General features: G+C 41.3%; 1 protein-coding gene across 1 annotated transcript; it reads right to left on the bottom strand.

Moving 5' to 3' along the window:
* Positions 1-41,706: 41,706 nt before the first annotated feature.
* On the bottom strand, positions 41,707-142,765 carry LOC136881068 (uncharacterized). Its single transcript, XM_067153681.2, has 3 exons — positions 142,743-142,765; positions 89,633-89,775; positions 41,707-42,175 (listed from the first exon to the last, which is right to left on the bottom strand). The coding sequence occupies exons 2-3, from the start codon at positions 89,736-89,738 to the stop codon at positions 41,931-41,933; spliced, it is 351 nt and encodes a 116-aa protein (XP_067009782.1). The 5' UTR covers positions 89,739-89,775; positions 142,743-142,765; the 3' UTR covers positions 41,707-41,930.
* Between the last annotated feature and the right edge of the window lie 1,414 nt (positions 142,766-144,179).

The raw sequence follows: 144,179 nt of genomic DNA, 5'->3' as shown, positions 1-144,179 counted from the left end.
TGGGCTAGCCTCTTTCCTAGTAACCAAGAAGGGTTCCTAGATTTCAGCCTGAGATCTTCACGTAGGCAGTCTTGATGTATTGGTGGAAGAGGATTGTCACAGCATTTAAGCCATTCTTTCTTCAGTGCCATTTGTCTTCGGAGATGAGGAGGTGGAATATTTGAAAGAACTGGTAACCAATCCAAAGGTGTGGATTGGATGGTTCCTGATATAGTCCTCATTGTATCGTTTAACTGAGTGTCTATCTTCTTTGTATGGGCACTGTTGAACCATACTGGGCAGCAGTATTCGGCTACTGGGTATACTAACGCAAGTGCTGTAGTTCGGAGGGTGGATGCAGATGGGCCCCAGCTTGTTCCTGTGAGTTTGTGCAGGATGTTATTGCGGGTTTTGATCTTGGCAGATGTTTTTGCGTACATGTTCGCTGTAAGTCAAAGATCGATCCAAGGTAACGCCTAGATATTTTGGATGAGGATTGAACTTCAGTATATGACCTCTGAATTGAACCTGAGGGACATAATTGGCTTGTCTGTTGCTCAAATGAAAGCAGCTGACCTCTGTTTTTGTTATGTTTGGTTTCAGTCGCCAGGTTTTAAAATAATTATCAATTCTGCAGAGATCTTTAGTGAGTGTGGTTTCTGCTCCAGCAAAATCACCAGACTGAGCTGCCAAACAGATGTCGTCAGCGTATATAAACTTCCTAGCATTAGTTGAAGGTAGATCTGCTGTATATACGTTGAAGAGCAATGGAGCCAGTACCGATCCCTTTGGTAATCCGTCACTCAGTTTGTAAGTTTTACTTATGTTGCCATGTAGGTGTACTTCAATCATTCTATTAGCCAACATATTATTCAGCAGGGTGGCAAGCGTCTTACAAGGGATTAACTTCAGGAATTTGAGGATCATTCCTTTTCGCCAGACTGTGTCATAAGCTGATGACAGATCTACGAACACTGGTACGGTCTTCTTTGGATCTTGAAATACCCTCTCAATATGGGTGGTTAGGGCTAACACCTGGTCGGTACAGCTGCGGCTTGGTCTGAAGCCAGCTTGTTCAAGTGGTATGTGCTCTAGGATTTTGGCTGAGATTCTATTGTATATTACTCTCTCCAGTAGTTTGTAGCAGATACTTAAAAGGGCTATGGGTCTGTAATCTTCTGCACTGTCTCCACTTTTCCCTGGTTTAAGGATTGCTACTATTTTTGTTCTTTTGAGTATTGATGGTAGTTGTCCGACATGTAAGATATTGCTGTAAAATTTGGCAAGCCATTTGGTTGTTCGGGGACCACAATGTATAAGGAATTCTGGGTATATTCCATCCAATCCGGCTGCTTTTCTTGACTTTATTTCTTTTAGCACAGTTGAGATCTCAGCAGGTGTGAAATCAGAGGAAAACTGAGAGACTGCTTTGGCCTGGGTTATCCTCGATTTTAGCTCTTGTTGAATTCTTTTTGACACTTTCTTATTTGTGCCGACTGGTTTTCTTGTCAGGTTAACTAATCTGTTTGCCACCTCGTTTGGTTTTATCTTAGAGCTCTTGGGACCGAATTTGGGAGTGCTGTTGCCAAGTTTCCTTAGAAGTCTGTTAAGATATAGTCTATTATGGATCTGGTACCCCTAGCCTCCCATGTGTAGCGGTGAATGGCCTTATGCTTGAAGAATGTATTCGTAGCAACTAAACCCATACTAGCACAGAAGTCCAGCAAACGCTTCCTATTCCCATTAGCTTCCGTATCTCCCCACATTTACCAATCACCCTTTCGTATCCTTCAGTTCTATTCCCAACTCTCGCATTGAAATCGCCCATTTGCACTATTCTATCCTTGCTGTTGATCCTGACCACGATGTCACTCAATGCTTCATAAAACTTGTCAACTTCATCCTCATCTGCACCCTCACATGGTGAATACACGGACACAATTCTTGTGCTAATTCCTCCAACTGACAAATCTATCCACATCATTCGCTCATTTACGTACCTAACAGAAACTATGTTGCGTGCAGTGGTATTCCTGATAAAGAGCCCTACCCCAGACTCTGCCCTTCCTTTTCTAACACCCGTCAAGTACACTTTATAATCTCCTATCTCTTCCTCATTATCTCCCCTTACCCGAATATCACTTACTCCTAGCACATCCAGATGCATCCTCTTTGCTGACTCAGCCAGTTCTACCTTCTTTCTTCCATAAGCCCCATTAATATTGATAGCTCCCCATTGAATTCCATTTCGTTCGCCAAGTTGTTTCCAAGGAGTCCCTCGCCTGTCAAATGGGAGTGGGACTCCATTACTTTCATAGGTCCGAGGCTTGCTTAAAGTGTTCTGAGCTCGGTAAATTCATGAAGCAGGATGCTACCCTACTTGCACAGAGTCCAAGTGAGGGATCTCTCCTCTAACGGGTTATGGACCACCGGTGAATTGTATAGTCCTAGCCGCCTGAGCACAAGGAGGGCCACGACTCAGAATATGTCCGAGATGCCCACTCCCATTCCATATCAACTGGTATCCTGACTCTCAGGACCACTTACTAGGCCACTCAGCCGTTGCCCATGGTTCACGAACTAGGACGTGACTACAGTAACAAACAAACATGAAGGTAAATTGGAAGAAATCGTGAACGAAGTTGAGTGAAGAGAGAACATTCGCAATGTCCAGGCATATGCAGGGAAAATGGGATTGCGAGTAAAAGCGACGGATAGCAAACGGTAGAGCGCGTCGAGATGAAGAGAGCAAATCCAAGCTTACCAATTCTGACAGGTGTATTAACACTAATTACAGAAAGTGAAGGACAATCAAGGCGGCACACGAGTCGACTACGACTCGAGCACTTCTAGCGCATCTGTGCCGAAGCCAATGGTTGTGGACAAGTTTGTCGATGTATTCCAAATTAGTTAAATCAACCTAATAATAATAATAATAATAATGGTGCATGGCCTTCAGAGAGTCTTGGTGTAGGACGATATCCTACGCTGAAGATGACACACAAACACCCAGTCGGAATTACCCAGTGAAGATTACAATTCCTAACCCGGGACTCCTTTTACAAAAGGCCAGCAGGCAAGTTAGCCCATGCAGCCGGACTATAATCAATAAAATGATACCTGACTCATAAACGTGAGTGCATTTCTTCATTCTTGCATTTGACTTCCTATCCCGAGATACGTATTTACGCACAGAACTTGCGGCTGTCTCCCAGATGCATCCTTCACTCCCTACGTGATGCTCGATTTTTTGGTTAAATGGTGGAGGTGAAGGCTTGTTCCGAGGTGAGGTAAGGCAGTTATAAAGGACGAAGTGGCACTGTGTCACTAAAGAATGTAAAAATAATAAAGGTGCAGAATAAAACCGGATTTCCTTTGAAACACGAGGGTCGTCCAGAACTACCGTAATGCAGCATTTTTTTTTAAATGCCAGTTTTCTTCGCCTTTCCCAGAGTACATACAAGCATCCTGGCCGATTGCATCTAAATTTAGTTCAGTTCCCGCGCGTTGTTCGGTCGTAGCTCTCGTTCCAGATGCCATTATAGGGCTCCGGTGTTGTGAGAATGTGACCGTCGGGAAACATTGACAAGAGACTGAAGCAAGTGTATGGAGATGACACTGTCGACCGCAGTACAGTATGTCGCTGAGCACAGAGATTGTCGGACAAAGGCACGTCGAGATTCACGATCCTCCTGCACACCTGATAATGTGCAGTGCGTTAACAATTTGGTCATGGACATCAAAGTGCAAGTGCAAGCGAAATGACACACCAACTGGGACTTGGGGAAGTAAGTGTGTGTAGAATACTGAAACATCTGGGCCCTTGTAAGGTCGCCCACCCTCGTCGGTATCTGCCGAATGGGTGTTACTGTAGTGGAGGAGAGTGTTATATTGTAATGTGTGAGTTGCAGGGATGTTGGGGAGAGCACAAACACCCAGTCCCCCAGCCAAGGGGATGACGTAAGTGCGATAACAGGTATAACTTGAAAACAATATTCACTCGCCCATGGGCAACTAACACAAGTATCGAGCTCGAATTATTGTTACTGTTTTACGATTATTGTTATTATTATTACTTGTAATGTATAACTATGAAGTGTTACGTCCATTTAGTATTAGTACTATTGAAAAATGAAATGGCGTATGGCTTTTAGTGCCGGGAGTGTCCGAGGACAAGTTCGGCTCGCCACATGCAGGTCTTTCGATTTGACGCCAGTAGGCGACCTGCGCGTCGTGATGAGGATGAAATGATGATGAAGACGACACATACACCCAGCCCCCGTGTCAGTGAAATTAACCAATTATGGTTAAAACTCCCGACCCTGCCGGGAATCGAACCCGGGAACCCTGTGACCAAAGGCCAGCACGCTAACCATTTAGCCATGGAATTAGTATTGTTATCATTACATCATATGTACATACGATAGGATCGCGCCGTTCGTGAGGTTATGTCATAAAACACGTGCTATACATAAATATTTATATAATTTCAGTTAATATAAATACCTGTAAAATAATATTATGATTTATTCTTACCTGTATATATGAATTGTAATTCATAATTGCGAAACACACTGTAACTTCCAGAATGGTAATAGGCACGAGAGCGATTGAGAATATCCCATACATTATAATATATGTATTATGCACTCTCGAATATTCAGTAAGGTATTACTTGTAACGTATCTTTCTGGAAGCCTGGCCAGGATATATATAAAGAGACGATGTAGACGGTGAAGTTAGTTATTGAGAGATGCTGTTAAGTGAGTTGTTGGAAGAGAGTTATTGTTCAGTAGAGTTATGGTGTAGCAAGAATATACTTGTGACTCGTGACCTGCAGTGGATGCAGTCGCCATATTGAAGTGTCAGGCAGTTTTTAAAATGGCGGTTTGTGATGTGAGTGTTTTGTTTGTGCCAACAGCGATTAAGGTTATGTGTGTGTTTAATTTGTAAATACAGGTAAATAAAAAATAATTGTAACTCATGTGCGTCTTTGTGGATACGTTAGGGATTAACCATTTAAGGTAAAAATCTCGGTTCCGGCTGAGATGCACCCAGATAGAAATAGCCGCATTAAATTATAGTTATTAGTAAACTGAAGGACGTGCTTCGTGGAAAGAGGTCTAAAGATAACGACTCCTTTGTTAAGGCTACTACACAGTGGTTTAGACGCGCCGAACCATATCATTGCCGAGGTGATGTAAGGCAGTTAAAAAAGGACGAAGTGGCATTGTGTCACTACAAGATGTAAAAATAATAACGATGCAGAATAAAAACTGGTTTTGAGTGACCCTCATGCAGCACTACTTCGTAGATCTTGATCTGTTAAATAATGTGCAATTAACCCAGTCTACAAAAAAAAGTTAATAACTGGAGTGTATTTCCTAAGTGACGATATTTCAGATATTTTTATTCTTGTTGTTATTCGTCCATCCGTCTGCAGTACCAACTTTGTTTTTGTTTATTGCTCGAATTACGTGGGACATTGATTTTAACACTGATATTCTTCAAATATCCTACCACCGAGCGAGTGGCTGCGCGGTTTGGATCACCTTGCATCCCGGATATAATGGATTCTAACGTCATTGTCGGCAGCATTGAAGATGGCTTTCCATGGTTTCCCATGTTCACACCAGGCAAGTACCTTAACCAAGGCCACGGCGGTTTCCTTCCCACTCCTAGTCATTTCCCCATCGTCATCATAAGACCTATCTGTATCGGTGTGACGTAAGGTAAAAAATATGTAAATATCCTACCGGCATGCTTTGAATAGTTTTTTTTTTTTTTTTTTTTTTTTTGCTATTGGCTTTACGTCGCACCGACACAGATATGTCTTATGGCGACGATGGGACAGGAAAGGGCTAGGACTGGGAAGGAAGCGGCCGTGGCCTTAATTAAGGTACAGCCCCAGCATTTGCCTGGTGTGAAAATGGGAAACCACGGAAAACCATCTTCAGGGCTGCCGACAGTGGGGTTCGAACCTACTATCTCCCGAATACTGGATACTGGCCGCACTTAAGCGACTGCAGCTATCGAGCTCGGTCTTTGAATAGTTAACCACAAACGAGGTAGTATGATTCCTTGTCCCTTTCGATACACTCTCGATGGATATTTCAGAACAGTTAGGGCTGCTCTTTGGGTCATAAGAATTAAATAAAAAATAAATAAATGCATTTCCTCTTTCGCTTTTCAGACTACCCATAGCTGTGACAGTTATTGTTTGTTTCATTTCAGTGATTCCAAGACACAGTGATCATCAGCCGGCAGTCAAAAATTAAAGCAAACTTCGGTCTGATACCTCCGACTGTACTGTACACTACATTTGCTAAGAGTACAATAGCGGAGACAATCCCGACGAGCAGAAGAGGCTAAGATAAGAACTCAACGACTCCAATGCAGATGGCGCACTGTATACTGACGTGATCGATGAGCGATGTCTGGCTTCAGTCTGTGTTTTCGGGTTGAAGCGGTACGTTGATCAGCCCTATCCAAATGGAGTTGTACCATGTTACGGAACTTGCAGATATGGTATTCAGTATGGGCACAGGCACGGTTACTAGACTAGACGGTAGGGGTCACGCGCAGGCTCGCTTTGGCTGGTGACGTCATCTGATCCCCACTGCCGGGCTTGCAATGAACACGACCAATTTTATTGTAATTGTGCGTTTCTATTAATGATTTGCTTGTTTTTATTTAACCACTTGCAAAATATTTTTTCAGTTTTTGTCAAATATAATTGCCAGTTGTTATGTGTAGGTAGGCTAATTATGTTGTAATTTATTTCAGTATTTTTCAGAACATTGACCGCCTCCGTGGTGTAGGGGTTAGCGTGATTAGCTGCCACCCCCGGAGGTCCGGGTTCGATTCCCGGCTCTGCCACAAAAATTTGAAAAGTGGTACGAGGGCTGGAACGGGGTCCACTCAGCCTCGGGAGGTCAACTGAGTAGAGGTGGGTTCGATTCCCACCTCAGCCATCCTCGAAGTGGTTTTCCGTGGTTTCCCACTTCTCCTCCAGGCGAATGCCGGGATGGTACCTAACTTAAGGCCACAGCCGCTTCCTTCCCTCTTCCTTGTCCATCCCTTCCAATCTTCCCATCCCTCCACAAGGCCCCTGTTCAGCATAGCAGGTGAGGCCGCATGGGCGAGATACTGGTCATTCTCCCCAGTTGTATCCCCCGACCAAGAGTCTGAAGCTCCAGGACACTGCCCTTGAGGCGGTAGAGGTGGGATCCCTCGCTGAGTCCGAGGGAAAAGCCGACCCTGGAGGGTAAACAGATGATGATGATGATTTTTCAGAACATTACAAGTAATATAATAACACTGTGCTTAACACGAACTATTCCAGTAGCTTTCTCACAAATAAATTATCTTTTGCCTCGCAAATAAAGTATTTACGGTTCGGTTTTCGTATTTTCTATCCATCCGGTGATTTTAGAACGATTTTATACGTAGTTTTATTTCTAAAACTAGTTACAAAAATTAAAGAAACATGACCAATCGCGCAGGATGCTTTTTACCGTTGTTTCGGTGGATTGTTGGTGTTAAGTAGTATTAAAACATCTAATATTATATTTATGTATAAGTTATTATTTATAAATGTGTATTGGACGGTGGAATGTTGGTAAAAATCCCCTGAAGAAACGTCAATTAGGGGGCACAATTTTTTGGTGGAGAAAGAGGTTTCCACAGGCTTAGGCCATATAGAAATGTGGTGCGGAGAAAACCCTCAGTCAGAAAATGCGATCAAATGTTCAATATTTAAAAACACCTAATGAATACTCCTAATTATTATTATGGCAGTAAAACTGTATACATATTTACATTATATAGGTTCCACACAAAATATTTACACCAGATTTTTAATTGGTTGTTTTACATTACTTCAAAATTAGTCTATCAAACAACTCTTAATTTTTTCACTCTTCTTTTTTCATTAGGAGTTCGTTTACACCTCTTGCAAGAATTCATGTGCGTATGTTTGTTTATGTTTTTCATCCTTATGAACGTTCTGGTTCTAACGAAACATAAAACAACGAAATCTTCAAGATCAGGATGTTTTTCTTTTCTTTTTCCTTTTAAAACCTAAAATCTCCTGGACATTTCTTAATGTAGTTTCCATGGAAGGCACTAAATACATTTTCTTCTTCTTGATCTGTTTACCCTCCAGGGTTGGTTTTTCCCTCAGACTCAGCGAGGGATCCCACTTCTACCACCTCAAGGACAGTGTCCTGGAACGTGAGACATTGGGTCGCGGGATACAACTGGGAAGAATGACCAGAACCTCGCCCAGGCGGCCTCACCTGCTATGCTGAACAGGGGCCTTGTGGGAGGGGGGGGATGGGAAGATTGAAAGGGATGGACAAGGAAGAGGGAAGGAATTGGCCGTGGCCTTAAGTTAGGTACCATCCCGGCATTTGCCTGGAGGAGAAGCGGGAAACCACGGAGAACCACTTCCAGTATGGCTGAGGTGGGAATCGAACCCACCTCTACTCAGTTGATCACCGGAGGCTGAGTGGACCCCGTTCCAGCCCTCGTACCACTTTTCAAATTCCGTGGCAGAGCTGGGAATCGAACCCGGGCCTCCGGGGGTGGCAGCTAATCACACTAACCACTACACCACAGAGGCGGATTGATGTTTACTTTTGTTATCTAATTCCTTCCTCAAGATTGCATTATTAACATTTTCTGCTTCACTTGGCGCCTGCGATTTTAAAATTTGCCGTATCTCCATACGATGATTTCGCTTTTGTGCCCTTATTTCACGATCTTTATAGAAATGACTCGCTAAATCATTACTACTCAGTGGCAAATTTCAATGTCAGACCGCAAATCACGGCGAATTTTAAAGTTTCACTGTTCTTTGGAAAACGATGCAATTTAATGTCTAAGTCCTTCTGATGTCTATCGTGGTTAGAGCAACCAGCGGCAGCACAACACACCATGGCACAGCACAGCACAGAAAAATTAAACTCTTACACTGTTAAGAAGGTAAACACCATCACTAGACTAATGGTGTTCTGATTCGTTTAGCGAACATGGGGAACGCGTGACGTCAGGAGGCGTGGCTTGCTACTGCGCACCCAACTGATGACACCTACCGTCTAGTCTAGTAACCGTGGGCACAGTAGTGATGGGCTAGCGACGGAATCGAGTAGAATCGAGTAATGTGCTCTTAGAATCGGTATTACTCGACTCCAGACTCGAGTCCAAGCATACTGGTGTCGCTATCTGTGGACATGCCTTAGAACTAAAATCTACTGTACTGGAGTGCACGGCATTCAGGGTCACCCACAGAATATTTTTGTGGTGTGGAGTGCAATATGTTTGCTGCTGATGATTGATGTTGTTCAGTCATCGGTCGTCAATAATTCGATTGTTATGATTATTATTATCATCATCATCATAGGCACTAAAGGTTGTGACTTACTAACAAACTGTCAGCTGTTTAGCTAGAACAGAATGACGTTCTGTCCGCTGATTTGCTGCGTGAACGTACGTCACATTCTGGACGCCTCATCTTAATACCCGACATTATATCTGCCGAAAGTATGATGTACATATAAACTGCTGTAATTCACTGTTCCCCCGGACGATTGTAGGCTTTGGCGCGGTTAGCAATAGGCTATGGTTACAAGAAATCTGTCATACTACCGATCATATTAGCACATCTACGCCCGTGTATATGCATAATGGCTACATGAGATATAATTTACCAGTAGCGAAGCAATACAATGTGTGCAGAAATACCGTCTATAGTCTACAAATAGCACATGTTTAAAATACACTAATTACAACATACATACCGTGACAGGGATTTGAAATAATAATAATAATAATAATAATAATAATAATAATAATAATAATGGTATAACTTTTACGTCCAAGTACGTACATTTGTATGGTTTTCGGGGATGCCGAGGTACCGCATTTAGTCCCCCGGGAGATTTTTTACGTCCCAATAATTCTACCGACACTAGGTTGGCGTATTTGAGCACCTTCAAATACTACCGGAATAAACCAGTATCGAACCGGCCAAGTTGGGCTATGAAGGCCAGTAAGCTATATTATCAATATTAGAATAGATGGCATATTCAGTGAAGTGTGTGCGAGACGCCGTAAACGGATATTTTCATATCTTATTATGCGTATTAAGTGGCATTATTATCGTTCTCAAGTAATTATCAAATTTAGGTTATTCCTTTTGCGCATTCATTCAGTTTTTTCATATCGTACCGCGCTGTCGCAATCCCATAAACCCTCAGCGACCGCTTGTACGCATGCTTCATCCATCTACGAGCCAGCGAGTGAGCGAACGTGTGACGTCATGCTATCATCGAGCCTTCGCAAGCGAAGCGAGTCCGAGCCTGGACTCGAAAGAATCGAGTACCGCGATTCCAGGCATCACTCGCGCACATCACTAGGGCACAGGCTTATAGTAAATAGCGCCGTATCTCGTAACATTGGTGCTAGTGAAGACGGAAACTTGCGGCCGCCGTCATCTTACGTCACTACAGATTCACTGTAAACATGCATGTTACTACTATGTTACGTGCAGTTTTATTTTATGTTGTTTATATGTACATTGTACATTAATTCTTCGGAAAACTACTGTGTGGCAGAATGATGAATATCCGTGTAGTGTTTGGGTGTGGTTTTTCCTATTCACGAAGAAAGAATGAGGAAGGAATAGGAATTTCTATATTCCGGTAAGTGGCGTACTTGTGCTCATGTACACTTTTTGCCTACTTATTAATGCAATTGAATTTACGATTAAAGATGCCTAATTCACTTCCTCCCGGTGTATAATTTATTTGTTGGCGTTAGCCCCCTTGTGAAGGAGTGTGGCATAGGGCCTAATAATAATAATAATAATAATAATACCGGGACAACATTTTGTTACAAGTTAAGTTTTTTTGCTGGTGTTAGTACTTGAATAACAGCGGTCTCGGTCTCTTCTAATCTTTAAATATATATTTCAAGGATGTCAAAGTTACTGTTCAAATTAGAGTGGAAGGACTGGTAAAATTGCATCAATCGAAATAGGGCGTTAGGTTTATTATCACAGGATATTATTTAATATATCTCAAGACTTGTGATAAAGATGTTAGCCAATTCTCTACAATGTGATACTTGTAAGGAAGCTGTTGTACAAAAAGAAAATCCTTAGAAGGGCTGAATGGCTCAGTCGGTTGAGGACAACATTCCGGCACCTTGGCGTCTCCGAAAACAGTAAAAGTAGTTAGTGGGACGTAAAATAAATAACATTAAACATTATTATTAGAAAATCCTTATCCATTCATTTCTTTCCAAAATAGAGTTAATCTGTATGTTCTTACGAAAGATGTTCATGTGTGCAAACTTACTGAGATGTATTTCGGAGAGAATACATGTAATGGTTTAAGCTCAGTCATGAAAGAGAACATACGAAGTAAAGTCACAGCTCAGTTGTATGTAACTTTTTGTAAAGTTAAAACCCACATACTTTAGACCTAAACTCAAAGGACATGCACGTTTATCGCCTTATTAGTGTAATTTCATCACTGTACCTGAAAACACGTGAGAGAGCTCGCCTGGTGGCCATGATCGTTAAGGCGTTGAAGTCTAAACGGTCCGACACCGTGGTTAGCCGGTTCGAGTCCCGTTGGTCGAAAAAAATTTCACCACCAGAATGTTGACCGGCAGGGTAGGAGAGGTGGTGGTATACAATGTCTAATCACTAAACTACGCAACAAAAGCCTGGATTAAATTCCAAACCTCTCCGCAATATGACGCTGTCGATAGTGATTCGTCCGTCGGATGCAAGTTAAGCCTTGAGTAGACCCATTTGTGCTATTCGGCAGGAGTAGGCTATGTGCCGGCACCGGGTTTCACCCTCTCCCTTCCTTCTATCATTATGGCACGTGATTCATTTCATCTCATTAACTCCTCTGATGAGGTTGACGTCAGGTAGGGCATCCGGTCATAAACCACGCCACGGCAGATTCATCTCACGTCATATCCGACCTCGTAGAGAAACGGGACAAGGATTGGACAAACAAACAAATCTGAAAATACGTGTGAATCACGCTGTAAGAGAAATGAATGGAAACAGATTTAACCAAAGATCGGTCTAAAACAGGTTAGTTATTTTTAAGCATTGGTAAATTGTCATATCAGTCTTTCTTCTTTTAACAGTAAAATAAAGGACCTAAGTGGTCTAATTAAATAATGTTATTATTTCGATGTGCTTTCAATAGGGAACATGCATAATTTTCACAGATATTTTTTTTGAAAAGTACACCAATGAAATAGTACGTAAACGTATTGCATTGTGGTAAGTTGCCTTGTTTTCTACCATTAAAAAAATATTTAATAGTGCCTTTCCGCAAGGCGAGTGAAACGGCCTCTGACGTAAGCGGCGCGCTGTGACGTCACGATCCAGTACCGCATGCAGCTCTACCAGCCACTGTGCATCAGCCGTTGCTAAAAGCCGACTGTTTATTATTCATGATCGCGAATAACTTCGAAATGACAGAAGAAAGGTTCAAAACAACACAGTCAGACAATCTATCATGTGTAGATGTCATCATTCTTGAAAAATAGTGACTTTTGTGGCCGCAGAAATTCGCGGATAAAAAGCAAGTTTGTAAGTGGCGTCTTTTATATACGTGCAATGTTCTGTAACCCATAGTATTAGGATAACAACGAACCTGGATATATATCACATCACTTTCAACATTTCCTTCTAGACTGATTTCCATATTAAAGAATAACATTATATTTTCGGGCTTTCAGCATTAGTAAATAAATCGGATTTCAGCACTAACATAAACATATAGGTAGCATTATAGTACTAGTCCGCCTCTGTGGTGTAGTGGTGAATGTGTGCCACTCCCGGAGGCCCGGTTTCGATTCCCGGTTCTGCCATGAAAGTTGAAAACAAACAGTACGACGGCTGGAACGGGGTCTACTCAGCCTCAGGAGGTCAACTGAGTAGAGGGGTTTCGAATCCCACCTCAGCCATCCTCGAAGTGGTTTTTCGTATTTTCCCCACTTCTCCTCCAGGCACCTAATGCCACGGCCGTTTCCTTCCCTCTTCCTTGTCTATCCTTCCATCCTCCAACAAGGCCCCTGTTGAGCATAGCAGGTGAGACCGCCTGGGCGAGGTAATGTCCCTCCTCAGCAGTTACGTCTCCATACCCAAAGCCTAACGTTCCAGGACACTGCCCTTGAAGCGGTAGCGGTGAAATCCCTCGCAAAGTCCGAGAGAAAACCAACCCTGAATGATAAACTGATTAAGAAAGAAAGAAAGAAAGAAAGAAAGAAAGATCATAGTACTATAGGGCTATAATCTATCATTCCCCAAAAAATATATATTTATGGTTGGGAAAACTGGCCTACCCACTTCCGAGGCCCATGAAAGAGAATTAAATATCTTTGTGGAAAGAAAAAGTTAAACATGATAAAGATAAATATGACTTCATCTAGTTTTCACAAGTCGGGCTGCGTGGTTCAGACGGTTGAGGTGCTGGCGTTCTGACCCCAACTTGGCAGGTTTGATCCTGGTTCAGTCCGGTGGTAGTTGAAGGTGCTCAAATACGTCAGCCTCGTGTCGGTAGATTTACTGGCACGTAAAAGAACTCCTGCAGGACTAAATTCCTGCACAACGGCGTCTCCGAAAACCGTAGAAGTAGTTAGGGGGCGTAAAGCCAATAACATTAATTACATTTGGCTTTTAACAAGCTGAGCATATCAGGCAAGAAAAGTGTCCTGGTGACATTTTAGTCGTTCAATGCAGGAATGTGTTTTGGCGCTGTGAATTTTACTTTTTTTTCTGTTTGCTTGACGTCACACCGTCACATATAGGTCTTATGGCGACGATGGGACAGAAAAGGCCTAGAAATGGGAACGAAGCGGCCGTGGCCTTACGTACAGCCTCAGCATTTGCCTGGTGTGAAAATGGGAAACCACGGAAAACCATCTTCAGGGCTGCCGGCAGTGGGGTTCGATACCCACTATCTCCCGGATGCGAGCTCACAGCTGCGCGCTCCTAACCGCACGGCCAACTCGCCCGGTATTTTTACCCTTCAGTTTATTGACTTGGCTTGTATAACCTGAAACTTAGGCTAAGTTGGATAATATTTTAAACACCAACATCACTATTTTCACCTGTGTGGAATTATGTTATTTCATTAATATTATGATAATTATTATAACTGAACATTGTTAACTTATAAGACCCCAACTACAAGCATTGTTTTTGTCTAGAGTTATACATTTGTTAAATTCACGTTGTTTCCTTTCATGATGTACGCGCCTATTCTTCGATATATTATAGAGTATTTAGATATAGCCTAAATTTCTTTACAAATTAAACTCTTCAATTAAGACGTAAATAACTGTCGCATGCCAAGATAAATTGGTAGATTTAGAGCTGTCAAAATGGTTCATAACCCCTTTGATTTATTATCTTGACACGGATCACCCAAAACATAGGTTAGGTTTGGAGAATACTTTAATAATCAGCATTAATTAATGCACTGTTTATTACTTTCATATTCCAAGATGTAATTAAAGCATTTAAGTAAAGCATCATACATTAAAATTTAAAGTTTTACCACTAGAACAGCTGACATGGAAAAGTGATTGAAAATTCAAACAAATTCATCTTACGTTAAAATCTTCAAAGAAAATAAATTGTAGACATTTCCGATATATCACCAGCATTTCTCCGGCTCGCCAAAATCCATTTCTCCCTATTTTTGTCGTCTTTGGAACATTTATAAACAATTTGTTTGGGATGGTATGCTATGTGCTATTGCACATCGGAACTCTACACCGTTTCTAAGTTTTCTGCCTCACTGTCTGCGCAGGATTCATTTTAAGTCTAAAATATACCACTCAGATTATTATCCATTGTATAGACCTCGAATTTAACTATACCAGACACTAACATAAAGTAGAAATACGCGAAGTGTATCCTGCTTCTCACAGCACACTGTGTGTTATTTCGTCTGCTAATTCAGTCAACCTGTACGATGACGTCAGGCCAATGAGATCGCGTACTTGCGTCACGTGACAGTTCCGTACATTGATTTAGATTTTTATCATGTTTGGAGTTATTATTTGTACATTCTGATCACATTTTTGAATTCTGCATGAAATTTTGAATCAGATTAGCATATTTTTAATTAAAACCCCGGATCATGCATGTTCCCAATTATTCCCGTTTCGGCTACTATTTTACATTAATGCATCGCAGCGGGGTAGTCTAGTGACGTAAGATGGCGACGGCCGCACGCTTCCGGCTTCAGAATCCTGCTGCTCATTGCCAGTCTAAATCTATATGTCTGTGGGTATGGGCAAGCAAATAGAAGCAGAAGAGACGCGGAACGGTTGTACAGGACCAAATATCCACTTAGGAGCCATCCGGCTCACACCATGTTTCCAACGGTAAAGTGAAGCAGGGCGATTGGCAGGGTGCGAAATCGCGGGGGCGATGGGGGAGTTTTCCCCCCACCGACAATTTTATCTCAGAGGTTCCTCCTCACTAAAATTTCACGGGGGGTTGGGGGGGGGGGGTAGGAATCTTTCATTATAACGTAATAAGGAAAATGTATAGCACATATATTACTGAAATGGATATTCTTGCGGTACATATTTTCATAAAAACCTTGTCAATAATACACAGAATATAGAAATAATAGAATGACTGCCAGACTTTGAGCAATAAAGCAACGTAGCGGTGGCAACTCCGCACCTGCAGCCTATTGTTCATGTTTCAGTCTGACAGGACCATCTGACACCCGGGCAAAAATAAGTAGCTCGAGCGTACACCACTCCTATACTTCTTAGAGAGGGTGTGTTTCCGATAGGTAGCCAATACGACAATATACACATAGGAGTGTACAAACTGACAAATTTGTTTAGTCAGAATTTAGCCCTGGTAGAGGAAGGTTCCACTAATAAAGCAATAAATCAGGACAAACCGCGCCTCGCCTGGCCTTTCTTAAGAAAGGGACAGTCTCTCATAAACCTCTCAACCGATTTTCTTCCTTTCTCTTTCGCTGCATCGACTTTTGTCTTACTCCGCAGCACAGCCTCCCGTCTGAATTTTACATGAACTTGTCTGACGTTACCGCTGCCAAATCCGTCATTGGGACCAGTCTGCAATCTGTAAGCTTTTACATGGCAACGAACAGTCGAGGTCGAGAATCTAGAAATGAAACGTGCGGTAAAAAGTAAGAATAGTTTAATTACTAACTTCTTTAAAATTGGTAATGATAATATACAGTCACTACCACTCACAACGCAAGTTCAATAAGTGACGTATCAAGATGATGTGCAGGAAAAATCCAATAAAAAAACCTAAATGTGATGAAGTGTTACATAAGGTGACTGCGGAATGTCCTTTACACAGCGAGCACAATGTTGAATGCAGCAATGAAGATAATCCAGGATCATCAATGTTGGCGGCAACCGAGAAGTTTTCGACGTCTTGGCAGAAAAATCGAGCCTGGTTGCTGTTTACTACCAATGAGAAAGACTGTCAAGTAATGGTGTGTAGTGTAGTGTTTGTGCGTGTGTGTGTTAAACATTCGCAACACGGGTGTAAAATGGTAGGAACTTCATCTTATGATTTACCTTGGGCAAAAGACGGTGTAATGAGGAAACATAAAAAGAACCTGGACGCTGTTTATAAACACGAAAATAGCGTAGTTCATTCTCACTGTGTGCAGCAGGATAAAATGTGAAAGAAACAGGTTCTAGAAGCGTGTGCAGCGAGTGCTCGTGATTTGTTTATGAAAAGTCGAAAGGAAAAGTTAGATACAAACGTGCACATTAATGGTGTGCCGACATAAACAATCAACACTCCCCACTCCAGTAGTGAAAAGAAGAGGAGAGAGTGAAGGGGTAGTGTTGAAGGCCAATCGAGTACAAAACATGGGGGAAGGGAGTGAAGGGGTAGTGTCGAAGGCACAATGACTCACTTCGCTTAACGCATTGCTGCATGGACTGCATGCAGACAGCCCGCTACAAGACTTCGTTGTGATCGAAATGGGCACAATGGTAGATGTAATGAAGTACAGCATTAGGTTACCTACTCGTCCGGCCCCGCGGTGTACGGGGCAACGCGTCCGGCCGCCCCGGGTTCTATTCCCGGCCGGGTCAGGGGGTTTTAATTGTAAATGATTATATCCCTGGCCTGGGAACTGCGTATTTGTGTTGTCCTTAACGTTACTCACATTCAACACTCAACACTTCCGCAATTCCAATTACATGCAGGTTCATATATTGTGCAAGCAGGGGCAAAATAACTCTATAGTTCGACGCCCCGAACAAATAGCATTTTAACATAAAAAATTAAAAAGTAACCTACTCTGTTAATTACAGTATTAAGAGGTAAAAGAGGTTTTTAACCGAAAAGTATTTTATACTAGTTAGGAATATTTTGTAGCTGCGTTATATCGGGTATATCAATCCTTCTTCACCTCGTTCTTGCCATATTTCTATCCATCTCCAAACTGTCTTAAGACTGCATGTATTGCTTGTGCTATTGCTTGGGACCATGTGACCCTCCCACATGCCAATAATACGGCCTCGATTCACCTGTGATAGGATAGGAGCCATCTTATTACAATGTCTCACCGCTCACCACCCTCTAGGACCCCGGTACCACCTAGGGATGATGAGGTGAATAACCTTACCCACCAGGGTGAGAGTAGAAGAGAGAGGAAGAGAGAGAGAGAGAGAGAGAGAGAGATAGATAGAGACCCTGGTGAGAAGGTTGCTAGCGTGTCCGCCCCAGAATGGGAGTAATAGCGAACACGCGGGAGAATGAAGGGCACAAGAAGAAGGACAACAAAGTACAATCACAATAAAAACAAGAAACCATAGAAAAACTTACCGGAAACAGCGGAGGAAAACGACTTAAGGCCGTGGAAGTTAATGCACAAGAAAAACGGTGGCAGTGCTCCACCGAACGTGGCGAATGAAAACCAGCATTTGCATGAAGTTAAAAAATTTAATGGAAGGGCAATTAGTAAGTAACAAACCAAGTCATTAAGCTGATAAAACCTAAGTTTATTTTAAAACGTAAGGCCAAAATGTAAATAAAATAAACGTAAGGTTGAAAAAATGGAAAGGGAAATTAACAATAAATAAAATAAATTAGAATATACCCAGGTAGGGTTTAAAAGAAAATTAATTCATTACTAATTGACAATTAATTGAAAATAAATACTCTTCAACAGATGATAATTTGAAAATTTAATGAAAACAACAAGAAAGAAAGGATGACCTCCGTACCTAATAAAATGTGATCAGAAAACAACGGAAAACCAATAGACTCTCTTACATAAGTACAACTTGAAACAAAATGTGATCGATCACGGATAGTTATTTAATAAAAAAACTAAGTTAACAATTATTCAATAAACTGGATCTTCAACGCGGTCGCTTCTCATAATTACCAAATTTGAAAACGTTCAGTTTACACCAAGGACAGTTTCCAAGGCAAACAGAATTTTACGTAAAAATACCTCCTCACGCGGGGCAAGGAAATGGTAACACAATATTAAAGGAGGAGAAAATAAATAAATTAATTTAAACAGTAAACGATACACTCAACCCCGAAATATATAAATCAAGATCCACACAGGCACAACACGCCAGACAACGCTTAATCCGACAACAATACCCACACGAACCGTTGCCAAGGTAACCACTAAACAAAAGCAACGCCTCCTAAAACACGGAGGAAACCAGGCAAGAGAAAATAACTTAATTCACCCAAAAACCCCAGAAGGGGGAGGGGAGAAGAAAACATACCAAACGAAATAGAAAACAAAACACAGGAAAGCAAACAGAAAGCCGAAGAAGGTAAAGCTCGGTACCTTGGAGACTGTACCTTGGTTTACAAAGAAGGTTACAATTTGAAGTGCCAAAAGTAGATCAGTAAAATTTTAAATTAATAATTCCAATTTAGTTCATGGTGAACCTTCTACATTACTGTGATTAGCTGCCGAAACTGTTTTTCAGATTTTCGATACCACACACGCAAATAGGAATTAATTTAACGGCGAAGTCCAAATATTTATTATTATGATTATTATTTTTCCAGAAATCTTCGAAAATATCAAAATCCTCTTCAGGACGACGTTTAAAATGTTGTAAACACTGGTACATACCTTTGGTGATGAAGAAATGAGAAGAATTTAAACCTGACATTGTTGACGAAGAAATACAGTCACACCACTGGCATCCAGACCTCGTTGTGAAGTATCCAGACGAAAAATAAATCCAAAACATGATCAGAAGGAATGGCAGGAGGTCTCCAATTAGTTCATCTGGGGCAAATCCCCGTTATCGTGGAGATTACGGTGGTTTCCAGGTACTCCACGACTCCATGACGCCGGACACAAAACCACACGAGCTCGACAACATGGCTGATCAAAGCGAACTGAGCCTCGCGTCGGCAAGCAAGCGAGGAGGAGGCCAGTTTTGCCTGGTAGTAGGACTGCGCATGCGCAACCAAACAGAGCTAGGAGAAACGGCGCGCGGCCTACGTTATCATAAACTGTTAGTCGAGTAGTCACTTGGCACAGATATTCTAGGGCGCAAAGGCCAGTTCAAAATGTTTATAAAGGGGAGGCTCACATTATTTAATACTGTCTCAGCCCTCCCGCCCCGAATCGACGACAAAATCTCATGCACATGCCATCAATTATGAGGTGGTCACACATATACTAAATTTGGGCGTAGTAGTCCAACAGAAAACGACCACCAAGATTAACTAATTTTAGTTAGGAGTTGACATGACCAGGTTAATAGTCCAAGACACAGTTCCATATCACATAGTTTTTAGAAATAATTGGCCGGGTGCGATCAACATCAGTGTCCAGAAACGTTAACCGAGCACTCGGAAAATCACCAGAGTAAAGTTTGTCATCAAATAGAGAGCACAATGACCAGAGTTCAGCAAATATTCAGGTTCACCCAATACACATTGTTTCAATGCATCACACAATGATATAGTTTATGACGCATGACACAGTTTACCTTGCGGTTTGGCAACTCTCACACTAATCACAGATATACTGACCAAAATTAAACGAAACCCACATGATTATAAGTCCACGCATCCAGGTTATTTTCTCAAGCACGGTGGTAAATTAATTTTTAATGCATGAATACCTTTACAAGTCTCCTTTGATATTAAGAGAATGCATGATCTCGAGTTGCAAAAAAGGGTGACAACAGGGGAAAGAAACGCACAACGGGATCAGGGGAGGACCAAAGAAGGCGCAATTGGTGAACGTAATCTTCAAAATAAGTGAACCGCAAATTTTAGATCAATACAGTTTTGTTACGCTTGATTGAGTCAGGGCCACGGTACACCACTCAAACACAGAAGAGAGTAGTCAACAGGGTAAGCACCAGTTAGTACACGGAGTATCCATAATACCGGAATGGAACGAGCAACCACACCCATCACCATAACCAAACAAGACCTCAACCTTCAACACACGATTCGGTTAACAATCAAATACCCAGAATTAAAATCACCGCAAAAACAACAACCCATAATCAAGAGCATCAACCACAACATAAGGTGCCATAACCGCAGTGCCAAATAGCGATTTTCCACAGAAGTTCAGATCAGAAACTCTGAGTGAAACAACACCTAGTCCACAAGTACCATCACAACAGTACAACGGCTTACCACCACTAACTAAACATAAATAAATATGACATAGGTCGAGAAGGTTTTTCATCTAGACAAAGGTCATTACACAGGCATACCCCAAAGAAAGCAAGTTAAGTCCAAGATTTAGAATTTAGTAGATACAGGGCTACGACACAGTGAAGAATCGACCACTAACAGATTCCAAGATCCACTGACAAGAGCATTAGGGCAAAAAAAAAAAATTTCAAATACAGGTTCAACTTCCCACATCAAAATACACCACCTAGTTGAATAAGAGTGAGGACAAGAAACCAAAACGCAATAGATAAATCCAGCTTCAAGAAGTCAGAGTTAGGATATTAAATATGGAAAATCCAAGGCTTAAAAGGGTAAACATGTTTAGAGCAAGGGAAGGATTGACTGGACCTGTTGGAGACTTCTTAAGGTATCCAGATGGAGGGTTCGCGAATAGTCTGTCATCGACAACAAATCAGCCAAGCAACACCAAGCAACCGCGCACATCATTAGTCACAAATAAGCATCCTGGAATTAACGGAACAGAAACAGGGATAGAAGAATCACAGGAGGGAACACAATCTGGAATCAGTAACCAACCTACTACACAGAACCTTAAATACAATTAATTTCACAATGGCCAGCCAATCAAATTAAAAGGCAAAATAAAACCTCAGATCGGAAGACCAAAATGGAAAATATCGAGCAATGACGCACACAACGTACACCACCGGATACCCAATAGGGTCTCGGCATTACCCGGTCTACAAATACGTGACTTTCCCATCACACTGTCCCAATACGGCCACAGGTACTTTCTCCTATCCACCAGGAGAGCAAGCAAATAAAACATAAGTGGCGGAATACGAGGCGAGTCCATGGAAAATGCTCACAGTAGCATGAAGAAGGCAGTACTCTACAAGAAGACCCCATAATCTACTCGCAGGAAGATTCCAGTACCGACCAAGGGAGCACTACTCCGTCCCATACCAGAGTAGCAAACCCAGAGCACGGTAAGATGACCAACACCAATGTCAACAGACACTAAGAGATCCACTGAGAAAAATGAAACACCATAGAGTGGTAGGTAAAATTAAAATGAGCTTTACAGTAGAAGAAGTTACAGACACGACATCAGATCAATAGGAAATGCATGGGAGACAGGGAAAGAAAACCCGAGCAAACCAAACAGACACATTACTGAAAACCAACAAGCTAATTCTGAGAGTAGTAGATTCATGTAGAAGAAATGGCCATATCCACAGAACACGGAGGTAAATCAAAGACAGACACGAACACTGCCCATACCAAGGTGCCAACGTCACCAAATAATACAACACAAAAGAATAACCCAAACCATGACCAACCACACCGGACATGTGTCAGCTCCACAAAGGGATCAAAGGAACACAAACATCCTCAACAGCATGCCGTGAAGTTCTCATGCCACCCCAAAATAAATCCCCAAAAATAATCCACGGTACCGTCACAACACAACCACCTTACATATGTCCAAAGCCATCCCAATGAAGGTTCAAAAGGGCATATACCACCCCTCAGGCAGAGGATCATCAACAACAACACAAGACCCGACAAGTAGATAAGGAGGGAATACTTGAACCCACAACTCAAAGGAATTAGATAAGTACCAATAGGTTAACAAAATTTTGACAACACATATTCTAGGCCTATAATTACCACGGTAGTGCACGATACCAAAATGGAGTGAATAATCGGGCATAAGAAACACTAAACCACCAAGTAATGTTTACAGCAGGATGAAATCCAAAGCAGTAGTTCAGAAAAGGTCAGTCGGATTAATTAATACACAGCAAGACAAGTTACGAGTAGCAAAACCTGAAGTGGCCCAGACACCAGATAACTATCCTTGAACTAGTTGATAGGTTACACGAGGAAGATGGTTCACGACACACCAGAAATTGTGAAACACGCTCGACCAAAAATCAGGAAGGAAAAAACCAGTTAAAACTATAATAGCTCAGGCACAAGGCCATCCAGTTATCCCAACCTAATACCGGCCAACATGGCCCAACCATAACTAATGACTGCCTCACAACCAGTTGACAGAAAAGGTAACTCCAATCACAAACCAAGATCAGACATACATACATATTCACGGGTGGGATGATGAAATGAAAAGACACTCAAGCCAACAACACACAGCACTCAGCCAAAGCACAAACACACACCAAACTCGGTAATGATTGAGGCACATTATATAGGCAGATTCAATATACCAAATTCCACATAAGGATGGGAACACGTCTCTAGTAACAGGTCAAATAAACCAGACACGATCTCACAAGGGTGCATATTTAACGGCACACTAAAAGCCAACTACACTTCAGATAACAGTAACCTAAACCAAATTTAAAGAAATAACAATAGACGAGTAAGGTTAAGCAATTTCCAAATTAAAAACCAACCAAAGAGCACAGAAACATTACAGGCTTGAAAAGTTTCAAAATACCATGATGTTGTCCACTAGATTATCAGATACTAACAGCCAAGAACGGTCACTGGCATGGAAACAACAGAGGTTAGCCATAAGTTAGTAGGGGCAAATAACCTTACCCACACAGCCCCAATTAAATGAAAAGCACATACAACCATCAATGCCATAACACCAGGTCACATTTCAAAACCATGAAAGGGCATAACACATCACCGTACACTACAGCACATAACCGTTTACACATATAAGTAGGCATATTTGGACATGCTTAGTGGCCAGGTCAATTTATAATCAGAATCACACCCCAGAGTAAACGCAGTAAGAAGGTATTAAATTTAGAAGACAAATAAACTGTTAGCATGTACACCACCGAGGTACCATACAGGAAAAATGCTAGAAATGATAGAAACATCATTAAGTCTCGGAGCCCAAGGCAAGGCCAGAACAGATAACGCAACAAGGTGATCCCAGGACACACTATGTCACTCTCCAAAAGCAACCGAGCAACCTTCACATAACATAATGATCAGAAAAGCTCTCCACGATAAAACCAGATTAATTCCCACCGAAATCGCAACCACAGTATGCAGGTAGGCAGCAAAAATACAAGGTTGACAGCCAGTACAGATAATACAGGACATGTACCAAGCGGTAGTACACCAGTAGCCCTGAGTCAACCAAGTCATACTCCATTACAAGTTGTTCAATTATTACAACTTCCACCAACCCAGAATAATTAATTACATGCAATCACTCACCAAATCCGCCAGGAAAAGGAAGAAAAATTTACAGATCACCTCAAAACAGCAAGGCAGAAGCAGAATTCACAGCACAGGTACCCAAAGGGTTTCAAAATCATAATCAGCAAGTAGATAAGTCCATACAGCTCAGCATAAACACAGTTGAAAGCAACAGGGAACTCCAAAACACAGGTACATGAAACAAATAACATAGGGAATTACACGAGATCCATGCATTTCCTTTTACAATAGTTATTGACAATAACACTTTTTGTTTCTTAAGTCTTTGATTTTCATTCACCAACATCCACTACAGCACTGCACCAAGCAAGGGTAGAAAGGGAGGAAAATTAGGCTGCACAAGGCAGAAACAACAGAGATTAGGCAGCAGAGCAACAACGGTGGATCAACAAACAACCACCGCTCTGATACCACTCTCACCGCTCACCACCCTCTAGGACCCCGGTACCACCTAGGGATGATGAGGTGAATAACCTTACCCACCAGGGTGAGAGTAGAAGAGAGAGGAAGAGAGAGAGAGAGAGAGAGAGATAGATAGAGACCCTGGTGAGAAGGTTGCTAGCGTGTCCGCCCCAGAATGGGAGTAATAGCGAACACGCGGGAGAATGAAGGGCACAAGAAGAAGGACAACAAAGTACAATCACAATAAAAACAAGAAACCATAGAAAAACTTACCGGAAACAGCGGAGGAAAACGACTTAAGGCCGTGGAAGTTAATGCACAAGAAAAACGGTGGCAGTGCTCCACCGAACGTGGCGAATGAAAACCAGCATTTACATGAAGTTAAAAAATTTAATGGAAGGGCAATTAGTAAGTAACAAACCAAGTCATTAAGCTGATAAAACCTAAGTTTATTTTAAAACGTAAGGCCAAAATGTAAATAAAATAAACGTAAGGTTGAAAAAATGGAAAGGGAAATTAACAATAAATAAAATAAATTAGAATATACCCAGGTAGGGTTTAAAAGAAAATTAATTCATTACTAATTGACAATTAATTGAAAATAAATACTCTTCAACAGATGATAATTTGAAAATTTAATGAAAACAACAAGAAAGAAAGGATGACCTCCGTACCTAATAAAATGTGATCAGAAAACAACGGAAAACCAATAGACTCTCTTACATAAGTACAACTTGAAACAAAATGTGATCGATCACGGATAGTTATTTAATAAAAAAACTAAGTTAACAATTATTCAATAAACTGGATCTTCAACGCGGTCGCTTCTCATAATTACCAAATTTGAAAACGTTCAGTTTACACCAAGGACAGTTTCCAAGGCAAACAGAATTTTACGTAAAAATACCTCCTCACGCGGGGCAAGGAAATGGTAACACAATATTAAAGGAGGAGAAAATAAATAAATTAATTTAAACAGTAAACGATACACTCAACCCCGAAATATATAAATCAAGATCCACACAGGCACAACACGCCAGACAACGCTTAATCCGACAACAATACCCACACGAACCGTTGCCAAGGTAACCACTAAACAAAAGCAACGCCTCCTAAAACACGGAGGAAACCAGGCAAGAGAAAATAACTTAATTCACCCAAAAACCCCAGAAGGGGGAGGGGAGAAGAAAACATACCAAACGAAATAGAAAACAAAACACAGGAAAGCAAACAGAAAGCCGAAGAAGGTAAAGCTCGGTACCTTGGAGACTGTACCTTGGTTTACAAAGAAGGTTACAATTTGAAGTGCCAAAAGTAGATCAGTAAAATTTTAAATTAATAATTCCAATTTAGTTCATGGTGAACCTTCTACATTACTGTGATTAGCTGCCAAAACTGTTTTTCAGATTTTCGATACCACACACGCAAATAGGAATTAATTTAACGGCGAAGTCCAAATATTTATTATTATGATTATTATTTTTCCAGAAATCTTCGAAAATATCAAAATCCTCTTCAGGACGACGTTTAAAATGTTGTAAACACTGGTACATACCTTTGGTGATGAAGAAATGAGAAGAATTTAAACCTGACATTGTTGACGAAGAAATACAGTCACACCACTGGCATCCAGACCTCGTTGTGAAGTATCCAGACGAAAAATAAATCCAAAACATGATCAGAAGGAATGGCAGGAGGTCTCCAATTAGTTCATCTGGGGCAAATCCCCGTTATCGTGGAGATTACGGTGGTTTCCAGGTACTCCACGACTCCATGACGCCGGACACAAAACCACACGAGCTCGACAACATGGCTGATCAAAGCGAACTGAGCCTCGCGTCGGCAAGCAAGCGAGGAGGAGGCCAGTTTTGCCTGGTAGTAGGACTGCGCATGCGCAACCAAACAGAGCTAGGAGAAACGGCGCGCGGCCTACGTTATCATAAACTGTTAGTCGAGTAGTCACTTGGCACAGATATTCTAGGGCGCAAAGGCCAGTTCAAAATGTTTATAAAGGGGAGGCTCACATTATTTAATACTGTCTCAAATGTTAGAGTATAACGCCGGAATACACACACTGTGTATTCAGCACTACCTGTTCACTCCCTTCCCCTCCTTTTCAGTACTGGAGTGGCCTTCAACACTATCCCTTTACTCTCTCCCCTCCTTTTCAGTACTAGAGTGGGGCAGTGTTGATTGTTTATGTCGGGACACCATTAATGTGCGTGCGTGTACAGCTGTTAAAGTGTTAAGGTCAGTTTATGTAGCAGCGAAAAGAGAGTGGAGTTTCCGTGATCATCCGGAGCTTATAAATCTACAGATCGCAAATGGCTTAGACATGGGGACACATCTTAATACAAGCAAGACTGCGGCGGCAATGATCAATTTTATTGCGGAACAATTACGTTTAAAATTAATGAATTTTATCAAAGTGACTGACTGTTTTTCAATTTCTGTGGACGAGTCTACAGATAGTTTTTCTGAAAAACATTTGAATTTGTACATTAAGTACGTTGATGAATAGAATGGCGCTGCTGCTGTTTCTATAAGCTAGTACCTGTTCAAAATGCTGATGCTAAGTCGCTGGAAGAGAAAAATGTCCAAGCCTTTTCAGAAGATGATATAGATGTAGAAATGCTCAAAGATAAACTTGTGGGGTTTGGTTCGGACGGAGCTGCAATGTTTACTGGCCGAAATGAAGGTGTTGCTGCTAGATTCAGGAGGAACATATCTCCGCACTTGATCAGCGTGCATTGTATGGCTCATAGAATGGAGCTTGTTTCAGAACAAGTTTTTAGTGTTGTGAATGCTGTTCGTAATTTTGAATGCGTACTAGACGAACTTTATAAACTTTTCAGTAGGCCTTCTGCAGCTGCTGAACTGAGACATATTGCGGCAATCACAGGTGTTTGAGGGTTCTTGAAAGTCAAAAAACTCTTCAAAGTTCGTTGGATTTCATGTGAGAAGGACTGTTTATTGGCAGTTTTCAAAGACTGCCCTTGCATCATGGAGTACCTAATCCGTGAATCTGAAAACCGTGTAGTGTTGAGTAAAGATCGTTGTAAATTTGCACGGTTGTACAGAAAGTTGCCGCAGAGAAAAAACATTCTATAGAGCATCCAGAGTTAAGAAAAGACTACAGGCCTTATGGGCCTGCTGCCTTCCACTGTTGCCATACTCGCTCACTCAGCGCGGCGCGGACACTGCTTGCGAAATACAGTCATGACATAAAATTATACAACGCTTGGTACAGCTGTTGCAAGACTAATAATAATATAAATGCCAGATTATCTCCAGTAATTAATGAAATTTCGTTTTGCCATAACGTTTCTAAGGATAATAGCCCACTGACTGTATCATTCGAAATAGAGGAAGAGTTTGAACATGCAGGGATGCGAACTAAATAATAATAATAATAATAATAATAATAATAATAATAATAATAATAATAATAAAAATAATAATATGCATATCCAGAAACCGAAATGATTGTCTTGTTTCTTATATCTGAGAAAGTTTCATGATCGTTGTTGCTTTAAGGGAGCGCAGTGCTGAGTCTATTAGCCCCCAGAAACATTTCATTATTAAGGCATATACTGTGTGGTTACAACACAGGAAGCTGACGGCGAGATATCTCTGTCTCGGTGACGTATCCTTCAGCTCATTTCAGATAAATTTTCTCGTAAGTGACAACAGATGCAAGGGCTTCATGTTTATCACAAAATACGATAACTTAAATATTCTTCCGCAACATAAAATACGGAATGCTGAATGACCTATTCGTATGATTTCTTAAAATCAGGTAGTTCGGAGTTGCTGTTTTTCGGAAGTGAGGATTGTGTTCAGAGTTGGCGGTTCATCTCTAAAATAGAATTCATGAACAGTGCGCCGTATTCCACTTCTGACAAAATCATGGTATTTAATGAGTCTGGAATTACTGCGAATTAACTGTTTCCTTTCCCGCTTCTTGCTGGGACTCTGGAGTGCCCTTCGCTGGCTTCCATCCTTATTTTGAAGACAGAAGTCTTCGAAATTTCTAAAAACTTTGCGGCTTTATCTACTACCCAGTTTACACTTCGTCCTGGATGCTTTGTTTTCAAATATGAAAATGAATTAAGCACCATTTGCCGTTCCTTTCTCCTGACAACTTCACTACTTATCCTTTTCACATGTTCAGCTATAATTTAAATGTATTACTCGCTGACTGATTATATAAAAAATACTAAACAGACAAAAACTATACACGATACACACAACCAAAAGCAATGCAATACACGAAAAATGAAACACAATAAATTATACTGTATTTATAACAAAACACTATGAGCCCCAGGAAGACGATCACTTCACTCTGCCGAATATCTCCCAATCATTGTAATGAGTGACACACACAAAAAAGGAAACATGCCGCACTGACCTCACCAATGATGATTCGCAGTGGTTAAGCTGAGTTATTACACGTGTTGTCTACTGTACACACTTCCGCACTACACGCTGAAATGTGGCGCGCAATGCGACAAGCATGGCCGGCTGTTCCGTGTACTGAACCGCATATACGATATTTAAAAGGATAAACTCAAAGATATCAAAATAATTTTACGTCTTATTTAGTATTGTATGGCACAACCAATCCTTGTTTCATAAGAAAAAGTATACATTTTGATAGGAATTCATTATAATGTTTATATACATGTAGAACTAAAGTGGGTAACACCAACAGAAGTAAAAGCCCATAAGGCCTGTAGTCTTTTCTTAACGCTGGATGCTCTATAGTGTTGGGTTTTCTGTTAGATATCGTGTGTACTGTCCCTCCTAAGTAAAACAATGAAAAAGGAATCGGTTTCTTATGGTGAAATCGAAAACAAGCTTAATTCTACATTTCAGTCCGGCTCCATGGCTAAATGATTAGCGTGGTGGCCTTTGGTCACAGGGGTCCCGGGTTCGATCCCCGGCAGTGTTGGAAATTTTAACCATCATTGGTTAATTTCGCTGGCACGGGGACTGGGTGTATGTGTCATCTTCATCATCATTTCATCCTCATCACGGCGCGCAGGTCGCCTACGGGAGTTAAATCAAAAGACCTGCACCTGGCGAGCCGAATATGTCCTCGGACACTCCTGGCACTAAAAGCCATACGCCATTTCAATTTTTTCTACAATACAGACCCTTAAAGAAATGCTCTTGAAAGACGAAGTTTATTTGACTCTTTTCAAGGAAAAGTATTTAACGCACTGTTAGTGCGATTCTGAGGAGGATGAAAAGAGAGAGTTTGACAGAGTAAGAGGACAAATAAGTCAAGTTTTAGTAGATGAAGTAGAAAGATGATTTCCTTCAAGTGAAGTAATGAAGTGCTTTGCAGTGTTTGAAAAAGAAACAAGCAGTGATATGAGTTGTTTGTATGGCAATTCTGATGTATATAAAGCAGTGGAGTTGTTTGATTTAGATGGTGATACTGTGGTATCGCAATGTAGGGAGTATAAAATAGGCTCTAAAAACCTAAATGATTTGGTTCATTTAAAAAAGGATTGATACGCAAAATTCGTTCAGTGCGTATGTCAACCGCCGCTTGTGAACGAGGTTTCAGCGTTTCGCTTGTTGGTAAACACTTTGCAGGCTCTGATGACTATTAAACCCAATGGACCCCCTTTGAGATTGTGGAATGCAGTTACCTTCGCTGATAAATGGTTCACCTCTGGGCATCACTTGGCAGACCAACGCTACTCACTGAAGAAGAGGAGCGAGGAGATATACAACCTCAGAATTTTTCTTTGAGGTGAGTTTCGTTTTATTATTATCTTTCTTATCCTGTAATAATTTCCTATTCTTTAAAATGGACCTGCATTTTTATTTTACAGATTTTAAATGACATGAGATTCTCCAAGATACCTCTGTGACGCAGTTGGTAGAATGTCGGCCTCCCAATCATTGCTCCGGTGGTTGAAACACTGATCACTCCATGTGAGATTAGTGCTGGACAAAACAGAGCAGGAACAACTTTATTCAGGTTTTTTTCCTGTCATCTCTCATCCCGGCAACACTTTCCACAATCTCTTCATTTTTCATTCATTAATCATTGTCCAGAGGAGTGCAATAGGCCTCACTAGCTGGCACATTTTATTTCCTCAGCGTCAGTTACGCGCTTCGTTCATTCATTCATTCATTCATTCGGTTTTTTATGTTTCACTTATGATTTTCCAAATTAGTGCACCGGTAGTTAGCAGTATTTATTTCAGAAAAAATTTTCTGTGGGCATGTGGTACAAAGATAGGACAAAAATGATGGACTGTACAATATTTAGTACACTCTATGTTTATAAATTGTATCTTTTATTTCGTTTAATAAGTTAAACTTTGTTTACAATTCTGTTCCCTTTGTTGCTATAGGATTCCATGGTCACAATGTGTACAACGATCTAGCATCTGTTGCAGATACCCCCTGTGGGTGGGGGCGGTAGAATAACACCCACGGTATCCCCTGCCTGTCGTAAGAGGCGACTAAAAGTGGCCCAGGGGCTCTGAACTTTGGAGCGTGGGTTGGAAACCACGGGGCCCTTAGCTGAGTCCTGGCATTGCTTCCACTTACTTGTGCCAGGCTCCTCACTTTCATCTATCCTATCCGACCTTCCTTGTTCAACCCTTGTTCTTTTCCGACCCCGACGCTATTAGGTTTGTGAGGACTAGGGAGTCTTCCATCTTCACGCCTTTCGTGGCCCTTGTCTTCTTTTGGCCGATATCTTCATTTTTCGAAGTGTCGGATCCCTTCTATTTTTTCCCCCTCATTAGTGTTATATAGAGGATGGTTGCCTAGTTGTACTTCCTCTTAAAACAATAATCACCACCACCTGTTGCAGATAAACTATTGCTCAATATTGCAACTCATAAGGTCTGCCACCAGCCCTGCTCAAGGGAGGGAGAGGGAGAGAGACAGAGAGGTGAGTGCCTAGACTACCCAAATTCACATTGACTTTTTTCATCGAATACGCATAGGGATTCAGTGAAACTGCTTCTAGTTCGAAGTGCCTATTTGTTACTAGAAATGTTATTGAACCGTGTAATGACTAACGGAAAAATGTAATTGCCTACAAGGAACAACTTTTCAATAATGATCATTTTTGTTATAACAACGGAACTGTAAAAGTTGCGCCGAGTAAAAGTTGCGCCGTGGAGATTCCCCGCCGGGAGTAGAAGTGGTTTGACAGCTGTCTTAAGCAATTGCTACCTGCGCTGCACCGCAGGGGCTTATTTCCAAGTCCAACGAATATCTGTGAATATCTGTAGTACTGAGATTTTGAAATTAATATATAAAACAAATGTTATTCACTCTATCAATGTTGGTTTCTTGCACATTTAGAAAACCTGCATCGTATTTATATCAGTGGGTGAAATGTGTATAACTACGTAGTTTGACTTTATTTACAAACCAAGTGTGGGAACTTGGAATCAGTCTTTCAGTCTTATGAAGAATATCCACAGCCTGTTTGTAGCTAACTGACAGGGTCAGGAATAGAATGAATGAAGAATGAAATACCGCTAAAGGAAGAAAATGCTGCCGAATGCGAGGTCTGAGGTGCTTTTCCGGACAAAGATTAATGGATGGCAAATGAAATGATAGCGAATTTGTTGAATAAAGAACGACCAGTGAAAACAGAAAAAAACTGTCTCACTCTACGTTTCCCCGACATGCACCCCTTATGAAGTGATAGGGGTCAAGAATGAACCATAGCTACTGCCAACGAAAGGAGATTGTGTGCCCTGGCGAGGGCTGTCGCATTCCCCTGGGTATAAAAGATTAATTAATGACAAATGAAATTGTTTCAAACAGTGATGCTGATATAAAGATGAAGAAATCAGAAATAATATTATGAACTCCAGCTTTGTCCAGCATAAACGCTACCTAAAGTGATCGGAGATTGAACACCCGGAGCAGTGATGGGAAGCCTACGTTCCATCAGCGTCATGAAGAAGCTTATTTAATCTTAACAATAACTGAAATTTACAAAAGTATTGTAAACATTCAGAACATCGCCATAAACTTTTCAGAATATTAAATTTAACATGTATTACATAGAAATTTAAAGTTTTCCGTCGCATATGTTCATTCTATCAGCGTTGTTTCATTATGTCTTATTGAGACGATCTCCGTTGAACTTAAAACAGCCGCTTAAGTATTACTTGAATGATTTGACATTATTTAACAAACCAAGTCTAGCAGTACCGGTACAGAAAGCGGCCATTCGGCCTTGTCATCCTTATGGAAACTAATGCTTATATACATGATTTAAATTTTCGGTATAACCTTGTCAGTGTCTTAAACCTAATATTTACATTGTATATTTAGAAAGTAAGCATCGTTGAATGAACGGTTCAGTACTAAAAGTCCAATCCAGTTGGAGGATGTAAGACATATTTGTAATGAATTTCTTTACATTATCGCTTTCCAAATAGACCTCCGTTGCTCTCAAGATCCTTTGGTCTAATTGCACGTAACCTCTTTTTCTTCTTTTGCCCTCAAGATGAATTTAATTCCTGGCAATCTTCAAATTCGAGCTTTCTGTTTCGAATTTCAGACATAAAATGAGATCTTTAACTCGTGGGTGCGGTCACCCTAGAATACTGTTAATTTTGTGTGCCACCCTTCAACAGCATTTGTTGTTCTGTAGCGTCTTCCGTGGCAGTTCCAGATTGCTTGTGGTACATTACGATTTTCAAGCCATCCTTCCACAAAATAGTCCAAAAAATGGACAAGTTTAGGATTCTGTGGCGCTTCTTCGTGGCTATAGAGCCAACCCTCTTCCACATCTTCAGGCTTCAAGAAGGCAAGAGCCGCGCACTTCCGAATTGTCAGTCTCACTTCTTGCCATTCTTTGTAGAGTGTTGCCAGTCCGATTTCCTGTACCTTTCTCCTAATACACTGGAGAAAATGAAAGAAGCATCCTTGTACACTGACTGAGCAAATGTCATGGGATAACGGAACACTGATGCGCAGGTGTGTTGTCTGCGCACCACACACCCTCTGTACCAGCGGCCGTTGTATAGCGGACCTTGTGAGCAGTGGCTGTGCATGTGACAGGTGTAACATGGAATGTCGTCGTGAGCTGACACCGTTCGAACGGGGTATGGTGGTCGGTGCCCGACGGATGGGAAGTGTGACTTCGGAAGTGGTGCGGGAAATCGGCTTCACACGATCAACCGTGTCCAGGGTGTATCGTGAATGGTTGAATTCGGGTGTCACCGTTCACAACAGACGAACGACCGGCCGTCCAGCCACCCTCGATGACCGTGACCGGCGACATCTGAGACGGATTGTCAATAGTGACAGACGAGCAACAATGCAACAAATCACGGCTCAGTTCAACACAGGCCATGCTAGACACGTCTCTCAGTGGACAACCCGTAGGTACACGGGTTCTATGGGGTATGGGAGACGGCGCTGCACACGGGTGCCACTGTTATCCCAACGTCATCGGGCATAACGACGCGCATTTGTCGCCAGTCACCAGGGATGGACACTGGAACAATGGCGTAACGTGATATGATCGGGCGAATCACGATTTCAACTGCACCATGCCGATGGGAGGCACCGTGTTTGGCGCAGACCACATGAAGCGATGGATCCCGCCTGCCTCGAAGGTGTGGTCCAGGGCGCTGGTGTTTCTGTTATGGTCTGGGGTGAATTTTCCTGGTATGGAATGGGCCCCCTAGTTCTGGAAGAGACTTTGAATGGTACGCGGTATGTTGAGCTGCTCGGAGACCATCTCCACCCATTTTTGGCCTTCCAGCGCCCAGACGGTTCTGCGGTGTTTCAAGATGATAACGCGCCGCCACATCGCTCCCACGTCGCTCGGGAATGGTTTCAGGAACATGCAGCGGAGGTTCAACGACTGCCATGGCCACCCAGGATCCCCAATATGATCCCTATCGAGCATATCTGGGATGTCCTGGAACGCAGGCTCCGTGCCATGGATCCTGCACCCACGAACAGACCACTATTGGTGGCCGCTCTGCTAACGATTAGGTGTCAGCTGAGTCCAGAGGACTACCAGGGACTTGTTGACTCACTTCCACGGCGTCTCACTGCAGTTCGCAGGGCCAGAGGAGGCCCCACACGCTATTAGGTGACTATCCCATGACATTTGCTAAGTCAGTGTATTTTAATGGAAATGACTGTTTCAAAGCACAAATGCTTGGCAGACTCAAAATCAATGATTACGCTTTCGGGTTTCCAGTCGGGAAGTCTCTCCTTCAACACTTCCATGGTATGTTTCTGCCTTCTTAGGTGAAAGTGCGAATATATTTGGAGTGATGTTCGTCTCTTCCTGTGTGTTACTTAAATCCGCGTGGATAGTGTATAGCTGCGCAAATTGCCTGCTACAGCTCCTGAAAGTGCCGTCCATGAAGAAACTCTTTATGAAAGACAAAAAATCATTATTCTTTCCTCACCATCCACATAGTCAGCCAAAAGAAAAGAACTTCCATCAGACATTTTAGGAATGTTTTCGTCAAGGCATATATCATCCGAACGTTCTGATTCCCTGAGGATTCCTTGCTCCTTCCTGCGTAGTGAATGCAACATCACTTTCATGGGTAAGTAGGGAGTGAAGACTGTCACATTCTGAAACACGTAACTTCCCTGTGGAATTCCCAAACAAATAAGACCTCTCGCTAATGAGATCCTAGAATGATTAATGACCACGGCGCAAGTTTTACTGATTTTAACACGGCGCAACTTTTACTCGGCGCAAGTTTTACGGCACCATAACAACAGAATTGAAGTAAAAACGATCTAAAATGTACATTTGACTGTGAGAGGGGTAATTTACTTACAGGGAATTAAATATCCCCTGCCCAGCCGGGGACTGTCTGAAATAAACACTCGTAGTTAAGCCCTATGATCTTTCTTCACCACCCCCCTCCCCGCGTTTTTTTCTGATTTCGCACCCTGGCGATTGGTACCACATTACAATGACCGAGGAGGGCGACGAATTACACGGACTCCCGTCTTTGAAGATGCAGTGCTTGCTCGCGTGGATGAGACGCCTGCAATCAGCACTCGAGCAGCTGCACTTGACTGTGTGGCGAGTATAACGTGAAATGCAGCCAACCCCCCTACCATTCACGGAAAGTACAGGCTTCGCACCTCGAGTCGTATTCAGCCAATGGGTCTTGCAGCGCCTTGCAGTCGATCCTCTCTTTCCTGTATATGTGCTTTTCACAGATGAAGCCTGTTTCACCAGAGACGGAATGCTACATAGTCACAATAGTCATGTTTGGGCCGATGACAATCCCCACGCTACAGTTGTGAAGAGCCATCAGCACAAAATTTCAGTCAACGTGTGGGCAGACATAGTCAATGATTACGTAGTAGGCCCGGTTCTTCCTCCTCTCTGCCTAAATGCAGCAGTGTGTTCAGAGATGTGCTACCCACGTTCCTGGAACACATCCCTCTTGCCCTTCGTCAACGGATTTGGTTCCAACATGATGGAACCACACCTCACTTTGGACTGAGGGTTCGTGAACACCTGGATCAGATATTCCCTGCAAAGTGGATAGGAAGAAGAGGTCGTGTTTCGTGGCCCGCTCGTTCACCTGATCTCACCCCACTTGATTTGTTCTTGTGGAGCCATGGGAAAAGCCTTGTGTATGAGACGCCGTCGAGACTGAAGACGATCTCTTGGCAAGAATTCTCGCTGCCTGCGACGCTGTTGAAATGACACCGAGGATATTCGAACGGGTACGAGGAGTTCGTGCGACGATGCCATGCCTCCGTTGACGCAGGGGGGCGCCACTTCGAACATTTGTTGTAAATGGAGCAGCTTACGAAACTTGTGCAGATATACTGACTTAAAATAATGGAATTTTGCTTAATTTTTGACCCGATCGTTTCCGGAATATGGTTCCTTATCTCTAATTTATCCATTTGCCGTCCTCCATCATTCCTGAGAGTTTGTACCATCATCACGTATACACGCTGTATTATATTCAGAAAAACGTTGAAAACATATCTTTTCTGAAATAATTCAGAAGGCACTGACAAGAGAATTATAAAAAAAGAATCTAATTTGAAAATTAAACTTGTTACTTGTCCGACCCCGCGGTGTAGAGGGCAACGCGTCCGCCTGTCACTCGCCGGCCCCGGGTTCGATTCCCGGCCGGGTCAGGGTTTTTTAATTGTAATGATTAATATCCCTGGCCTGGGGACTGGGTGTTTGTGACGGCCTTAATCTTACTTTCCTCACACAAAACATTCCACACTACCGCCATTCCAATTACATGCAGGTTCATAAAATATGGTGCTAGTAGGAGCAAAAGATCCACATGGGTCGACGCCCCGAACAAACAGGTTTTTTTTTAAACGTGTTACTTCAGAATCACAGTAGACCCTAACAGTTTTCCTACGGGTTTGAAAGGAGCAGTTACAGGTAGACCGAATCCGCAATGTATTCAACTGAATTAACTCTTATTTTTTTGTTTTAGACATTGGGATATTTAATAAATAAATAAGCCTGAATTCCGAAATAACTTATCTTTTACAAGTTATTCACCTGAGTCAATTGTTATTTTTTGTTATTTTTGTTATTTTTTAAGGCCATGGCCGCTTCCTTCCCCCCTCCTAGCCCTTCCCTGTCCCATCGTCGCCATAAGACCTGTCTGTGTCGGTGCGACGTAAAGCATCTATCAAAAAAAAAAACTATGTTTTCCCCACGCGTTTTATATTTGGATACTGCTGCCTAAAAGTTAAATATTACTGAGTTTGGAACTGAACAAAACTGAACAAAATAGACTGATGTAGAATTGAAACGGAGATTCATTTTGCATTTGGAACATTTCACTTCCGATAATATTTATTCCATCGTATTCTGGTCTTTTACATCGATCCATTTTTTAATGAAAGCAGGGCAGTGGCCTATTCCATATTTTCATATATCATAATTATACTCTTTTTTTTGCTGGATTAAATTGTGCTACATACAAATTTCTTCGGTAGGCTATTGAAGAAAAACGTTCAACAAAGAATTTATTGAAACAATCTTTTGGTGAGGATGTGATTCAAGGTGTACTTTCTACAGGGTGAGTAGATGAGACATTCGAGTCCTTATAATTTACCATGTCCGATTATTATGAATAATTTCAGAATGTTCTTGACAGCCGCTGCCTTCTATTAGTGTAGCTTTAAGTTGATAGACTATCATTTGAATTTACCACTAATTCATCTGAAGGAGGATCATTCTCTTCATCACTTTACGCTGTGATTACTACGTTCTTACTAGAATTATGAGTTCCTGTTTAATTTTTCACATCACTATCTGATGAAAAAGTAGAATCGTGTGATTCATATTCATTTATTGATAGAACAATTACATTATTACTTCCTTTTCTTCCATAAAAACTATCAGGACTTATTGACATAACCTGTCCGCTTGTGGTTGCCATTGTACCCCGGTGTAATCTGAAAATTACCTAAAACAAAACCCCACGGCACTACACCCTTGAAGGGCCTTGGCCTACCAAGCGACCGCTGCTCAGCCCGAAGGCCTGCAGATTACGATGTGTCGTGTGGTCAGCACGACGAATCCTCTCGGGCGTTATTCTTGGCTTTCTAGACCGGGGCCTCTATCTCACCGTCAGATAGCTCCTCAATTCTAATCACGTAGGCTGAGTGGAACTCGAGCTGAAAGTTACCTACCACATTTAATAAAAATATTATTATGCATCGTTTTTCTTATCTTATCTTGTGTTTAACTATGTATTTAACACATGCATGAGCTCCTACAATTTCTTTTACGTGTCACATCACAAACAACGCGCAAACACTTAATTTCAAACCACCATACGCAGCTTCTAACAAGTTATGATCAGCTGTCAATCAATCAATCAATCAATCAATCAATCAATCAATCAATCAATCAATCAATCAATCAATCACTACTGACCTGCATTTCGGGCAGTCACCCAGGTGGGAGATTCCCTATCTGTTGTTTTCCTAGCCTGAGAAATTGGGTCGAGGATACAACTGGGGAGGATGACGAGTACCTTTCCCAGGCGGCCTCGCCTGCTATGCTGTACAAGGGTTTTGTGGGGGATTAGAAGATTGGTAGGGATAGACAAGGAAGACGGAAGGAAGTGGCCGAGGCCTTAAGTTACGTACCATCTCGGCATTTTTCCTGGAGGAGAAGTGCGAAACCACAGAAAACCACTTCCAGGATGGTTGAGATGGTAATCGAACACACCTCTACTCAGTTGACCTCCCGAGGCTGAGTGGACCCCGTTCCAGCTCTAATACCACTTTTCAAATTTCGTGGCAGAGCCGGGAATCGAACCCGGCCCTCCGGGGGTGGCAGCTAATCACACTAACCACTATAACACAGAGGCGGACAACTCCCCTTCCTACCAATGAATATTTGCCCCAATCTGTTCTCTTGAATTCCAACTTTATCTTTATTGTGATCTTTCCTACCTTTAAAGACACCATTCGAAGTTCTTCGTCTACTAATGCCATTCCACGCCATCTATCCACCTGACACCTCGGAACATACCACTTAGTCGAGCAGCTCGTCTCCCTTCTCCCAAGTTTTCAAGCCCAAACTTTGCAACATTTTTATAACGCTAATCTTTTGTCGGAAATCACCCAGAACAAATCGAGCTGCTTTTCTTTGGATTTTTTCCAGTTCTTGAATCAAGTAATCCTGGCGAGGGTCCCATACACTGGAACTGTACTCTAGTTGGGGTCTTACCAGAGACTTATATGCTCTCTCCTTTACATCCTTACTACAACCCGTAAATACCCTCATAACCATGTGCAGAGATCTGTACCCTTTATTTACAATCTCATTTATGTGATTACCCCAATTAAGATCTGTCCGTATATTAACACCTACAGTAGATACTTACAATGATCCCCAAAAGGAACTTTCACCCCATCAACGCAGTAATTAAAACTCAGAGGACTTTGTGAGACTCACAACCTGACTTTTAACCCCGTTTATCGTCATAGCATTCCCTACGGTCCATCTTACAACATGTCCGACTCGTTGGCTGAATGGTCAGCGTACTGGACTTAGGTTCAGAGGGTCCCGGGTTCGATTCCCGGCCAAATCGGGGATCTTATTCATTGGTTAATTCCAATGGCTCGGGGGCTGGGTGTTTGTGCTGTCCCCAACATCCTTACACATGGCAGATGCCGCAGACCCTCGTCGGAGGGTCTGCCTTAAAAAGGGCTGCACTCGGCTATCAAAGTAACATTAAGGCGGGATCAATCACTGTTGATCTGCATTTAGAGCAGTCGCCCAGGTGACGGATTCCCTATCTGTTGTTTTCCTAGCCTTTTCTTGAGTGATTGCAAAGAAATTGGAAATTTATTGAACATTTCCCTTGGTAAGTTATTTCAATCCCTAACTCCCCTTCCTATAAACGAATATTTGCCCCAATTTGTCCTCTTGAATTCCAACTTTATCTTCATATTGTGATCTTTCCTACCTTTAAAGACACCACTCAAACTTATTCGTCTACTGATTTCATTCCACGCCATCTCTCCACTGACAGCTCGGAACATACCACTTAGTCGAGCAGCTCGTCTCCTTTCTCCCAAGTCTTCCCAGCCCAAACTTTGCAACATTTTTGTAACGCTACTCTTTTGTCGGAAATCACCCAGAACAAATCGAGCTGCTTTTCTTTGGATTTTTTCCAGTTCTTGAATCAAGTAATCCTGGTGAGGGTTCCATACACTGGAACCATATTTAATGTTATCATAATATACAGTATTATGATCGTGTACCTCAGTTTCTGTTAATAATCCTCGTAGGAACGTAGCGTAAAAAACGGTAACGCAAAAGTATTCGTCCGCTATGTTCTCTGTGATATCTAACATCATAACATTGGGAAATACGTGAGTCAGGGTTCTTGAGAGCAGCCCGTGCTGGTGGTGCAATACATAAACATCACGATCAGAGCTAGAAATGGGTAACACAAGGGAAAACACTCATTGAAAGGGAGAGAATTGTTGAACTCTATAAGAAAGGACATTCGCAACGAGAAATTACTGAGAAGACCGGACTACCACGATCAACAGTAGAAGGTATTATTTACAGGTTCAAAACCACTTCGACTATGATAAATAAACCAAGAACAGGACGCCCTAGGAAGCTCAGACAACATGAAGAGAGACGCAGCCTACACACCGTGCCTCATCCGCATGTTTGTGGTCCTATACTGTGAGCAGATGTAGAATCATGAAGTGGGACGAACATCAGCACCGATATTTGCAAGACGAATGTTACAGAGAGTTGGTAAGGAAGACCGTACCGTATAAGCAAAACATAACCATGGATAAGTAAGGTAAAAAGACGGAAGAGGTTAGAGTTGGCAAAACAATATGTTAGCAAGCCACTTACTTTCTGTAAACAAGTGTATTTAGGGATGAATTTAGATTCAGCTTGTTGTAACTTCTGCAAAGCGTCGTGTGTAGAGAAAGAAGAACGAGGAAATCCACAGTAAACACCTTCAGCCTACAATCAAACACAGGAGTCGATCTATTATGATATTTGGGTGTATGTCGGAGGCTGGCGTAAACAACTTCTGCATAATACCCGCAACAATGGATAGCATGGTGTATTAGGATATTTTAAAGCAACACACGAGTCCCAGAGTCGAAAAATTATGGACTGATGGTCACTACTACTTCCAACAAGATGATATCGCGAAACATACTGCATGAGTCGTTAAGCATTGGTTGCTTTTCAACACACATTATGCGCTGCAAACACAACTCCAGTCGCCTGTAGAGCATTTGCAGGCGGAACTAAACCAGAGACTGCAGTAAAAGAGGAAAAGTAAGGAAAGATGGAAGCCAAAATTTCTTGAAGAGTGGCAGAAGATAGGCCCATAAATCACGATAAAACCAGCCTAGTCCAAGCCAAAGAGGCTTCAAGCTGCCATTGCTGACAAAGGAAATTCTACTGGATACTGAAGAGTTATTTACTTTGTGAGTCAAGTGCGTGTGAATCAGTACAAGTAGATGACTACTTTGGTTGCACTACAGCTACATAAGCTGCTATTTTTAGACATGTTTCGTTATTACTTGATTTTTGTATATGATCACGTTCTCGTTCTCAAATAAAAGGTAACTATTACGACATAGGTTTCCTTGCTAACTTTCCACTACTGACAGTTATTTCTGGTCTCACCAGTGAATGGACGAATACTTTTGTGACTATCTATATCAGTAAGTTACAATGTGCCTTATATAGTTAAAATAGAACCTATCAAAAGTATTTCACGTATTACTTTTTTATACAACAATAAATGTAGCTTACATTTAAAAGTCAGTTATTGTTTGTGTCCAAAAGTGTACAATGGTTGTTGAAACATTTTTCATAAATATGTTATTCAATTAACTACATTTCAAGTGGTTTATAAAATATAAATGCACTTTATTAAATTAAATGACAGAATGATGATGTTATAAAAATATAATTAAAGCTTGTAATGTGGCTTCATTGTTCCGTTCATTCTGTTTTTCTAATCTACACAACGAATTCAATTCCGTTGTCTACTATAATATTTTCATTCCTTCACTGACACTCTTCTTCCTTGGTTCACTTTAAGTACAGATATCAAATGTGACAGTATTACACTGTTCAGCAGCTGATCTCAGATTCCTTGGGTTTTTCTCCAGGGTCGGGGGCAGGTATGGGCTCGGGATCCCACAGAAAGGGGTCCTTCTTGAGAGTGACGCAGAGGAAAATGCTGGCCATCACACCAGCCAGCACAAAGAGCACCAGCACGCCGAATCCAATGACGAATGTAACTGTGTTGTCTGCTTCATCTGGGCTTCCCGAGAGACGAGTATTTGTGTCATTGGAGTCTGTTACGCCCATCCTTCCTGCAACAAACAGTAACAAAGTAGTAGATCAGAGAATTGCTCACCCTTCAAATATTGTACATACTCTGATCCTACCTACAACGAGCACTCGTATTTTTAGTCTGCAGTGCAAGTCCGACTCTTTGGCTGAATGGTCAGCGTACCGGCCTTCGGTTTAGAGGGTCCGGGTTCGATTCCCAGCCAGGTCAGGGATTTTAATCGCTTCTGATTAATTCTTCTGGCTCGGGGCCTGGGTGTATATGTCCGTCCCAACACTCTCCTCATCATATTCAGACAATATACCACGCTACTAACCACTACAGAAACACGCAATATTGCTTACATCCCTCCATATAGGGTTGGCGTCAGGAAGGGCAGCCGGTCGTAAAACAGGACCAAATCCCCATGTGCGATGCCGTTCGCACCCGCGACCCTACAGGTGTGGGAAAAAAGCGGTGGGAAAAGAAGAAATGAAAGAAGTGCAAGCTAGTTGAACTCACCACTGCTGAAGTAACATGATAGTCGAATGGTAAGTGTGCTAGCTTTATGTGTCAAAGTTCGCAGGTTCGATCCCTCAAGAAGGGTGGAATGGTCGGTATGTAAAAGAGCAGTGGTGTACGCATTACGTGTCCATTGCTACACTCCCCAGTATGGAGGAACGGGAACTGGTACCCGAGATGGACCAGCTACAAGCAGAGACCGAAAAATTTAGGTTTGGATAGAATACCTGTATTACAAAATATCTGTACCCATACTCAACCGTAATTGTGGAAGACAATCGTTGCCATAAGACCTGTCTGTGTCGGTGCGACGTAAAGCCAACAGCAAAAAAAAAAAAAAAAATTAAATTGTGGAAACCGGTATTATTACCGGTAAAATACGTCCAATATTTTCATACCGGTATATAAAGGTTACATTAGCGGTAAAGACTGCGAGAAAATATAATCTTAAAGAAATACTTTATCGGCGATTGAATTCATACATTATAATATAATTTACTGAGAGAGATTCCAGAGTAAAAGTTCACGAGCGCAGGTCAACTAGTGAGCCTAGCTGTACCAAGTCGAGGCAGAAAAAATTCGATCTCGAATTAAAATTGATCCCGGATCAGCTATGCCACTATAATAGGCGAAACCTGAAGTAACTTCACTCGAAAACTCATCTTCAAGCAGGGAAGTCGTCTTTTAACAACCCTAAAGTTATTTCAATTGTGGATCGCGATCTCTTATGAGGTCTGTTATATCCATCTCTGCAAGTGTCGCTTCGTGTAATCTTGGAGTGAGGAGGTACTCGCACTCGCAGCAACGGTAGGCACTATCTCCGAGAAGAAATCTTTTGGGCATTCCCTCCGCCTCAAACCGAGCATGAACTCTAGAGTTATCGAATATACACTGACTGACAGAGCAAATGCAACACCAAGAAGGAGTGGTTCGAAAGGGATGTAACTTGGGGAAAAAACAGAGACGGCACGGACGAATAATTGATGTTTATTTCAAACCGATATGCAGGTTACACAATGCGCACGGCATCGACTCAGTAGGATGTAGAACCACCGCGAGCGGCGATGCACGCAGAAACACGTCGAGGTACAGAGTCAATAAGAGTGCGGATGGTGTCCTGAGGAATGGTTCTCCATTCTCTGTCAACCATTTGCCACAGTTGGTCGTCCGTACGAGGCTGGGGCAGAGTTTGCAAACGGCGTCCAATGAGATCCCACACGTGTTCGATTGGTGAGAGATCCGGAGAGTACGCTGGCCACGGAAGCATCTGTACACCTCGTAGAGCCTGTTGGGAGATGCGAGCAGTGTGTGGGCGGGCATTATCCTGCTCAAACAGAGCATTGGGCAGCCCCTGAAGGTACGGGAGTGCCACCGGCCGCAGCACATGCTGCACGTAGCGGTGGGCATTTAACGTGCCTTGAATACGCACTAGAGGTGACGTGGAATCATACGCAATAGCGCCCCAAACCATGATGCCGCGTTGTCTAGCGGTAGGGCGCTCCACAGTTACTGCCGGATTTGACCTTTCTCCACGCCGACGCGACACTCGTCTGCGGTGACTATCACTGACAGAACAGACGCGTGACTCATCGGAGAACACGACGTTCCGCCATTCCCTCATCCAAGTCGCTCTAGCCCGGCACCATGCCAGGCGTGCACGTCTATGCTGTGGAGTCAATGGTAGTCTTCTGAGCGGACGCCGGGAGTGCAGGCCTCCTTCAACCAATCGACGGGAAATTGTTCTGGTCGATATTGGAACAGCCAGGGTGTCTTGCACATGCTGAAGAATGGCGGTTGACGTGGCGTGCGGGGCTGCCACCGCTTGGCGGCGGATGCGCCGATCCTCGCGTGCTGACGTCACTCCGGCTGCGCCTGGACCCCTCGCACGTGCCACATGTCCCTGCGCCAACCATCTTCGCCACAGGCGCTGCACCGTGGACACATCCCTATGGGTATCGGCTGCGATTTGACGAAGCGACCAACCTGCCCTTCTCAGCCCGATCACCATACCCCTCGTAAAGTCGTCTGTCTGCTGGAAATGCCTCCGTTGACGGCGGCCTGGCATTCTTAGCTATACACGTGTCCTGTGGCACACGACAACACGTTCTACAATGACTGTCGGCTGAGAAATCACGGTACGAAGTGGGCCATTCGCCAACGCCGTGTCCCATTTATCGTTCGCTACGTGCGCAGCACAGCGGCGCATTTCACATCATGAGCATACCTCAGTGACGTCAGTCTACCCTGCAATTGGCATAAAGTTCTGACCACTCCTTCTTGGTGTTGCATTTGCTCTGTCAGTCAGTGTATTACTGTCATGTGCAGATCCAGGTCACCTTGCTACTATGTCAAGACAACGCAGGTTACCATCACATATTCAAGGAGAACCATCCATGTCTGTTCCTGAACACTTCAACGTTGTTACCCCCTGGCGATATGATAGGCACGTGTGTACAGTCTATACCACCAATAATTCCTGGGAAATGAGCTATGTAATAGAACTGACGCATGCCTCTCCTTGCTTCTCTCTGGTCAGTCAATATATTGATAAACTGAGGTCTCGGCGTAGCAATTTCTCGCGTTACTTTATGGATGACTCGACAAACCGTAGCTTTATCAATTTTGAATAAATCACTAACTACGATTTGAATACTCCCTGTCGTGTAAAATCGTAGAGTCAATAGAATCTGGAACTTCGGAGTAAGTGGCTGGTTTCTATTCGATCATCTCATTAGATCTCCTTGAAGTCTTACCTTCCATAACCTCAACAGTGTGTTTGGTTAGACGGAATCTTATTTTAAAGGCTTTGTCCCTAGGTTATATAAATGGGTTTCCTCTTTCTTGGAATATTCGAGGAGACCGCTGAAATTCCACATTATCGTTATCTGATAAAAAATCGGAGAAGTCAGACATCTGTAATTCAAAGAAAGAATCGAGATAAAAATCCCTTCATCAGATTAAATACCGGTAATAATGCAGAACCTCATTTTTAAAATTTCTTACAATGATTTATTGTTACATCACTATTTTTCACTACAAAAGCCTTCTTCTTTTTACGTTGATAATAAAGTGGCCTACAATACAAGAACACTACTTGATCCGGATCATAAGGCTTGATGCAAGGAATTTGTTGGATCAATTTTGATTCGAGATATAGGAGAAATGATCTCGGATCAACGTTTATACAACACAATTTTCAGGATCAACGTGATCTAGTATCAGTTTTACTCCTTGATGTAGGATCAACTGCTTTATACAATCGGGCCTAAATATTTTTTTTTAAATCTGAATATTAAATAAGGAAAATAAATGTTAATTAGAAGTGTAAAGACCTAATGCCTCCGTTTTAGTTTGTTTTCCTGTACTTTCACAACCACATCGGGACGGCATGGCTGAATGTCGTGTACAAGCATTCTGGAGTGCAATGATAACCAGACACCAACGCTTACTGTGGATTGTCCTGATTAGCAAGATATATTCTATTATATCACTGCGTAAGTTGCAACGATGAAGAGAAAGTAAGTACTTAAATGATGACACTTACTTGTGTGGATGGAGTTGTCGTAAACTCTCTGTATGTGTGTTGCTCAAATGTACATAAAAATTCCTCCCGTTATTGCTCTAGAATGAAATTAGTCCGTATAAGGCTCGCATTAATATTTCAGCAGTTATCCATCGTAGATAAAAAAGAGCATAGATTCGTCCAAATCATTGCACAGTACATATGCAATGTGCAGGAATTCAATAATAATAATAATAATAATAATAATAATAATAATAATAATAATAATAATAATAATAATAACAATACAATAACAAACACTTGAAAACGAATAGGTTGGTCTTCGAAGCAGAACTCCTCTTCATCTGTGAGCCCGCAGGTGATTGAACAGCCCAATACGGGAGGCACATTGTTATTACCGGTATTATTATTATTATTATTATTATTATTATTATTATTATTATTATTATTATTATTATTATTATTATTATTATTAAGTCATGTAATGTACACACCTTCACAACATGCAAGCAGTTGTTGTTATGTACCTGGATGTGTTTGATATTCGCTGATATTCAAAGCACCGGTATACGGGATTTGTTTTCTACCCATTTCAACTACTACTACTAAAAATGTTTTCATCCCTCCCCTGATGGAGAAGGGCCTCTTAGACGGTGACGCCGTCTCTCAGGCCGGGAGATTTGGTCGGTGAAGGAGATGTTCGGTGAAGGCGAGGGGGTTGGCGGCAGTGGCCTATACTAAGAACTGTCCCGGCATTCGCCTTAGTGCAGGAGAATGGAAAACCACGGAAAACCTTTTCTCAGGACAGCCGACTGGTGGGGCCAGCCGTGAGGTCCAGCCCTGTCCCGTGTCCCGAAAGCAGAGGCGTAGAGCCACGATAGAGCCGTGGCCATCCCTCCTCTGCTCGATTGGCCGGTCAGAGTGCAGAGCTCTTGGACCACGGACCAGCCGTGGCCACTTATGGGCCGAGACCCGCTCTGCATCTATCGACTTCCATTTTAACTTGCTCACCACACTAAGGTGTTACGACTGCAGCCCGACTAAAAGTTGCTGAATGCCGTCGCGCCGCTGCTCCTGCCGCCGCCGCCCCCCTCGCCCCTCTATCCCGCCAATACGTAACGAAACAGCAGATTGCATAGGTCAGTACTTACCTCAACCAAACAACAAGCAGTTGATCAGAAGAGCTAGTTCTTTACAATATGAACGTAATGACTAGGCCTATCACAACTACTCTTTTAAACTTGGATATTTTACCGGTATTTCACCGATATAAAGTCCGCCTCTGTGGTGTAGTGGTTAGCATGATTAACTGCCACCCCTGGAGGCCCGGGTTCGATTCCGGGTTCTGCCATGAAATTTGAAAAGTGGTACGAGGGCTGCAACGGGGTCCACTCAGCCTCGGAAGATCAACTGAATAGAGGGGGGGGGGGGGTTTCGATTCCCCCCTCAGGCATCCTGGAAGTGGTTTTCCATGGTTTGCCACTTCTCCTCCAGGCAAATGCCGGGATGGTACCTAATTTAAGGCCACGACCACTTCCTTCCTTCTTCCTCCGCTATCCCTTCCAATCTTTCCACCCACCCACCCCCCGCCACAAGGCCCCTGTTCAGCATAGCAGGTAAGGCCGCCTGGGTGAGGTACTGGTCCTTCTCCACAGTTGTATCCCGCGATCAAAAGTATCACGCTCTAGGACTGAGGCGGTAATTCTCTGGATAATTACGGTACTTAACAGTTTTTTGTATTGTTGACGATTGTTGCTACATGCACATGATAGTAGTGTAAATACAGTAAATACAAAGTCAGCTGATTCATTATTCCGATAATTTGTAGTCTTAGTTCCCTGCATACTTTGTACTTTCCACATTCGTTTATTCATCGAGTAAAATTTAATAATCAAATTCCTATATCTCAGTAATATTGCACTTCAAACCCCCGGCGTGATTTTGACAGAAATTATAGTAGACAACCTCTTATTCTCAGCATTTAAGGACACTTTTATTCTCCGTCCCGCGTAGTAGGGAAAATAATACTAATCCACCAGCGGTAAAAGTTCATATAACCACACTTCATCTGAAAATTGTAGTGTAGATACATTGTAGTATACAATACATTTAGATAGTGCCGTATCTTGCCTGATATATTCGTGTGTTATCTTACGTGTGTATCTATTAGAGCGTAGTATTAATAATAATTTGTCTAATCATTTAACTTTGTTGGTAATCTTTGAGTACAGTAGTTCTTCCAAATTTCATATCTGTTTGTGCTTAGTAGTGACATAAGGTATCGGTATCGTAACTAGGATACGTCTGAAAGTAGTTTAAAAATTACTGTAGTTTACTGTACAGTAGTATACGAGTAATATCCTATTAGAATTTAGTGTGCTTATTTTCCAGCTCAGAATTGGAAATATTTTAATAAAACAGGTGCACAAGTTCTGCTACTTAGGATCAGTTATTACCGATGACAACAGATGCACTGTGGAAATAAAAAGAAAGATTTCCCTGTATAAGAAAGCCTTTGAGGAGAAGAAGCAGCTCTTAACTAATAAATCCTTAAATACTGAACAAAAGAAATTATTTATCAAAACGTTCATTTGGAGTGTGCTGCTATACGGCTGTGAAGGATGGACTCTCTTGAAGGAGGACGTGAAACGACTAGAGGCAGTGGAAATGTGGCTATGGAGGAAGATGACTACAACTAGCTGGATTGAGAAGAAAACTAATGAAGCAGTGCTTAGAGAAGTAAACACCCAGAGACATTTAATAGCAACGATAAAAAGGAGAAAAGCATCAGTTTTCGGTCACATTCTCCGGCATAATAACTTCATAAAGAACTTGTTCGAAGGCAAGGTGATGGGAAAGAAAGGCAGAGGGAAACCACGGAAGAAGATCATTGAAGAGGTAGTTGAGATGATGGGATGCCAAGGTTATGGAGAGATGAAAAGGATCGCAGAGAGAAGAGATCAATGGTTGCAGCGACAAGGCGAAGCCTTTAGATGATGATGATGAATTTATTAATGTAAAATATTTGTGTAGTACTGGTGTAGTAGAGGTATCCGTAGAAACTCTTACTAAAATTCTGTTGTTGAAGTTAGGATAGGCTTAATTGCAGTTTGGAATTGTGTAGTTCTTGTGTATTAATTTCGATATTCTGTAATTAACAGCAGTTTTTATCCTGTTAGGGGTTGTAGGATAAAAAATGAGTACGACTAAGTAGTATTGTAGTGTATTCGTATATTAATTACCTTATTGTAGTGTGATCCTTGAGTACTATCAGCAGACAATGTATCCCTCCGTTCATTTATTTTTTGCAAATAAGTTATTTTATTTTTATTTTATTTTTTCCGTAAAGAATGGCTAAAGAGCGCGAGTGTAAGAACTGTGGGTGTGGCGAGGCATTGAGGGGTATGAGGGAGGAGTTGGAGAGTTTGAGGGAGATAATTAGGATTCTCACAGAAGACAGGAAGGAAGATAGGACTCCCTCAAACAATGTACAGGTAACAGTAGGTGTACAAGAGGGAGGGGAAGGAAAGGGGGGAGTTGTAGAAGACAGGTGGTCTAATGTTCTAAGGGGAAGGAGATTGCAGGCTAAGGGCTCTATTCAGGATCGGAATTCAGGACAGGTGTCTGTGCGAAATCGGTACGAGTCACTCCAGGTAGAACAACAGAGGGAAGATGAAGGACAGGGAACTGTTGCTGAGATGTGTGGAAGTAGGAGGAAGGGAAAAGGTAGGAAAGGGAAATGTAGTGTAGAGGATAGGAAAAGACAGATGGAACAGGGTCATGGGAAGGAGAAAAGGGAGGGGGAAGTGCCTTCTGCAGCTATCAGGAAAGATAGGGCTGACCAGGAGGGGAGGGGATCAAATGAGGTGGGTAGGGTTGAGGCTCTGGTCATGGGGGATTCCATTGTTAGACATGTGGGGAAAGTGTGTGGAGGAAAGGGAACCAGGGTAGAATGTTATCCAGGAATTAGGTTGAGGCAGATGTTGAGGAAAGTAGAAGAGAGGGAGAAGGGGGAGGAGAAGGTGGTAGTGTTTCACGTTGGTACCAACAACGTAAGGCAAGATGATGTAAGTACCAACATAGTTGGAGATGTGTGGGATCTGGTAAATGCAGCACGCGTGAAGTTTAAGAAAGCGGAGATTGTTATTAGTGGTATACAGTGTAGGAGGGATACTGACTGGAGGGTGATTGGGGATTTAAATGAGACTATGGAGTGGGTATGTGGGAAACTGGGGGAGAAATTTCTAGATCCTAATGGGTGGGTAGGAGATAGGGATCTGCGCTCAGATGGCCTCCACTTAAACCGCAGTGGTACGTATAAGTTAGGAGATTTGTTTGGAAGGGTAATAGGGAGGTACATTCAGGGAAACGGGGTGGCCTAGGGAGCGGTGATAAGGGAACAGGGAACTGGAAATCAAGTAGGGATGACATAAAATTGTTAGTGTTGAACTGTAAAAGTATTGTAAAGAAAGGAATAGAATTGGGAAATTTAACAGATATATATTTACCAGATATTGTAATAGGAGTTGAATCATGGCTGAGAAATGATATAATGGATGCATAAATTTTCTCACGGAACTGGAGTGTGTATCACAGAGATAGGATAGGAATGGTGGGAGGGGGAGTATTCATTCTGGTGAAAGAAGAATTTGTAAGCTACGAAAAAGTTAAAGATGAGACACATGAAATTCTAGGTGTAAAGCTCATTTCTAAAGATAATAGGCAACTTGATAGATTTGGAGTGTACAGATCGGGAAAGGGTAGCACTGACACGGATTCAGAATTATTTGATAAGATAATCAGCTATGTAGGAAACGACATGGAAAAAAAATGTGATTGTAGCGGGAGATCTTAATTTATCAGATGTCAATTGGGAAGGAAATGCGAACGACAGGAAGTATGACCAACAATTGGCAATAAGTGAATATGGGAAGGACAGCTGATTCAGAAAATGATGGAACCAACCAGAGGGAAAAATATCCTGGATGTGGTGCTGATAAAACCAGATGAGCTCTATAGGGAAACTGAAGTAATAGATGGTATTAGAGATCATGAAGCTGTTTTGGTCGTAGTTAAAAATAAATGTGACAGAAAGGAAGGTCTTAAAAGTAGGACTATTAGGCAGTACCATATGGCTGATGAAGCAGGCATGAGGCAGTTTCTAAAAAGTAACTGTGATCGGTGGAAAACGGTAAATAAAAATGTAAACAGACTCTGGGATGTGTTTAAAGAAATTGTTGAGGAATGCGAAAACAGCTTTGTACCTTTAAGGGTGATAAGGAATGGTAAAGACCCACCTTATTATAATAGAGAAATAAAGAGACTGAGAAGGAGCTGCAGAGTAGAAAGAAATAGAAATGGCTGTGGAAGTAAGGAAAAATTGAAGGAGCTTACTAGAAAATTGAATCTAGCAAAGAAGGCAACTAAGGATAACATGATGGCAAGCATAATTGGCAGTCATACAAATTTTAGTGAAAAATGGAAGGATATGTATAGGTATTTTAAGGCAGAAACAGGTTCCAGGAAGGAGATTCCAGGAATCATTAATGAACAAGGAGACTGCGTATGTGAGGATCTTCAAAAGGCAGAAGTATGCAGTCAGCAGTATGTAAAGATTGTTGGTTACAAGGTTAATGTCCAGATAGAGGAGAAGAACTAAGGCCAAAGAAGTATTAAAATTTACATATTATAACAATGACATTTACAATAAGATACAAAAGTTGAAAACTAGAAAAGCGGCTGGAATTGATCAGATTTCTGGGGATATACTAAAGACAATGGGTTGGGATATAGTACCATATCTGAAGTACATATTTGATTATTGTTTGGTCAGAGGAGCTATACCAGATGAATGGAGAGTTGCTATAGTAGCCCCTGTGTATAAAGGAAAGGTTGATAGACATAAAGCTGAAAATTACAGGCCAGTAAGTTTGACGTGCATTGTATGTAAGCTTTGGGAAGGCATTCTTTCTGATTATATTAGACATGTTTGTGAAATTAATAACTGGTTCAATACAAGGCAGTTCGGTTTTAGGAAAGGTTATTCCACTGAAGCTCAACTTGTAGGATTCCAGCAAGATATAGCAGATATCTTGGATTCTGGAGGTCAAATGGACTGTATCGCGATTGACCTGTCTAAAGCATTTGATAGGGTGGATCATGGGAGACTACTGGCAAAAATGAGTGCAATTGGACTAGACAAAAGAGTGACTGAATGGGTTGCTATATTTCTAGAAAATAGATCTCAGAAAATTAGAGTAGGTGAAGCTTTATCTGACCCTGTAATAATTAAGAGGGGAATTCCTTTTTTTTTTTTTTTTGCTAGGGGCTTTACGTCGCACCGACACAGATAGGTCTTATGGCGACGATGGGATAGGAAAGGCCTAGGACTTGGAAGGAAGCGGCCGTGGCCTTAATTAAGGTACAGCCCCAGCATTTGCCTGGTGTGAAAATGGGAAACCACGGTGGGAATTCCTCAAGGCAGTATTATCGGACCTTTATGTTTTCTTATAGCCTATATATAAATTATATGAGTAAAGGAGTAGAATCGGAGGTAAGGCTTTTTGCGAATGATGTTATTCTCTATAGAGTAATAAACAAGTTACAAGATTGTGAGCAACTGCAGCGTGACCTCGAAAATGTTGTGAGATGGACAGCAGGCAATGGTATGTTGATAAACGGGGTTAAAAGTCTGGTTGTGAGTTTCAAAAATAGGAAAAGTCCTCTGAGATTTAATTACTGTGTTGATGGGGTGAAAGTTCCTTTTGGGGATCATTGTAAGTATCTAGGTGTCAATATAATGAAAGATCTTCACTGGGGTAATCAGAATCACATAAATGGGATTGTAAATAAAGGGTACACATCTCTGCACATGGTTATGAGGGTGTTCAGGGGTTGTAGTAAGGATGCAAAAGAGGACATATAAGTCTCTGGTAAGACCCCAACTAGAGTATGGTTCCAGTTTATGGGACCCTCACCAGGATTACCTGATTCAAGAACTGGAAAAAAATCCAAAGAAAAGCAGCGAGTGATTTCCGACAAAAGAGTAGCTTTACAAAACTGTTACAAAGTTTGGGTTGGGAGGAATTGAGAGAAAGAAGAAGAGCTGCTCGACTAAGTGGTATGTTCCGAGCTGTCAGCGGAGAGATGGCGTGGAATGACATTAGCAGACGAATAATTTTGAGTGGCGTTTATAAAAGTAGGAAGGTTGGAATTCAAGAGGACAAATTGGGGCAAATATTCATTTATAGGAAAGGAGTTAGGGATTGGAATAACTTACCAAGGGGAGACTTTCAATAAATTTCCAATTTCTTTGAAATCATTTAGGAAAAGGCTAGGAAAACAACAGATAGTGAATCTTCCACCTGGGCGACTGCCCTAAATGCAGATCAGTATTGATTGAGTTGATTGAGTAGAGGTGGGATCCCTCGCTGAGTCCGAGGGGAAAACCAATCCTCGAGGGTAAATAGGAAGGATGGAAAGAAAGAAAGAAAGAAAGAAAGAAAGAAAGAAAGAAAGAAAGAAAGAAAGATTATTCCGGTATATCGTTGATGTACGTCTGTACCGGTATGCACATCCTATCACTTTTATTTATTTATTCATGAGGCGCAAGATACAGCTACACTGCGCGCATTTCACTCGTACTGTCAACAGACTAATTGACAAATGAAAATTTGCATAATAAAATATAACAAACATAACAAAGGATAACAAGATCAGGCATACAGCCTACTAGTAACAACTGTCCAAATCGAAAACCATGAGAATGCGCATGTTCATAGCCAAGTCGTTGTGGGTCAAAATGGTGATAAACCACTTCACATCAACATTGTTATTGGAAATTTTTTTCGACAGAGGAAATCGAGGTTTCCTATTCTATTGTACAAAATGCGACAGGAGACCCGTAATATTCCGAAAACAATTGTTTTTTTGCAATGCTCCACAATATTACAAAGTATATAAATGATCCATACTTCCCCTATTCAAATGAAGAGGGAGAGAAAGGTCTACAGGAACTCCACATTGCAGGAAATGTGCTTAGTGATTTAGGTTCTCAAAAAAGTGACGAAATTACAGAAATGTTCTAAGTTTATTGTTATCCAGAGTGAGACAATTAAAGAAAAGTTCTATGTTTATTATCCAACAGTGATTCAAATGAATATTGTTCTATAATCAATTTGTTTTGTGATGTGCAATATGTTATGTGCTCATGCAGTTAAGCTTATACATTCTTCTTCCTCTTCTTGTGTAAAATCACTTTCACTCGACCTGCACATCAAAATTTCATCCTGCTTCATGCGAGTTAATTTCAATAAGATTCGATTGTTGTCATATCCTTCGTTTCCTAAGGACTATTCCTAACGACTACACGACTGCCAATTGTTGTCCTATTATCTGGGCGGTCTACGAGATCCCAGGTCTTGTTTCTTAGGATAGAGACTAATTCATCTGCCATCGCCAGCATCCACACATGTTTCTCTGGACCTGGAAATGCCATCTGAATTGGAAGCTCAGAAAGACATACCGAATCAATTTGTCCTCCATTATGTTTCTGGTAAAGCTTTCGAGGTCTGCATCGTGCTCCCGAACGAATCGTTTTGGTCTCCCTTGAGCATATCGAGATTGTCGTATGTCTGGTTCTGGATTATTTTCAAAACCGAGAATTTCCTCTTCTGAACTACCCGAATCTTTGACGCTTTCCGTGCATTCTGTGCGTCTAGGAGTTATGTTTACATTGATGAAAGAATCAACCTCCTTCGGTTCCATGTCTGGATGATTGTCATCAAAGTGCACTTGTTGAACAAATACGTTTGTGCGCTGACTTGGGAAAATATCATGATGGTATTTTTGCTCTTTTCTATCTCCTTTCAAAAACTTGAACTATCGTAAGATTTCTACTTTTTGTTCCTGTGGTATCTAACTTCCAAGACCTTTGGACTGCTCCGCATATCCTAGGAATATGCCCTTTATTCCGCGAGGGTCAAATTTTCTCACGTTCGGCCATCGATTTAGGCAGTAGGGACATCCAATTTTTTACGAATTTACAAACATTTAGAACCTTTCCAGTCCAGGATTCGTACGGTGTTCGTCAATCCAGTTTACTTGTAGGACACCTCTTCCTAATGTAATTCGTTGTTGCAACAGCCTCTGCCCAGAAAGAGGGAGGAAGTCCAGACTGCATCAATACACATCAATCGATAAATCACTACTGATCTGCATTTAGGGCAGTCGCCCAGGTGGCAGATTCCCTATCTGTTGTTATCCTAGCTTTTCCTTAAACGATTTCAAAGAAATTTATTGAACATCCCCATTGGTAAGTTACTCCAATCCATAACTCCCCTTCCTATAAACGAATATTTGTCCCAATTTGTCCTCTTGAATTCCAACTATATCTTCATATTGTGATATGTCCTACTTTTAAAGACACCGCTCAGCCCAAACTTTGCAACATTTTTGTAACGCTACACTTTTGTTGGAAATCATCCAGAACAAATCGAGCTGCTTTTCCTTGGATTTTTACAGTTCTTGAATCAAGTAATCCTGGTGAGGGTCCCATACACTGGAACCATACTCTAGTTGGGGTCTTACCAGAGACTTATATGCCCTCTCATTTACATCCTTACTACAGCCCCTAAACACCCTCATATCCATGTGCAGAGATCTGTACCCTTTATTTACAATCCCATTTATGCGATTATACCAATGAAAATATTTCCTTATATTAACACCTTACAGTGATTCCGATAACGAACTTTCACCCCATGAACGAAGTAATTAAAACTGAGAGGACTTTTGCTATTTGTGAAACTCACAACCTTACTTTTAACCCCATTTATCATCATGCCGTTGCCTTCTATCCATCTCACAACATTATCGAGGTCATTTTGCGGTTGCTCACACCCTTGTAACTTATTTATTACTCTGTACAGAATAACGTCATCTGCAAAAAGCTTTATCTCTGATTCCACTTCTTTACACATATCATTTATTTATATAATGGACCATAATGTTAATGTTTAATTTGATGATATTTAAAGCAATTTTAATGTTGTGCAATATGACGCTGTGCTAATTGGCGCGAAGTCAGGTCGGAAGAAGGAGTTGAGACGCCAGCCTTTATTACGGGCGTGGTCCTGTGTGAGGGAAACGGGAAAGGTGTAAGAGGAAGATAGAGACATGTGGCTTTTGTTTTGGGAAGCCCTTTGCCACATGAGTAAAACTTAAAGCAGGAAGAAGCAGGCGTGACACTTCACCGGAATTGAGTGATGTCTACGCTTCCTGCAGACTTTGAGAGGAAATAAATAGAGGATAATAATCCTGAGAATTTTAGGAATAAAATGATGTGTCTCGTGCTATTAGTTTATAATAGATTCAATAATTCTACATTAGCACACATTACCACGGGAAGATGTCAGGTATATACATTCCAACGCAAGTGTTTTGGGGGGTAGTCCCCTGGCGTGGCGTGGCTTGAGACTGACTATAAATGCTGGCTGATTTCGAGGGAGGTATCCCATTCTGCAGTAAGATTTCATCCTGTGCGTGCCGTGTGTACGTCCGGCACTGTAATTATAATTGCGCCAAAACTTGTTTAGAACAAAGACGGTGGTTATTTCAGTACAGTTGTGCTAAGTGTTACTCACTGGATCGAGGACCCATATACTTTATTGTAGCTTATCAACCGTACAATCGTATTTAGACATTTTTATGGTGCGGTCGCGAGTATAGAATTAACGTCCGGGGACAATGCCGTACAAATAGACTTCATCTCAAAGTGGTACGGGTAACCGTGCAAACTGAATTGCAAGTATAAACTAAAGCCAATTGGGTTATTTCTGCTAAGCTGACGTGTCCGAATCAGTTGAACATGATATAGTGACAATTTGCTAGACAGAGTAGGTAGTAGACTATAGTTTGCAGTTATAATAGCCTACATATTCGTGCACGATTAAGCAGCTATGAGGGGAGCAATGATTTATCTTAAGTTAGAGATCCGCAGCAAGCATTTAAGCCTGGTAAAGTAAATAGAAGGGACGGTTATGCCGTGATATTCAATAATCAGGCGTTTCATTCCAGTGAAGACCTTCCTGTTACAAGCCTAAGGCACGAGACTTTCAGACGATATTACCAGTAGGCGTTTCATGAACGAGTTATACCCTTAGAAGGCATCATTATTACCATGAACGAGTCATACCCTTTGAAGGCATCATTATCACCATGAATGAGTCATCCATGCAGTCTGGCCGAAGAGGATCCACCCAGGACAGCAGCATCGTGATGAGGGGCTAGGCAGGTGTAGCCATGGCCCGAGGGCGGAAACGAGGATATGTCCAGCAATAAGCGAAGTGGACAAGTTTGTTAGCATGCGTTAGGAACAGTAAGGTTTTCGCAGACAGATATTTGTAGTGATGTAGATAAGATCCAGTTAAGCCTTTTTGACAGTAATGTAAATAGCAAAGATGACAGTTAAATCCTTCAGACAGCTGTATAATACAATCACGAGGTTATGCGAGCCCATCTGGCAGCATGATGAGTTAAGGATGAGTTTGTATAAACCCTTTTGGCCAGTAATGCATTTCTACAGGACAATTGCCTGGTATATTTGTACAGTTATAATTTAAGGGATATATGGGAACTAGGTGTAACGTAGGATTTCGGTTAGGAAATGAAATGAAATGAAATGTCGATGGATTTTAGTGCCGGGATATCCCAGGACGGGTTCGGGTCTCCAGGTACAGGTCTTTTTATTTGACACCCGTAGGCGACCTGCGCGTCGTGATGAGAATGAAATGATGATGAAAACGACACATACACCCAGCCCCCGTGCCAGGGAAATTAACCAATGATTGTTAAAATTCCCTACCCTGCCGGGAATCGAACCCGGGACCCCTGTGACCAAAGGCCAGCACGCTAACGATTTAGCCATGGAGCCGGACATTGCGTTAGTGATATATTCAGTTATTCTTTTCGCATGCTAATACAATTTATTGCATTGTAAGTGTCTAAGTTCTAATAATCTGAGCTGGTGTCTGGGAAGATAGCGATGTGTGAGTTTACTCTAAGTTGGGATCTGGATATTTTCTTTGCATGAATTGCAATGAGTTCAGGGAAACTGCCTACAAGCTGTGGCAACGTTGTAAGAATAAGAATTATCTGAATTTCCGACAGAGCTCTTTCACTATGCACTTGAATTGAACTTGGGACTCAATGATGGATGTTACGCCGTAAGAATGATGCGCCCTAGTATTCGTGAGGAATCAGTACGTGTGAGTACTCTGCTTTAATGAGATAGACCCTTGTGCGGTCAGGCAATTGAGCCTTTGATATTTGTGAAGGTAAATGGTCCCCTATATTAGACAGGGAATGGCCGATAAAGTGCCCATATGCTCGCCTTGTAGAGCAGAAGAATGAATAAGCCCTTGTTCTCGTCAAGTTCGCATCAGCTGAGAGGAGTTGGGTCGAGCCAGCATGCTTGTTTACAATTTTTGTTGCTAGTAGGGGGAACTCCACACACCACCGAGCGTCAACGACATATATCTCACCCAGACAAGGAAACTTTCGTCTCGATGTCTGCATGTATTCTCATTTGTTCTGTTTCTATTGTATTATCTCAGGTAATTAATGTAATGCCAATGGTCTACAGCCGTGTGTATATCTACTTATGTTGTGTATATACGTCAGATTGTCCAGTGATTGTCGTTTTATAAGTAATGTGATATGCTAGTTACCTAGAGTCATGAGTTCCTTACTCTCACACTTGGTGGAACCGTGTCCACATTAATTCTGTGTTTAGTTAGGGGTACATTTGTCCTGTGTTTTCTTTAATTTGTGCAGTGATATATATAATTCTCGAATGTAAGGGATGTTTTCTAGGGTTAATTATCGATCTGCGAAGCGTTACTAGACCTACCACTGCTATTTAATGTTTCGATGCCCTGATGTTGTACATCAAGGCTTGTCCATTATCAGTTTATGATGTAAAAGCTGTTGGAACATTATGACGACTCAACATTTTTGATGTAAAGATTCAATGGTGGTTTATGTACGCAATGGTATACGGTATGGTAATTTTCATGTAGATTCATTGAATAATATGTGTCATTGCCACTTACTGCATTTTTAGCACTAGATTTTAGTGCAATGGGTTATGTTATTTTGACATTTTGAAGTGTATTGTGTTTTCGTTCATTAAATGGTTTGAATTTAAGTTGTTCCTCATCTACGCAAATATAACGCAGAATTCCTGTCCCATTAGATCTTTAAGATCTTTTTAGTTACCGGTATTAATTGGAGGCCACCGAACCCGATACCCACGTTCTACTGCGGCTAGTTGGAGCATTTTGGACAGGAATAACAGGTAAGTTATCGAACCCCATATATTTTCTCGACTTATTCATTCACTTACGCCCTTGTAGGGTATATTAGTTGGCGACGCTAATCATATCTAAAGTAGGATATTAATTGACGCCCAAATTCGCGTGGTCTGAGTCGAATGGGGACGCTAATCATATCCACCGTAGGATATTTGTTGCGCCCGAATGTGAATGGACTGCTATTTGTATCAATTGGGCATATTTTGTGACCAATGATCTGCGTTGTATGCATTTTCTTTAGTAAATGAGGACTAGAACAGTGGAACCAATAGTTTGGTACTGGATCTGTTCAGCTTTGTTATGTAATTAGGTAATGGCGAAGATGCGTACATCCAATCGATGTCGGGAACAATAAAATGTCTTCCCAGTTATGAGGTAGCGAGAGTGACCTCCTTCAGAAGTCATAATCATGAAATAAGCCATTCATTTATGACCCCTTTTATCAGGATAAATTTCGGTAATTTCGAGATGACCTCAGTCTTGGACATAGGGTAGGTCAATATTGCAATTGATATCAGCGGTTCGTGGCTGGATAAGTGATACCTTGAGTACGACAGCTCGAAGCATTGATACTGAGAGTAATATATGACACTAGCTGTGTATTTGAGCAGCATAATTGGAACGCAGTGATAGGTATGTGCCTAACAAGTTCTGTAATTAAATTTTGGGGCCAAGTAATATCTTTTTCAAATTTCCGTGTTATTATTTGTGATTATATCTGGTAAGACGAAAGCACAAGTAAATATTTTAATGCAGCTTTAGGATGGTTGTTTATAATGAAATTGATTTATTGGGAGGCAACGTAAATTAGCGTAAGCTGCATAGTAAATTTTCGTTGAGATCTGAGTCATAATGTTGCTTCAGCATAAATCCGAGTATCCGCCGGAGGGACTGGCGTATCTATCATAGTAAATTGCGTTACCTTTGGAAGGACTTTGGGAGCGTATGAAGGGGGAGATGTCCAACATGAGAGAGGATATGAAAGTGGAATTAACGAAGGTCAGTGAGGAGCAGTTAGCCGAAATTAAGGAGCAGGCTGCGAAAGATAAAGAGACTCAAATCAAATGAAGGCGGAATCATCAGGTGTAAAGACACAGGTCGCGGAAGCTAGCGAGAAACAGTTGGTAGAAACAAGAGAGAAATTAACAGGCTTAGAAGCTCGCACAAAGGAGCAACTTACTGCATTGGAGGAACACACTAATGCCAACTTAGATCGTCTAGTGCAGGGATGGCGAACCTTTTCCAACTAGTGTGCCATTTTAAGTCTGGTTTATTATTCTCCACTGTTGACTGTGCCACTTGTTATTTCCCTTTAAGAAATTGATACAACCTACAACGCCACCAACCGCGACGTCCTTTCCAAATTCCAATTATGTTTGATAATATTTATTTATTTATTTATTTATTTATTTATTTATATTTATTTACGTACTGATTTATTTACTTTATATATGTATGCATTTGATTGCACGTTCCGTGGTCGTATTTTGCAAATACTGCAAAAAATACATTTTAGAACATGTAAGTTTTTAGAATACCTAATATTATTTGTAAAAGTATAAATAATAAGCTCCCACTGTAACACACTTCGTCAATAAATATGATTACCGGGTGAATTGGCCGCGTGGTTAGGGTGCGCAGCTGTGAGCTTACATCCGGGAAATAGTGGGTTCGAGACCCACTGTCGGCAGCCCTGAATATGGTTTCCGTGGTTTCCAATTTTCACACCAGGAAAATGGTGGGGCTGTACCTCAATTAAGGCCACGGCGGTTTCCTTCCTAATCGTAAGACTTTTCTCTCCTATCGTCACCATAAGACCTATCTATGTCGGTGCGAGGTAAAACAAATTGTAAGAAAATAAACATTAGATATAAGAATCAAAAATACTAAATTGCCAATGGACTTCACTCCCCCCTTTAGTTTCATTATCTTTCCATGTTGTCGTAGTTCGTCTGCTCAACAATTTTACTTATTTCTCTCTCATCATATCTCCACAAGAAAATCGGAAGAAAACAGTTATCCTCGCTTGTAAGGTCACATCCATGCTTTCATCAGAACATACTGCATACATCTGGGAGTTATCCAAATTGGCTTTCAATTGCTCAGAAACTTCTTCACTCATTCTTATTATTCTATCCTTGACAGCAGTTCAGCTGGCTGGCATTCCTTTAATTCTGTTAATTGTTTGTTAGGAAAGTTCTCAAATAATGTGTCGGACATCAATAAGAAAGGTTTTTCAAGAACTCACTGTCAGAAAGCGGTTTCCAATGCATGCTGTACTATGCAGTGAGACAGACATAACAGCCGCACTGATATTATTCCTAGGGTGGAAATATGATACAAAAGAACTATTAGTTTCTTTCTATTTTTTGAAACGGACACTCTTCTTTATTCATTTGGCATGGAATAAACATTTGAATGATTAGTCTCCAAATGGCACTTTATATTGAATGTGGGGAATACAATAGCATTCGAACCAGGCAATACATCTTTCTATCAGTCCGAATTCCCTTGTCCACTGTTCTTGAAACATCCGGTACCTAACTTTGTTAAGTTTCTGTTCCTTTCGGAATAAAGAAATGTTTGCAAGGTCCGTGTACAAAACCACCAGAAAACGACATTTATCTCACTTCACTTTCAGACCTATCAGTGTAGCAGTGTTGCCATATTGCACGTCCGAATGGAATAAGTACTTAGCTTTTCGAAATTTATTTCTTACGCGTGAAACACTACAAGATATTTATTGTCTGTAGTACAAGACGTATATAAAAACAATATTATGTTCATGTGGCGTGCCACCGAAATCATGTCGGCGTGTCACCTAGTGACACGCGTGGCATAGGTTCGCCATCCCTGGTCTAGTGGATGATAATCGCCAGACACAGTTGAGATTAGTAGAGTTAGATGAAAAGATTGTGAATGTACGTGTATGTTGCATGAAAAGTGCTGACGATTTGAAACAACAGATGACAGACTTGAAATTCGAGACACAAGAGCAGATTGCTACTCTCAAGAGCACAGTAGAGGCGCTAGAAGAGAAGACGGTCAAGAGTGAAGCTGTGGTGAAGAAGAAACTGCAGGCATTTGCAACAGACCTGAATGAAGTAATGAAAGAAGTCGATGAAAATAGCTCAGGTCTTATACTATTGGAGAAGAAGGTTGAATCGAAGTTGGGATTGTTGGAGGAAAAGATGGCCGATAAGTTGGAACGGGTCGAAGAAAAGACCAAAGCCAAGGTAGCAGGATTAGAAGTCCAGATAGGTCAGACCGAGTCAATAATAACTGCACGGATGACAGGCTTAGAACTCCAAGTCGGACAGATGAAACAGCAGCTGGAACAGACAGATGATATGCAAGAAGGAAAGAAAGGCAAGCTAACGTCACGATAAAATTTAATGAGGATGAAACATTTATGAAAGACAAGCTTGATGATAGTCGCTTGAATGAATCGCTGTCCGTGAATGAAGTATCTAATGTGCAGAGATCAGGGGTACGGAGTTTGGCACCCGAGATTGTTAATTCCATCCCAGCATACAACTTCTGTCTGTCTGTTAGGTCGTCAGCTGAGAGGCTGGTTGGATCCTCAAATAGCACCACAAAAGGTTATGCGGTTATAAGGAAACCCCAAAAACCAATGGCAGCACCAAAATGGGGCGTACTAGGCAAGATGAGGAGTGAGGTAGTTTGCCATTGCTTTCCTCACTGGGTCAGAAAGTACTATTGCAGCACGACTGACCCTATGAGCAGCACCCTTCATAACACTCAGATGCACTAGTGATGCTCTGAATGTCATTACTCAGCACTACTCATACCCCAGCAACTTCCATATTGTCACAGCCATGGATGTTGACTGGGACTTCGGTGGAAGCTACACTTTACTCTGGCCTGTGCCAAGAGATGGATGCAAAAGTACTGTATCCATCAAGAAATGACAGCAGGCAGTGCATACAACTTAATTAGATCAAATGAAGACAAGCCGAAGAAATTCACCGCAAACGGAGAAATTACCCCCAGGTCATTTCTAAGGGAGATCGAAGAATTTATGAACGACTGCCGTGTTCCCCAGGAGAAACGTCTCCGGACCGTTGATAAATTTTTAGCTGGGACGGTTTCGCAGTGGATGACCGCTTTCAAACATACATTCCAGACATATGATGAGTTCAGGGACGCATTCTTAAATAAATATTGGGTTCTAGCTACTCAACAAATGTTGCGCCTGGAATTGTATTCTAGAAAATACCCTGCAACGCTGCCCACGCGCTTCACACTTTTTATAACCCAGCTTATTAAGCTCCTTGAGTTAGATCATCCCCCCCCCCCCACCGGAAAATGAGGTAATCGCTACTATCCTCAGGCAGCTACCAGTTGAAGTACAGCGGACTTTAATCGCTGCGAATGTAAACACTGCGATTGAAGTGGAGAGACAGTTAGACCAAACTAATGCTCAAAATCAACCTAGAATTCGTCATACGGAGGCCGTACATACGATTGAACTGATGCCAGAAGAACGTTCACCTGAAAGGAGGTGAAGTGGAGACAGCCAAGATTCGGGAACCCAGACATCGGTCAGAAACGGAGAGGAGGCACGGTATGGTTACCAGAGAGGAGCAAGGCCGAAGCAAGAATATTGGAACAACCGGCGTGGAAATCTGAATGAGAGAGAGAGAGAGAGAGAGAGAGAGAGAGAGAGAAAGAGAAGGATGCACATCTGGCTATGACCCAGGACCGTTGGGAAGGCCATACAGAAACCGGTAGGAAGCGAGAAATGAGTCTCGAAGACCGTACCCGCAGTGGGAGGGCAATAGAAGACAGAATTTCCGACAACAGGTAAGTTATCTAACGCTATATATTTTCTTGACTTATCCATTCACTTACGCCCTTATAGGGCATAATATATATATAACAAAACATAACGGTCCAATAATATTGCCTTGAGGAATTCCCTTTTTAATTATTACAGGGTCAGATAAAGCTTCGCCTACTCTAATTATCTCAGATCTATTTTCTACTATAAATATAGCAACCCATTCAGTCACTCTCTTGTCTAGTCCAATTGCACTCATTTTTGCCAGGAGTCTCCCATGATCCACCCTATCAAATGCTTTAGACAGGTCAATCGCGGTACAGTCCATTTGACCTCCTGAATCCAAGATATCTGCTATACCTTGCTGGAATCCTAAAAGTTGAGCTTCGCTGATGATGATGACACTTGTTGTTTAAAGGGACCTAACATCTAGGGCTATCGGGCCCCAAGTCGAACTTCAGTGGAATAACCTTTCCTAAACCCGAACTGCCTTCTATCGAACCAGTTATTAATTTCGCAAACATGTCTAATATAATAATAAAAAATGGTTTCTTAAAGCTTACATTCAACGCATGTCAAACTTACTGGCCTGTAATTTTCCGCTTTATGTCTATCACCCTTTCCTTTGTACATCGGGGCTATTATAGCAACTCTATTCATTTGGTATAGCTCCTTCATGCAAACAATAATCAAATAAGTACTTCAGATATGGTACTATATCACAACCCATTGTCTTAAGCACAGTATATCCCCAGAAATCTTTTCAATTCCAGCCGATTTTCTAGTTTTCAAATTTTGTATCTTATTGTAAATGCCATTGTTATCATATTTAAATGTTAATACTTCTTTAGCATTAGTCACCTCCTCTATACGAACATTATCCTTGTAACCAGCAATCTTTATATACTGCTGACCGAATACTTCTGCCTTTTGAAGATCCTCACATACACACTCCCCTTGTTCATTAATGATTCATGGAATGTCCTTCTTGGAGCCTGCTTCTGCCTTATAATACCTATAGATACCCTTCCATTTTTCACTATTTTTTTTCTATGTGCGACGAATACGGTACTATCGTTCGCATCTGTAACTCGAGCGGATGTTTTGTCAAACACTACGCGGTGACCCCTGTCTACGATCTTCCAGACTGAAAGTAGATTAGTACGGTGTAATGTATCACATAGGTTGAAACTTTTATCACGATCATCAACGCTCAGTGACATTGTCGCAACACCTTTTGCACTTACTTTCGTCGCGGAACTGTTCGCTAACTTTAAATTGTCAGAAACATCGGATTCTACTAATGGAAAATAGTCCAGATTTTTACACATGTGTGTTGTACAACCACACTTTATCTGCATCGCGGTCCGTCACGAACGTGCACGAGTTCAGTTCTGAAGTAATATATAGCGAGGTACTTCCTTCGGCCTTGTGAACATACCCATGGTCGGTTTTATGTGATTTGCACTCCTTCGCCTTATGACCTATATTTTTATAACGATAGCAACGAAAAGATGTGGCTCCTCCTTTTTCGTCTTTATCCATTTTGCTTGTGGGCTTCTGATCACGCTGAAAGGAAAACACTTAACGTTAGGGCGTAGATTTTGGCCAACTCTGAGGATGAAGTGGAATAAGGGAGGCAACGTCCCATGTATTCGTCTTCCTGGAGGTGCGGCCTGTGACGTTACGCACTCGGAGGTCACTCCTAAGACCATTTTCTCGGGAACGGATTAAGATGTTTCTATGATTAAACACACTGGCTATACTGGCTTCCCCTAATCAAGTAAAACAGTTAATTAACAGTATTTAATTGTGAAGAAATGTGCACGATGTAATCCCGCCCCAATACGGGTGGCATGAAAGTGTTTGATCAGCACTGACAATAACTCCATAGGGACGATTTTCCAAACGCCCTTGCGTCTCTGATTATCATGATTTTTTACACCAGGTTATTTTTACTTTGGTTGTTGAGGATAAAATATGTTATTATTATTAATATTATTAATAATAATAATAATAATAATAATAATAATAATAATAATAATAATAATAATGAAGGTAGCAGGTAGGGACCCTCTTCGGAGGCAGCCCTACCCAGGGAGTGGCACCCCTGCCTATGCGAGTCCCAGAGCACACTGACCCGGTGTGTATCATCTGGTAAGGGTCCCAGCTCAGGGTTACGAGTGAAGACCTCAACGGAGTCTACAGCGGAAAAGTTGAACTTCGGAATGGTGGAGATTGCGGAAGAGGCAGGCCAGTACTCAGGGAATTGTATGAGTACACTATTTATCAGCAGCGTCTGTCCCCGATGTTAGGGGCGGCTGCAAGGTGCTCGGTCAACGGTCTCAAAGGTGGAAGAGGAATCTTAACTCCCAACGGCAATGAGAGCGGAAGAACCTAGTGGAGTAAACCACAAAAAAATAATCATTTCGGACTAACAATCCGATCTTACTTTGGAAGCTAATTCCTTCCTTCACAAATCACAACTTCATTCGCAAGATGGAAATGGCGCTGAAAGACAGCACTACCCCAGGTGGCAGCTCGGCAGAGAAATCCACCATTGCACTATGCAATGCAACGGGACCTAGGATTCTGGGGAGTCCCAACATCTGCGAGAAAGACGAGTCGGAGCGTCTTGAATCACCTTCCAAACTCAAATTCAAGAAGAACTATTTCATTGGAACAATAAACGTCAACTCACTTACCAGAGTCGGAAAACAAAAAGAACTAGAAAAGCTTTTGGAAAAAAATCAAATCCAGATCCTAGCTGTACAAGAGACAAGATTCCTGGAAGAAAACATCATAGACATCAACCAATACAGAATATTCAAAGGAAATCCGGCGATTAGAACAACCACCAACATGCCTCTGCTCGGAACCTGCTTCTACGTAAACAAGAAGGTAGTAAACAATGTCACAGACTTCACATCAAAATCTGAAAGATTGTCTCTACTAACTATTAAATGCAAGAATAAGAGGTACACTCTCATCAACTGTCACGCCCCGATCAACGAAGACAACAAGAAGAACCCACAGAAAGTTGATGACTTCTGGGATCTTCTGGAAACTGAAATCACCCGGATACCCAAGAGCAACGTAAAAATCCTGCTGGGAGACTTCAACGCACAGATTGGGAAGGTACGAAAGTACAGAGACATCGTAGGGGAATATCCAGCACATAAGAGGACAAACAAGAATGGGGAACGGCTCATTGGACTCTGCAAAGCTTTTCAGTTGTAACTTATGTCAACACACTTCAAGAAACTCCCGAGAAAATCAAAGACATGGGTATCTCCGAATCCCGAACTAGGGGAATTCCAATTGGATCACGTAGTGATAACTAGGAAAAACTCAAAGGAGGTGATGAACGTCAAAGTGATTAGGAACGGTGAATTCGATTCAGACCACTATCTCTCCAAAGTTAAAATCCGTTTTCTCACAATAGGACAAAAGAGAGATCCACCTAAAATAAAGAGATACAACACAAACAAAATGAGCATCACTGAAGACATCATTAGAAACTTCAGGGACGAAATCCGGACCAGCAGAAAGGGGAACTGGCAAGAACTATGCACAGGAATCAATGAAGCCGCAAAGAAAACACTCGGACAGGCTAGGAGGAAAAGAGAAATATGATGGAATGAAGAGTGCGAGGAAGCTCTCAGGGAGAGGTCCGAGAAATGGAGAAAATGGAAATGCTCCAGAGGAAAGGAACAAATGGAACAATTCAGGCAACAGAGGAAAGAAACATCCAGGATATTTCGAAGGACTAAACGATCATTTGAAAGAGCTCAACTGGAAGAGATCCAGACCGACTTTGTCAAGAACAATTCCAGAGACCTTTATCAGACCATCAAGAGAAAACTCAAATGATACCAAGCGCCAAGTTTGAGCTTCAGAAACGAACAGGGTAAAATCGGACTGAACAACCAAGAAAACTGTGAGATATTAGCCAGATACTTCCACAATCTCTTGAATTGTCCTTCCCCAACCTCTAGACTATAACTTCCAGACATACCAGAGAACTCAGAAGATGACGAACCACCAACAAAGGAAGAAGTCAAGGAAGCTTTGAAAAACCTCAAAAACAACAGGGCAAGTGGAGAGGACTCAATAACGGCAGAAATGTTGAAATGGGCAGAACCGGAAATCTTAGATGATCTTCACCAAATCATCAAGGAAATCTGGGAGAAGGAGACAATCCCAGAAGAATGGAAAACAGCACTTATCCATCCGCTGAATAAGAAAGGGGAAAAGCAGGATGTCAACAACTATAGGGGCGTGTCCATCCTCCCGATCGCCTATAAAATTCTCTCAAAACTGCTTCTTAATAGAATAGAAGAGAGTCTGGACCAACAACTAGGGGAATACCAAGCAGGGTTTAGGAAAGGCAGCTCCTGTATCGAACAAATATTCAACCTGAAGTCAATACTCCGCCACAGAATGTTGAGTGGTAAAAAAATTGTGGTGTCGTTTATAGACTTCAAAAAAGCCTTCGATTCGGTGGACAGAGCGATTTTGGATAAGATCATTAGGGAATTTGGAGTCAAAACCAAACTGGCAAATATAATCAAAGAGACCTAACAGGCACAACCTCCAAGGTAAAATTCTTCAGGCATCTCTCACAATCATTTGAAATCAAGACAGGCGTGAGGCAAGGGGATGGACTATTCCCACTCCTATTCAACTGTGTCCTAGAAAAGATAGTGAGAATTGGAACTCAGAACTTGAACATCAAGGGATAATCCCGATCTGTCTAGGGAGAAAATCAGGTGGGATTAAAGTCAACTGCTTAGGTTTTGCTGACGACTTTGCTGTACTATCAGAAAGTCCAGAGGTCGCAACCATCCAGATTAACCTTTTGGAAAGATTCGCTAGCCAAACAGGACTGAGGATCTCAGCAGAAAAGACCAAATTCATGACGAACATTAAAGATGGACCAAAATTCGTGGAAACAGAGATAGGACGGATAGAAAGGGTCAAGAAGTTCAAGTAGCTTGGTGAGACGATACAGGAGAATGGACTAGAAAAAGCTGCAGTGGAAGATCGGATCTCAAAAATGGAGAGAGCATATGGCTTGACAAAAAACATCTACAATAAGAAGTGCTTTTCTTGGAATTCCAAATTAAAACATTACAACACCGTGGTCAAAACAGAATGCCTGTATACCAGTGAATGCCTGTCCATGAACTACAAGCTGGAGAAGCTAGAGGTCCTGGAAAGAAGAATCTTCAGAAAAATTATGGGAGCTGTCCAAACTGAAAGCGGATGGAAACTTCGGAGTAACAAAGAAGTTTACCAGAAGGTGTAAAGAATCTCAGAGACCATGCAGAAAAGGAAGCTGGCGTTTCTTGGACATCTATACAGAATGAACGCAAACAGACTTACCTAACAGATATTTGATTACTTCTGGAGAAAAAAGACCACAACAGCATGGATTAAGGAAACGAGGAAGGACATGGAAAGGTTAAGCATCTTGGAAGACCAGCTGTTAGAAAGGAATACGTTTAGGAACACACTGAAGAATTTGGAAGGTGTTCAAGCCGCAGGAAGAACTAGGAAGACCGGAAGAGCCTGGACAGATGAACAACGGAAGCAGGCCAGCGAACGCATGAAGGAGTATTGGACACAGAGAAAACTCCGCACGAAAGAAATGAAGTTGTAGCGTGATCCTTACTGGTCCATTCGCTTGTAAATAATAATAATAATAATAATAATAATAATAATAATAATAATAATAATAATAATAATACACGCCCTGTGGGAAATAAACTCAGCAGTTATTTAAAATTTAGCGGCTTTATAAAAGTATAAAAAATGTCATAATAAGAAGGAATATTTTTATACCACACGGCAGTTTGTAAAAAGAAAAGAAGACGAAAAGACTGACCTAGTCTAGACTACTTAGAACGTTTTCCCCTGTGAATGACTTAAGACCTGTAATGTATTTTGGGCAATATAGAATAGCACATAGCACCTCGACCCACTGGACTACTGATCATGATCAGGCTCGCATGAATACGGATATCTCATCTAATTCAGTGTTTCCAAACTGCTAAAACAGTGGAGCTGCATACAGACGTTAAAATGCTTCATTAGTCGGCGACTGTTACACGCGTACAGTGCTTTTACTGTACCGTCTTACTAGAACGCACAGTTTGGTTTTAAATAAGATACCAGGAAAAGGGCACGGAGGGCATAATAACTCGCAGAAAATCAGGGCAACTTGCGAAGGCAGCTAGAGGGCAACTCAGCTCTTTTAGAAGCCAGAAATGAAAATCATTTCGTATTAACAAATTAATGAAGAACCTGATTAGTTTCCTCCAATCATTCGAATGGCTAGAAAATGATTATTTTTGTGGAAAACTAGTGCACTTTTCTTTTAATAGAAATACAATTATTTTCGTGTGGAGGAAGCGTTCATTTTATTTATTTACTTTTTTCTTACGAAATGCACTCCCTTGTTTCTTTAAGACATTTTACTATGATGTTATGAGAATACCTTATTTGTATTTATTTATTACAACTCATCTATCATTACTCTTCTCTTTTTTTGGATTGTGAATAATGTTTTTCATTTACATGTCTTTTAAATGTAAGCATTGTCTCTGTATTTTTATACGCCATTTTATCCCATTTAATTTATCTTCCGTTTCCCATAATTATATATTTTTTTAAATCAGGGTATGATATTTCTTTTTTTGCTTTTTTGCTAGTTGCTTTACGTCGCACAGACACAGATAGATCTTATGGCGACGATGGGACAGGGAAGGGCTAGGAGTGGGAAGGAAGCGGCCGTGGCCTTAATTAAGGTACAGCCCCAGCATTTGCCAGGTGTGAAAATGGGAAACCACGGAAAACCATTTTCAGGGCTGCCGACAGTGGGGTTCGAACCTACTATCTCCCGAATACTGGATACTGGCCGCACTTAAGCGACTGCAGCTATCGAGCTCGGTGGTATGATATTTCAGTAAAATAGTATGTCTTTAAATGAAACACGAATCGCCTTACTAAGTTCTTAATGAAAGTTACCTTCCTTCATCCTAATTTCTTGCGTCCAAATTTGCTATCCGTACATATTTTGCTGCAAAATATGTCGCTTCTTCATTTGACAGTGCTTGCAAATGTATTAATGTAGAGTAATTGAATTGAATATTCTTCCTTACAATGGTCGGGCGCCTTCCCATTTGACAATAAGGTCACGGTCGAGACCGCTAACATTTCAGCCAGCATTCGCCCAAAGAATTACAAAGAATTAGGAGAATTTGACCCTCAGTGAATTGACATACGAGCTCCTTCCTGCCTTCATTTCCCTCTCTACCGCATATTCAAGGTCGAGGTAAGGAGGGGGCGTGTGGGCAGGCGGGGAAGCAAGTACTTTCGCCTGTGTGGGTGTTTGGTTCATGTTAGATCTCCCGTCATTCGCTCTCTCCATCTCCCTTCGCTTTTCCGGTGTGTCCATAAGTTATACTTTCGCCTGAATCTGGCGAATGAAAGAGAGTGTAAGCTGGTACTGGGCGGTACGAAGGCTGTACTGATTTCCTTGCCTGAAATGAATATTTCTGACCCGAGATTTAAATGAACACTAGTGTGCAAACAGCCACTAGCCTATATTTTCGGCTGATGAGTGTGTGGATATGGAGAATCAAGAAGGAATGAATTGGAGGCACTCCACTTGTACTAAGGACTATTTCCTGGGCGAAGATTGCCGATTGGGGAAATGTTTCGAAGGATGGAAAGATGCCTGCGTGAAACGACGTCCGTTGGATGGGGTGCTGCAATGACGCCTTGACGGTAACGAAGAAGCTATGCGTAATGAAGTTGAGAACACTCTACATTCCACCCATTTTGAGCATTTGCTTCAGCTCACTGCATGTCGAGGATTCGGGTGTTCATCCACAATCCCATCGTGTCTCCGGCTGTAAAAGCTGGTTACATTCTAAACTACCCTTTTCAGGGAAACCTAACGTGCAAAGATAATAGAGTGCATCGAATGTGATATGTGATCATAATTACTATTGGTCCTCCTTTTGTAACCCACGTGGGATTGCAATAAATTCATTAAAATATCCTGCTAATATCCGGTTTGAACCCCCGAATACAAAACGCAGCGCTGTCCATTAACCACCGCGGCCACGGGAGAAGTCGGTTGCGATTGGCCTTATACAATAATATTCCAGTGTCAACCCAATTTATAATTAACAAAAGCATTTTTATACGAGAGCTACAATTCTATGCAATCATGCATTGTTACCTCCTTACTGCCGGTTTATCAACAACGAATACATGTATTTCAAGCCTTGTATCGTACGACAATCGAGCTCGATAGCTGCAGTCGCTTAAGTGCGGCCAGTATCCAGTATTCGGGAGACAGTGGATTCGAACCCCACTGTCGGCAGTCCTGAAGATGGTTTTCCGTGGTTTCCCATTTTCACACCAGGCAAATGCTGGGGCTTAATTAAGGCCACGGCCGCTTCCCTCCTATTCCTAGGCCTTTCCTATCCCATCGTCGCCGTAAGACCTATCTGTGTCGGTGCGACGTAAAACAAATAGCAAAAAAAAAACAAAAAAAATTGTACGACAGGGGAGATATTTTCACATTAGGTTATAAACGGCGGGTAGCATAAATACAAAGAAGAAGGGGCCACTGATTCACCCGGATCTTTACTAACAATTCGATTGAATTAAATTAGCCAACCATTCTTTAATATTTGAGGTATATTCCTCATATACACTGAATTAAGAGATCTGGAGTGAGCAGTCAGAATAAGCTGTAGTTTGTTAAATTCGTATCAGTTCCCCAGTTAGGATACCTTCCTACTTCATCGTTCGTAATACGAAATGCATTGGCAATATATGACTATGAAGCATGAGTATGTAATGTTTAAAATTGTCAGTAAATATAACACTTACCGGGCGAGTTGGCCGAGTGGTTAGGGGCGCGCGGCTGTGACCTTGCATCCGGGAGATAGTGGGTTCGAATCCCACTGTCGGCAGCCCTGAAGATCGTTTTCCGTGGTTTCGCATTTTCATACCAGGCAAATGCTGGGGCTGTACCTTAATTAAGGCCACGGCCGCTTCCTTCCCACTCCTAGACCTTTCCTATCCCATCGTCGCCATAAGACCTATCTGTGTCGGTGCGACGTAAAGCCACTAGCAAAAAAATATATAACACTTGACTAGTTGAAGATATGTACATGTTTTACGAGGGAAGGATATGGATTTATCAGAAAAGGGTCATGAAAAGAACCTCGAGGGATATCAATTTTGACCAAAGCTGTAAAATCTAAGTGAAGTTGTTGTGAAAGAAGTAGATAATAAATAATAGAGTCAAATACGTCACAGAAATCAGACATAACAGCGTTAACTGGCTCTTATCTATTGCTTAACGAATGCCATCAGCACTGTATCTACAATAATTCCGTGACAGGACTAGATTCTAGTATACTGATGAGGACACTTGTACATCGTACAGACTTCGCTGTGATTGGGGCCAACCTTCAGTAATACAGAAGGTAGGCTACTACAAGAAAAAGAAGAAACTAAGATATTTCTTTTATGCTGGATGATTCATGCTATCATGTCCATGACCACTGTACAAGCCACCGAAGATAATTAATGCCAGAGATCTTTGCGCAAACGAAGTCTGCATGTGTTCGGAATAGATTCGATGTATTCAAGCCTCTACTAAGAAGATAAGAAACCAGACGTGAATAATTGTTAATATGTTCGGTATATGTGAGTAGGTACATTGTCAAGACAATTCTTAATTCAAATATTTACAGTTCCCTCTGCCTGAATCCGGTTTGAATGATCGATCTTGCTGTGCATTCTGGATGGATGTATATTAAATGAAATGTATAACTACGGCCACTGTCTTTTCCTATCCGAACGTCTACCTGTGTGAGAACGCCTCTCTCAGACAGGGATAATGGGACCGGTAATACTGGAGAGTTTTTCTAAAGTGATGCAGTTTAGGAGTTCTTGCAGCTTGTACGAAATATCAATTGAATTCCCAAGTAGTGACTGATGAATCACGACTATGGAGGTATGACGCTCGAAGAATGGCACCTAGATACCTACTTATCGGATTATGATGATAAATTTTAAACAAACCATGAAAGTACTACGCTTTTGCATTCCAAATAATCTCTTTTGTCTGCTTAGCCTTCAGATCGGAGGCTGGTTTGATCCATAAATAGCACCATCAAAGGTTAAGCGGTTATATGGAAACCGCAAATACCTATGGTGACGTCATAATGAGGCTATCAAGGTGTAATGACGAATTATAGCTTTCGATTACTTTCCTCACTGGGACAGAAAGTGCTATTGCAGCATGTCTAGCGCCATCAATAATACCTCTCCCAACATCCACGTGTCTTTACTCAGCACCGCCCACAGCTTACCAACTTTCATGCCGTCATGGCCATAAATGAGACAGACTTCAGTGGGAGCTACCATTTTTATTTATTTAGAATTTTGCTTTACGTCGCGCCGACACAGATAGGTCTTATGGCGCCGATGGGATAGGAAAGGGCTAGGAGTGGGAAGGAAGGAACCGTGGCCTTCATTATGGTACAGCCCTTGCCTCGTATGAAAATTGGAAACCGTCTTCAGGACTGCCGACAGTAGGGTTCGAGTCTGCTATCTCCCGAATGCAGCTGACAGCTACGCGACCCTAAGTGCACGGCCAACTCGCTCGGTAAGCACACTTTCCTCTGGCCTGGAGATCAATTTTGGAGCGTGGGTTGGCAACCACGGGGCCCTTAGCTGAGTCCTGGCATTACTTCCTCACTTGCATCTATCCTACAGGACCACCCTTGGTCAACTCTTGTTCTTTTCCGACCCCGACGGTATTAGAGTACTCGAGGCCTACGATGTCTTTCATTTTCATGCCCTTCGTGGCCCTTGTCTTTCTTTGGCCAATACCTTCATTTTTCGAAGTGTCGGATCCCTTCCATTTTTCTCTCTGATTAGTGTTAGGCCTATATAGAGGATGGTTGCCTAGTTGTACTTCCTCTTAAAACAATAATTACCACCACCACCACCTGTCCCAAGAGACAGATCCAAAGTTACTACATCTATCAAGAAACAGCAACAGGCTAAATCTATTTAGCGCAGTTTTGAAATTACTGTGTGATCCTCTGGCTTTTGTGTTCTGACAGAATTCTTTGTCCCCGGGAAAGCGAGACGGGGAGGAGGAGCGTGATTCATAACAGCCATTCATCAGCAGATAGTCAGAACTATGCGGAGTCTGCGTGCGAATGACAGAGGCATGTAAAGAAAATGAAGCATTGTTTCTGCTAACAAAGACCAATAAGAGCTGAGCTGGGCCCCAGTGTAGGAAGTTTAGTAGACTCATTTTTCCCCTTAATAGTGTGGCCGTGAATATATCTCCGAATGTATCCTCTATTCCTTGTTCTTTGTGCCAATCTGCTAACTATAACAGTTATTCAAGTATAATATTTCATCATCTAGAAGCCAATGGCATTGATTTATCTTAAAAGAAGGAACTATAATTACGCAGCAAATTAGCTAGGTGGTGACTGTTGGAACTTACAGAACGTAAGTCAGTATGTACTAGTGGAAGGGAAATAAAATAATAACGTTATTGCTTCTACGCTAACTGCTTTTACGTTTTTCGGAAACACCGAGGTCTCGGAATTTTGTCCTGCATGGATTTCTTTCGTCTTTCTTTCTTTCTTTCTTAATCTGTTCACCTTCCAGGGTTGGTTTTCTCTCAGGATCCCACCTCTACCGCCTCAAGAGCAGTGTCCTGGAGCGTGAGACTTTGGGTCCGGAGGATACAACTGAGGGAGGATCAGTACCCCGCCCAGGCGTCCTCACCTGCTATGCTGAACAGGGGCCTGGTGGGGGGATGAGAAGATCGGAAGGGGTAGACAAGGAAGAGGGAAGGAAGCGGTCGTGGCCTTAAGTTAGGTACCATCCTGGCATTTGCCTGGGGGTGAAGTGGGAAAGCACGGAAAACCACTTCAAGGATGGCTGAGGAGGGAATCGAACCCCCCTCTGCTCAGTTGACCTCCAGAGGCTGAGTGGACCCCGTTCCAGCCCTGTACCACCGGGCCACTACTACACCACAGAACTCGCATGGATTTACGTAACAAAAAATCTATCATCACGAGGCTGGCATATTTGAGCACTCTCAAATACTATCGGACTGAGACGTGATCGAACCTGAAAATTTGGACTCAGTGATTCTACGAAATACGTCTGTGAGCACAGATTGATAAGCACCAGCGCCCGCCACAGTCAGTGTGCGTCCGTCCCGTCGCCATGCAGAGCTACGATAAATTATGGGTGATAGGGCATTGCACTTTGGATGACAGTGGCCTTCCATCGGAGACACGTAGCAACTGAGGACAGGGTACACAGTGAACGCAGGTATCGAACAGTGCCTGACAGATGGCCGACGCTGGACTGTACAGAAATTATCCACGCATACGGTTAAGTCTGGGTGGACACTATTCCACATTGTACGACATTACTTCTAGGTGCGCAAGAAGTGTTCATAGTGTTCATATCAGTTAACAGAGGTGCAGAAGTAGACACGATACAAGACCTGTTTTATCCCCCTGGAGCGATTCCAGCGCGAAGGGAACAACATGCTCAATCGCATTACTGATATTGACAAAACTTGGTCGCGAGCATGCGGGCCAGAACTGAACCGTCAGTGAGCAGAGTAACGTCATCGGGCGTCACCACGACGACACAAGGTGCAACAGAATCCACGCTCATTTTTGCGTATGTCAGCCAAAGTGTTTTGAGTGTAACTCTGGTCGTGAGGGCCACATAATCAGTGCCCAGTACTAACGCACATTTCAGCAAGGCAGTCTGCGTCATACTGGGATTGCACTTGTCTCGTTAGTGGCTTTACGTCGCACCGACACAGATAGGTCCTATGGCGACGATGGGATGGGAAAGGCCTAGGAGTTGGAAGGAAGCGGCCGTGGCCTTATTTAAGGTACAGCCCCAGCATTTACTTCGTGTGAAAATGGGAAACCACGGAAAACCATCTTCAGGGCTGCCGACAGTGGGGTTCGAACCTACTATCTCCCGAATACTGGATACTGGCCGCACTTAAGCGACTGCAGCTATCGAGCTCGGTGTGTCTCAGGCTCCTCACTGTCATCTTTCATATTCGATCCTTATTGGTCAACTCGTATTCCCTTCCGACCCTGAAGGTACCAGGTTCATTTTTACGACCGTCCTGGCCTTTCACTTTCTTTTGCAAATATCTCCATTATTAGGAGGATAGGACCTCTTCTGTTTTCATTTCTGATTAGTGTTAAGAGAGGATGGTTACCAAGTTGTGCATCCTATTGAAACAATAGTTATCACCACCACTTCGGTGGAAACATCAAGCACTGCTGAAAGACGCCACACTTCTAACGAGTGATAACGCTAGAGCCCACACTGCTCTTCTAGTCGGGGACCTTGCTTCAGGGGTAGGAATGGTAAGTCTTTAGAATACCATCCTTATTCACAAGATTGCATTTCATTCCGAAATCGAAGAAGGCGTCGCGTGGGATGCGCTTTGCAGACAGGGAGGCTACCGTAATGGCATATCGACGGCAGGTGGTACGCATTAACGCAACCAACATTGCTGATCCAATTTCTACAAGACACCAATCTAACTATGCAGAAGTCACCAATTGAAATAGTTAATAAAGATGATCTCCTAACTGTTACACCCCATTAACTACTACCTTTCTACCATGGCCTTCCCACCCTGTAGCAATGCCAGGACTGGCCTCCATCATCCCTATCCTTATCGCTACCAGCTGGCCGAAAAGTGTATAACTAAAAGCCATTATTGTAAAAGAAAAACATCGCCATCGGAATTACCGAGCTCGATAGCTGCAGTCGCTTAAGTGCGGCCAGTATCCAGTATTCCGGAGATAGTGGGTTCGAACCCCACTGTCGGCAGCCCTGAAAATGGTTTTCCGTGGTTTCCCATTTTCACGCCCAGGCAAATGCTGGGGCTGTACCTTAATTAAGGCCACGGCCGCTTCCTTCCCACTCCTAGCCCTTTCCTGTCCCATCGTCGCAAAAGACCTATCTGTGTCGGTGCGGCGTAAAACAACTAGCAAAAAAAAGAAACTAGGAATTATTAAAACAAGCCCTGTTGTCTTATCGGCTATTTCCTTTGCACTTTGCATGTGCTGTGAGGAAGGGTAGCAGGGATAATTTCCTTTGCAAGGTCATAGACATTGAGGTATGATTCACCCGCTTGCCGCGCGCATTCGTCAGTCTGGCAGCCTCTTCAGTGTCTAAGTTTCTTAGCGTGTCGCAAATGCTAAACGATTTTTAATTGTATAATCACGCCGCACTTGTCTTTAATTGTAATAGATGTGTAATATTGTTCCTTTGGTGAAACTTTTATTGTATAGTATTGAAATGGCGTATGGCTTTTAGTGCCGGGAGTGTCCCAGGACAAGTTCGGCTCGCCAGATGCAGGTCTTTTGATTTGACGACCGTAGGTGACCTGCGCGTCGTGATGAGGATGAAATAATGATGAAGACGATACATACACCCAGCCCCTGTGCCAGCAAAATTAACCAATTATGGTTAAAATTCCCGACCCTGCCGGGAATCGAACCCAGGACCCCTCTGACCAAAGGCCAGCACGATAACCATTTAGCCATGGAGCTGGACATTGTATAGTATTGAATCAATCTCAAAAAAACTATTATTACCGCACTTAAGTTGGTAAACTGTCAGTCAACCTTAACCTCTGTGTTGAAATTCGTTCAAAGAGCTTAAAAAACTTATCATTTTGTAGGTTTTTCAATTTTGATATATATAAATAATAATGTTATTTGCTTTACGTCCCACTAACTACTTTTTAAGGTCTTCGGAGACGCCGAGGTGCCGGAATTTAGTCCCGCAGGAGTTCTTTTACGTGCCAGTAAATCTACCGACACGGGGCTGTCGTATTTGAGCACCTTCAAATACCACCGGACTGAGCCAGGATCGAACCTGCCAAGTTGGGGTTAGAAGGCCAGCGCCTTAACCATCTGAGCCACTCAGCCCGGCAATTTTGATATATAGAGCCCCCTCCCCACTATATGCAACAAACTCGGGTACTTTTTATAGTTTGTACATTCCCCCCATCCCACCCCCTCCAATACACACACTTCTAATTCCCAATCACCGCTACTGATAAAATAGTGGTCTGTACGTATCTTTCGATTGTCCTCCTGCCGTTAACTCATGCACCCCGACCCCATTTGATGCTAGCATTGAGGTGTACCCGTGCTTCAAGGTTATCGGACGATATAACACAGTTACCATGACTTATTGTCCGCGTGGTCATTGAATTCCCAGAAGGCATCAAAGCGAGCGGAAGGTCATTGAAGCATGTTCTAATTCATTCATCCATTCATTAATGTCGTATCGGCCAACTTTTGGACCACGTCATTTCAACTGGCTACTTCTGACTTTGATGTCTCCCCAATACTTTCACATACGTTCTCGGTGTCGTTCTTTCCTCTCCTTCGTCCATGCCTTTCCAGTTTTTAATGTTGGCTTGTCTCGGAAACCCTGGAACGCTTCAAGTTTCTTTTTAAGTGGGACACGTCCCTGGATATCATTATGTGTGATTTCCACTCATCCGCCTCTGTGGTGTAGTGGTTAGCGTGATTAGCTGCCACCCCCGGAGGCCCGGGTTCGATTCCCGGCTCTGCCACGAAATTTGAAAAGTGGTACGAGGGCTGGAACGGGGTCCACTCAGCCTCGGGAGGTCAACTGAGTAGAGGTGGGTTCGATTCCCACCTCAGCCATCCTGGAAGTGGTTTTCCGTGGTTTCCCAGTTCTCCACCAGGCGAATGCAGGGATGGTACCTAACTTAAGGCCACGGCCGCTTCCTTCCCTCTTCCTTGCCTATCCCATCCACTCTTCCCATCCCTCCACAACGCCCCTGTTCAGCATGGCAGGTGAGGCCGCCTGGGCGAGGCACTGGTCATACTCCCCAGTTGTATCCCCCGACCAAGAATCTGAAGCTCCAGGACACTGCCCTTGAGGCGGTAGAGGTGGGATCCCTCGCTAAGTCCGAGGGAAAAACCGGACCTGGAGGGTAAACAGATGATGATGATGATGATGATGATGATGATGATGATTTCCACTCCTTCAACGTCTCTATCCACCTTTATGAACCAAGCCCCTTTGGTTTTCTTCTGCTGAATGATGCGGTTGGTCAGTCTTATTCCTTTCTAGTAATAATAATAACAATAATAATAATAATAATAATAATAATAATAATAATAATAATAATAATAATAATAATAATAATAGGGCCTAATGTTATTGGCTTTACGTCCCACTAACTACTTTCACGGTGTTTGGAGACGTCGAGGTGCCGGAATTTAGCCCCGCTTGAGTTCATCCTCCAAACGTGTAGGTCCACTTTCTACGTAACGCAGGTAGGCTTGCTCGAAAGAATTGCTGCTGCCAAATATATTTACTCCTCGACAATCACTCTACTGTACCCTAGTATCTAAAGCAGTACGTGATTTTTTTTAGTTCTTTTAGTGCTTTCAGATTTTTACGATTTTTTTTTTTTGCTAGTTGCTTTACGTCGCACCGACACGGATAGGTCTTATGGCGACAGTGGGATAGGGAAGAGCTGGGAAGGGCTGGGAAGGAAGCGGCCGTGGCCTTAATTAAGGTAGTATATAGCCTGGTGTGAAAATAGGAAACCACGAAAAACCACCTTCAGGGCTGCCAACAGTGGAGTTCGAACCCACTATCTCCCGGGTGCAAGCTCACAGCTCCGCGCCCCTAACCGCACGGCCAACTCGCCCGGTTTACGAAATTGTATCTATGTTTTTTGTGGAAGTATGATGTTTAAAAATTCTTCTATAAACAGATGCCTTTCTGCGATTGTGGGCATTCAAAGGCCAGTTTGGCAACAACCTGCTACTAGAAGCCCGACATAAGCCCCAGTTCTCATTTGTAATTTGATTGTTTCAATCGGATAAAATAAAGCAGTTTTGTTCGGCTACGCCGTTGAACATTGCAAATGGAGAAAATGAAGTGGTATTTAAACTTCGTGGACGGAGTTTTATTGTTACATATTTCCTTCAAGTTCCTCATTTATATTTGCATAGGCGGTTAGACAATAAAAGCTTTTAGAGAGAAATTCGTTATTAATTTAGAACTCTACAAAATACAAAACGAGCCATGAAACTGAATCTGAAGAGCATAAAGAGAGGTGTAACGCTGATGGTTAAGGTGTCAGACTGATTCGTTCTACACTCGGGAGGTTTGATGTTCGAATTTCTGCGCTGATAACAACCCATATGCTGAGTGTGACTTTTCGTCGTGATTGTCTGTACTGACTCCAGAGAAATGAGAATCGGAGTTATTGGGGTAAACGTTTGTAATTGTAATTATTATGGGACTTGGGTTGAAATAACAGCATGATGGAAATTAACAACTCTCCCTATTCATTTTCGATTATCGATTGCCAAATCTACGGAACGGAATTACTTTCCTTACGCGACTACCTCACTTTTCTACGACGCACCGACAAGATAGGTCTTACGGCGATGAGATAAGAAATGACTAGGACTGGAAAAGAAGCGACTAACTAACCTAACCTAACTCCATTGCAATACAGCCCCGAAGGGCCTTGACCTACCAAGCGTCCGCTGCTCAGCCCGAAGGCCTGCAGATTGCGAGGTGTCGTGTGGTCAGCACGACGAATCCTCTCGGCCATTATTCTTGGCTTTCTAGACCGGGAAAAGAAGCTACCGTGGCCTTACTTAAGGGACAGCTCCAGCATTTTCTTGCTGTGAAAAAGATCTTCAGAGATGCCAACAGTAGGGTTCGAACCGATCTCCTGAATGAAAGCCTACAGTTACGTAACACAAACCGCGTAGCAAACTAGCTCGTTCGACTGATTCAGGATGATGTAACTATAGTTTTAACATTGTTTATTAAGGTTTAAACTGTGTTAATTGCATTAGCTGTTTTCTGTTAGCTTAAGTTCTTTGACTACCATGTTCATACTTGCATTTAGAAGAATGCATTCATTATGTATATTCCAAGGGTTCCCACACTGTGGAACGTGTACCAGTACTGTCATTGCTTGTCTATTGATCTGCCTATAAAAATCAAACTGTGTTAGAGAAAACCATTCCTCCTGGAAAGTATGTGACATTGCAGTTCATACCACCTGGAACCATAGGACAAATTCAGCCTCTGGATGTCTGGTGTTTTTCGTGCCTACAAAACGTACTATCGCATCATCTACAGCTACGCAATAAAGGAAAGCCAGTTTCACAATAAACTGCACGACAGACTGGTTCGCATTCGGTTGCATCAGTTCTCGTCACCATGTTACATCAACCGGATATGCATTCGGTAAGAGTGGATACGTACCTGATCGTCCTGAACGATTTATAACTACCAAGGCGTTCGCCTTTGATCTTCCTGGCGCTAATTTCTGTGATCTCTGTGGCGCGTCATTTTTCATTCGATGCTCATGGTGCAAGGTGTGTTTCGAACATTTTATGAAAGTTGATGAAGTCCATTTTGTGAAGTGTAATACTTAAATTCCATAGAAGGTTGATCTGTGCACCCACCGCCCGGACACTCATTTGCTGTCGCCCTCCTGTGCACAAGGTGCGTCATTAGCACCTAATATATTTTCCTGTCTCAACTGTTACTCAATTGTCACTTTCAAATGCCCCATACTGAACATCCCATTTTCGACCTCGCACTCGTGAGGGTTTTTGTGAGACAGATCAATGAAAGTAACAAATTTATTCTGGCCCACAATCTCCCTGACCAGTCGTTCCACTCATGACTGAATATCGTGAACCAAGGACTGTGTTGTTTCTTTTATAAGCTAATGCCATTTTCTATACGAACTTGCGTTTTCCGGACAATAATTCTCCATGGTAATTCCATGATCTCTCTTACTTGATCAAGCCATCTTTTTGCGACCCGTCCTCGTGACCTTGTGCCAGAAAATTTTCTTTGGACAATTCATTTTTTCCAGATTGTCATCCTCTCTTCTCATAATGTGACCAAAGAATTGCAGGATTCTCTGCTACACAACTTGGCATAGACTTTCTTTTATTCCAGTTTCGCGGATGACAGAATCATTTGTTCGCCTGGCTGTCCACGGTATTCGCAACATCCTTCTCCAACACCACATTTCAAAGGCGTTGATTCGGTTCCTGTCCAGTTTCGCAAATTTCGCATCCATACAGGAAGATCGAGGACACAAGCGAATAGACTAATCCTTTCTTCGTATTCATAGATATTGCTCTATCTTGCCAGATCTTCTTTAATTTTGCCATAGCTGTACGTTCTAGAATGATGCGACGTATAGTGCACTGTAAACACTACATCTCGCCAGGAAAGGCATATAATAATAATAATAATAATAATAATAATAATAATAATAATAATAATAATAATAATAATAATAACTGGATTATCATAATTCTCAGTAAATGTTGCCTGTTTTTAAATGAATGTCACTTTTGCTTTCTAACCCCTCTGTACCCTCCATGGGATCCTCTATGGGTGCATCAACGAATTATCCTGCACTTATTGGTCATAAAACTTGGGAGTTTCCTTTGCCAGGTATTCCTGTGTTGTGCAGTACTGCAAACCCTTCCCCTTTGTCCTGCATACCCGATTCCACTACAATGTCTATTTTGTTTACTCTGACTTCCTGTCCTTTAAAGGGAATGATAAGACATAACGCAATTAGTCTCTCAATAATTTAACAACAAAATGTAACCCTCCTCATAGGGTTAGCGTCAGGAAGGGCATCCGACCGTAAATATTTGCTGTTATGTAATTGTTATAATTTATTTTCTTTGCTATGCTACTGTAAGCAGGTACTGCAACTAGGATATCTACTAGTTACAAAATACTTGTTGTTAATGATAGTAACAAAACTTTTGATTAAATGAGCCGAAATACGAAGTGAGAATTAATTGTTTGTTAGTCAAAGCATAAACATCAGCTGTAATCCTGACCTCGCTAGGTTGACATGGCGCGACACGACCCCTAAATAACTGTATGCGTGTCAGATATCAAGTTCAGATACGTCAGATGATTAATGTATCTCGTCCTCTCATAATTCTCTCTGGTCCCAGGGGAGCGCGGTAATTGGTAATCAGGATGAACGGTAATCTGATTATACTCGCTTCCTTCCTGTATCAAGTTTATACGCCAAGCCTTGAAAATGTCACTGGAAAGCGCCATAGACATGAAAATTAGTGAGATGTAATATTAAAAACCGGGAAAGCTTGTTATTATTATTATTATTATTATTATTAACAAGTACATTGCAACTATGAGATATCCTGGTTGCAGTGCAGACAATGACTGATGTTTCCGTCTGGCTTCATGGCTAAATGGTTAGCATGCTGGCTGGCCTTTGGTCGAAAGGGGTCCCGGGTTCGATTCCCGGCAGCGTCGGGGATTTTAATAGTTAATTCCTCTGGCTCTGGGGCCTCCGGAAGGTACCTGGTACAGGTCTTTCGAGATGACGCCGTGTAGGGGACCTGCGCGTTTGTAAGTATGGGGCCCTGCCTAGGATGAATTCTAATGATGAAGACGGCACGAACGCTTGGCCCTCGAGCCATTGCTGTGAATTCTCGTGCCGTGTATTTTTGTGGACATTGCGGCTTGTCTGTAACAGTTAGGGTCGCTTCTACAGTAAGTCAGATCATAATGGCCGTTTCACCTGAAAATGCAGCAAGGGCCGTGGCATTAGTGGAGGATGGATGCAGTATACAATATATAACAGACTTTATAGACATATCTTGTTCTAACGTGTACAGAACTGTTTAAAAGGTACAATATACAGGGTGAAGCGTAATTCGCGCACTCGGGCGTCGCAGCGCGACTCCTCACATGCCAGCAATAAAAAAAAGTCTCTAACAAAATTTCATCTTGCGAGTATATCCGGCAGAAAAACGACGTTGAAGAGTAGCAATCTGGCAACACTGTAACCGCATGTAGGGTAACTACCTCTGTCAGCAGAAGTTAGTCGTACTGTACAGTTGGTGCAATGGATAGAGTTTTGGGTTAGCATGCAGGTGGTCGAGTGGTCAATCCTGGGTTGAGGCGTATGTTTTTTTATTTCGTAAATGTAGTCCAGGTGGTATGGTATCTGGCATCTTAATCGTCAACAGCGATTGCAGTGCGTCCTCTAGAAACCATTTGCACTTACATACTACGATCCTAGAAATGGACGAACAATCGTTTTCATTGGTCAGCTTTGAAAGGCGCCCTTTCCACGTCGTGGGCGTGAATTTATTCGCACCACTTCATCTACTAGATGTGAAACCTGTTTTCTTTGTACCCTCCTCCAATGGTCCCATAAATTAGTACCAACTATTATTCTTGCCTCGTTCAGGTCCATTACATTTCGTTAGGGCCTTACGTTACCAGTAGGCCTAGCAACGTGCTCTGCGAATAATGTCCAAACTCGGTTACAATTTGTATGTGTTATCACCATGGTCCCAATAATTCTGCCTTTCAACATTGCGTCTGGTAACCGCATGCTGTTTAGTACGTATCTCAATGCATTATTATTATTATTATTATTATTATTATTATTATTATTATTATTATTATTATTATTATTATTATTATGTTGTAAATGTAGGATACATGTGACCTCAGAAACGGTGTCTTACTGTATTACAGTAGGTAATGTCAGATGGAAATTAGCAAATAAAAAATGCGCCTCAACCCAGGATCGAACCAAAAACTCTACCCGCTGCACCAACTGTACAGCACGACGTGAACGTGCTGACAGTGGTAGTTACCCTACATATGGTTGCAGTGTTGCCATATTGTTACTCTTTAACTTCCGTTTTCTACCGGATATACTCGCAAGACGAAATTTTGTAAGAGACATTTTTTTATTGCTGGCATGTGCGGAGTCGCGCTGCGACGCCCGAGTGCGCGAATTACGCTTCACCCTGTATATACACCAGGAAACCCGTTTCTGGTCGTAGGAGAAGAACAACTGAGCGCGATGATCGCTTTCTCGTATTGCACGTTATTCGTGATCGACACACAACAGCTGTCGATGCCAAAAATCGTTTGCAACAAGTACGGGGCACGAACATCAGCGAAAGGAGAGTACGAAGGAGGTTGTATGAAGCGGATTTATAGTCCAAGATGCCTGCTATAGAACCTCTGCTTACGCGTTAGCACCGCGCCTCTCGCATGCAATTCGCCAACGCCCAGCAAACTGGAATATGGAACATTGGAGCTCAGTGCTGTTCACGGATGAATCGAGATTCTGTTTGAGGGCACCGAATGGTAGGGGGGAAGGGTAGAGAAGGTCCGAGGAATGTTATTCACCTTGTACTTTCAAAGAAATAATGTAAAATAGTTTCTTTAATAGATTTAGACAAGTCAATACAGGATCAAATAAAATACCTATTATGCTTAAGTTTACCAACAGTTGTACTTTCTCTGCAAGGACACCGTTCAGTGGAGGTTCTGTGGTGGTCTGGGCTGGGTTTACGACTAATGCGTGCACGGAGATTGTGTTCGTCGAGAATGGAAGTCCGACAGCCCACCGGTACTTCGGGAAGGTTTGAATGAAACACGTGGTGCCTTTTGCATCTGTCACTGGCGAAAATTTTATCCTGATGTATGAAAATGCTCGCCCACACGTTGCCGTTTGTGTACGTGAGTAGGCTTACCTGGATGAAGTCGGAATTGAGCGCATGGTGTGGTAGTGCCGATCTAAACCCGACAGAGCATGTCTGGGATATGCATGGGAGACATGCTAGAGGAGTCGTTTCCCTGACACACTGGCTCTACTTCGGGCTGCGCTCCTGGCAGAATGGGAGATCATACGACAAAAGAACATTCGAGATTGCAACCTGAATAGGAATGATCGAACCACAGCTTTAACGTGGTGGTAATGCTCGTTACTAAGACAATGGAAATGTGTTGAAAACATGTGGACAAATGGACTACATAAGAAACGGTGCAGGGCTCCAGGTTTCGACATGTCCAAATGCGTGTAGGTGGGCTGTTGTGATTGTCACGACCAATAATGTTTCTCAATTACAGAGCTGAAAGTTTTCAAATGGGCTATTTAATTTAAAATGCATTGCCATATTGTTGTAACGTCATAATATTTGATTTTTACCAGGTTTCAAATAGACTAACATGAAATTTTGTCTGAAATACGTAGTGTTTCGCATTTTTTGCCGATGAGTATAGTGTGACATACACTGAATTCAGTGTTGTGCTGATTTCTATAGTTGTGGTTCTTACAGCGTTATGAACAATGGTACCGGCACACATTTTGAACACATACTGTACCAACGCAATTAAATAACACTTCAGTGCCGTTTGTTTTGCCGTTTACGGTACTATAGCCTGCGGTAATTTGGTCTACATAAAAAATATGGATGATATTGAGACTTTGATATATTTTTTATCCTGATGGTGAAAATTTTTCGACCAACTGGATTCGAACCGGCTAACCACGGTGTCAGACCGTTTGGACTTCAACGTCTTAACGATCATGGCCACCAGGCGTACACAATTGAAATAATTATTATGTAAAATAATTACAATTTTCTTTATTAAACACCCCATTTGTATTTTCCTGCTCTGTTTAGTTGGTATTAAATTCCATACCCTTTTGAAATACAAACAAAAATACTTTAATATATAATTTTATACAATTTGAAATGAATATTGACCGAGCTCGATAGCTGCAGTCGCTTAATTGCGGCCAGTATCCAGTAATCGGGAGATCGTGGGTTCGAGCCCCACTGTCGGCAGCCCTGAAGATGGTTTTCCGTGGTTTCCCATTTTCACTCCAGGCAAATGCCGGGGCTGTACCTTAATTAAGGCCACGGTCGCTTCCTTCCACTTCCTAGGCCTTTCCTATCCCATCGTCGCCGTAAGACATATCTGTGTCGGTGCGACGTAAAGCAAATAGCAAAAAAAAAAAAAAAAAAAAAAAAAAATGAATATTGAAATAGCATAGATTTCCAAAAGTGAAGGAATTGACTTAAAGTGTCTATACAGAAGTGCTCAAAATTACAATTTTAAAATATATAGGTAAGGTAAGGGTTATTCTGCCCGAAGGCAGGTTCGAACCTCCGCAGAGGTGTTCCTGAGCCGGAGTTTACGTGCGGTAGGGTGGCCAGTTCCTTTCCGCTCCTACATTCCCTTACTCCCACCAACAGCGCGTGGCAACCCATCCAACTCCTGACCACGCCCAATGTTGCTTAACTTCGGAGATCTCACGGGATCCGGTGTTTCAACACGGCTACGGCCGTTGGCTTAAAATATATGAAAACATAATAATATAATACCGATAATTATTATGTTCATTGTTTATTTATAAAATGTACCAACTATTCAATTTCAATTAAATAACTGAATATTCAAATATTATTATCTTATAGTAGAACAGTAATGACAGCTGCGTGCCCCAAATCACGCAGCCACTCGCTCAGTAAAATTAAATTAACAGCATGCACGTTGATACGAGGGCTATACTGAAAGTCATGGGAGATATTTTTTCTTTAATTATAATCCTTTAGTACAGAATAACCATGGTCCGACTCATTGGCTGAATGGTCAGCGTTGAGACTTTCGGTTCAGAGGGTCCTGGGTTTGATTCCCGGTCGGATCGCGGATTTTAATCCTGTGTGATTAACACTCTACTCTTCATATTCAGACAACACACCACACTACCAACCACCACATAAATACGCAATAGTGATTACATACCCCTAAGTAGGGTTGCGTCAGGAAGGGCATCCGGCCGTAAAACAGGGCCAGATCCACATTTGTGACACAGTTCGCACCCGCGACCCCACAGATGTTGGAAAAGGGGTAGAAAAAGAAGAAAAAGAGGAGTAGAACAGCAATATTTTTACGTTTTGGCGAACTTCGTGCCCGAAAAAATGTTGCACCCTGGGCTCGTTTAAAAATCTAGTATTCGGTCACAGGAAATAATACATTTCCGTCTCTCAAACCTTTTTACCAGCATCAGAAATAGATAACACTGCGTTAAGGGTCCTAGGGAAATCGCAAATCAGATGAAGAAAAGCCCAATCAAGGAAAGCACTTGGTGTTGACATGCAAAGTTCCAGCTCGCGTGAAGAATTTTGACCGGTTACGTGAAGGAAACACACGAATAAAATGGGGTGTTGTTGGAAAAGGATATAATCGCGAACCAGAAGAAGAAGAAGAAGAAGAAGAAGAAGAAGAAGAAGAAGAAGAAAAACTCACCAGCGACAAGAATGGCTATGAGTTTCATCATTACTTGGTCTTCACATGGGAGACTAATAGACGCCGAATCCCATTCTTCTTGGTTATTTAAAGTTTCTCTCTGCATTCTCTTTCTGATTCTCTTTCTGCCTTGCCAGATGGAACTGAAAATTGTGAAGCATATTCAAGTTCATTTTAAGTCGATTTATACAGAATTACACGAGAATAAAATACTAATTCTCTAAAAATTAAAGTAATCGGAAAGAAGGCAGGTCAAAAAATAAAGTTTCCTTATTTTATTACTAGCTGCAACTCGTGTGGATACACACACGTGTACACCCACCGCCAGATACCGTACAATTACATTGCTATGCAATAATCGTGTCCAATAACAAGTGTTTAAGAAAAGAACACCCTACACGCATTCCACCTACACAGCTCATGCAAGTAAGTTTCACACAACGTTCGTGTGGAGCGCTGATGTCACGCGTAATCAAAGGGAAGTGATCCGACACTTCGAAAAATTAAGAAATCGGTGAAAGAAGACAAAGGACATGAAGGGTGTGAGAATGAAAGACTCCCTAGTCCTCGCAAACCTAATGATGATGATGATGATGATGATGATGATGATGATGATGCTTGTTGTTTAAAAGGGCCTAACATCTAGGTCATCGGCCCCTAATGGTACGAAATGTAATGACAATTTAAAAGTTCAAAATCATCCACTGACCAGAATAAAAAAATTTGATGAAGAATTAATGGTTGGATATGAATTTAAAACAATCGGTGGATCCGACCCAAAAATATCATAAACAATAGTATTACTGACCAAGGGCCTGCTTCTAGAGCACAATCCTGCTGAAAAAGTTGGCTACACTGCTATTGGATTCGGAGAGCGGGAAGTGAACACAACAACTTTCTTCCACTCGTTATGTTTGTGTGAATCCAAGTTTTATTTTATGTTTTGCTCAATGTGTTGCTGTGAAGCAGATATTATGGAATCTCTCTGCAGTTAATAAATATCAGTAGCCCCGTAGTACGTTCCAAGTTTTCCAGTGGCTGTGAAAGTGAGTTGTGAGTGTGACCGATGAGTTTGCTGAAGTGACTGGGTTCAGTACACGTGCTGGGGATGAAGATGAAGAATCATACTTAAAAGGTGTGTGATGGCTCAAGTAAAAACGAAACTGAATCGAGTTCCGGGAACATTAGTTTCATTAATGACGTGAGTACAAAGACAGAGCCTGGGTCAAACGTTGCTGAAACGTGTGATGCAGATTCAAGGGAGAATCTAGGTTATGGTTCTACACCTTCTACCATCGACTGTGAAATTCAAGGACCCAGCTACCGAAAACAAGATTTTCCAGACTGTTGGAACGAGTCTCAGTACTGTTATTTTTTGTCAGAGAACAAGTGGTTATTTGCAGAAAATAAAAATTTAGGCTACAATATATGTAAAGAGGAAAGTAAATTAGGATTATGAGTTTCTAAAGGGGCAGAACTTAAGCTAATGAAAGTATGGGTAGAATGCAAGGTTCATCCCAATGGAAATAATATTAATCAACATCAAACAAGCCTTCGGAAAGAAACATTTGGGCACAAAAATTCATAATCTCACATAAAAGCTATGATACAAAAATCAGAATCTAATAAGAATATATTTGAATGTTGCTTGGACACTATGAATGTCAAACACCTAGAAACCGCCGTTCGAGTATTTCGAACAGCATACTCAATTGCGAAAAGAAATAGACCTTTCGTAGACCTACAGGCTTATGTTGAACTTCAACAATTAAATGGTTTAGATATGGGACGAGTTCTTCATACAAATTTTAGTTTTGCTAATAATATTGAACACATTTCACAGGAAATGAGAAATAAAATAGCAAAATCTATAACAGAAAATCAGAGGAGAATCAGTATTATAATTGACGAATCAACAACAGTTAGTGTAAAGTCTGTTTTCATATTACGTTTGAGATGTGCTCTTTCAGATAATTCTGAAGTTGTTTCCTTTTTCGGGGACTTCATAGAACTTGAATCAACTACAGCACATGTTATTACTCGAGAGATATTGAAGAATCTTTCTTCATATGGGATGAATGAAAACTTTCTGGTAGAACATTTAGTTAGTTTAGCATGTGGTGGGGCCTCTGTAATGTTAGGTAGAAAAATGGCGTTGGAGCACAGTTTTAAAAGTTATTTCCAGATATAGTAATCTGGCACTGTTTAAACCATCGCTTGGAATCGGCCGTTTCTGTTACAAGAAATGAAGTTACAGGTATTAACCATTTCCATTCTTTCTTTGAAAAATTGTATTCTTTACACAGCATGTCTCCCAAAAATCAAAGTGAACTCAACATTTTTGCTGCTTCACTGGAACAAAGAGTTAAGAAAATTGGGAAAATATTTACAATAAGATGGGTAGCATCAAGCCAGAGAACTGTAAAAGCTGTCTGGGAAAACTAAAGTGCATTAGTAAAACATTTTAGTGAGGCCAAAAATGACCACCAGAGAGACTCTAAAGAAAGGGCAAAATTCCAAGGTCTAGAAGATATTTTAACGTGTGTTGAATTTCTAGAAAATATTGCAGTTACGTATGGTGCTCTTGTTGAGTTAGCTGATTTGTCATTAGAGTTGCAAAAAAGAGAGACAAGTCTGATGGAGGCTCAAAATGAAATCAAGCGCACTATAAAAGTGTTTGAATCTATGTGTAACTCAGCTTCTGGAGAATACTACAGAGCAGTTCTTAAAGCGGCAGAAAACAAAAAGTTTAGAAACATAGGATTACATGATTCTAAAAAAAGTTTTAAAAATTGACAGAAAGCAGTTTTTGAGAAGTCTTGTGAACAATTTAAATAACAGGCTTATGGAAAATGTGTCCACATCATCTCATCTTGGTTCCAGCTCTAGTCAGCAGAGACATGAGAGGATGACAAACGTTATCAGTGATTCAAACCAAACAAACCAAACCAAACCCCAAGGCACTACAGCCCTTGAAGGACCTTGGCCTACCAAGCGACCGCTGCTCAGCCCGAAGGCCTGCAGATTACGAGGTGTCGTGTGGTCAACACGACGAATCCTCTCGGCCGTTATTCTTGGCTTTCTAGACCGGGGCCGCCATCTCACCGTCAGATAGCTCCTCAATTCTAATCACGTAGGCTGAGTGGACCTCGAACCAGCCCTCAGGTCCAGGTAAAAATCCCTGACCTGGCCGGGAATCGAACCCGGGGCCTCCGGGTAAGAGGCAGGCACGCTACCCCTACACCACGGGGCCGGCTCTCAGTGATTCAAAGGTACTATAAAATATAATTGACTCTCCACTACTACTCTGGATATCTGCTATGGTGATGAGAGTGTTGGCAGCCTTTGTGACTTTTTCCACATATCAGACCGGAGGAAGTACATGAATGCTTTTAGAAAACATGTCGAGACCAATGATATTCCAGTGGACTGTACAGACCATTCCCATCTCTTCAGCAGAAGCTGAAAGAGCTTTCAGTACCATGAATGAAATCCACACCGAAAAGATAAATAGGCTGCTGGTTGCATGATCAAGCGGACTTATTTTGATAAGCAGCGTTGGACCTCCTGTGCATATATTTAACCCACAACCATACGTCAAGTCATGGCTACGAAAGAGGAGACGTTCAGCTGATGAAACAACTTGTCGGAAAAATGAGGCCGCTGATTTTGTCATCCAGTACGAGTCCATTTGGAAATTGCTGAATGAATAAGGTGAGTTCCTGTAAATATTTTGTTCCAACTAAATCACTGAGTAGCACACTAAGCGAAATTTAATCAAGACGCAGCAAAGCTAACGAAGTGAGCCCGCAGTTTCAATCAATGATATTTTGTAAGAAAGAAGTTTTTTTTTTTTTTTTTTTTTTTTTGCTATTTGCTTTACGTCGCACCGACACAGATATGTCTTATGGCGACGATGGGATAGGAAAGGCCTAGGAATTGAAAGGAAACGGCCGTAGCCTTAAGGTACAGCCTCGGCATTTGTCTGGTGTGAAAATGGGAAACCACGGAAAACCGTCTTCAGGGCTGCCGACAGTGGGGCTCGAACCCACTATCTCCCGATTACTGGATAATGGCCGCACTTAAGCTATCGATCTCGGTAGGAAGAAGTTAACTTTCGGGCGAAACTGTATTTTATTGTATGGTGATCATTTTATTGTTTTACCATACAGTAGTGAAAGCTGGATTGACTCAGGTTATCTAAGTTGGAAGTAACAGACAGGAAAGTAACGAGATTGATTGCCAGATACAAATAGGTGGGAACAATGACAAGAGGGTATTCGAAATGAGGAACTAAAGGCTAAATTAGGAATGAGCTTAATGGATTAAGTAATATGAATAAATTGGTTTCGGTGATAGGGTCATGTGAGGCGAATGGAGGAGGACAGGTTACCTAGAATGAACATGGACTCAGCTATGAAGGATAAGAGAAGTAGAGGGACACCAAGGCGATGACGGTTAGCCTCAGTATTTAACTAGCGGTAACCGTGCGTGTCGCTTCACGCGGAAATAGCGAGTAGTCTTAAGAAGAGACCAGAATAAAATTGTAATTGCGTATTACCAATGGAGATTAAAATGTTATATAATCTCTACGGTACTAATTAACAGCTGAAGCAGGTCCACCGCGTTCTTCAAATTAAAGGGCCAAATATATTATTTTATCGATCAGTTATGTCTCCTTACGTTCTTAGTATCTCAAAAAATTATCAAAACACTTCTGGGAGTATGAGGTTGAAACCTAATGTGGACATTAAGGAAACTTCAAAGTCGACGAAAACTACTGTATATATAGATTATCGCTTAGGGAAAAAATATACCATTTGATGAAAATATTCTTACACTTGCCTATTTTTTACGGTTTTGCTTCTAGGCCTCTCAATTTCGAAGATCACTCCCCCCAGTTCGACCCCTTTGGGGAGTTCTGGCGAGATCTGAATGTTCGAGTTTTCTATTACTTTTGTGGCTATGATGTTCTATGCTGCCAAATTCTGGTTTCTAGGATGCTTGGAAGTGCATCATCAATTCTTGACTATTTTCATTTTTACATGTACCTTTAAGCATCGCTAAACTTCTACTTCTGTATGTTAATATAGATTTGTATTTATTTTAGGCCAATAGACGTGTTTTGCTCCAAGGCACATTTTTCAGTATAACTTATATCACGCACTTAGGTTATTTTAATTAATCCTGTCCTTCATTGATCCGGACAGCAACGACCGTGAGTGAAACCAGATTAATGTTTTGCTATGTACTGAATTTGTACTGCCAATCAATGGAGTACTTCAGTGAAGCACTTCCTCGTTAACCGTTTCCCCGTTCGGTGTTAGATATACAGTCGGCCCAGAAAGTATCAGTTCACCTATATATTAGAGGCTAGAGGGTACAGAAAGCCAGATATGTCAGTAACCAACACATGCAATTGCTGTCTTACAGAATATACATTACCGCGCATGTCCAAAGTACCTGCCCATATAAACAAAATAATAAAATAATGTTACAAACATAGATTCTCTCTTCTGAGACAGAAAAGTATCGACACTCGTATGACACTGATTGGCGTGTTCGTTTTCTTCGCAAAGGTGGACAGTCTAATAGCCAATGTGCACCCCCTTCGCTTTCATAACAGCCTGTATGCTAATTTTATATACATACATACATACATACATACATACATACATACATACATACATACATACATACATACATACATACATACATACATACATACATACATACATACATACATTATCATTATAGACTGTTATGCCTTTCAGCGTTCAATCTGCAAGCCTCTGTGAATTTACTAAACGTCGCCAAAATCCTCGATTTGCAGCTAGTGTTGTGGCCTCATTTAATTGTATACCTCTTAAATCGTTAGAAACTGAGTCTAACCATCGTCGTATGGGTCTACCTCTACTTCTCTTACCCTCCATAACAGAGTCCATTATTCTCCTAGGTAACCTATCCTCCTCCATTCGCCTCACATGACCCCACCACCGAAACCGGTGTATGCGTACAACTTCATCCATCGAGTTCATTCCTAAATTAGCCTTTATCTCCTCATTCCGAGTACCCTCCTACCATTGTTCACACATTTTGTGCCAGCAATCATTCTCGCTACTTTCATGTCTGTTACTTCTAACTTATGAATAAGATATCCTGAGTCCACCCAGCTTTCGCTCCCGTAAAGCAAAGTTGGTCTGAAAACAGACCGATGTAAAGATAGTTTCCTCTGGGAGCTGACTTCCTTCTTAGAGAATACTGTTAGTCGCAACTGCGAGCTCACTGCATTAGCTTTGCTACACCTTGATTCAATCTCACTTACTATATTACTATCCTGGGAGAACACACAACCTAAATACTTGAAATTATCGACCTGTTCTAGCTTTGTATCATCAATCTGACATTCAGTTCTGTTGAATTTCTTACCTACTGACATCAATTTAGTCTTCGAAAGGCTAATTTTCATACCATATACATTGCACCTATTTTCAAGTCCCAAGATATTAGACTGCAGGCTTTCGGCACAATCTGCCATTAAGACCAAGTCGTCAGCATAGGCCAAACTGCTTACTACATTTCCACCTAACTGAAGCCCTCCCTGCCATTTTATACTTTTCAGCAGATGATCCATGTAAACTACGAACAGCAAAAGTGAAAGATTACAGCCATGTCTGACCCCTGTAAGTACCCTGCACCAAGAACTCATTCTACCATCAATTCTGACTGAAGCCCAATTGTCAACATAAATGCCTTTGATTGATTTTAATAATCTACCTTTAACTCCATAGTCCTCCAGCATGGCGAACATCTTTTCCCTCGGTACCCTGTCATATGCTTTCTCTAGATCTACAAAACATAAACACAACTGCATATTCCCCTCGTAGCAGTTTTCAATTACCTGACGCATACTGAAAATCTGATCCTGACAGCCTCGCTGTGGTCTGGAACCACAATGGTTTTCATCCAGCTTCCTCTCAACGACTGATCGCACCCTCCCTTCCAAAATGCCAGTGAATACTTTGCGTGGTATACTAATCTATGAGATACCTGGATAGTTGTTACAATCCTTCCTGTTCCCTTGCTTATAGATAGGTGCAATTACTGCTTTTGTCCAATCTGAAGGTACCTTACCAACACTCCATGCTAATCTTACTACTCTATGAAGCCATTTCATCCCTGCCTTCCCACTATACTTCACCATCTCAAGTCTAATTTCATCTATTCCTGCTGCTTTATGACAATGGAGTTTATTTACCATTCTTTCCACTTCCTCAAGCGTAATTTCACCAGCATCATTTTCCTCCTCCCCATGAGCTTGGCTGTTCGCAACACCACCAGGAAGATTTCCTTTTACGTTGAGAAGATGTTCAAAATATTCCCTCCACCACTCCAGTGATTCCCTGGGATCTATTATGAGTGCACCTGAATTACTCAGAACACTGTTCATTTCCTTTTTCCTTCCCTTCCTAAGAGTTTTTATTAGTATCCAGAACGGTTTCCCTGCTGCTTGACCTAGCCTTTCCTGGTTATTATCAAAATCTTCCCATGACTCATTTTTGAATTCAACAACTATTTATTTCGCTCTGTTTCTTTCATCTACGTCTGCCTCGGCCCTTGTTTGGAGCCATTTCTAATAAGCCTTCTTTTTAAGTTTACAAGCTGCTCTGACTTCATCATTCCACCAAGATGTTCACCTTTTCCCGTCTTTACACACAGTTGTTCCTAGGCATTCGCTTGCTGTTTCTACTACAGCATCCCTGTATTGAACCCATAATTCTACGATGAGAATTTTTTTATTTTCTCAATATTTATTCCAAATAAAAGTTACTTGTTTGAGAGCGGCCATGTTTGCATTTCATGAGACTGGCTGTCTCGTGGGAACGAGCTCCCCGTGTCGAGCCGAGCCGCAAGCTCGTGAAATACCGTGACACTTCGGTGGACTTCGAATATTCAACATTTTTAAATTCAAGGAATTCTTCGTAACGCGAGATTTTGGCAACACAGTAAATCCTGAAATAAAGAATCTAAATTATTCTTAAACCCTACGTGAAGACAGAACCCCCAGGGTAAATATAAATGCAGTTAAGCCTAGAGACGAATCCGCGTCCGACCCGCGGACTACCGACACGTGCTAAGGTCGATGATGAAGAAAACCCGCGAAACGCCCGGGCAGAAATAATTTATTTCGCCTGTTGCGAGTACGGGAAAATTATGAAATTAACACAGAAATAAATGGTAAGTCTGTCCGAAGGTATGGAACAAATTTCAAGAAAATCGGTCTATTGGATGCGGAATTAGCATATTGCACAACCAAGCTTCATGGTGTGAGTAGCGTCATCCCATAGAGTATAAAAGAAATCTCCCTCCGTATATTTCTCAGTGTCTGTCTGGTTTCTGGAGCGGCGGAGCCCGCGCCACTCGTCGGCAGAAAAGTGTGAAAAAATTTGGTCTCCAAATAACTTATTACATGTTCGTGGCTATGGTTTAAATATACTGTTAGAAATACTGATACTGATAGAAATTTTCTGAGCTGCCGCTAATGGAAACTTTGAAGGTTTAGAAGTAATTGAATTTCTCTCGGTATTCAGTGTGTGTTTGTTAAAGAGGAGTTTGAAGTTAGCTACTGCGTCTGGTTTCTTATCTGTTGGAATACCTGGACCTTTTAGTGGGGTGAAGGAGGCAGCGGTCTTGTGAACGCAGTAGATGTGGTCATTTGAGCAGAGTGTTCGTCGCTTGCTAAACGTGTGAAAGTGCGTTGGAAAGTGTTGTGTAATTTAAGTTGGATGTATGAGAAGAGGATGATAAATTTAGCCATGGAAGGCTAAAATAAACGAGGTTTGCTGGTTAAATGCAGCCAGAATCCAGGGCGAGGGCTACGATTGCAGGTCTGTGAATATTTTGTATCAATGTTGTAGTTAGATTATTGTTTGTGCCTACCAATTTTCATTGCGTGTGTTGGGTTGATATTTTGTAATGATCCGGAAAAGATATTATATTTCTGGTCAGCGTGTGAAAATCTTTAGTGTTGTAAAATTCACATTAAGAAACTATAAAATGCGAAGTTTAAATCTTGTGTTAATATTCTTTGAGATATTGTCCAGATTGGGAAAAATGAGGAAGGTGATCATGATAAAGTAGTCGTGGCGAGTGTCTTAATTTCGAATATCGTTTGAAGCCAGAAATTGTTGTCGAAATAATAATAATAATAATAATAATAATAATAATAATAATAATAATGTCTACTGCGGGATAAAATTTTCCTATGTTAAAAAAGTGGATTTAACACGCATGTTCTACAAGGTTTGCGGGTGCCTATAAAATTCCAGTGAAATCCGATAAAGTTATGTTTTATTCATGGGAAGTAAAATTTTGTGACATCGTGTATGTCGATGATATGGAAAATCACGGTGTGTTGTTGTATTCGTTGTATTCTCGAGGTCCGAAAGTTGTAGTAACAGTAAAATAAAAAGGTGTATTTTTATAAAAGTCGTTTGTCACGGGAGGGAGGTTTCAAAAAGTCTTGAGATATAAGAAAATGGATTGAGAGCGAAGAATTTATATATGTGGAGATAAGAGTGGTAGGAATGTTGAAGGCAGGGAAAGCCTGCAAATTTCATATAATACCGCCATGAGAAGGCGATGAGAATGAATTTTTGAGACAGGCTATATTTGCCGAGGAAGAATTTTTGAGACAGGCTGTATATTAAATGTGAAATTTATGTGGCAGGCTGTAGTATATTCCGCTAACAATCCGAAAGCTGGAACCTGGAGAAGGTCGGTTCGAGATCATTATTGTGTGAAGTACAGTCAATTTCAAATAAGATCTCAAGTGAAAACGATTTGGTGAAGATGGTAAATCTTGGTAGTAAAATTTCAAGTGACTAGTTGCGTAAAGTCAGTATAATGAAAATTATAATAATATGACCTCAAGGATAGAAGAGCATTTCAAATACACGGTTGATGTTGTTTGACTGTAATGACAAGTTTCCAATCAGTAAAGTTAAATCGGAACCATTTGTGGAATGAGACGTTGGACGTTTTAAAGCGATATGTTTGGCTGTGTAGATTCGTTGGGTTTCGTTTCACTGGATAGTCATGGATATGAATGTTTGGAAAATGACGGTAGGCGATTTGAGGGCCTCACCCTAAAATTATAGTATGGAGTTTTGCGATGGTGATGATTATTGTTGGGCGATAGTCAAGTAGTGTCATACGTGTGGTGGAAGTCATTATTCTTTCCTAAACATTGCGCATGCTGAGATCGTGTTTGAGTTGTGGATTGTTCGCCACGCGATATTTATTTTCAATTTCACGTTTAGTCACAAGATAGAGACTTGCTGCATTTTTCGACTTGCGTTCGTTCTGTGGCAAGAGTTCTTTCGTTGTGTGTTATTAGTTTCGACCAGATTTACAGCCGAGATATTTAAGAGTTTGTCTGAAATTACGATTTCGCCTGATATGCTAGGGGAAGCGTATACGACCCAGTTTTCGCTCGACAATAGATTTAGGACGTCACATGTTATCCTAGGAGTATACTGATGATGAGACGTCCTAGTTCATGCTCAACGATAGAATTAGGAAGGTACGTGTACATAGAGGTTAGTGTTAGGGTGTACAGACGTTAAGTAGGCCCGACGATAGGTCTGGGAGGTCAGCTGTACATACTCAAGTCTTAGATTAGATGTTTTTGCTAAGTGACCTGATCGAAGGTAGTGTCTGTAGTAGAATACGAAATGTGAAGAGGGTTGGCTCGGTAATAACGAGGCCAAGCTTGTACGCATCACTCAACAGCTGGAAGGTCTTTACTCAAGATATCACTGACGGCATGAATATGAGGGTTGTCCAACTTTGGGTTCTGAGCTAACGGTGATTGAATATTTACTGCAGTGTGCCATGCGTGTTTGAGTTCAATTAACTTCAGTATTTTATTTTACGGACATGATTGTTTTGTCGTTCTGACGTCCGTTTCACTTTGATAGTGTGCATGTTGACACTCAACGTATTAGTGTGAGACTTGAGTTACGAATGCGGATTCGATTCTTCAGCCAGTAATATATATTTTCAATCTTTGTCGTTCTTTCATTTTATATGTAGTTGAGTTCGATCAATTGATAGCTTTGTAGGTAGTGTGTTGGGGCAAACAATAAGTAGATGGATCTGTGATGGTAGTCATTGTTAAGTAGGAAAGAATTCAGTAAGTTTGTTTATTTTTTTCATGTGGAATTGTAATTTTATTAAGCGTAATGTAACCATTCATAACCTGAAGGTCGGTTTTATAATAATATTTTTCAAGTGATTTACCACTTTTTAATGAACTTCAGTGTTTGGAATTTCTTCTAAATGTGTGATGAATAAGTGTTCCCTGCATTTCGCAGTTTTGTTCCTTCAGAACGACGTAACGTAAGATCCTCGCGGATCGTGTTGTTATTGGTTCCTTCTGAACAGCTGTTTGGGTGATGCACGTTTAGCATCGGGATTAGTTTATAACTTAAGGGTGTCATGAAATGACAAATACATGGTGGAATTTTGTTTCAATTGTGAATGCTGCTGTTAACTCGTAGTGAACACCATGTTTTCCTATAATATTTCGCAACCTATCCAAAGCAACTGATAGTCAATTTGGTTCGATTAAGGGTCCATTCGGCGGGTGTTCCGTATCCCAAAGGGTATTCGACTGGTGGATAACCTTAATTAAGAGTAAATCAGGCGTTCTACTTGCTGAAGGTCAGATTTTCCACGGATCGTGTGGATTAATTCTGAGTTATCGTTTGGATTAATAGGTGCCCGAATTCTCAGGTTTTCTTTTCACTTTTTCAGTTTCGCTGTCCACTAATTTATGAGATTCCTACTTTCTCCGAAGAAAACTCTTCGATATTGTAATAAATGAATTAACGCCAAGCAATGTGACTGTGTTTGAAACATTTAATAATTAATAATTAACATTTTTTGTCAAGGATTTATATAAATAAATTGTTTGTGCCATTAACAATTTAATAAAAGTTAGTAAGCACATATTTGCTCCTCATTTCAAGTAGTTAGGCTCTCTTCTGAACCCCATCGTTTGGTTAAGATCGTGACCGAAACATTCCCGCAACGACCCCAAGATTTAAGAGTTCAATATTGCTCTGCTGTAGAAGCTGTGGCCGACCAACGATGGAATGGTAAGTCAAGGGTTCGGTATGCCACCCATTCTCTTTCTATATCCTGATCCTGCTTACTGTCTACTGTTCGAAACTTCTCACTAATCATATCCATGTACTTGTGTCTAATTCCCTCGTCCTAGATAATTTCTACCCTTATTCGTTTGCAGACAGATTTCACTTTCTCTACCCTAGGCCTAGAGATACTTGGTTCACTACAGATCAAATAGTGGTTTGTATCATAAAAAACTCGCCGGAAAACACGTACATTCCTAACAGATTTCCTGAATTCGAAGTCGGTTGAGCTATAGTCTATTATGGATCTGGTACCCTAGCCTCCCATGTGTAGCGGTGAATAGCCTTATGCTTGAAGAATGCACTCTCGTCATCATCCCAAGAACCTTGACAGCGGATTTGTACGTCATAATGATGACTGAACCGGTTGTGCTGCCATTCATCCGCAGTATTCAAGGGGCTTTTTTCCAACAGGGTAAAGCTCGTCCTCACACGCCTGCTATCTAGTGATGGGATATTCGGTTCATTTTACTGAATCGATTCATTGATTTCCATTCACGTTACTGAATCGATACAGTGAGTCGATTCACGGCTCATTAGAGTCATCGATCCTATTGCATCTGTGTAGTGTGCACTGATAAGACAGCAGCAACAGCTTTCAATGCTTGCTGCTGCCATCTGGTCTTAATTTTATGAACTGCTTTCCTATGCGTCAACTAGCTTTCAGATTCACGTTTCTCCTGCAGCCACTTCTTCGCATCAAGTTTTGATGTTACAAAGGCTTCCCCCCACAGTGACAACTTCATTAAATAAGTATATAGAGTTAGATGAAAAATATTTGTACACACAATCATCAATGATTTGCATTTAGAGATGTCATTCAGGTGGGAGATTCTCTATCAACTGTTTACCTAGCATTTTCTTAAATGATTTCAAAGAACTTGGAAATGTCATTATATTCACGGTAAGTACATAATACGAAATAAATTAAAATTAAAATGTAGGTACTTGTGCAGTAATATACATGCTTATTATATTACAACATAAAACTTACGTAGATAATAATAATAATAATAATAATAATAATAATAATAATAATAGACATAACTCAAATTTCATACACTACCTTATGGTTTTCCACAGTTCTCTCTGAAAGTTACAACTCCTTTATCTATACAGAATTAAATGTAAAAATACCTGTGTCCACAATAAGTAATCTTCACATTAAATATAAATTAAATAAGTAGCTTTACTTCGCACCGACCGTCTTATGGCGACGAATAGATAGGAAAGGGCTAGAAGTGGGAAGGAAGCGCCCTGGCCTTAATTAAGGTACAGCACCAGCATTTGACTGGTGTGAAAACGGGAAACCACGGAAAACCATCTTAATGGTATGTAGGATTCGAACCCACCATTCCCCGAATGCAAGCTCATAGTTATGCGACCCTAAACGCACGGCCAACTAGCTCGGTCTTATTTGAAAATGTCTTTTTCTATCAGCAGAGGATTGTTTAAATCTTCATATTTTGTATAGGCTACCCGAGATGTACAGCAGCCCACTGATTTTCTGATTTTAAAACTCTTGTTATTAGTCGGCTTACTTACTATCCGCGCACGCCGGTAATCTTGTGATTCGATTATTGAAGTATTGTGAAATGATGCAACATACGAAATGAGAGAATACCAAGCGGTTATTCCCAAAATAAAACAGACAATTTCGAGTGGTCATGAGCATGATTCATAGCAAGACCAACTACAATATATCAGACCTTAATGTAGCTATCGATATTAGCTAAAATGGCGCCCCGATCGGTTTGTTCAAATGTAAACATGAGCATGTGCGAAGCGTCTGTTTAGTTCTTTCTGTTGGTTTGGTTTGATTAAGAAACGTTAGTGTAGTGATGTTTTTACTGAAATTTGGTTTTAAAACTATTTTGATATATTAGGACGTGTCGATCGTATTGCATGCCTGGATTTCTAATTCATATTACAGCAGATGCACTTACATTCAGATCAAGTGTACTTAATGCATCGTGACGATTTCATAGTTACAAGTAATTTATTAGGGTGCATTAAAACATTCGAGGATAAATTTTTCAATAGAGAGGATGTGTTCCGTGTACTTAATGAGCTCTTTCTTCCGGATAAGGCCAAAACTCTGTGTTGGTGCCAATCCTAGTACATTTCTCAATTACTATACCTTTTGAGGATTTTAAAAGCGAGGTTATAAAAAGAGATAAAGCTATTTATTTTATCTGTGAATGAAGATTACATTCTCTTCGTTAAATTAGACGACAAGGTATCAACTGATATACTGTCACTTACAGTACGTATTTACGTTGCCAACGATTTGGGTGTCAAAGTTCTTTATATGAAAATGCTTGTGCTACCAGATAATTTCAAATTGATTCTCCTATTGATTATTTGAAGTGAAACAGACGTAGCAGTTTAATGGATCATTATCAGAATCATTGTTATGAGAGAATTGAAATTCGCGACAAGGTTATATTTCTAACAAATTTTTTGAACAAGGTAGGCTATTGATTTTAAAGGCGTATGGTAATAGAAAGGTCATTCAAATAAATATATTTCTAAAACAAGTGCTGATTTATAGGAAGAAGAATTACGGTCTGGAATAATTTACCAAGGGTGCCCCCTATTATATCTACACCAATTAGATAAATTTCCAACTTCTTTGAAATCACTTAACAAAAGACTAGGTAGACAATTAATACGTAATCTGCCACTTGGACCATTGGTGAATGATGAATTAATTGACTGAATTGAAACGCATCAAATATTCCCCTAGGAATGTTATTTTAGAATACAATCCTATATTACCTATTTCCTTTACCATACTAGTTCATAGAAAATATTTATATTGTTAATTATCCACATATTTCTTATCTAAATATAGGGTATTTCTAGATAGTATTGGTCTATTACCCAAAGTAAAGTATTGTGTTCGTTATTATTGACAGCTTAACAACTCAATACGATAATCAAAAGATTATGTTTATGTATCACAGGCTTGTTTACATTGAACCAATGCGTCGGCCATGTTGTTTTTGTATTAAGGTCTGATATTATTGTAGATGCTCATAGTCATAGGGTAGGCTAGATAATAATGTTATTGGTTTTACGTCCCACTAACTACTTTTACGGTTTTCGGAGACGCCGAGGTGCCGAAATTTAGTCCCACAGGAGTTCTTTCACGTGCCAATAAATCTACCGACACGAGGCTGACGTATTTGAGCACCTTCAAATACCTCCGGATTGACCTTCAAATACCTCCGAACTGAGCCAGGATCGAACCTGCCAAGTTGGAGTGAGAAGGCCAGCGCCTCAACCGTCTGAGCCACTCAGCCAGGCTGGTAGGCTAGAGAGCTGAGTTTAATTAATCGTCGAATGTCAACTAGTTATAAAAATAATGATTCACTTAACTAATACGGTAAATAGAATAACCTAATAGCCTACCTACTTACAAGCTAGGTACTTTGGAATTATGTTCTGAATACCTTTTTAACACTGCAAATAAATACATCTATTATTTAAACCTCCCTATAAGAAGGGGACAGTGAATGCAAGTGGGTATTGTTTGAAAATGAGCTGAGCGCGAGAGTCCGTTATAGCGTACGATTCTTTCAGTGGGCCATGGCTCTGTATGTATCGCTGCAGCGAAAGTTCGCTTCCGCCAATGTCCAGTATGCCGATAATAAACCGTGTATGTGTTGCGTCTCACTGGTCCGTGACCGTGTACGATTCTTCCAATATGCCCTAACTACCTTGCAATATGCCATGGCTCTGTATGTCTCGCTGCAGCGGAAGTTCGGCTCCCCGCCAATGTCCAGTGTCCCGGTAGTGAGCCGTGAGTGCACCACTCAGCACTGTTTGCTGCGAGTCAGCTGAAACGTGTGCCGTGAGCTCGCCGTTCCTGTGAATTGATTCACTCGGCCACTTGAATGAATCGACACATTGCTTCGAATCATCCACTCAGAAGCCAACACTACTGTTACCACCTAGTGTGCTTTACAGAGTGTCGACCAATTCCCTTGGCCTGCGAGATCACCAGACCTTTCGCCCATTGAGCACGTATGGGCCACTGTGGGACATCAAATCGTGCGTCATCTAATACCAGCATTAACCGTCGTTGCTTTGACAGATCAAGTGCAACAGGCGTGGAACTCCATTCCACAAAATGACATACAGCAACTGTACGACACATTGCATGCACGCTTGCATTCAAAATCATTGCGACTACAGCGGTTATCATTGCACCGCCATGTCACATGTCTTCTCGTGCATCCTTGAACATGTGACCGGGAAACTTCAATCAAATAAATATCTTACCTAGACAATTGCTTAGCCTAAATCGCATTCCTCTAAACCATGGCCTCTCAAACGCTCAAAATCTCACGCGTGCAGATCGAGGTGGAAGAGCTCCGTGCACAGTGCATCGGTGCCGCTCGGCTTGGCTCGGACCAACGCTTCGTCTCTGGGTTACTCGGCTAAGCTCGGCTCTACTCGGCTCAACTCAGCTCGGATTTGAGCGTTAGGGAGCAAGTGGGGAAGAGGGAGACAGGAGGAGCGAGCGAGACAGACGTGATGAAAGAGAGAGTAAGCGCTATTGCGCCAAATCGATGAGTGGGGGGTCTGCACTCTGGTCAACCAAGCGAAGTCGTCTTTTGCACCGTGCACAGTGCACGCACCACGCACATGTACCCTGAGAGGCCCTGCTCTAAACTAATGTCTTCTCGGTGTTGGGATTTCACTTCCCGTCAGTGCATCACCACTCAGTTACTTACCGGTATCCCCATCAGTTACTGTCATCCCATGAACACAGTATGTAAAACTGAGAGGACTTACCCTCTTGGTGAAACTTACAATCTGAATGCCCCGTTTACCATCATACCATTGTCTGCTGTCCACCTCAAATTTGTCGAGGTCTAATTTCAGTCACTCACAGCCTTGTAACATATTTATTACGCCATATTCCATATAAGTAGTGGCTTATGGATGGTTCTGGTACTGCCACCCCCACACGCCCCTGGGAGAGGCCACTGTCTCACGGAATATGCTGACTAAGAGTGCATGCTTAACTTCACATGACCTGACTTCAAAAGTAGAGCGGTTGGCTAAGAGCGCGCTCTTAACTTCACGTGATATTACGATGGATACGTGTACAGCATTAACTTCACAGATCCCGGGTTCGACCGTAGGCCTAAGGCGTTAACCTTACAGACCTAAGTTCGATGCCGAGGCTAACCGCATAACAGCGCAGGCGTAACCTTATATGATGTTAATGGCTAAGAGTGTAGGATTAACCTCACGCTGACCAGCCATTAACCTAACCGGCTGCCCTTCCTTACACTAGTTCGGACATAATTTTACACGTTAGCTAATGCAGATCTAAACGTTACGCTGACCACGCTTAACCTAACCTATCTCACACCCTGGCAAAAGTGCAGGCTTAACCTTACGTTGACCAGGGGTTAACCTAACCGGTTGCCCTTCCCTACACCCTGGCTAAAATTCAGGCTTAACCTTACGCTGACCAGGGGTTAACCTAACCGGTTGCTCTTCCCTACACCCTGGCTAAAAGTGCAGGCTTAACCTTACGCTGACCAGCGTTAACCTATCCGACTGCGATTCCCTACACTCTGGCTAGAGATTCGATCCCAGGCTTAACCTAACTAGACAAAATGAGACAAGGTCCAGGGGCTTTTGGAGCTGAGCTTGGAACAAACTGGCGACTACACGTACTGAGCTGATAGGACTAGGGAGATGGCGTAAGGCTTAGTAATGTGCTTTATTCATACGGGGCGTAACGTTGGAAAGCACCGTCAGGGGGTTGAAGCTGAACTTGGAATTCTGAACAAGGTAGTAGCTACACATTGATGTCTATGAAGAGGAGAGGAGGTACGCTGCTAAGAGGCTACAGATCGTACTAATGGGACTAGCAGAAGGTGTAAGGCTTAAAACATATGCTTTACTCATAGAGTCTTAACATTGGAAAGCATCTTTGGGGGCTCGAAGATGAGCGGCTGCAGAGTCCAATATGCTAGCGTTTGAGCTGATGCAGAGATTCGATCCCACGCTTAACCTAACTAAACAAGATGAGACATGGTCCAAGGATGTTTGGAGCTGAACGTTGAACAAGATGGTGGCACAGGACTATGGAGGTGGCGTAATGCTTAATACATATACTTTACTTCTAGCTCATGAGCGACCACTGTGTCAAATTCCACTTAAGAGGAGGGTGAAAGGGAGTGAAAAAATTTAATTCTTTATATGGGATATGGGGATACTTATATCTCAAAACTGAACGTTACACGCGTGAAAATTGGTATTTGGAATCTACTTTAAAAATAAAGAAACACACTTTGAGGGGGGGGGGGGCATCCATTTAACGGGGTGTGGGATTGAAAATGAGTTGAATTCTTTTTCGAGGATATTTATATGTCAAAGACTGAAGATATTACAGACATGAAAATTTGTATTTGGAATCTTCTTTCAAAGTAAAGAAACACGCATTCTTTTGTTTTCAGAAACTTACAAGGTGGGGCGAAATAATTGAAAAATAAGTTGTATCTGTATGAGGATACTTATATCTAAAAGAAAGTAAAGATGTTACAGACGTGAAAATTGATATTTGGATTCTCCTTTAAAAATAAAGAAACACGTATTTTTTATTTTCGGAAAATCCATTTAAGCGGGTGAAAAGATTTCAAAAAGTGGGTGATTTTAAAGAAAGAGTAGCTATCGGTATATCTACAGTATATGTCAAAAACTTTACATGTTACAAACGTGAAACTTGGCGTTTGGAAAGCCCTTTAAAGATACAGGAACGTGTATATTTTTGTTTTCGGAAAATTCATTTAACGGGGGTGAAAAGAAGTGAAAAAAGAGTTAAATTATTTTTTACGAGGATACTTATATCTCAGACCTGAAGATCTTCACGGCATGAAAATTGGTATTTGGATTCTCCTTTAAAAATTAAAAAATCGTGTATTTTTTCGTAAAATCCACTTTGGCGGGTTGGAGGTGTGGTGGAGGACTGATAAAGGGATTGAATTATTTTTATGGGGATACTTATATATTAAAAACTGAAAATGTTATGAACGTGGAAATAGGTAGGTATTTGGAATCTCTTTCAAAAATAAAGTAACGGGTTTTTTTTTTCGACTTGCGAGTAGACTGTTTCTCACATGTACGGTTCTATGTCGCACTGAAATCTTAGCCGCAAAAGGCAATATCACAAACGTGCTTTACAAAGAGTTCCTTGGGTAAATGAAACTCATTTTTTCGGTGAGATTTTATACTTTAGAGATTTTAAGATAATGTCTTAGTACAGTACCAAGGAACGATTACTTTTAACAAATTACGAAATCCACGCGAGCGATCTTAACAATGAATGGCATCCTCACAGAAAAGAGAAATAGGCCGCTGATTACAAGATCAAGCGGACTTGCCTTCATAAACAGCGCTGGATCACCAGGGCATATGTTTAACCTACAGCCATATGTAAAGTTATGGCTGCGAAAGAAAAGTTGTTCAGCTGATGAAAAAATAAAGGACGGTGTTTTCACATCAGTACGTGACCATTTTGTGATTGATGAATTAATAAGGTGAGTTCCACTAAATATGTTTTCCAACTACATTACTCGTAAGCAGTCTGGCAAACTGAATATCTGATCAGTAATCATGTTTCCAGAAATACGATGAACACCCACTGTTTAAAGCACATGCAGCTCGAAACAATGTCAGCTCCAGGATTCTACAGCAGTGAGATTATGCACGTACGTTTGGGCATAACTGCCAACCAAAATTGGTACACGTATGACTTACTATCTGGAAAATATATACTGTTGTGTAAGACAGTCATAGGACTTCTTTGGGCGGGGATGGAAAGGGGGTGAAGTATAACAATAATATATATATATACATATCATTGTATGTATAAGAAGTATAGAACCAAATGAGACCACAGTACTAGTTTCAAATAGAGGATTGTGGTGACGTTTAGATGTATGTATGTATGTATGTATGTATGTATGTATGTATGTATGTATGTATGTATGTATGTATGTATGTATGTATGTATGTATGTATGTATGTATGTATGTATGTATGTATGTATGTATGTATGTATGTATGTATGTATGTATGTATGTATGTATGTATGTATGTATGTATGTATGTATGTATGTATGTATGTATGTATGTATGTATGTATGTATGTATGTATGTATGTATGTATGTATGTATGTATGTATGTATGTATGTATGTATGTATGTATGTATGTATGTATGTATGTATGTATGTATGTATGTATGTATGTATGTATGTATGTATGTATGTATGTATGTATGTATGTATGTATGTATGTATGTATGTATGTATGTATGTATGTATGTATGTATGTATGTATGTATGTATGTATGTATGTATGTATGTATGTATGTATGTATGTATGTATGTATGTATGTATGTATGTATGTATGTATGTATGTATGTATGTATGTATGTATGTATGTATGTATGTATGTATGTATGTATGTATGTATGTATGTATGTATGTATGTATGTATGTATGTATTACATCTCCTCCCAAACCACTGGAGCGATTTCAACCAAATTTGATACTCTTATAACTTAGTATCAGGAGACAAACCGCGTGGGGGTAAGACACCCCTAGCATGCTTACGGGTGCGGGGCGAGGGGGTAAAGTGTAAAAATAATCTAAAATACTGTCAAATCCATAATTTTTGGGGTCGCAAGATGAACAGTGACACTCCGAATTTTTTAAAGTCCAAGTTCAGCCCCCTTTGGAGTGGGAGTCAAAGGGGGTGCGATATAAAAATAATCGAAAATAGTGTCGCATCCATAGTTTTCGGGGTCGCTGAGATGAATAGCGACACTCCGAATTTTTAAAAGTCCATGTTCAGCCTCATTTGGGGTGGTGGTGAGGGGCGAGTGAGATATACAAATAATCGAAAATAGTGCCGAAGCCACAGTTTTCGGGGTCGTCTTATTGACAGTTGAACTACTGTACATCGTATCTATAGTGCGACGGCTAAATACAGTACATATAGTTATCATTTATTAATTTTTGATATGATCAAATACTTCCCAGTCAATTCGAGCTTCCATAAGGACAAATTTTACTCGAAAATTAAATAATCTAAAACTTGAAATAAAACACATCTAAATAACTTTAAAACTACACAGTAGATCGTAAAATATCAATCTACAAGTCAAGAAGGAATTCTATAAAAATTCACTTCACACATAACTAACCGGTAATATAAATCTTAAAGGTAAACATTCAAAAACTATTCGGGTAACGCCGGGTACTACAGCTAATTTAGATATAATATGGTTATTTCCTGCAATTGGTGTGGTTTGGTTTCTGATGGGTCGGGTCTAAGCCGACGTATTTCAAAGACGCAGGTTCAAAATGTGCCACAACTTGCTTTAATTGTTTGTTAATCGCTTTTAGATATTTCACGTGTAAAAACAATTCAAGTTGACATATATTTCGTTAATTCTTTGCACATCATTTGTAAGTGTTTGTATTTACTCACTGGAGGTAATACAGGAGTTTCTGACTACATTTCCCGTCATTAAAATTCCGGGGGCAAAAGTAGCACAATGTGATATGCGGGCCCGCTTTCATGACAAAGAAAGTCGCGCCTGCTAGAGGCTTAATACACAGGGTAAAGCTCTCTTCATACTGAACTACCAGTTTAATCAAGAAGTTATATTTCTCATCGTAAATGTAATATTCAAGCATGGTTGAGCCCCGCTATTCAGAAAGCAGGAATGTCTAAACACTGCGTCAAGGAACAATAGGTTTCTAAACTTTCACATAATTCATTTGAACCATTTTGTCTTTTACGGAAAATCGTGCTTTATTTCACGATCACAGCCAGAGGAATGTCTTTCTCGCGGGGAGGGTAAATTCTAGCGCTCCCTAATACGAGCAGGCATCCTTACAAATGCATCGTTACAAATGATTACAATAAATATGAATAACAAAAGGTAGCTAGGTACGTATTCTACTTACAAGAACAAAATAAGTCACTTACGACGAAGAACTGACGGAATTTCCTTCTACACAAGCATTAATTGTATATTTTACACCGCACATTTTAACAACTAGTAGCCTAATGTCGTAGTAAGTAGGAAATGACCATGTTGTGATAACAGTTGCAACCAGAGAGTGGCCATTTTATTCCTTCCCACCAAATCTTTCATGTTCTTTCTTAAGAATATCAACCTTAAATATTTGACAGGTCTGGAAATCGAACTCGGGGTCTGAAGACGACAAATAAAAGCGCCAACCGTTACGAGATGGAAATGATCGTTGACTGAAATGAGAGTCTGAGAACTCTGTCGAGAAACACATTTCGCAAGTTCAGGACTGGGATTTAATAATAAGTGAAATGCGCACAAATGTGCAAAGAGTTTAATAGTTATTTGTCTTTACTCTACTCGTTGACTGATCTTGTACTTTTTTTTTTTTTTTTTTTTTTTTTTTTGCACTTAAGTATGTGGTAGGGATCACACACTTCCTCACATAGAGAGCACACACACTCGTGGGACTGGGATTTGTAACTCAAAAAGATCAGTATTCCAGAGACTGGCTGAACTGTGTTGGGGAGCCTTTCATAGAACGGAGATCGAAGGCCCGACTTTCAGATCGTCATAACTGTGAGTGCAATCCTTGAACTAAAGAGACACAGGAACAACAGCAGCACAGGATGTACTAAGTTGTTTCGATACAGTGCAGTAGACTGGTTTCAAGCAGAGGATATCTATCATCTTGTCTCCAAGAGGATTACAGCACAGGGTTTGGTGAGAAGGAAAGCGGATCTCTCTCACAGTGAGCTGTTGGCCGTTATTAGAAACGTAGCCTTTGTGGATGCCCATCACATTATTAAGTTGTCAGATCAAACAAACAGGATTGATCGTCCTTTCTGCCTAAAATGAAATGTGATATTGATTGATCCCCACCAACAATATTGCGATGACAGCTGAAGCGCTCGTTAAACAAATAACGACAGCAGGCCACTCGCACAGCGAAAGTGTAGCCGAAAGGGCGACAGGGCGACCAGATGGACCGGGTAACCACACTCTGACAGGACTCTCTAATAAACTATATTATTATTATTATTGTTATTATTATTATTATTATTATTATTATTATTATTATTATTATTATTATTATTATTATTATTATTATTATTATTATTATTATTATTATTATATAATTCCCTGGGGCCATCAAGGACCACGTTAAGTCTTCTTGCATTTGACACTGAACTTGGCCTTTTTTAGAGCCCAAATTTCCCTCATTCTTTGTGAGTGGGCCAGCTTACGCTCCTTTGTCCAAGGGGCGCCGTGTCTTCTCTTCGGTTGATCGTCTCGGTTTAACCTGTTCATCAATATTTTCTTGCGGAAGCGATCTCTGTTAAGGGCATCTTCTGCTGAGATATGTAGCATTTGCAGGGAATTGTGGTTTTGGGATTCGAATCAAAAAAGTGAAAGATCTCTTTAGTTATCTTTCTTCCGTCCATTCTTTTCAGATGACCGTAAAATCGTGCCCGCCTTTTTTCGGATTGTGTCAGTAATTTTCTATATTTTGCTGTAGACTTCTTCGTTGGATCTCTTTTGATGTATTCCATTTCTGTACTGTGATCCCAAGATTCCTCTCACAATTTTGCTCTCTTTTTCCTCCAGTTCTTCAAGGAGTCCTTTGTTGGCATTTAGAGAGAGGGTTTCGGCTGCATATAGAACTACTGGCTTCAGAACTGTTTCATAGTGACGTATCTTGGTGTTTTGGGAAAGGCATTTTTTGTTGTAGATTGCGCGGGATGTTTGGTAGGCTATTTCTAGTTTGCGTACTCGCTCCTGAAGTACTTCTTTGTCCAGTCCATTATTATTATTATTATTATTATTATTATTATTATTATTATTATTATTATTATTCAGGTAAACCTAGCAACGTGTCTAACTCATTGGTTGAATGGTCAGCGTACGGGCCCCAGGTTCGATTGGTAGTGGTGGTGGTGATAATTGCTTTAAGAGGAAGTACAACTGGGCAATCATCTCCTATTAACACTAATCAGAGGGATATATGGAAGGGGTCCGACACATCGAAAAATAAACGTATCGGCCAAAAAATGATTAGGGCTACGAAAAGCGTGATTTTCTTGCAAGTGACTGTACGTCGCACCGACAGAGATAGGTCTTATGGCGACGATGGGATAGGAAAGGCCTAGGAGTTGGAAGGAAGCGGCCGTGGCCTTAATTAAGGTACAGTCCCAGCATTTGCAAGGTGTGAAAATGGGAAACCACGGAAAACCATCTTCAGGGCTGCCGACAGTGGGATTCGAACCCACTATTTCTCGGATGCAAGCTCACAGCCGCGCCTCTAACCGCACGGCCAACTCGCCCGGTAAAAGCGTGAAAAGAAACCGTCCCTAGGTATCGACACCTAATACCATCGCGGTTGGAAAAGAACAAGTGTTGGTCAAGGGTGGTCAGATAGAATAGAGGAAAGTGAGGAGCCTGGCATAAGTAAGTGGAAGCAATGCCAGAATTCAGCTGAGGGCTCCGTGGTCGCCAACCCACACTCCCAAGTTACGAGCCCCGGAGCCCCTTTTAGTCGCCTCTCACGATGGACACGGGATACTGTGGGTGTTATTCTACCGCCCCCACCGACAGGGGGACTCGGGTTCAATTCTCGACCGGGTTGGAGAATTTTAACTGCATTCCTGCGATTCAGGGACTGGGTGTTTGTGTTCGTCTCAATACACTTCTCTCACAACTCGCCACATCAACCATCATGGAAACACGCAATAGTGAATAAATTCGTCCACATAGGATTGGCGTAAGGAAGGGTATCCGACCGTAAAACTGGGAGAAATAAACAGCAAGTGCCTACCCTATACTGTAAATTGAAGAAAGTCCATAAAGAAGAAGATAGTATAGCAAGGTATTCACAGGCATTCTAGCAGAGTGGGATCACTGGCAGAGAATAAATTCGAATGAAAACCAATGCAATTTCAGACCCACAGAAGGTTTGTCAGGTTTGTAGGGTTCTGCACTACGCCCCTGTTTCGGCACACTGTGCCGGTGAGGTTTGGATATTCAGTAGGCCCCTACAAAAAAGTAAATTATAAATGCTTAGATAGGAATAGAAGAGTTATGCTTACATTTCGTACATCTAGACCGAGCTCGATAGCTGCAGTCGCTTAAGTGCGGCCAGTATCCAGTATTCGGGAGATAGTGGGTTCGAACTCCACTGTCGGCAGCCCTGAAGATGGTTTTCCGTGGTTTCCCATTTTCACACCAGGCAAATGCTTGGGCTGTACCTTAATTAATGCCACGACCGCTTCCTTCCCATTCCTAGCCCTTTCCTGTCCCATCGTCGCCATAAGACCTATCTGTGTCGGTGCGACGTAAAGCAAAAAAAAAAAAAAAAAAAAAAAAAAAAAAAAAAAAAAAAAACCGTACATCTAGAGAAGGCATATGGCAGAGTTTCCAGAGTAAAAATGTATTCGCGGTACCGAGACATGGGACGAAGGGTAGATTATATATATATATTTTTTTATTATTTTTTTTTTTTTGCTATTTGCTTTACGTCGCACCGACACAGATAGGTCTTATGGCGACGATGGGACAGGAAAGGCCTAGGAGTGGTAAGGAAGCGGCCGTGGCCTTAATTAAGGTACAGCCCCAGCATTTGCCTGCTGTGAAAATGGGAAACCACGGAAAATAATAATATTATTTGTTTTACGTCCCACTAACTACTCTTTTACGGTTTTCGGAGACACCGAGGTGCCGGAATGTAGTCCCGCAGGAGTTCTTTTACGTGCCGGTAAATCTATCGACACGAGGCTGACGTATTTGAGCACCTTCAAATACCGCCGGATTGAGCAAGGATCGAACCTGCCAAGTTGGGGTCAGAAAGTAAGCGCCTTAACCGTCTGAGCCACTCAGCCCAGCAAACCACGGAAAACCATCTTCAGGGCTGCCGACAGTGGGGTTCGAACCCACTACCTCCCGAATACTGGATACTGGCCGCACTTAAGCGACAGATTATAAATAATAAGCAATAAAAAATGTATTTATGTGGACAAAATTAGGCTGCATCGTGAATTGATGGTATAATCAGTTCATGGTGCAAAGAAGTTACACGGGTTACACGACACCGTAATCTTTCAGGCTTATCGTTCACACACATCATTTACTGAAAGGTATAGAATTAAAGGCAGAAAGGGATACACTTGGCTGAAAAAGTACCTACCTAAGTAGCGAAAATGATGTTGTTAACGGCAGACTGGAGCAAAAAAAACCTTGCAATCTTATACTTTGAAAAGAAATATAGTGAATAGGCCTATATGAAAATCACTATTTAGAAGGCCGAAGAAATTAAGGTCACTGACTTTAAAGTATTCAGGATATGTATTATCTCAAGAAGGTAGAATAGTAGCTAAAATCGAAACAAGCTGTAAGAAAGCTAATGCAGTGATCAACGGTACTCCATGAGAAAGAAGCACGTTTCAGACCGATTTCCCGTGCAAGAGTAAAATCTCTATACATCAAAAGAAAGGTCTCCATCTCAGGATTACTAGAAACACATTATTTCTTTCATCAAGTCCTTTATTTGCGTAAAATAGTCATTTAGGCCTATTCGAATAATATGCTACTTAAGTCATTGCAGGTAATTGTATTCGAGGTAGATGACTCTATGAAAGTTGTCTCGGCTGATCTTTCTACGCCAGCCCGATAGAGAGCTCTGTGAAAGTGAGGAGCCTGGTACATTCACAATTAAGTATTTATTTATTTTCCACCTAGTCGATACAATGATTGCTTAAGGCAATTTTTAATGGTCAAAAGTGGTACATGTTTCGTATATTATCAACATCTTCAGCCACATAACTTTTTTTTTTGCTAGTTGCTTTACGTCGCACCGACACAGATAGGTCTTATGGCGACGATGGGACAGGAAAGGGCTAGGAGTGGGAAGGAAACGGCCGTGGCCTTAATTAAGGTACAGCCCCAGCATTTGCCTGGTGTGAAAATGGGAAACCACGGAAAACCATTTTCAGGGCTGCCGACAGTGGGGTTCGAACCTACTATCTCCCGAATACTGGATACTGGCCGCACTTAAACGACTGCAGCTATCGAGCTCGGTCAGCCACATAACACTCAGCTAAGGACTCGTGGTCGCCAACCCACACTCCCAAGTTGAGAGATCTTGGAAGTATGCAAGTGAGCTTGAAAAGTAAAGAATGGACGGCTATATCACAACATTCAATATATTCTTATATGAGTCCAATCTGTGGCTCCTACAACACCCGGGAAGTGTGATACTTGATATAAGTATTGGATAATTTTCGGACGTTTTTTACTGAGGGGAAAATAATGTCATGACTTCCCAATGCTGCAATGGCAGCAGAAACTCCTTGCACAATTCTACACACTCTTGTCTTCCACACATGAATAGTCGCCAGCAATTACCTGTACGTTAAAAAAGTCTGAACCGTAATATCTAAGCCGGGCTGAGTGGCTCAGAGTGTTGAAGCGCTAGCCTTCTGACCCAAACTTGAGAGGTTCGATCCTGGCTCAGTCCGGTGGTATTTGAAGGCGCTGAAATACGTCATCCTCGTATCGGTAGATTTACTGACACGTAAGGAAACTTCTTTGGGACTAAATTCCGGCACCTGGGCGTCTCCGAAAATCGTAAAAGTAGTTAGTGAGACGTAATATCTAAGATATCTTACTAGGATTCTGTTGTTGTAATTAGGATATGTTTAACTGCAGTTTAGAATTGTGTAATTCTTGTGTATTCCTTTCGGTATTCAGCAATTAACGGCAGTTTTTATCCTATTAGGGTGTTGTAAGATAAAAATATAGTACGACTAAGTAGTATTGTAGTTAGTAGTATATTAATTACCTTATTGCCGTATGATCTTTGTGTACTATGCTAGACAATATTTCTTTCCTTTCATTTTTTGCATGTAATAAGTTATTTATTTTTCCTTTTCTTTTCATTTTTACGTAAAGAATGGCTAACGAGTGCAAGTGTAGGAACTGTGGGCGTGGCCAGGCATTAAGGAGTATGAGGAAGGAGTTGGAGAGTTTGAAGGAGATTTATTTATTTATTTATTTATTTATTTATTTATTTATTTATTTATTTATTTATTTATTTATTTATTTATAAACAGGGGTCCAGAGAGCAAGAGCTCTGTCAAGAGGAACAATACATAGATAATCACAACAATGGCGGATTAAAAGTGAAAGAGTAATAATAGTGGTATCACATATGCTTTCAGTAGGCTATATCTATTTACCTAATGGAGAGGATTATATTATGTAAGAGGATTATTATCAAAGTAACAATACAGGAGGAACAACTTTTTCGACTTTCAAGGTGACTTTGGAAATAAAAAATGTAAGAGAAATAACTGTTACACATTCATAGTGCCTAAGAGGTACTTCTTCTTACGAAATGGCACAGTTTTAGAGATGATTGCTATATTGTCAGGAATACTGTTATATTCAGATATTAGTAAGTGTTACACTCCCTCAATGCCAAACCTTGTTGTATAATTTTGAAAAACATGTAATTTTTTTTTTTTTGCCTTGTCTTATATAAATGGATGTCAGTGACTTTAGGAAATACAGAGTTGGTGAATATTTTGTAATGCAAGACTTTATGAATAAGAAGACAGGAAGGAATGTAGGCCTCCATCTAAAAATGTACAGGGTACAGTAGGTATAAAAGAGGGATGGAAAGGAAAGAGGGAATTGTAAAAGACAAGTGATCAAATGTTCGAAGGGGAAGGAGATTGCAGGATAAGGGCTCTATTCAGGATCAGAATTCAGGACAGATGTCTGTGAAAAATCTGCAGTCACTGCAGATAGAACAACCGAAGGAAGATGAACAGGGAACTATTGCTGAGAAGTGTGGAAGCAGGAGGAAGGGAACATGTAGGAAAGGGAAATGTAGAGTAGAGGATAGGAACGACAGGTGGAACAGGGTCATGGGGAGAGAAAAGGAAGGAGGAAGTAGCTTCTGCAGCCATCAGCAAAGATAGGGGGGGGGGGGGCAGGAGGGGAGAAGATCAAATGAGGTGGGTAGGGATGAGACTTTGGTCATGGGGTATTCCATTGTTAGACGCGCGGGGAAAGTGTGGAGGAAAGGAAACCAGGGTAGTGTTATGGAGGAATTACGTTAAGGCAGATGTTGAGGAAAGTAGAAGAGAAGAAGGAGGGAAAGGAGAAGGTGGCAGTGTTTCACGATGGTATTAACAACGTAAAGCAACGTAAGGTATAAGTACCAACATAGTTGGGGATGAGTGGGATCTGGTAAATGCAACACGGGTGAAGTTAAGGAAGCAGAGATTGTTATCAGTGGAATACTGTGTAGGATAGATACCGACTGGAAAGTAATTGGGCATTTAAATGAGAATATAGAGTGGGTATGTTGAAACTGGGAGTGAGTGGGTAGGAGATAGGGATCTGCGCTCAGATGGCCTTCACTTAAACAGCAGCGGTACGTAAAAGTTAAGACATTTGTTTGGAAGGTTTATAGGGAGGTACATTTAGGGAAACGGGGTGGCCTAGGGAGCGATGATAAGGTTACAGGGACTTGGAAGACAAATAGGGGTAACATGAAAATGTTAGTGTTGAACTGTAGAATTATTGTAAAGAAAGGAATAGAATTAAGTAATTTAATAGATACTGCATATACTTACAAGATATTGTAATAGGAGTTGAATCATGGCTGAGAAATTATATAATGGATGCAGAAATACTCGCATGGAACTGGAGTGTGCATGGAAGAGATAGGGTAGGAATGGTAGGAGGGGGGAGTATTAATTCTGGTGAAAGAAGAATTTGTAAGCTACGAAAAAGTCAAAGATGACAAATATGAAATTCTTGGTGTAAGGCTCATTTCTAAAGACAACAGGCAACTTGATGTCTTTGGAGTGTACAGACCGGGAAAGGGTAGCACTTACGCTGATTCAGAATTATTTAAAAGGATAATCAGCTATGTGGGAAACGACATGGAAAAGAATGTGATTGTAGCGGGAGATCTCAATTTACCAAATGTCAATTGGGAAGGTAATGCAAATGACAGGAAGCATGACCAACAGAAGGCAAATACGTAAATATGGTAAAGACACCTGATTCAGGAAGTGATGGAACCAACTAGAGGGAAGAATATACTGGATGAGGTGCTGGTAAAACCAGATGAGCACTATAGAGAAACCAAAGTAATAGATGGTATTAGTGATCACGAAGCTGTTTTTGTCATAGTTAAAAATAAATGTGATAGAAAGGAAGGTCTTAAAAGTAGGACTATTAGGCAGTACCATATGGCTGATAAAGCAGGCATGACGGGGTTTTTAAAAAGTAACTATGATCGGTAGAAAACGATAAATAAAAATGTTAACAGACTCTGGGATGGGTTTAAAGGAATTGTTGAGGAATGTGAAAACAGGTTTGTACCTTTAAAGGTGGTAAGGAATGGTAAAGATGCACTTTCTTATAACAGAGAAGTAAAGAGACTAAGAAGGAGGTGCAGATTGGAAAGAAATAGAGTTAAATGGCTGTGTAAGTAAGGAGAAATGGAAGGAACTTACTGGGAAATTGATCTAGCAAAGAAGACAGCTAAGGATAACATGATGACAAACATAACGGGCAGTCATACAAATTTTAGTGAAAAATGGAAGGGTTACGTATTGGTGCTTTAAGTCAGAAACAGGCACCAAGAAGGACATTCCAAGAATCATTAATGAACAAGGAGAGTGTGTATGTGAGGATCTTCAAACGGCAGAAGTATTCAGTAAGCAGTATGTAAAGATTGTTGGTTACAAGAACAATGTCCAGATAGAGGAGGTGACTAATGCAAAAGAAGTAATAAAATTTACCTATGATAACAACAACATTTACAATAAGATACCAAAGTTGAAAGCTAGAAAAGTGGCCGGAATTGATAAGATTTCTGGGGATGTGTTAAAGACGATGGGTTGGGATATAGTACCATATGTGAAATACTTATCTGATGATTGTTTGCATGAAGGAGCTATACAAAATGAATGGATATTTTCTATAATAGCCCCTGTGTACAAAGGAAAGGGTTGCTAATTTCTAGAAAATAGATCTCAGATAATTAGAGTAGGTGAAGCTTTATATGACCCTGTAATAATTAAGAGGGGAATTCCTCAAGGCAGTAATATTGGACTTTTATGTTTCTTATATATATATATATATATATATAAATGATATGATTAAAGAAGTGGATTCAGAGATAAGGCTTTTTGCAGATGATGTTATTCTGTAACAGTAATAAATATAAATAAGTTAAAAGATTGTGAGCAACTGCAAAATGACCTCGATAATGTTGTGAGAAGGACAGCAGGCAATGGTATGGTGATAAACGGGGTTAAAAGTCAGGTTGTGAGTTTCACAAATAGGAACATTCCTCTCAGGTTTAATCACGGCATTGATGGGGTGAAATTTCCTAATGGGGATCACTGTAAGTGCGTGGTGTTAATATAAGGAAAGATTTTCATCGGGGTAATCACATAAATGGAATTGTAAATAAAGGGTACAGATCTCTGCACATGGTTATGAGGATGTTTAGGGGCTGTAGTAAGGATGTAAAGAAGAGGGCATACAAGTCTCTGGTAAGACCCCAACTAGAGTATGGTTCCAGTGTATGGGACCCACACCAGTATTACTTGATTCAAGAAATGGAAAAAATCCAATGAAAGGCAGCTCGATTTTTTCTGGGTGATTTCCGACAAAAGAGTAGCGTTACAAAAACGTTGCAAAGTTTGGGCTGGAAAGCTTATTGTGAGAAAGAATACGGGCTGCTCGACTAAGTGGTATGTTCAATTTGCCAGTGGAGAGATTGCATGGAATGACATTACTAGACGAATAAGTTTGAGTGGTGTCGTCTAAACGTAGAAAAAATCACAATATGAAGATAAAGTTGGAATTCAGGAGGACAAATTGGGGCAAATATTCGTTTATAGGAAGGGGAGTCAGGAGATGTTCAATAAATTTCCACTTTATTTGAAATCTGTCAAGAAAAGGCTAAGAAAAGAACAGATAGGGAAAGTTATTTTGAATATGCCAGTGCCGCTATTTTGGTGGCGATGATAATCCATAAAAGGCGTGAAAATGAAAGACTTCGTAAGAATCATGGAAGTAGTACTTTTGGAGATGGAAAAGAACAACATTTGGTCAAAGAGATCGATAAGAAAAGATTGAGGAGCTCTGTCCATGTAAGTGAAAGCAATGTCAGAATAAGACAGCCTATGAATAGTCGAAATCGTCATATTTTTATGAATTCTCAGACAGGTCCGGGAATCAGACCCTAAGAATTTTTTAATCTTCTATCCCAAGGAAGGAATATAGAACCTGTTTAACGATGTGTGTTATTCCGCATTCTGTGTTGGTGATCCTGATTAGGCTAAGATTTGAATTGGAAACCCAGGATTAAAGATATGGTGATATTCCATCATTTTCCAGGAAAAGAACAGGGACACTGACAGGATAGTCGCCCTGAGCAACGGTATTAGAATTGAGAACATTGCCAGTTATGTTTGTGAACGTGACCTAAAACGCTCGGCTAAAGGTGGATCTTACGCATGTAAGGAGATGTGACATATTATGATTGATTATATTTCCTCTGAGACAAGTTTATCCCGAAGAAAGGATTAGCGTTCCTATCTTGAGAACATACATACATACATACATACATATATACATACATACATACATACATACATACATACATACATACATACATACATATATATATACATACATGATGAACCCGAGTGACTTAGACCCATAGTCAGTCATGATTTGATTGATAAAATAATATATGGTACATTTATTGAAATACAGAAGTGTAGTTGAAAATATTTCATCTGTGTAATGTCGAAATATGAGCGAAGAAAGACGACAGACTGGAGCCTGACGGATTATCTCGACACAACAACATTTAGCTACTTCACAGCAGGGGATCTCATTAGTTGGCGAACAGGGAAATACAAGTCCACAAATAAGTCTTGGTCAGAAAGAGAAAGGGGTAGGTGACACAAAGGAAGCTCGCAACATGAGTAATGCGCTGGGATATTTTTGGCGGACGGAGAGTTCCGTGACGTCATGGAAAACTACAGTGGTTGCGAGGACATTCGCTAGCCTAGGTTCGGGCAGGTGGAGATTTAAATCACGTGACCGCTTGCCGGCCAATCGCTAAAAGTTGATGGAAGACCCAGGGATACCATCTTAAGGAATGATGGATGAGATATTCTCGTAACTTCAAAAGTAATCAGTAATAAATTATTGTGAGTACACGGATCGATGTAATGAATTTATTAGATGTCACGCATGGAAAAATAATCAATAATTATTGGCAAATTAAATAAATTGAAGGCTGGATTTTTTGGAAACCAGGCAGCTTGAATGTCATTGGCTGGACGAAGACCACGTTGTAAGGGACGCTTCCAACGGCGCGAAATGTGAGGAGCTAAATCCACCCGTATCTCCTAAATCTGTGATCGTTAGGAGTTCATATTTAATCCAGCAAATATGCTAGCGGAGTGGATTAATTTGATATAAATTTTAACGTCCAATTCGGAGTGCAAGTACCGATATTAAAAATCCACCCCCTCCCTAAGGGGTATGACGTCAATGAATCCGCGAGGGAAAGCTTCATCCATATATACGGGACAAGGGATACTCGCCAGCACACTTGAAATGAATCTCTGGAGCTGAACCGTCGTTCACAGCTAACTTCGAATTCTACGGGCGTACAGTAACTCAACATTTAATGACGCGAGCATCCGCCAGTGTTTAGAAAATGTGATCGCGCTCAAGCAACATGAACTGGAAATAGTTAACGTAGGACAGTGTTTGCCAGTTATAAATATCAGTGAAGTAAATTAATTGCACTGTAAGAGAGTAATATAAATTGTACCACAATAAGTACGTAAATAACATACTCTGTGACGAACAGTACTTTAAGGGAATAATAGCCTGTACTTTGCAATATCGAACCGCTATCATGAACACTTCAAGAAGGCCGTATGAAACGGGCGTATCGCGTCGGACGACATAAATCGCGACGGGTGCAAAATGGCTTGCCCAACGTGGTGCTTTAAGAACGGCAGAGAGGGCCTAACAAATCAAGGGAAGAACTACGAGTCATGTTGGTTGACATCAGTAAAATGATGACCAATTTTAGGACATGTAACAGTTGGGCCAGAAGCAAAAACGGATAGACCAAAGTGAGACTTTACTGTGTGCCCACTGGGAAGCTTGATTGCATTATAAAGAGGCCAATATCATTGCTAATCAATTGTAAATTTTTTTAAATACTTCCTTTTTTCAAATTTTATATTTTTAAATTTTGATTTTAATTAATTGATGACCGCATCACGGTCAAGTGTGTGTTCACTTCTAACGTAATATCATACTAGAGTAAGGTTAGTTTCGAACGGGGCTAGATTTGACTAGTTTATTAATATAATCCATTGCTAATCTCTTCAGGTTAGGCAATGATTCAAAATTCAATAAGCTCGAAGATTTGATGTTTCTCTTTTTCCCATATGAAATTTAATATTATTTTGGTAATTCAGGACTCCATTTAAATGTCATTGGACATGAGATGAATATTATAAACAGCTGTTTAGGAAGGCTTGAGTTGGTAAAAATATTACTGAGCACAAGTTCAAGTTATTATTTAAAAGAGGTTGAGATGGTATAAATTAAAATTAACGTATTTCAGGGCAGGAGATTTCCAACTTCATCGTTGTTTTTAATTTGTTGTTGTTGTTGTTGTTGTTGTTGTTATATTGGAGCGGTTTATTGTGAAATTTTAGGCGCAAGCCAGCATTCAAGTTGAATGACATGCAAATGTAAACAAAGTTTTAGAGTCAAAATTTTTTTTGTTAAATGAAAGTTAGTGTAGGGGTATAACATCATAGGATAGGGCCTAGACCCAACAGCGTATTCCTTCGTGTGCAGCAAGGTGAGAGGCCGATCGGCCCTTTGCTTTCTCAAGAAAAGTTATAATGTCTGACGACGGTGGGGAGCGACCCCAGGACATAGTGGTAGATTGACAGGGAGAGGTGAAAGATACAACGTTAGAGAAATTAATGCAAGCGTTGGCTTTGAATAATGTTGCGATGGAACGTAGGCTAGATCAAATGCGGGCCGATAGTGTTTCGGAAATTATTCAACAAATGAAGGCTGATAGGATTTCAGATAAACAGGAAATTATTCAACAACTACAGGCCGCGAGTGTTTCACTAGAGAATAAGATCGACCAAGTACAGGCCGCGTGTGAAGTTAATAAAACAGAACTGAAGGCACAAATAGATGCAGTTCAGGCCGCGAGCGTAGCGATGGGACAAGAACTTAGGGACCAATTAACGCAAGTCCAGGAAGCATGTCACTTCGCGAAAGATGAATTAAAAGGGCACATGGATGCGTACATTACCATCGTTAATGAAAAGGTTGACCGCGTTAGAGATGAGGCTCAAATGGAGCGCGCAGAAATTAAGGAGAAGTTGAACGCTAGTGTCAAAGAACTCGCCGCTTTAAGATTAAATGACAGATTTGAAACGAATATACTCAAAGAAAGGCCACTCGTAGGTGATAGTAATAAAACGCCGTTAGCGGAGCAAAAATGTGAAGTGCGCACCGCATGTGATAACGAAGTACAGGCGGAGAAAATTTCAGTGACCGAGCCCAGGTCAGACGGGAATCCCGAGAAGCCAGAAGAGCTTACGAAGGACATGGAAGTAGTCAAAAGTACGGTAGATCAACCGGGATCAGCACAAGATTTCCACCTCCAAGAGCAAGAACTCGAGAACTGTGAAAACCAGGAACTCCGTAAAGAGGAAAGTATATCGCAACCCGATACGACGGAACAGGAAGTTGAAGTAGGAGATGGGTCTTCTACATTGCCAAATGCAATCCCAGCATCAGTGATCCATGAGATAGAAATGTCGGTTGATAAAACTTCCAGGTTCGAAGCCCGAGGACATGTTAACCCGACAGGCTTCAGCCGGGAGGCAAACAATATCACTGAGGACAAAATTACGGCAGTACAGACGGAGACTTTGCCGCGCCAGCTAGAGAAGGATATGTATTATTATAACCAGGGACGCCCCAGGCATAGACGACCACAAACTAGGATAATCGAGACAGCGATGGAAGAGAGGACGACATGTGATATGAGTCAGAGGTCAACCACTGAACCGGAGCCCAGAAAATTTTTCGATCCAGGACGTCAGCCAAGGCGAAGGAGTCGACAACGAACGATAAATCAAGGGTAGATGGATGTGACTGAAAGCAGAGGATGAGCGGGAGGAAGCAGATGACGAGCCGGAAGAAGATGATGTCGAAGAAGAGGATGAAGAAGAAGACGGAAGGGAAGTCCAAGTAATCCATACACCAATTGAAGCAAGGCCATGTCCGGAGTGTGGAGAGATAGACAGCGACGTGCAGGAATTTGTCAATACGATCCATCAAATCGAAAGACAGAACGATGAGTTAAGGTTCAGGAACCAGATGCTGAGAGATGAAATCAATAGCCGTCGCAGAACAAAGGATCCGACGTCAAATCATGATAGTGATGAGATGGACACATCATAAAAAAATTTCATGATGCTCACTAGATTTTTTTTACCTGGGCAAGAGGAAGATGAACCCGAGTGACTTAGGCCCATAGTCAGTCATGATTTGATTGATAAAATAATATACGGTACATTTATTGAAATACAGAAGTGTAGTTGAAAATATTTCATCTGTGTAATGTCGAAATATGAGCGAAGAAAGACGACAGACTGGAGCCTGACGGATTATCTCGACACAACAACATTTAGCTACTTCACAGCAGGGGATCTCATTAGTTGGCGAACAGGGAAATACAAGTCCACAAATAAGTCTTGGTCAGAAAGAGAAAGGGGTAGGTGACACAAAGGAAGCTCGCAACATGAGTAATGCGCTGGGATATTTTTGGCGGACGGAGAGTTCCGTGACGTCATGGAAAACTACAGCGGTTGCGAGGACATTCGCTAGCCTAGGTTCGGGCAGGTGGAGATTTAAATCACGTGACCGCTTGCCGGCCAATCGCTAAAAGTTGATGGAAGACCCAGGGATACCATCTTAAGGAATGATGGATGAGATATTCTCGTAACTTCAAAAGTAATCAGTAATAAATTATTGTGAGTACACGGATCGATGTAATGAATTTATTAGATGGCACGCATGGAAAAATAATCAATAATTATTGGCAAATTAAATAAATTGAAGGCTGGATTTTTTGGAAACCAGACAGCTTGAATGTCATTGGCTGGACGAAGACCACGTTGTAAGGGACGCTTCCAACGGCGCGAAATGTGAGGAGCTAAATCCACCCGTATCTCCTAAATCTGTGATCGTTAGGAGTTCATATTTAATCCAGCAAATATGCTAGCGGAGTGGATTAATTTGATATAAATTTTAACGTCCAATTCGGAATGCAAGTACCGATATTAAAAATCCACCCCCTCCCTAAGGGGTATGACGTCAATGAATCCGCGAGGGAAAGCTTCATCCATATATACGGGACAAGGGATACTCGCCAGCACACTTGAAATGAATCTCTGGAGCTGAACCGTCGTTCACAGCTAACTTCGAATTCTACGGGCGTACAGTAACTCAACATTTAATGGCGCGAGCATCCGCCAGTGTTTAGAAAATGTGATCGCGCTCAAGCAACATGAACTGGAAATAGTTAACGTAGGACAGTGTTTGCCAGTTATAAATATCAGTGAAGTAAATTAATTGCACTGTAAGAGAGTAATATAAATTGTACCACAATAAGTACGTAAATAACATACTCTGTGACGAACAGTACTTTAAGGGAATAATAGCCTGTACTTTGCAATATCGAACCGCTATCATGAACACTTCAAGAAGGCTGTATGAAACGGGCGTATCGCGTCGGACGACATAAATCGCGACGGGCGTAAAATTTGACACCTCGTCGTACGTGTCCAGGTCCATTGTGCGGTAATTGGACGCAGATTAAAATAGTGTAAAATATTAAATTTTTGGGTCTAGGATATTAATTTGTTGTATAAAAGTTAAAGTGTTCAGTGTTAACGTTGTCAATGGTGAAGTATCGTGATAATTAAGTTATTAGTGTAAAATGGTAATGTGCCAGGAAATCTTTTGTGGAACTACGCCATCAAGAATGGAGGAGTAAAATAGCAGAGAGGGGCCGAAAGGAGCCTCTCATCTGCAAAGCTGTAATCGAATACCGAGAAACTAAGATGAGTACATAATGTAAATAATATTTGGGAAATGTTAGCGTGATTGGAAAAATGGGGATTATTTGATTAGACTTGGTTACCTTCTGTAACAAGATGAGTCGCTTAACGACCCCATCCTAAATTTGTAGCACGGACAGTAGTAAATAATAACAATGTAAATAATCGGGTCTTTTTATGTATTCAGTTTGTTGGAGATGTAAATTTTGTAGATATAGGGTAGTACGTTAAGTCATGCATGCATTCATATTTTCTTTGTAATCAAGAATAATTTTCTTTACATTTGATTTTGGTTATTATAGTTAAATAGACCCTATATATCCTTTTCTGTTTGTCATTTTAACGAGCGATGTAATGACATTGAAGGAAAGTCCAGCCTCGTCATACCAGTTGTGTTTTGTTGTTGATTAGTATGTTCATATTTTCAAAGTGAAGTTGTTAAATTTGGGAGAAGCGATAATAATAATAAAATTTCCAAGTAAATCATATCTGGATTGATTAGTGCCAAAATAAATCGAAATTGTAAAAGGGGTTATGCGTTAAACATATTAAGAGTGGACTACCGTGTAACAGGCGAAAATTAATTTCTTTTTAAATTAATAATAATAATAAATATAATAAAACTACTTCTTTTTAAGAAGAATTTACTTTTTTTAAATTTGGATATAATAATAATTCATGTGATATCGGAAATTTAGTGAGCCGTGCGTAATAATAAATTTAAGTGATCAGGTGTTGAGTTTGTCGGGAATCATTTAATGATGGGAGGTCGTTTTTAATTCGGAATTAAAGTGTGTGGTAATTTAACTTGATAAATTAATAATATTGAAATTTAAGATCGGTGCTAATAATCCGTACATGTTAATGAACGTGTGGTTTATATTACGGTCCAATATTTTTCTTTACGAATAAATGTCGTGTCTGAAATTTGCAATTCAGTAGCCGGAACACGTAGGACTAATATTACGAAACCATGATTGTCAAATTTTGGTAAATATAATTTCAAGATGTTACGATTATTTGTGGAGAATGAACTAAGGCGTAGATCAAAATGAGATAGAAAAATGTTAAAGAATCTGCAGTCAGACAATAAAAGGTCGTACGATGTCAGAAGTGAATAAATAAGTCAGTTGATAATTCTGTGAGAAATAAATGAATCAAGGAATATTGAGATAGGAAAATAAATTCCGTACGAGAGACACTTAGGATATTGAAATGAGTGTAAAATGTACGGGCAGTGTCACAGAGAAATACTGAGTTACGTAGCGGGTAGAATTTGAACCCGTGACAGCATGTACGAAATAAATAGACTGCACCGCTATTCGTCGAGATACTACGGATCTAAGGATAATGAGAGTTCAGAGTCCACATAAATGATCGTATAGTGTAATCATTGTAATGACGAGCGATGACAATAATGATGTCGTGATAATAATAATACTAAATATTGCAGATAAATGATTGGACCGCCTTACTTAAATGAGCGTTGATAAAGATGTTAAACGGGAATCTAAATGATAATATGCAACCGATAATAATAATAACAATGTAAGGACGATGTTAAATCATCGCGGTCAGATTAATAATTGTCATAATAATAACAGTAATGATGACGTTGGGTGATCAGTGAAATAATTGTAATTGCGACCGATATCCTAATGCATTTTGGGCGGAAGTGACCGATTCATTAATAATAATAATCTTGAGTAACATTAATAATAATAATAATAATAATAATAATAATAATAATAATAATAATAATAATAATAATAATAATAATAATAATAATAATAATATCTTGGGTCACCTATTCATTAATAATAATAACCACAAGAGGGATATAATAATAATAATAATAACAGTAATAACCATTGGTGTTTGCGTCCCGCATAATAATGACGATATTAATCAAACGGGACAGTGCCAGGAACCGTTGAGTAATAATAATAATAATAATAATAATAATAATAATAATAATAATAATAATAATTTCAATGATGATAATTTCGTGGATAAATGAATATTCTGACGATAGTGGATTAAATTAATTGGTGACAACATCCCTCTATTCGTATGTTGAATAATAAGAATGATAAATATTATAGTCATTTGTTACCTCGTTATCGTACGGTTTCCGCACGGTATTTCCCACCGCTTCTCGTTATCTCATCTGTGGCAGTAGTCTACTGAGGCTACTTTGTAACATCTCAGATCATGTGTAAATAAAATATAAATGCTAATTCAGTGGTATGGCATCAGCTGGACATCGTAAGATAGGAACTGTCCGTGTAATCCATTTTTCGTAATTCACGAGAAACATTACCCAGTCCGAGTACCGGTCTCGGAAAAATGTATATAGCCGGGGTACATCATCTTAGTTAAATCGAGAAGCCGACCGTAACATGGGTTATGCTCGGGCTCCCGATAGAAGGAAGCTATATCCTTGAACAACGGTTCGATTCAAATGGAATCGACCCGTAAGTTATACTCCACTTGTAATTTCTTTCAGAAGCAACCCAGCAACATATTGATACCACTTGCGGTATAGCAATTGATTTATTTATGTAACATGTGTGGGAATTTAAATATCGTTGCCAAATGTATCAAAGTTTCGTACGTCGGATGGCGTAATAAACTGCTCCTTCTGGCAAATTATTTCAAAGGAAACCATTCTCATAATCTTTTTATTGTAGTTAGATGGTACCCTTTTTAAAGTTAACAGTCACTTCCTAGTCCTATCATGGAGTCCTTAAATTCAAGTTTACAATCGAGTTTTCCCCATTTTAATTTTAAATTGCTCCGTTCATTCCCGTGTTCATTGATGCCGCTATATTTATATTTGATGACTTAAATAATGAACCGACACCCCTGAGATAAATGCTAGTCTGGGACTCGGGAGGTGGACGGGTGCAATACATACATACATACATACATACATACATACATACATACATACATACATACATACATACATACATACATACATACATACATACATACAGTACATAAGGTCCCGAAGCAATATCGACCTCTAGCCTTACTTGCTGTGGGTAAGGCTGGGAGAGACATGAAACACGAAAGCCATTACTCATGTTATAGCCGCAGGTCACAGGAAGCGACATCGTATCTCCTATCCAGCCTTCACAGCCGTGAAAACATCGTTTTCTTAAAAGTGAGGAGAAAGGAAACAAGATGTAGACAGAAAAGAGAATTTCTGGAGTCAGCACAGGTTCATTGCCTGAAGCATTAATAGATTATAGAGACAAAGACAAAGTCACCTCCGTACAGGCCATGAAGGCCCTTGGAGGAGTGTTTAATGATTTGTTAACCTCGGCACGTGATGGGGTAGAGCGGTTAGCTCTACGCCCGACCGCCTTTGCCCCCAGGAATTTACCTGGTACTCATTTTTGGTGTAGGCTGAGTGAACCTCAGGGCCATATGCACCTCCGGAAGTGGAAATCTCGTTTCTTAAAGTTTACAACTTCCTGACGGGAATTCGAACCCACGTCCTTACGGGCGAACCGAGCACGCCTTTACCGCCTCGGCCAGGCAGCCCCTATTAATAGATTATAGCTGATAATAATGCTTTGTACGTAACGTCTCTTCATCTGTCGGACTAGTAGCTCGGATGATAGAGCGCTAGCCTTCTCAGCCCAACTTGGCGTATTTGATCCCAGCTCAGTCCAGCAGGTGAAAGTGCTCAAATACGTCAGCCTCGTGTCTTGGTAGATTTACTGGCACGTAAAACAACTTTTGCGGGACAAAATTCCGTCACTTCGGCGTTTCTGAAATCCGCAAAAGTAGTTAGTGAGACGTAAAGTAATAATAATAATAATAATAATAATAATAATAATAATAATAATAATAATAATAATAATAATAGTGTATGGCTTCCGGAGAAGCCTGGTGCAGGTCTTTCGAGCTGACACCTGCAGGTCACCTGCGCATCTGCGAGAATGGGGCCATACCTAGGATTAATTCTAATGCTGAAGAAGGCCAGCTCCCGAGCTAACGGAATTAACCAGTGAGGTTAAAATCCCCGACCCGACCGGGACCCCTTGGACTAAAGGCCAGCATGAAGTCGGCTATTGCATAGAGGAACATAAGAAAGAGGTGTCCAGCTCCTTGGCTGAATGGTTAGCGGTTTAGAGGGTCCCGCATATGATTCCCGACCGAGATGAGGATTCTGGTTCGGGAACTAGGTGTTTGTGTTCGTCTTAATACACTCGCTTCATCTACATACAACACAAGGACATACGTCCGCAATACTTGGCCGAATCCACATCAATTACCACCCCACTAACTACTTTTAAGGTATTCAGAGACGCCGTGGTGCCGGAATTTAGTCCCACAGGAGTTATTTTACGTGCCAGTAAGTCTACCAATACGAGGCTGACGTATTTGAGCACTTTCAAATACCACCGGACTGAGTCAGGATCGAACCTGCCAAGTTGGGGTCAGAAGGCCACCGCCTCAACCGTCTGAGCCACTCAGCCCGGCCGGACCAAAAACAAGACGCATGGGAAAAGAGTCTCAAGGAAAGTTTTATTCGATGAATGAGGAATCGTGCTGAAGTTGTCGTCATATAGGATCCGGCATTCAAAATGTTGCGCATTTGACCCCTCGATTTGGCACCTCTGCAGAGCATTTTACTGTCGTATTTATCCACGCATGCCCGTTATGCTCGACGAACCCCCACAAGGGGTAGTTTCCCAAAACAGAAAAGAAAATATCGAATATTTTTCATTTTTCATATTTCATTTAAACCGGCGAGAGTTACAGAGTCTTACGCCCTCTCCCAGGCGAAGAAGATCTGAGGTGCGGTGAAGATGAAGGGGTGGCGGTCGTGGCCTGTACCAGCATTCACCTTAGTGCAGGAGAGTGGAAAACCACGGACAACCATTCTCAAGACAGCCGGTGGTGGGGAATCATCTCTTCCGCCTCCCGAGTGCAGAGCTGCAAGGCTAGTATCGCGGCCCACTCTGCTTGGTGAAGTAGATGTTTATTACCAGCCACCACGCGCGCTCTTGAAATTTAAAGTTCCATTCAGGTGAAGATGGCGAATTTATGCAGCACGTGATCTCCATCATATGCCTCGAAAAAAAAAAAAGTGTCTCCGCTTGACATGATACTCACGTCTGGAAAGGCCAAGAGGAAGTTTAAATCCCAGTCCGTCCTTCCGTACATTTCTATACAGCGTAGGAGTAACTGTAGAATGCTCGTCATTCGCTGTACGCACGTGTACCATGAAATGTTTTAGCGTCTGTCTTCAACTGTACTTCACAGAACTCCCATTCAAAGACCGCTTTTTAACGCTATCATAGCCACGTATGAAATCAAATATAGGATTATTTACGTAATATATTCATTATAATTATGCTTATTGTTTGGGAGCTAATCATTGGCTTATCAGTCCCCTATGATGGTCATGAGGAGGATCAAGAGAAAGTTTGTGATGACCTTTAACTTCTAAACGAAGGACTCAGCGATTTAAATAACAAACGGTCTGTAGAAGAAAACAAGCTTGCTGTTTTACACGACTTAACATTACAGATTTTCGAGCAGTCTGAACTAAAGAGATGTTTTCGGTTACGAAAATGTAACATACTTTGATCGGGATTTGAATTAATTGAGGCCGCCTTGGTAAGAGCTTATTGTTAGCTACAACCGAGGGAGTCAGGCAGGAAGGTTCACTTAAAATGTCATAGAAAATACAAAAGGGAGATAACGGGCTTGCTGAATGGTCAGCACTGAGGCCTTCTCTTCAAAGGCTGTCGGGTTCGATTCCCGGCCAGATCGATGATTTTAAATGCGTCTGGTTAATTCCTCTGACTCAGGGACTTGTATTTGTCGCAATACACTCCTTTTGATATAAATATAACACATCACACTACCAACTAGGCCTACCAGAAAAACACAACAGGGATGCAATCACTATTGCGTGTTAGAATTGTAGTATGTTGTGTTTATAGGAAGAAGTGTATATTGACGTAAACACAGACACCTAGTACCCGAGCCAGGGGAATTAAACAAACGCGGCTCAAATCCCCGACCCCTTCGGAGATCAAACCCCGGACCTTCTGAAGGGAAGGCCACGATGACTCAGGATTGACTCAGCGAAGGAAATGGATAATTATGTAGACGTAGTACTGAAATTGATCTGGAGGCCCAGAACTTTAAATAGGACACTATTCCAGCATTTTCGTGAAATGAGTGTACTAATAATGTTTTTGATTTTACGTCCCACTATCTACTTTTACGGTTTTCGGAGACGCCGAGATGCCGGAATTTAGCCCCGTACGAGTTCTTTTATGTGCCGGTAAGTCTACCCACACGAGGCTGACGTATTTGAGCACCTTCAAATACCACCGGACTGAGCCAGGATCGAACTTGCCAAGTTGGGGTCAGAAGGCCAGCACCTCAACCGTCTGAGCTTCTCAGCCCGGCTGAAATGAGTGTACAGAATGACCTAATGAAATTGATCGAACAAAAAAAGATGAAATACGGAAGGCGCACGCATTCTACACGCAGCAAGCATCCACTAAAGAAGTGGAATTTACTTCGATGGAAATCATGTGCCATGCTGAGTTACAAGACTGGCTTTCGCGACAGAATATATAGAATAACTAAAATGTAACATGACTGAACTTGAGATAAATATAGTCTAATGCAGGGCCATCCAGCTATTGCGCTCCGAGAGCGCGCCCGCGCTCGGGGAGCACTGGGCAGTCAGACTAGCGCTCCTTCCCCTACCACCACTACAGTGTGGCAGCGAGGAGACCTGAGACGGACGATGTTCGGACCGCGCTGACTAGATACGTACGTACAGTCGTGCGTCCGTCGGCTTTTGTGGATTTGTTGACATCATACTGATAAGGCTGTTTTGCCATAACCAATATACCGCATATACAAATCGAAAGGTACTCCGATGTATGGAATATGCAGGAAACGAAATCAATTAAGTAAGGAATGCAGTAATGCGATTTATTCAAAACTGAAATTTGAACACATCTGAGAGGAAAATTAAAAATTTTACCAATATTATACCAATATTCTTAAACAATTACGCGAGTTTCTATCGCTCATCGTTGCACGATGTTTACTTTTGGTAAGCTTAAGAACCGAAAAGAAACGCTCACAAATGTACGTTGAGCCGAACATTGACAGAACTTTACATGCATCTTTATATAAAAGGGGGTATTCTCCTTGCGGAAAGCCACTATAAAATTCTTCCAAACATCGTGACATTAGAAAGCGGTCTTTAAGACGAACATTGCACTGCAGTTCAAGCTACTCTAATTGAAATAGCTGTGGAGCACTGTCTGCACTAAGAGAAAATGTTCGAACAATTACATCTAACACCGCTTGGGGTGCTGATAATTCTGAAAATATCTTTTCAAATTCTTCTTGTAATTGGCGAATTGCCAGCAAGTACTCATCAAAGTCGACACCTTATTTCACTGCTTCAAGCAATGGAAAATGTCCTGTGTTCCTTGCACGCAACTGGTTTTCCCACAAAATCAATTTTCTTTTGAACGCTTAAATTTCTTCCACCAAATAGCAGATATTGTGCTTTTCGCCCTGAAGCCAAGTTTTTTCTTTTTGCTATTGGCTTTACGTCGCACCGACACAGGTAGGTCTTATGGCGACGATGGGACAAGAAAGGCCCAGGAATGGGAAGGAAGCGGCCGTGGCCTTAATTAAGGTACTAATTAAGGTTCAGTCACAGCATTTGCCCGATGTGAAAATGGGAAACCACGGAAAACCATCTTCAGGGCTGCCAACAGTGGGGTTCGAACCCACTATCCCCCGAATGCCAGCTCACAGTTGCGCGCCCCTAACTGCACGGCCAACTCGCCCGGTACTCTTTGAATTGACGGTGCGTGAGTCCATAGGATCGAAAAAAATTTACCGCTCGCACAAGTGTTCCGATTACGTCTTTAAGCTTGGCGACTTTTGCACAGATTGCCTCCTGGTGTATCAAGCACTGGATTGCCGCCATTAGGGTAGTACCGCTCTCAGTCATTTTTAATTTTACATAGCTGAGGGACCCCGTTCGTAGACTACGTAATGCAGATGCTCAATCCGTCGTTACACTCGTGAACCGCTACCATTTTAATCCCATTGACTCAAACCCCCCCCCCCCCCCACTGCTTTGAAAATATCGAAACCGGTAGTGGTGTCTTTGAGAGCTACCAAGTCTAGGAAATCCTCGGTGACCCGAAGATCGTCATCCACCCTCGAATGAAAATAACGAGCTGAGCTGTGTCCGCAATGTCGGTTGATTCATCGAGGGCGATGGAAAAGGATACAAAATTTGCTGCCTTCTCCATTAATTGTTGTTCCATATCAACGGCCATATTGTCTATTCTGCGAGCCACAGTGTGAGGAGAAAGAGATATTTTGTGAAATTTCTCAAATAGCTCCATAGGACTAATACATGCCGCCGCGTCCATTAGGCACTCCTTGATTACATTCCCTTCCGCGAAGGGTTTCCCTGGTTTGGCAATTTGCGACGAGCATTTGTAGCTTGTTCGTAAAGTGGGTCCACCAACCTCACTCTCCTCAATCTCCTGTCAGACAAAAATACGGTAAGTCACAACTTTTGTGTTCTTCAGATAATTCAATCATTTATTCATTCCCGTTTATAAACAAGCATTTAAAAATTAAAACAACAATACAGAACAGTGCTGCTTGAAATTTTCTTTCAATCCTTCCAACTTCGATTGGCGACTGGCGTCTGTCAAATCACCGTAATCATCCCTGTGGTTGGCACGGTAGTGGTGCTACAAATGGTGTTTTTTTAACACATAAAATCTCAGTGGCACACTAAAAAATCTGCTGCTCTCTTCGGCCCGGCGGACAGACCGCTCGCTCAGCCAGCCAAGCTCCTCCCTCCACTACCGAAACTACCTTCCCTCAAAGCGCTCGGAGCACTGGCTTGGAGCGCGGCCAGAGCGCTAGCGCTCGGGGAGCGCTGTTTGGATGGCCCTGGTCTAATGCTATGAAAACTAGAAGTTTGAAAAGCGAGTGCTATGTCACTATGTCGCTTCAGAAGACACACGCGAGGATTTGATACAAGGTATACAACATGAAGTTAGATTAGGTGGACCTTTTGAATGTCGGTGCCGCGGTCTAGAGGTAGCATGCCTACCTCTTACCCGGGAGCCCCGGCTTCGATTCCTGGCCAGGACAGGGATTTTTACCTGGACCTGAGGGTTGGTTCGAGCTCCACTCAGCCTACGTGATGGTAGTAAATGTGAGAGAGATACCTAACAAGAAAACTATTCCAATTGTTAAGTCTCCGATCTGACTGAGATTTGGTACAACGACTTCGGTAGGAATGTTTTATTCAGCGATATCGAGAGTAGATGTCCTGGCGTATATTTAGCTCGTATTTTGGGGTGTCAAAGCTTGCTCATCTAAACACCGCGTATACTGGAGCGAGCAGCGGGAAGCAGGTAGAGGTGGAGAAGTAAACTGTGTGCGAGAGAGAACGAGTGAGAGCGTGACACATGAACTGGCCGGCCACCCCGCCTCTACCTGCTTCCCGCCACTCACTCCTGTCTCTGCGGTATTTAAATGAGCAAACATTGACATCCCAAAACAGGTGCTAAAAATACGATTGGGCAACTAATTTTGATATGGCTGAATAAAGCATTCCTACTGAAGTCGTTGCACCAAATCTCAGTCAGATCGGAAACTTAAAATGGAAGGGTTTCCTTGTAAGCTGCACCACCACTAACATAATAAATTCGCCCGTGTAGTCAACGGTACTAAGCAATCGGTGAAGAAGGTATAGTACGGGAACCTTTTCTTGATAGCAAGTGTTACGGGGGTGAGAAGTAAGGAGGGAGCTCTCCCGGTTCCGGTTATACTGCTAACTGAATGGAAATGAAATCTGAATTGAATCGATAATATGATCGATCGATATGAATTTTCTACTTTTATTATCTTAAGCCAACAACTGTGTCACATACACATTATATAACATTTCTCGATGCGAATATTGTTTCTAACATGAATTCTATGGTTTAGCTTTGCTGTGTAAACAACAACAGTACTAGTAGGCAAAGGGCACACCAGATGTCTCACGGTGATTCATAGTTTGTGTGTCAAAGGTTGCCAATACGAATCTCGAAGATAACCGAGATCTACCGATTCAGTACTAGGGAGCTCAGGTATCAAGAAAAGGTTCGCGCACTATACTAGTTTTGCGTGGATGATACAGATAGTGAGGGAAGTTACACGTGGAACCTAGAGGACCAATAGGTACAAAAAATGAGATTGAAATATTTCAGGTATAATATGCCAGGTATAAAACACGAAATTGGAGCAGGTAGAACTTTCAAGCCGTGTATTCTTCTAGAATGGCAGTAAATGAGGAAGATCTCCAAGATACAGACCCGTTAATTTCCTCGAAATGTAGGCTTAATATTTTTTTTTTCCAGTAGAGTTAGTACTGGAAGTTGTCATGTTGAGAGGGAGCTTTGGATTTGTACAGTTGCCTTAGCTTACAGATCTGCAGAAAAAATTAAGCTGCCCTCGAAATTTAAAAAAAAAAAGATCACTATTTTAACACAATGAGACGATATCATCGCACAGATAACACTATACATCGTCGTTCAAACGTCGCAAGTAGTTTTAACTCCCAGTCGTTCTTTGCCAGTGATTATAATAGTAGGCTATCCCTAAGGGTACGAAAGATTGCAGCTTCATATTTGTGGACTCCAAACAAAGTAAACCTGCAACACATTTTATTTAAGAAGGAATCAAGCTTGTCAAGGGATACATACTCTCCCATAGTTAGATGTTTAAAAAAAGTTAATGTCGTCGTAATATTCCTTCAATTGCTATAAATTTTAAGAGAGCCGGAGTGTCGGAATCTTTTCCACTAGGATTTCCTTAATGTGCTGGAAGCTAAACGACACCTGGCGAGCCGAACATGTCCTCGGACACTCCTGGCACTAAAAGCCATGCGCCACTTCATTTTCTCCAAGTCCCACCCTGGAATCGAACCCGGGGCCCTCTAAACCAAAGCCTGCAACACTGACCATTCATCGAGGAGCCGGATATTATTATTATTATTATTATTATTATTATTATTATTAAAGAAAAACAAATTCGTGGCACATACATCTCAAAATAAGAAATTGACCTTCCAAGTCGTCTGTTGTCCAGTCAGATAGCCTGCATATATTGGAGAGTCACGTGGTCAGCGTGTCAACATCTTCAGCCTTATTGCACGGCTTCCATGGCCAGGATTATTATTATTATTATTATTATTATTATTATTATTATTATTATTATTATTATTATTATTATTATTATTATTATTATTATTATTAAATTTGATCGCTCATTAAGCAGCCTCCCTCGGCGAATGCCCCGCAGCTATCACCAAGGGAATCTCGATTCGCTCTAGTACCCGAGAAAACACTCCGGCAGACTAACGCGACGTGGATTTACCACCCAACATTCCGTAATAATAATACAATACAATAAATTGGAGCTTCCTGCTTGTGTTTATTTCTACATGAAAGGCATCTCAAGCGAAGCTTTCCTCGAAGAGAAGTCAGGAAAAAAATGTAATGGAATCGCGGGCGCGCAAAGGAATAGCACGTTCGTGCGTGACTGGAATTAGACCACTTTTAAACTATGTAAACTCATAACGATAAAATTAAATGTCGTATGGCTTTTAGTGGCGGGATATCCCAGGACGGGTTCGGCTCGCCAGGTGCAGGTCTTTTTATTTGACTTCCGTAGGCGACCTGCGCGTCGTGATGAGGATGCAATGATGATGAAGACAACACAAACACCCAGCCCCCGTGCCAGGGAAATTAACCAATGATGGTTAAAATTCCCGATCCTGCCGGGAATCGAACTCGAGGCCCCTGTGACCAAAGGCCAGCACGCTAACCATTTAGCCATGAAGCCGGACAACTCATAACGATCATTATCAACAGTAAAGAGGTAAAATGTGGCAAAGTCCCTTCGTTCTTTCCTGGATTAGAATGAAATATTTGTCTCGGACCAATTCATCATCACCATCTTCTTCTTCTTCTCCTTCTTCTTCTTGGATATTTCCCACTGTTCGGGCCTTCCTAGCAAAAATGGTTAACGCACGCGCCCGAGTGTGGACATACATAATCTCCTTCGCCTTTATATGATGATGACGACGTTCTTTTTCTGCCATTCATTCCACACTCTAGTGAGGCCAACTGTGTGACGTATGTCACGCGCTCGTACCGTGGATTTGACCCAGTTTTACGGCCAGATGTCCTTTCTGACGCCGACCCTATGTGGAGAAACGTATTCACTATTGCGTGTGTTTTTGGTGGTTGGTAGAGTTATGTGTTGTGTAAATATGAAGTGGCGTGTATTAAGAGGAGTACAAACTCCAGTCCCCGAGCAAGATGAATTAATCAGACACAGCTAAAATTCCTGGCCCGATTGGGACTCGAACCCAGGACCCTCTACGCTGATTATTCAGCTAAGGAGTCGGACATTATGAAAAATATGAAAAACATAAACATATAGCTTTACCGCCAAATACACTGATTAAGTTCCCCCCCCCCCCACTTCCCCATGACGCAGCAGCCCCGAAGGGCCATGGCCTACCAAACGACCGCTGTTCAGCCCGAAGGCTTGCAGATTATGAGGTGCCATGTGGTCAGCACAACGAATACTCTCGGTAGTTATTCTTGGCTTTCTAGACTGGAACCGCCATCTCAGCGTCAGATGGCTCCTCAATTGTAATCACGTAGGCTGAGTGGACCTCAAACCAGCCCTCAGATCCAGGTAAAAATACATGGCCTGGCCAGGAATTGAACCCGGAGCCTCCGTGTAAGAGACGTGTAAGAGAATAAGTTAGTTTATAAAATAGCGAAAGCTAGTGGTTCTACGTGACACGTGATCATATCAACATGAAACCGAAACCACACGAATGTAACATTTATTGGAAAAAAAAGGGATTCAAACCACGGTCACCTTGGTGAGAAGACAGCGATTATGCCAGTCGACTATCACGCCCCCAATTACGTTTGAACTGTTAAGGTCGAGGTCTCTGATAGGCATCGGGATGTAGAATCCATTGCATGTTTCACTATTTTATTGAAATTCACACCAGCACAATTAGTTTATAAGTTGCTGCAAGTGTTGGGACTCTCATAAGATTTACGTAACTATCAATCCAAAGTCAACCAAACAAGTTGGCCTCGCGGCTTGTGTCATATAGCTTTGAGCTTGCATTCGGAAGATGGTGGGCTCGAACCCCACTGTCGGCAACTCTGAAGAGTTTTTCCGTGGTTTTCCATTTTTAGGCCCGGCTGGGTTTGTACCTTAATTAAGGCCACAGCCGCTTCCTTCCTGCCTCTGTCAGTACGACATAAAACAAATAGAAAAAACAGAAATAACCCAAAGTCATTAGGCGCAGGGAATACCTGATGTCACTTTACTCGATAATTTATCCAGGATACAACAATTCAAGTGGAGTATTCCCCAACACCATAGAAGGTACACCATGTATCATTCATAGTGAATATCCCGAATCACGTTCGCCTGTTTCGCTAAACTGATAAGCTATACCGCATGGAGAATCGGGACTGGAATGTAGGCGCTCAGAAAGGCTATTACACGTGTATTTATGTGGGAAATCCTCATTAAAAAACAATGAAAGTACCTTATTACGAAACCCGAGACATGTAACTAACTCCTGTGTTTAAACAACTACTATTACTTACATAACTACAGCATCTTCCGTAGGTTGATAACCAAAGGCGTCCAGACACAAATCATCAACAACAACTATAAATATTCTACATAAATTCTGCGAACTACCTTGCTCTTGGCTGAAACAGTACAATTGTAGAAAGTAGACTCCAGTATCCTGTAAAGTTTGTGTACATTTTCATGTGATGATTTTGTATTGACAGTGTTATGCTAGCAGTGTCGGTTTACTGCTCAATTCACTGTAAATTGTAGTGTTAAGGTATTAATCGTATTTATTTGTGAAAACATACAGTGTGACTACGTTATACTTATTGTGCTGCTCTACTTGTAACGTAATATTTTAAGTTATAGGCCTACTCTGTAAATTTTCAGTGATTTCCTCGAGTGGTTGTGTTGGAATTATCTCACGACAGTTGTAAGGTTATATTGTAAATTATTTTCTGTAAATAAATTTTCATAACTTATATTTCTTTACTTCACTTCATTATTTTGAATTTTCTTATTTTGGTATAATTTCTTGAAATATTTTGTTTTCGTGGTAGTTGCAATTTTTTGTAGCCCTGTAATTTGTTTTCATTATTTCGTCGCTACTACGGCGTATCTTCTGATTGCAATGTATAATAATAATAATAATAATAATAATAATAATAATAATAATAATAATAATAATAATAATACGAGCTGCCGAGAAATTCTTCCAGTTCCTGTTAAGTTTTCCCCCGGTAAATTTTAGTAATACCTATATAAAGTACGGAATAATTAAGAAGAAGAATAAAATTCCCTACGTTACTTGTTCCCACTTGTTCTGTGATGTTTGTCATAATATGCAGCTACGCAGAAAGTAAAAACGTACTCACCCGGCTGGTGTGGGTCGTGTGTGTTTCCTCGGCCACTCACACCCTACTGTACATTCCCCCGCGGCTAGCAACGACACGCAAGCGCATCAAACGTCTCCACCAGAAAACAAAACAAACCTCACTTGTGAAAAGCACCAGATATCTTCTCGTTAAAAACAAATGCAATCCTCTTTTGCTTAAATCCATTAGACTTTGATACATACTTTAGACTTCGAAGAGAAATGTAATGTATTTAAATGGAAAAGGAAAGCTATTATCAGAAAAGAGACGAAAAAGCTGTAAATAAACGGGTTGAAACTTGGAAGTTAATGACGATTTTGTTATGTAGCAGAGAAAAAGATGAAAATTTAAACTGTTGATGGTGAAGATGTTCGCTTTCAAGTTACCGTACCAATGACTCGCTTAAGATAACTTTAAAATTTTTCTTTAATAATGCAATGTTTTCCCGAAATTATGGCATTTACAAATATATTATTTTTAAGAATATCTCAGGTAAAAAAGTTTTGGATCGTTATCTTGAAAATTAGTCATATGGGTTAGAAAATTTAAAATAATAACGACAGAGCGAGTTGGCCGTGCGGTTAGGAAGGCGCAGCTGTGAGCTTGAATTTCGGAGATAGTGGGTTCAAATCCCACTATCGGCAGCCCTGAAGATAGTTTTACGTTGTTGCCCATTTTCACACCAGATAAATGCTGGGCCTGTACCTTAATTAAGGCCACGGCCGCTTCCTTCCCATTCCTAGCCCTTTCCTATCCTATCGTCGCCATAAGACCTATCCATATCGGTGCGACGAAAAGCGCACAGTACAATAATAATAATAATAATAATAATAATTTAACGCCGGTCTGGGTAGCTCAGACGGTAGAGCGCTGGCCTTCTCAGCACAGTCCGGTGGTATTTGAAGGTGCTCAAATAAGTCAGCCTCATGTCGGTAGATTTACTGGCACGTAAAATAACTCCTGCGAGACAAAATTCCGGCACCTCTCCGTCTCCGAAAACCATAAAGGTATAGTTAATGGGACGTAAAACCAAATAACATTATTAAAATAATAAACTGTAAAATTATTGCTGGTTTCAGCGCAAATTTTATAATTTTAACAATATTTCATTAATATATGATATTTTAGCACAGCTTCATTCTTTAAATAATAAAAATAAGTTATGTCTGAAAGTTATGAACTATAATTTAAAAAGGGTGCTACAATATGAATGCTATATGAGTGTGTCTGTCAAATTTGAAAGTACCAAAATTCCTTTTCGTTTTCATTTTCTGAGCCATTTTTGGGCCAATATTTCAGTAAGGACAAGGTAATAAATAATAATCGTATGGCCTCAGCTACCGGGTGCAGACATTTCAATTTGACGCCATCTGGCTGTCTGCTCGTCAATTTCGACGTTCCGTTTTACTCTAGGCCCCCACTAGATGGCAGACCGAG

Source organism: Anabrus simplex, chromosome 1 (assembly GCF_040414725.1).
Source record: "Anabrus simplex isolate iqAnaSimp1 chromosome 1, ASM4041472v1, whole genome shotgun sequence".
Taxonomy (NCBI): Eukaryota; Metazoa; Arthropoda; class Insecta; order Orthoptera; family Tettigoniidae; genus Anabrus; species Anabrus simplex.
Note: the sequence above shows the minus strand (reverse complement) of the source record. Positions and strands in the feature narration are given on the sequence as shown.

What these genes read in the sequence shown, in the direction of transcription:
- LOC136881068 (XM_067153681.2), bottom strand. Translation starts at nt 89,738, where the DNA reads ATGCAGAGAGAAACTTTAAATAACCAAGAAGAATGGGATTCGGCGTCT. An exon ending in CATAGCCATTCTTGTCGCTG is followed by an intron (nt 42,176 to 89,632) that starts GTGAGTTTTTCT and finishes TGTTTGTTGCAG; the next exon opens with GAAGGATGGGCGTAACAGAC.